The sequence below is a fragment of the Camelus dromedarius genome, chromosome 7 (assembly GCF_036321535.1).
Source record: "Camelus dromedarius isolate mCamDro1 chromosome 7, mCamDro1.pat, whole genome shotgun sequence".
Classification (NCBI taxonomy): domain Eukaryota; kingdom Metazoa; phylum Chordata; class Mammalia; order Artiodactyla; family Camelidae; genus Camelus; species Camelus dromedarius.
In genome coordinates, this window is record NC_087442.1 from 30126495 (window position 1) to 30270673 (window position 144179).

At 33.5% G+C, this 144179-nt stretch overlaps 1 protein-coding gene and 1 non-coding gene across 7 annotated transcripts; both read left to right on the forward strand.

Annotated features, from left to right (window-relative positions):
• Window positions 1-31249: 31249 nt before the first annotated feature.
• Window positions 31250-105102, forward strand: TFEC (transcription factor EC). 6 transcript variants are annotated; one of them, XR_010381607.1, is made up of 10 exons: window positions 31250-31431; window positions 49588-49667; window positions 58559-58810; window positions 69906-69992; window positions 87898-88012; window positions 89774-89830; window positions 93424-93499; window positions 98898-99045; window positions 99879-104589; window positions 105066-105102. XR_010381607.1 is itself a non-coding variant. In XM_064487417.1 (9 exons), exons 2-9 carry the CDS (start codon window positions 49659-49661, stop codon window positions 100257-100259), a joined length of 1125 nt encoding a protein of 374 aa, XP_064343487.1. In that variant the 5' UTR covers window positions 31250-31431; window positions 49588-49658; the 3' UTR covers window positions 100260-105102. The 6 variants fall into 6 exon arrangements, 5 of the variants coding, with proteins under 5 accessions (XP_064343487.1, XP_064343488.1, XP_064343489.1 ...); XM_064487417.1 differs by having other exon boundaries at window positions 99879-105102; XM_064487418.1 differs by lacking the exon at window positions 49588-49667 and having other exon boundaries at window positions 31252-31431; window positions 99879-105102.
• Window positions 41495-41598, forward strand: LOC116154160 (U6 spliceosomal RNA). Its single transcript, XR_004138045.1, has one exon. It is a non-coding gene; the product is annotated as a U6 spliceosomal RNA (small nuclear RNA).
• Window positions 105103-144179: the final 39077 nt, after the last annotated feature.

Sequence of the window (144179 nt, forward strand, 5' to 3'; positions counted from 1 at the left end):
TTGGTGTGGGCAGGTATGTGTATTTCTATTTGAATGATTGTTGTTTGAGTCTGTGGTGAAAGGTTTATACTCCCTATGTTATTTTAAATGAACTGAATTATTGGCATATGACACACAGAGACACCAAGGGTTTTGTCACTCTAAGCATGTAACTGTAGATTTTTCTTATATTTTTGAATTATAAGTTGCAGAAGTTTTGATTTCCTTTGATTATTTACTTTCAGTCATAATGGAAGAAAAAGTGGAAAATAATGGAAATTTTTTTGAGAAATTTCTGAGATAATTGTTCTGAATTTTTTTTTAATTTACTAAGCTAAATTTAGTAAGAACTTTCATTGTTGTGCACAAGATATGTGTATATTTTCAAGACTTACACTTTGTTATTTTACTTAATTTTGTGTGGTCATTATGTAAGGCAAGGTGAATTTTATTTTTGAACTTGGATATTTTAAAATATCTTTCTTTATTAATCACTCCAAAGTCTTTAGAAGTTAGCAGTTAGCATGCAGTTATTAATTTATATTATCATACTAGTACAGTTAATTTCAATTTTAGAAATTAGTATCATTATGCAATTGCAAATATCACTCTAAAACTAATTAATGCATCTAATGTTTATCACTTAAAATTTCACTTATTTTCATAGTGCTTAATATTATCATTTTATCTAACTAAAAACTTAGCTTATATTTTGAACTAGAATTTTATTAAAAGCTTTTATATTTTCAGTGATTTATTATGTTGTCTTTTTCAAAAGCATACATTTTACTGGTAAATAAGCCATTTATTTGTTGTTAATGTTTCAAGCAAATTTCTCTCAAACTTTAAATACAAACTGGAGTCAAGTACTGAATATGAGATTGATTGAGTTAGACATTTAGCTTTGGGATTCCCATTAATTAAACATCTATTAAAATGTATTGAAAATGATTGATGGAGATGAGATAAACTAGAAACCTACACATATATATATATGTCATATATATAATTTTATTATCTCACAGTAATGAAATCTCTACTAACTACCTAGCACATATCTGCTGAGAATACAATTTGCCAACAAAATATGACATTGTCACTAATTCATTTGAGCATATTGTGGAAAATCATTATGCTATATTCATTATGATTCAGTCTAATGAATCCATGAATCTACAAATTTAACTTTTACATTTCCTGATGGACAGTGTTTAACTTAGCATGTGTTCTTTTGTTTTAGATCACAATGGTACATTAGACTGTACATGAGGATGATACTCTTTTTTTTCATCAGTAACAGAAAGCACCTTTTCTTTTTGGTTAACAAATGATTCATTAATACATAATATTGGCCCAAATAATTCCTGTAGTGAGCTCAAAAATTTTTGCACCTAAAATTTTAGAGTTTTAAAGAATTCTTAGAGAGCATCTTTTGACTTTAAGTTTATGAAGTTAATCTAGCAAAATGTCTCCTTACCTCTAATATGCTATGCTAAATTTAGGTGAAATGGTAAATTTAGGAGGGAGGCTTTTGGAGAATTTCTCTCTCAATGTTAAATTCTCCACTTACCCTGAAGCAAATGTGTATGTATATGCATTCATTACTTCTGTATACATTTCACGCTTTCGTATTAACTAAACATTTCCTGATACAACAAGCATTCTAATGGATGGATTGGAAAATCAAAGATGAATAAAAGGGTCATCACTAAGCTCACAGTCTGCTGGGGGAGAGCGATGTGTAAACAAATACTAATGCTACAACAGTGTTCAATACATTAATGAAGATACAAGTAAAATTCTTCCCAAGCAGAAGAAAGGAGCCACTAAATATGCCTGAGGGGTCTTGTAGAAGACTTCATAGAAAAGGTGATGTTTAAACTTGTGTCTTGATTGATAAGTACACATTAATCTAATCAGACAAGAAAGGGGAGAAGTTGAGAGGATATATTATGTAAAGTTACTGAGGCATAAAGAGCATACTAAGTTCAAATAGCAGAATGTTGCTTAAAATATTTCTTTGAGTACTGAGTACTGGTTGGAAAGTTGTAGGGATATTAGGCTAATTTGTTGTATGTGGTCAGGTGTTGAAGTGCTTTGAATCTATGCTAAAGATTTTGGACTTAATTCTGGGAGTCATGAGGGAGCTCTAGAATTCTCTAAGAAGACAAGTGTATAGGCAATGAGTAGCTGGTCTGGAGATGGTGGAGACAGGTGGATGACAGCAAGAATTTCTCGGAGGCTGCTATCATTATTTAGACAATGAACCGTGACCTACTCAACCTATGCAAGGGCAGTGGGCATGGAGAAGAGTAGGGTGGATTTAAAGAAGATTGCTAAGATGGACTCCACAGGATTTTGATACTGCCAGGTAAAGAAGTTGGTGTCATTGAGGAAAAGTCCCCAGTTTTTTTTTCAGTGTTTGAGACATTGTAGGTGTAATATTTCTTCATGGGAAAATAATGAGATGGACATTTTAAAAATAGCATTATTGAGATATAATTCACATACCATTCAGTTCACCCATTTAAAATGTACAATCCATTAGGGTTTTTTTTAAAAACATATTCAGAGTTGTGCAAAATCAACATAATCTAATTTTAGAATAGTTTCATCATCCTCCCCTACAAAACATCATAACCATTAGCAATCACTACTTACTATCCCCACTTTCCCAATTCTGGGCAACTATTACTGTGCTTTCTATTTTTTGTGTATTCATGTAGAATTGTAATTTCATATAAATCGAATCATACAATATGTAATCTTTTGTGACTGGCTTCTTTGATTTAGCATCTTTTCAAGGTTCATCCATATTGTAGCATATATCAGAACTTGATTCTTCATTCATTTTTACTGGCAAATAATATTTCACTGTATGAACATATTTCATTTTTTTAAATCCATTAATTGGTTGATGGACATTTGGGTTGCTTCTACTTTTTGCCATTTTGAATAATGCTGCTACAACAAAAATGTATAAGCTTTTATGTAGAGGCACTTTTATTTTACTTGAGTATAAATATACACCAAGGTATCAAATTACTTGGTCATAGAGTAACTCGATGTTTAACATTTTAAAGAACTGCCAATTTGTTTTCCAAAGTGACTGCACAATTTTACATTCCTACTGGAAATGCATGAAGCTTCCAGTTCCTCCACATCTTCATCAACATTTATTTTCTGTCTTTTTGTTATAGTCATCCTAGTGTGTGTGTGACAACATTGTGGTTTGGACTTATATTTCCCTAATGAATATTGATATTTAGCATCTTTTCATGTGCTAATTGGCTATTCGTGTGTCTTCTTTGGAGAAATATCTATTCAGATTCTTTTCCTGTTTTTAAATTGAGTTCTCTATATTTTTTTATTATTATAAGAATTATAAGAGTTATAAGAATTCTTTACATATTTTGGATAAAAACCCCTTCTGAGCTATGTGATTTGCTAATATTTGCTCTCATTATGTGGGTAGTCTTTTCACTTTCCTGCTGGTGTCTTTTGGAAGATAAATATTTTTAGTTTTGGATGTCTAGTTCATATATTTTTTCTTTCATCAGTTGTGCTTTTATTGTCATCTCTAAGAAAGCATTGCCTAACCCAAGGTTACAAAGATTTCTTTCTATTTTTTTTCCTAAGAATTTTATAGTTTTAGCTCTTATCAAGTCTAGGACTCCTTTTAAGTCAATTTTTGTGTTTGGTGTGAGTAAGAGGCTCAGCTTTATTCTTTTGCACGAATATTCAGTTGTCTCAGCACCATTTTTTGAAAAGATTATTCTTTCCCATTTTCTTGTCTGAGCACCCTTGTTGAAAATCAATTGACCATAAAAGTAAGGGTTTATTTCTGGACTTTCAATTCTCTTCCTTGATTTATGTCTATCCTTGGTTAGTACCACATTGTATTGATTACTGTAGCATTGTTTTAAGTTTTGAAATGGTGGATAGTAAGTCTTCCAACTTAGTTCTTTGTTGTTCTTTTTTAAGACTAGTTTTGGCTATTCTGGGTCCATTAAATTTTGATATGAATTTTAGGATCAGCTTGGCAATTTCTGCAAAACAGCCTTCTGGATTTTAGTAAGAATTTTGTTGAATCTGTAGATCTACTTGGTACATAATACAATCTTAACAGAATTAAGTATTCCTATCCATAACAATGGGATATCTCTTCAAATATTTAGATTTTTATTTTCTTTCAACAATATTTTGTAGTTTTAGAATAGAAGAATTACATTTTAATTAAATTTATTTCTAAAATATGTATTCTTTTTGATGCTCTTGTAAATGATACTGTTTTCTGAATTTCATCATTTAGATTGCTTATGATGGTTTATAGAAATATTATTTTTTATCAACCTGTATCCTGCAAACTTGTTGAATTTATTTATTAGTTTTAATAGTTTTTCAGTGGATTTCTTAGGATTTTCTATATATAAGATCATGTCATTTGCAAATAGAGTTTTTCTTCCTTTCCAATCTGGATGCCTTTTATTTATTTATTTATTTTTTAGCCTAATTGCTCTGGCTAGATTCTCTAGTACAATGTTGAATAAAAGTGGTATGACATCCTTGTCATGTTCCTGGTCTTAAAGGGATAGCATTCAGTCTATCATCATTAAGTATGAGCTTAACTATGTTTCTTTTTTTTCCCAAAAATACTCTTTATCAAGTTGAGGAAGTGCCCTTCTATTCCTAGTTCACTGAATGTTCTTTTCAATCATGAAAATATGTTAAAATTTTCAAATGCTTTCTCTGCATCTACTGAGATGTTCACGTGGTTTTGATGAGATGGAATTAATTTTTTTTTAATTTAGAAGTCCATGGATGAACATAAATTCAACATTATAAGGCTACTTAAATATTTTTGTAAAAATTTTTATTTTTAATATGTGTATTTTTTAAGAAAAATGTTTGGGCCTAACTACAAAAGCATGATCTGTATGCCATACTGAATATATCTTGTTGTATAAGATTTAAAATACATTCTTTTTGTGTATCAAATTTAAAAAATTAAACAATTTTATAAACACACAAAAATATAAAGCTGGAGCTATATTTTTTGTACTTATTCATGTTCAGTAAAGACAGAATAAGGTCTAATCTTTGGAAAAGAAATGAACAATGAGTGAATTTACTTCATAAAGTCTTGTATGTATTTCTATTATGAGAAATACACATACGTTTTCCAGTTTAGGTAATACTATTATGCATTTTTACGTAAAATGGTGGCATACGTTACTGAAAATGCCTTTCTGTTTTGATATATAGTATTTAAACTTGAGAAAATCAAGAAATTATCATAGACAGTGAGGCATTATAAGCAGTTGTTTAGATCAGAATATGAAGTTATTAGTATTTAGAGGAGAATTATTTAAAATGAGATTTGTGTATTATGTGGCAGCTGCAGAATTTCTTTCACTGTACCCTTTACATAATTATAGTAATCATTATAAACAGACTAAAGACATTTCTTATATCTTATAAAGTACACTTTTTAGGAAAAGGAAGGAGGGATATTTTTCAAATTTAGTCATTATTCTTAAAATAATGTCATTTCTTGAATGTACCTTTGATTATATAGTCTATTAAAATCTCAGTTCAAGATAAATATTTCTGTATTGCTACATACCTGACTTGCCCTTTAAATGCCTAATACCTTGACTCATATTCAAGCTTTTTTTTTTAACTTTAGTCGGCCTGCTGTGATGAAAGAGTCATCTCATCTTGTATTAATTTCATTTGATATATAGAATATCATTATGTCATAGCTGTTGGGGTATGCTTAAATTTCAGAGAAGCTCCAAACTTTAAAAGTAATATTTTAAACTATTTTTGTGTTGGGCATATTTTTCCTTTTCATTGAGTTGTCTATTTTAGCATCACAAGCAATATAACTTGTTGATCATCAGAATATTTTATTTTAAGAATTCCTCTTCTTATACAATAGTCAACTAAAATAGCTTAAAATGTGTATCTGCATATACTTTATTATTTGAATCTGTCTTTTTTCTTTTTTCCTTTTAGTCATGATGCATAAAGAATACAGATCATGTTCAGATTTATAGTGTAGAAGAATATTTTAAGTCAATTTAGATCATGTTCAGATTTATAGTGTAGAGGAATATTTTAAGTCAATTTCATAGTGCATTACTTTAGTGAGTATGTGTGTGTCTATATGTTGCTTTGGGGTTTATGCCCTTACTTTTTTGTTCTGTCTTGCTCTTCTTAAGGGATTATTTCTTTAAATACATTTAAAATTTTATTTTCTTGCATGTCTGATCACAGTAACGTGTAGTCACATTGTTAAATTTGATTTTAACTACATGATAAAGATATCTAAGAGTGTACCATAATTGGTCATAGGAGAACATTATAACTTTAAAACAAAAATTAAAACTTAATTTAGATCTAATAGGCACTCATGTTTATTGTGATATATATTATAAGATAATGTTTCTCAACAACGGCCAAATAGAATACGTACATTGAATGTGTTTCTTCTAATTTCCGTGTTTATATTTATGTTTTCTTCAGTTTTATCTTATAACCTAATGATACTCATTTCTGAGGGTATAATACTAGATTCTTAAGTACCAAACACCAAAATACCTAACACTATAATTTGGTATTTGGTGATCTGAGAGAATTTATTTGTTCAATATTTGTTCATAAATATCACATTTATAAATAATCTTAGTTTTTCAAATAAATACATGTTAGGATGTTTTTGTGTAAATCAACAAAAATGACCTATTTGTTTGCTTTAGGGATTAATTTTATCTATTACTTTGGTGACAAAGAAGCAATAAATAAATATACTTGACATTTTAATACAAAGAAGCATATTGAATTTTATACATTTTATTAAGAATTAAGAAGTTTGGATTTCTTTGGAAATTTTGAAAATGGTTGTATTCCTATACACACACACATTTATATTGCTTTTATATTGCTTTATATATGCATATGTTTATGTATATATAAAATGAACACGTTATATTTATATTATTTTATATTATTTAATAAATGATTTTATATTATTTTACATATGTATAGTTTATATTATATAAATATATATGTCGTTTAAAAAAAGCATACTTGAGAGAATCAGAGTATACATCATCACTGGAAGCTAAAAATGGTCAAATATCTAGATAGATTAAAATTACCCCAGACCAGTAATTTGAGGTAAATTTCTAAAAATATTTTTAATTTGAGTAGTAGAAAGATTAATTGTGGTTGGCAAAAGACCATTTAGGAAGCTTTTATAATTTTTCAGACAAAAAACCATTGACCCATCAACTAAGGCAGGGGCAGCGAGAAGGGAAAAAGTGGAAAAATTTTTAAACTACTGATTAACACATAATGGTATAAGATTAAACATTAATTATGACCTCTCTGGAAAAAGAAGCAGTGCTCACTAAAAACCTACATGAATAAATCATGCCAATCTAAAATTAAAGTTAAGAATCATGACAGCAGACTATTACATTGTTGATTAATAGTGTTCTATCCATCTGGCAGAGGCTCTAGCAGTATTTTAGAGAATACAATCTTTGAACTTTTTCTCCTCAACATTTTTATCATCAACATAAAGAGGGACTGTGTATCAAGTATGTGCATAGGATTACTCCAGCTCTTCATTTCTTATTGAGTCAATTCTGATGAGACATCTTTTTAGAAATGTATAAATTTTGTTTACAAAATCAGAACCATATAGGTATTGATAATATTCTTTCATTACCTTGTTAGTCTCTTCTTTATCTGTGGCTATGTCCCTCTTTTAATTCATTATTTTGTTTATGTTTTCTCTTATTATTTTGATCAATTTTTCCAGAGATTTATCTGTTTTGTTAGGCTTTTTCTCCTTCAAACAGCTAACTGCAGCTTTGTTGATTTTCTCTAGAGTGCCTCTAAGTACTATTTCATTGAATTTTTAAAATAATCACTTTTTCTACATATGACAGACAACATGTTAGCCAAGAATCAAGTACAGAGAATGTAATGTTTACAAACCCCAAATTTAACAAATATTAATAAATTTGTGAATCTATTTTTTCCTGTTGTCTAAAAGTTGTGTTCTTTGTTACATTACTTCTTCCTGTTATGTTTGTACTCATTTTTATTATTTCAGCGTGTTCAAGTGCAGTATACTCTATTCTTGGAAATATCCTTGGAAAATATATGTTATTAAAAAATTAGAAAGTGGATCTTTGTTAAATAGCCTACATATAAGTGAAAAGAACTAGATATATCTAATAGATTTTCTACAGTTGCTTTATGATTTTAGGATCTATTTTTTGCCTCTTACTTTTAGATCTATTATTTATTATTAAGACTTGTGAAGGCAAAGCATTTTTTTCTGGTAGTGTTAAAATAATCATTAAATTTTTATTTGATAGATGATCTGTTTATATATGTGTCAACTTTTCTCCCACTTTGTTAGTTATTCCAAACTTTTCCAAATTATTCAAAACTAACTACAGTATATTATAAATACTGTTTGTAATATTAGAACTTTTTTAGTGCCATGGACACAGCTTCATTATTTCTTTGACATAGATGGTATGTTTCCCAGCTTTTTGTCTTCCCATTTATTTATACATCCACACTGTACATCTTCAATTTACTCTCCTACTTTTTTAGGTTTTAAGAGTCAAATTCTCTGAATTCCTGTTTTTAGGTTGCACTTTATGTAATACACTATTTTCAACCTTAGCAATGTTGAAATAGTTGTTTCCCTGGTTCAGGGAGATCAGGGCTGGGCTTATAGGAAAAAGAAGTAATCATCCTATCATACAATGTAAGGGAAGGAGAGACCTCCAAGTCTCCCCAGCCATCTCAAAAAAAAAAAAAAAAATTGCTTCTGTCTTGCTTGAAATCTTCATTTCACTTGGCAACACTTACTGAAATTCTACCAATTAAACAATCATTTCAGACATTAAGTATTCCCTTTCAAAACAAACAAAAAATTCTCAAATAGTGGACATTTATATGGATTTATTCTATCTTAGATAAATTGGAAAGATAGAGTAGGACTTCTGAGAGGAGAAAATGGTGAGCAAATTCTAGGTCAAGATTTTCAGTGAAGGAAGGGCTTAGGTGATGTTAATTGCACTTTAGGCTAGAAATGAGAGGAGAGCCCCTCCCTTTCCCTGCTCCCTCAGGGAATTTAATTTACCAAAGAGCAGCTTGTCAGCACTGAAAGCTGCAGGTTAATGGCCGAACACTTTACTAGGTGGAGGAGGAATAGAAATGAGAGGAGAGCCCCTCCCTTTCCCTTCTCCCTCAGGGAATTTAATTTACAAAAGAGCAGCTTGGCAGCACTGAAAGCTGCAGGTTAATGGCCAAACACTTTATTAGGTGGAGGAGAAATGCAGTATCAGTGGAAGAAAGACTTCAGTCAAGACCAAGGTCCATTTTAACTAAAGATGGATTGATTATTTGAGTGAGTTTGGGAATAATAGCTAAAATTAGTACATAGTAAATCTTAATAAATATTGACTAAGTTAGCAAATAAATGCATGATTAAAGAAAGTAGAAGCAAGCATCAACATTCAAAGCAATTGAGACGGGACAACGTGTCATTAATTGCCCTGTGCACCTGGTCTAAACAGTACAACATGAAAGTCAGTCAAGCTTGTAGAATGCTTGTAGTCATGGATATCCAAAGTTCTTGGTGGACTGACTACAGGTTCTTCCATATTTTTCTTGTCCTTATTTCTTGCTTCACCTTCTGTTCCATAATCCAGAGTTAAGAATGGTTAATATCTCACTCAAGGTGCCATAGTAGTTTTGCTGAAATCAGAGGCATTACAGATAATTAGCACTTGAAAAATCATTGATTCATTTTCACCTTATATATAGAAACATTCATGAAAAATAGATTTGCCTAACCATCTGAAATGAGCAAATCAAAGTGTGTGGAAAACCAGGGAATCCTGAGTAATGAAAGCTATGAAAGGTAAAGAGCTTTTCCTCGGTCCTGCCTCATGTTTTATGGCCTTATCCTCCTGAGCTAGAGGGGTTGCCCCAAAGATCCTTCTAATTCTCCCCTGTATGAGACTCCATATTAGAATACTAATAATTAGAATCTAGGAAATATTAGTAGACAAATCAGAATTTAAATGTTTGCTTAAAAATGTATTTTACATTTTACATAAACTGATCTCAAAGGTCATTATATCATTTAATTTTTTTCCTTAAATACAAATAATTCTTAGGTGATTGAACTCTCAATATTTCACTTGAAATCACCTCTTGGCCAAGATAAATTGTGGTCTTCACATAAACTGTATGTTGACTTTAATAGGTCATATAGTCCTACTGTGTAAACCATGCATAGGAAATAATTTAGTAAATTGTAAATTGCATTATCTTCTCAAGACTACTGGGATACCAATCAGCTTCCTGGAGAGTCTTATACAGTGGACATAATCTATGTTATATATTCAGTTTCAGATATTTTTCTAAAAATTTGTGAGTGTTTTTTTTTAAACATCATACAAAACAATTACAATTTGTCTGACTTGCTTTATCTGAACTAGTTAAACACTTCTTCAGTTAAGTTCAAAGTTCCCAAGCAAGCATTTTAAACTTTTCCCAGGCTCATTATAATTCAGAGAAAAAAATTATTCTCAAGTGTAATTCAGTATTTTAGAATTAGAATATGCATTGCTCTTCAGATTTATCTCACACACATATTCCCTGCCAGTTTTTAAAACATGATCCCCTATTTCATTTCCCCAACCCAGAATTATAAACTAAAAAAAGTCTTATTTTCTAGCATATTAAATGTTGACTAATCTCTTAGGGAAGAACCTGCTTTAACCTAGATCAAAAGAAGCATGTAAATTATATTAATTTCCAATAAGAAATTCAACTATCAATGGTGCTATGTACTTATGTCCTCTGACGAGTATGTGTGATTTTTATTGCTCTGTGTTGGGCCTGGAATAAAAATGAAGGGAGATTGGTATAGAGAGTCAAATGTTAAATGGCAGCAGGTAATGAAAGATGGGTAAATTCATTTCCTGAATAGGGATAGAAGAGTCACAGGGGCCATCAGGCTGTGTTATGTAAACAGGGCATATTCTTCCTTGGGCAGACCTTGAACAGACATTGCCAGCATTTACCAGGAAGATTCTAATTTACTTTGCTTCCTTTGCTGACTAAAGCTCCTTCTGTTTGATGTATTCCTTTCTGGGGTAAGATAATAACCTCAGTAAGGTTGCATTCAATTTTTTTTAGCTAACCGGCAGGCCCCTTTCTCTCTTTAAGATGACACTGTGTAAATTTAGTGTGGTCTGTTACATCTTAATTCTGCTGCAGAGGACAATCCCATGTTTCTAGTGGAACATCATCCACATCATAACCATACATAAATGTGCACATATGTATAGACACTTTTGTATTAGCCACTATCATATAATAAGTGAAGAAGACTGTAGTGATTTCAAATGGTGAAATATTATTTGGTTTAAGATCAGTTTATAATTCATGCTACAGTACGTGAATGTGCTATAATAAAAGTCTGTACTGGATATAAATCTTTCTGTTGGTTTCCATTTTTATCAAAGTTATACATATTCAAGTAGTTCAACAAGGCTTCTACAAAAATCAGTAGTCACCCTCTTCCTTCATTTTCCTTCTGCCAGAAGCAACTCCATTCATGACTTCAGTTGATTTGTTTGGTATTAGCATCTAAATTATGTGATTTAAATTATATATTTTGGTTTGTCAGTTTTATTCATTATCAAATAACTTCATAGTCCTAAGGATCAGGAATTAACTCTTTTCTCCACCCACCCCACAATGCGTATAAAACCTTCCCATCTCCCAACCCCATTTCCATATATGATTATATTTCTATTTAGGTTACATAAATATGATATGTTTTACATTATTATGATGATGTAAGCACTATTCAGAACTGAATATGATAAATAGTGATTAATTTCCTTTACTACTCAATGTTTTGTATTTCTTGGAGTTATTATCTTCATTTCCCATTTAAATTATTTTTTATATATTTGTAACTAATTTAGTGCCAAAGACTCCCCAACATTGTCTATGTCTTCCTTCAAGATGTTCAACTACATCAGTATACTGTCAATTTCATCTGTTTTTGGAAAGGCCTGATATCTTCAATACAGACTAGTTGTACCTTATACCTGGTGCGTAGCAGTCATATGGAATCTACCTCACCATCACCTTGGGTACTCTCATCTATTCTACCATGTTGGATCTACTATGTCCTACCCCATGTCTTCCTTACAGGTTTAATCCCTTATCTTGTATATAAAGCAACGTATCAAATCTTCGCATGCCTATAAATATCTTTTGCTTGGCAGTGATTTTCTTTCAGAATTTTTGAACCATTTCTCAGTGATGGTTTATTGAGAAGAAAGAGGCTGTCTGATACGTAATCTTTTGTATGTGTTCTTTCTGCCTCTACCTCTCTGGAAACTTGTAGGATCTTCTTTTTGTCCCAAAGTATTTGGTGATTTTCCAGAAATCTTTCTGTTTTAATTTCCAATCTAATTACACTATGCAGAGAGCACACTCTGTATGATATGATTTCTGTCATATTTATTAATATTTGTTAATTGCCCACACTATGTTATCCTGATAAAATTTCCATGTGCATGTAAAAATTATGGGTATTTGTTGTGGCTAGATGGAATGTTCTGTAAGTATCAATTAGGACAAGTTGGTTGATAATGTTCACATCTATGTTCTTACTGATTTTCTGTCTTCTATGTGTTATTAAGAGAGGGTTATTAAAGTTTCTTTCTAAAATTGTGTAGTTTTCTATTTCTCATTATAGTTCCATCAATTTTTGCTTCATATATTTTGAAGCTCTGTTATTAAGTGTATAACTGTTTAAAATCATTGTGTTGCTTTAAATGAATCAAGTTTCATTATTATGAAATGACCTACTTCACCATGCTAATATTCATTGCTGAGAAACCTACATTAACTGATATTAATATAGTCATTCCAATTTTTTTTGATTAGTGTTAGTATGGTATAGCTTTTCCCACCCTTTTCACTTTAAAGCTATTTTTTACTGTATATTTAAAGGGCATTTCTTGTAGGAAGCATATAGTTGAGTCTTACTTTTTTTAAAATACAATCTTATAATCTTTGTCTTTTACTTGGGGTAATAAGACCATTTATGTTCAATGTGATTATTAATTTCAGTAGTTTAAACCTATTATTGTACTATTTGTTTTCTATTTTTACTATCTCTTCCTTTTTCCCCTTTCCTTTTTTTTTTTTTCTTTCTCCCTTGAATTAGTCAAATTAAACAAATATTGTTTATTATTCTATTCTCTTTATTGGCTTTTTCTCTGTAACTCTTTGTTTAGTTATTTTAATGATTACTTTAGGGTTTATAGCTATGTCTTTGGCTTCACACAGTTTCCCCTCAAGTGATATTATACCTCTTTACATATAGTGAATAACCTTACAGTAGTATACTTCCGTTTCTTTTCTCCCTGCCTTGTGCTATTTTTCATTAATTTTAACTTTGTATTATATTATAAACCTCATATTGCATTGTTATTAATTTTGTTTAAATGGTCAATTATCTTTTAGAGATTTAAAGAATGGGAAAAAATCTTAAACATTTACCCCCTAAATTACTATTTCTAGTCCTCTTCTTTCTTTAATATTTCTTATTGTATGAGTCTGTTGATGGTGAATACTTTCAGATTTTGTATGTCTGGAAAAGTATTTCACCTTCATTTTCAAAGATGTTTTTGTTGAGTTTAGAAATCTAGGCTTACCATTTTTATCTTTCAGCACCTTAGTGATGCTGTTTCACTGTTTCAGTGACAGAAATTTACTGTCATCTTTATCTTTGTTCCTCTGTACATGTTTTTCTCTGGCTACTTTTAAGATTTTGTCTTTATCACTGGCTTTGAATAATTTAGTAATGGTGTGCCATGATGTTTAGGACTTGGGGTTAATTGAGCTTCTTGGATATATGGATTTATAGTTCTCACCATATTTGAAGTTTTTGGCTATTATTTCTTCCAAGTTTTTTTCCTATTCTTTCTCTGTTTCCTAACTGTGGGAACTATAATCACACATATTTTAGGCTACATAAAATTGTCCCACAGCTAACTGGCACTCTGTTCATTTTTGTTGTTGTTATTCTTATTTTATTCTGTGTTTCATTTTGGATTGTTTATTTTGTTATGACTTTAAGTTTACTAATTTTTTTTCGCAACCATATCTAATCTGCTATTACTCCCATTCAGCTCATTTTGTATCTCACACATTGTAGTTTTCATCCTTAGAAGTACAACTTGAGTCCTTTCTATATCTTACGTATCTTTACATAATTTTTCAAACATATACAATACAGTTACAAGGTTTTAATGTCATTTTCTTCTAATTCTAACATCTATGCCAGTTTTTATTGTTTGATTGATTTTTTTATCTTCATTGTGGGTTGTGTTTCCTTGTTTCTTTGCATATTTGATAGCTTTTTATTGGATCTCAGACTGTGAATTTTACTTCATTGGATGTTGGCTATTTTTTTTATTCTTGTAAATATTTTTGAACTTTTTTCTGGGATACGATTTAGTTACTTGGAAAGAGTTTGAATTTTGACTGTTATGTTTTTAATATTTCTTTTAGATGGGAACAGAGCTGTGCTAGGTCTAGAGCTAATTATCCTCGTAATTGAGGCAAGATCCTTCTGTGTTCCTTAACCCACGCCAGTGAATCATAGGCTTTTCACTATGGCTCTAATCATTTACCTCCAATTGTTTCTAGTGGTTCTTTTTCTGGTTTGAGGTATTTTCTACATGAATATACTAATCAGTACTTAGCTAACTACATTGAGAGAGATACCTGCAGATATCTGCTCTGCAGCTCTTTCCTCCCCAGTATATTGGGAATTCTAGTCACCTTGGTCTCCCCGTATTTTCAGATCCCCTCCATTCACAGAGACTGCCAGCTTCTGCCTCAATTAACTTAACTATTAACACCACAGCCTGAAACTCTCTCATGGCAGTAAGCTAGGGAAATCACTGCGCTCACTTTTTCCCTGAATGTTTCCTGTCTCTCTAGGATCACTCTTTTATTGACTGACGTTCTGTCTCTTGAAAGCTGGTGTTTCAAATATTTTGTGTGTTTTTTGGTTGTTTTCATTTGGAGGGTAAATTTGGTCCATGTTACTCTGTGTTGGTCAGCTGTAGTAATATCAAATTTGTGCTTTCTTAACGTTTTCATTAAGGTTTTAGTGAGATTTCAGCAATGTGCTAGCAATAATTATAAATTGATCTGTAATAGCTGCTAATTACAAAATCAATAAAAACAGAAACAATCTGGTACAGTATGCATCAAATAGGAGCATCTGAGGATGCAGGTTATTGCAGTAAAAAGATCACAGAAACAATAAGAACGTCTGGTCTTTGCATGAAACTTGACATTAATTAGCTTGTCACGTTTTAAGCTTTCTGTTTATTCTTGCTTTTTTCAATTGTGAAAAAAGAGATTGTTACGGATATAGTATCGTCTTCAAAGACTTGTGAAATCATTGGGATGTTATATGTAAAATTTACTTGAAAAAAAATCAACATTTTATATATATATATATATGCTCTTCCATTGTTTTAAATTTCAATTTTATAAAATGTTTATTACAAATATTTTTGCAGTATACAATCCATGTATATTTCCTGTATTACTTATATGTTTTGCAGGAAAAGGTCATAATGAAAACACTAAAGGCTCTTAATGCATTATAAAATCACTGTATAACTAACATCAGAAAATATTTGTGTATTTAATTTATTTTGAATTTAGATTTCTATTCTTTTACACTCATATTTTACTGTCTTTCTTGATTTTGTCTACATAATTCAAAAAGGATTTAAATTAAAGATGAGACAGCATGAAGTGGTATTGGAAAAGCAAAAAAAAAAAAACAACAAAAACCACATTTAAATGACAGACATTACTGTAGCATTGATTCCAAACTATGGGACCTATTGCTTTTAACAGCATGACTTCAAACACAATGCTAAATTTGTTTTAAATATAACTATGGAATTACTGAGAGGAGTCTTTTCCCATTTATGTCAAAGATGAAAGATGATTTGTGATAATGCATAGCTATTTTCCTGCCATCATAATTGAACTTACTCGCTAAACTGTATTAACAACAGGGATGATTAAGGAGCCTACCCATTGATATCTTACTACTCATATAGTGATCAAAATTTTAGATCACAGTTTATGCTTTCAAAATGCTTTTGCTTTCATAAAATGCCATATGTATTTATATATTCATATGACTATCATATAGTAAGATCATATAATGCATTTACTCTAATTTAGCATACTAGGAGTATAATTTTGACTTGATAAGATGTATTCATTACTTTGTTTGCCTAATCTATTACTAGCAATAAAGATATATAATATATCAAGTTTCGGAACTAAATCTGTGAGTTGGAAAAATCTGAATTCAGATGCCAGTTCTGTTAGTAGGGTTTCCAGATAAAATACAAGATGCCCAGCTCTGTATTTGAGCTTCAGGTGAATAACATTTTTTTTTTTTTTTTTGGTGTATGTGTGTCCCACACAATATTTGGGACATACTTAAAGAAAAGTTATTTTTTTTATTTGAAATTAAAATGTATCTAGGCATCTTGTATTTTTATTTGCTAAATCTGGCAACCCTACCCATCAGTCACCATCTGAGTGTCAGTCCCCTTTATTCTCTGAATATTTGGGCCCTTGGATCTATGTCACTCTCCCTCAAATTGTTCTGTCTTGGTGATTTCAATTCCTCAGCAGATAATATCTCCAATACTTTGGTCTCTTACTTCCTTAGTCTCTTTTCCTCCAATGTTCTTACTCTATTATGTTAACCACCCTTCTACATGATTATATTCTAGATTTCATCATTCCAAATATATGTACCTCCTTCATAATCTTTAATTCTAAGAATTCCACTCTTTAACTAACACTTCTTACATTTTATTGTACATTGAAGACCCACAGCTCTAAACATTTGTTATTTTTTACTCTACTGGCAGCTACAATCCATTGATTCTTCCACCATTTCATTACTTTCATTCTTCATGTTCTTAATTCTCTTCTTATTCAATACAATCCACAGTAGTTCATGGCAGTATGGAATTATTGTTATATGGAGCCAGACTACCTGGAATTAAAGGGCTTAAATCCCACCTTCACAATTCACTATCTATAACTTTTATATCCGTAATTTACTTAATCATTCTGCTTCAGTTTACTCATCTACAAAATGGCAATACTAGTAGTTACACATGCCACATAAGGTTATGGTGAAGAATACATAATTTATATAATGCGCTTAGAACAGTCCCCTCCTGATACAAAGTATGCACTGTAAGTTTAGCTTTCATTATCATTACCATTGTTAACATTATTACCATTGGCAACATCAAATTCACACTCTCAAATCCTTTTTCCATCTCTTTCTTCACTTTTCTTATCTGGCAAAACCTCAATTTTATTCAAATCCAATTGTACTCTGTTACATGACCATAGAAAGTAGAGGGGGAAAAAACCCAAACAAACAGGCTGTCTGGTTTCAATTTAAATTGATAATTGTGAACTTCACATTGGCCCTTACTACTGCCCAGAAATCCAATTACATGTCCAAGATTCATTCCATCTCTGTTTTACACGTGTCCTTGCTCACCAGCCTTTTAACTCTTACATTCTAATTCACCGAGGAAATGTGAGGCATCAGAAAAGAACTTCCTAAAACTCTCCCAGCTGAATTTCCCAGCCTCTATGAGTCTGTCCCACCCTCTGGCTTCCCTCCTTTCACTCTGAATGGATTCTGTGTGCCCCTACCTTGACCAGTTCTCCCATTTGTACACTTCATCTCCTCTTCTCCTTTATATTGGCATGTAGATATCTGATAGGCATCTCAAAGTTACACATTCTAAACCACACTGGGAATTTCTCCAGCAGATGATCCCCTCTCAGCCGATGGCAGCTCCAACCTTACGGATCCCAGGACAAAGCACCTGGCTCTTCCCTTCCTCTCACATCTCACATCCTTTGCATGAGGCTCCGAAGAGCACCTGAAACCAAAAAGTTCATTTATCCAATCTTGAGTTTTATAATTTGGAAAAAGTAGCTGAAACAAATGGTAGCACCTATCAAAATTTTGGAAGAGAATTAAACCAATAATGCCTGAAAAATGCTGACCACATTGTCTGGAGTATAGTAAATATTCAATAAATATTTGCAGCTATTTTTACTATTATTAATTCTGCTCCTTTTCCTGTTTCTCCTCTTCCAGACTATGCTAATATAGGTAAATATACAAACACATGCATCTGAATATAAATACTGTGGGCTTAAATGTCATCAGATGTGTATTAATATACGGTATACTATTTGCCCCAGTTCTGTAGAAAAGCAGTTTCTTTTGGAATACTCATGCGAGTTTAGTTTGGATTACTTATATGAGTTTAGAAGTGATGTTGGGTGATGTTAAAAATTCAGCTTGAACTGGACTTTCTGAGCTTGAATTTTGCCTCTGGTATGACTCTGGTTATTTATTTGAACTCTATAACTCAGTTTTCTGATTTGTAGTATGGGGTTGCAACAGTACCTCCTCATAGAATTGTTCAATTGTTTTTCAAATTTGTGCAATTTTAGTGTGGTTACTAAGATATTATAAATGCTTTGTAAGTGTTCACCACTTTTGTCTTTGTTATAATAAAGTGGTCTTCTTCATAAGAAGTTTCCAAGGCACAAATTCAAAGGATTGTATTATATAGCTCATCTCTGTTGCAGGTGTTATGGTATATGCATATGGGAACATTTTTTCTCAACTTCAAAAATGTAAGTTACAGTGTAATTTTGCCCCAGATCCTTTGCCGTTTTTTTGGATGCATATGTTTCCAGAACAAAAGGATGACTGGTTACGTTTAAAGTGTGGGGAGTATAATCAATACCAAACGCCTGTCAGTTCCATTCACTCCACAGAGAGCTATTAAGCACTAAGTATACGTTGTGCACTGTTTTGACATGAATACAATGGTGATTAAGCTGAAAAAGTTTCTGCCTTCTTTGAACTTACAGTATGAAACAAGGAAAAGACATCTTTCACATAAATAACTATAAGTCTAACGATTTTCTTTTTGATACCTGTATTGGTTTAAGGCTCTAGCCAACTTCGTGGCATCACACATGCAAGTCTTTAGGCAGCACTGCAGCAACACTGGGGTACGTTGGATACGGGGTGCTCGTTTGCTCAGGTTTCCCCCATGCAATTTCTTACATAACTGGTAAAATCTAATTTGGTCTCCCTTCCACTAAAGTAGACAGTGCTGCTCAGTGGAAATAATTTTGGAAAAGAGAAACTTCTTCACGGGTGCCACTTGTCCCAACTGAGTATTTTGCATCTTACATAGGCAGATTCCAAGTGGAACTACAGATTATGCCTCCGAGCCTGAGACTGGGAAGCTGTCAGTTGGCTGAAGTCAGCAGACGTAGGCATTAAAAATGCTAAAGGAGAGAATGACACTCAGCATCTGGCTGTTTACCAGGAACCAGTGATTCATTTTATTACCTAACATTTAGACCCTTAAATATGCTTCCCAAGTAGTTGTTGCCCCACAAAAATTGAAAACACAAACATTAAAGGAATTGAAGGACGTTTTGCTGATCTGGATGAAAATAAACTTACATTCTGATAAGGTTTTAAAACAAAATAATTGTTGGTCAGTTATATCTATTTTTGGTAACTCAATCACTGTGAAAGTAAAGAATATTCCAAATATTTTGAATTTTATGTACAAAGCATGCAGTAAATCTCTTATTTTGAATATAAAGAGCTATGCTAATAGCTCTTTATTAAGAACAAATGCTTATTCTCATTAAATAGATTTTGTACAAATACTTTAAAATATCAGTTAGAAGGCAGTAACACATTATTTTCCTGTGTGATAGCCAACAAGACCTGCTCTGACCATGATGGAGAATATGTGCAGAAGAACTTTAGTGTATTTAATGACTCCCACTCCTGTCTTCTTTGGGGCAAGTCACTTCCTTGTTTAATGTTCAAAGGCCCAAGTTTACAACTGAGTAAAATTTAATATTGTTCACATTGGAAGGCATAGATTCCAATTCTTCCATAAATTTAAATGATATAGTTTTAGAGATTGTAGATTATCTTTTTATTTTTGAGGAAATAACTAAGCATTATACCGTGGCAGCTGAGAGTCTAGAAATTAGATACCAGTGACTTTGTAATTCACGTATAAGGGAAGGCCCCATATAGCACCCAGAAGAATCTTTCTTCATAGTGTCACATTTTGATAAATGTAAATAGAAATCTCAAATTTAACAATAGTTTGCTTAACAAGATTTGCTAGATGAGAGCCCCTTAGTTTTACTTAAACCCTCATGTACTAAGACTCAGTTTTAACAATTCATCTTATAGCCCACCATTTTCTCGTAGGAATTTGATGAAGGATTTTAAATGACTTTTTCCATTCATAAGCTTCTTCCGCTTTGTATAACCTTCACTTATAGTGCATATAGTTTTTCAAAAACTTTCATCTGTGTGCAGTGTGAGGCATCTATTATTAATGAAATATTGGTGGATTTTTTTTTTTCTGAATTGTCTTGAGAGAATAATGTTCTCTTACTTAGAAACAAAGTCTGTCAGAATGAGCATTCTTAAGAAAAATCATTATATCCACATATGTTCATAAGATACACTATTAAATTTAGTAGTCCCATCACATGTAAGCTTCAGATATTGTTGCTTTAATGCATTCCCTCACTACTTTGATAAAAGCCTTAAGATGTTGCCACTAGTTCTTTGATGATTTCCTCTGATGTTACGTACCTTTCTTTTTTTTCTCCAAAAAATCTGTTTTGCATAAACATGAGAAGTCAAGGCAGTTTGAGTTAACGAGTAAAAAGATTCAAGTTTTAACAGCAAAAGTACATATATTTGTGATCACACATAGCCCTCTCTCTCAATGTAAGGGAAGTTTATTTTCTATTTCTGGAAAATACGAGCCATGAGGTTTAAGAGAAGCCCCAAATATTATTCAAGTTTATAATTTTGAGCTTTATTCAGCTATTTCTTCATTGAATTAATGAGATTTATTAATGGAATTTAGACAGAGAAGAGTCATTTTGACCTAGATATTGACTTACTCATTTTCCCCGTCATCCCTGCCTGACTCCTGAATGAGTCCTGCATTCTGTTGGATTCAGGCATGGATGATTTTCTTTTTAATGTTTAGTTCTAGCTTCTAAATCATTCTGTGGCAATTACATTTAATAAAAAGCCATTGCAGATTACTTATTATGTCTATAGTTAGGTTTAATATTCCTGTAGGGATGAGCTATTAACAAATTAATAATGAACTTAAGTTTGCTCATTTTAACTATGAAGTTCTGCTTTCAACTAGACTATAGTTAATAATATGGTATTATATCCTTGAAATTTGCTGAGAGTAGATAAGTGTTCTCACATTAAAAAGTTAATTATGTGAGGTGATGGTTGTGTTAATTATTTTGATAGTGATGATCATTTCACAATATATATGAAATCATTATATTGTACACTAAATATATACAATTATGTTTGTCAATTATTCCAAAATAAAGCTAGAAAAATAACATTTTAAAAATCTTAATGTTCAGAATTAAATAAGGTAGCTGAATAACTCCAACCTTGTGATATCGGGTGGTACCTATCTCATATTACTTCTCTTTTTATCAATGTTTGGTCAAAATTATCTACACTGTGAATGCTTCCCTGAGCTCATGTAACCCATTTGGTTGTTTCCTCTTTATGTGCAATGCAGTCCTTCTAATGCTTATACTGTATTATGTATTTTTTAAAGTCAAGCATGTTTTTCTGTGGCTCTTTTTTCTTTTTTATTATTATTTTTAAACGGAGTTAACTGGGGATCGAACCCAAGGCCTTTTGCATGCTAAGCATGCACTCTGCCACTAAGCTATACTCACTTTCTGGCTCTAATCTAGAAGAGAACGCCGTTCTACTAATTCTTAGCTGTACCCGTGGAATTGCGTTCTTCTCACCATGCTGAAATGTCATTTTTCACTTTGCTTCCTATATTCTGCGAATTGATAGTATAGGCATCTAAAATCTAACTATTGTATCTGATACTTTTACTTGTATTCTCTTTTCTTTAAAATTAAGTTTACTCAGCATCAGTTTCACTGTTGTTCCTTCCTTGTCACAGCCGTTTTTCTCTAATACTCAATCTACGGCTTTATATCAGCTTGCCAGAAGAAAGTTAACAGTTGTTGTAGGTCTGCATACAGTATGAGAGGTACATCTCTTGCCCCTAGTTTCAGGAACTGGAGGATCAGAAGTCACCAACAGCCATATTATTTGCGTGTGTGTGTGTGTGTGTGTATGTGTATGTGTGTGTATGTGTATGTGTGTGTGTCCCTTTTGTTTCAGAGCTCTCATCCAAAATAGGGAGAATAAAACCCATGTAGTCCCTGGGTTTTTCAAAGCTAAACTCTGCCTGCTTTGAGTTGCAACCAGAAAATAAAGTATAGTTTTTTGCATGATTCAACATCCGTACACAGGAGAAAAGAATCACTTCTAAACACACCATTACTTGTCATAGATTCTCAGATAATACCAGCATGGTGACTGCCACTTTCTTTCTCCCAGTTCTCATTTTCTCTTGTTTAACATAGGAAGTTTTTAAGGGGTTTAATTTTCCGGACTTCTAACTTTATAATTTTTTAAGTGTGTTTCCTTAAAAAAAAGTTTTTTTTAAATCACTGCATTCCATATTCCATGAAAGCTCCTAGCACAGCTCCTGGCACCTAATACAAATTACTTGAATCTAGACCTGATACTTTAATACATTTGTGCCTCTATTTCATAATACTTGGCCTCCCTTCTCTACCATTTTAGTTGGAGATATTTTTATTTCCTGTTAATGCTTTTCAACTTTTTCCTCATTAGTTGATAGCAAAATGAAAGGAAGCATTACCATATGGGAAATGTAATAAATACAAATATTATATTGAAAGATAAGGCCACTCACATAGCTTACACCCAATGTAATTAGTATGTTTACAAGCTGCTAGTCTAGATACACCCAGTAATTTATGTTTCAGGAAGTATTTCATTATATTTAACAAATCCTTTTCATTTCAGTGTCATGGCAGGAGATAGATACTCAAGCTACACGAACTAAGTATCCTGGCAAATTAACTATTAACATTCCCTTGAGGGAAACCTCTACCTAGTAAGAATGTATTCCATTAAAAAGTTTCTAAGCCATGGCATTATATTTAATTTATCTTAGAATTTCAACTCTGATAAAATAAAAGTGAATAATCCAATGTTAATTCTTTACCATTTGGCATAAGAATCATAATTCTTACAAACGTAGAGGCCATGCATGAATTCGAGCAAATCTGGATTATCAGGTGAGTCCCAGATGGCAAAGGTAGGGATGGGAATGTGATTTGGAAAATGTAGAATGGTTTTCATTGGTCATGATGTCAGTGAATAGATGTTGTAAATGTGTGGCTGCATGTTTGTGTTTGTCAGACTTGATGTCATTGGTCCAGGTACTCAAAGCTGACCATCACAATACTGTGCAATTAAGACATTACAATAGATTCTTAATCTGGGGAGAAAAAACAAATAAAAATGGAGTACTCAAAATGCAGATTCTAAAGCAAAATAATATTAAAGTATCAGTTTTTTCTACTTGTAATTTCTATTTTATGTACCTTGGAAAAATTGAAATGAAATTTCGAATATTGATTTGTGAATTTATTTTGGCTTCTATCATCCGCCCAAATGAGATTAAAAGTCTTATTAACTGAAAATTTTAATCCTCTCTTTCTAAATATTTATATGTGTATATGTGTGTGTATGTATACATACACACACACACACACAGATCTTTCTCAACTTACGATGGGGTTGTGTACAAATAAACCCATCATGAGCTGAAAATATTGTAAGTAGAAAATGAATTTAATACACCTAATCTACTGAACATCATAGCTTAACCCAGCCTACCCTAAATGTGCTCAGAACACTTCCATTAGCCTACAGTTGGGTAAAATCACCTAACTCAAGCCTATTTTATAATGAAGTTGAATATCTCATGCTATTTATCACATACTGTACTGAAAGTGAAAAACAGAATGGTTGAAAGCATATCCGTTTTTTTAATCCTCGTGGTCATGTGGCTGATTGGGTGCTACAGCTCACTGATATGGCCAGCATCAGGAGAGAGCATCTTACCGCATATGGCTAGCCCAGGAAAAGATCCAAATTCAAAATTCTAAGTATGGCTTCCACTGAATGTTTATTCCTTTTGCATCACCATAAAGTCAAAAAATCATACTTTGAACCATAATAAGTTGGGGACTGTCTGTATACATTTTTTAAATTAAGAAATACTAACAAATCATGTTGGCAACTTCCAAAGAGATTATCAATTAAAAAAAGACTATTCCTGCCACAATACCATCATTCTTGGCATTTGTTGACATCTTTATTGAAGTCTTATGAATCTCATTTTTCCTTTGTTTTATACCCACATCATGAAGCACCTACCGATCAAAGTGAATTTAAATACTACTGGCATTTCTTGTCACCAAGAGTATAAATGATCCCTAAGACAACATGTACACATTGCTTAGTCTAGGTCACATCTAGATTTTGTACATTATTGCATATTACACCCTAACTTACTGGAGGAAAAAAACAGTCTTACTCCTTCCTCCTTCTGTTTCTTCTTATTTCACTTTGTCAAAAGGCAGATTTATCATAGTTAAAGATGTCAACCAAAAATTGTAAATTAAAACAAAAAGGCTCATGCTTTTTTGTATGCATGGGCCTTTTTTAAATCTCTACAGGAATTTTTAAAAGTGTCAAAATGGCAATATGGAAAAATATTTCTACACTTCTTTCTTTGTCTCTGATCTTATTACCTTTCCAGATAATCTCTCTTTAAAAATCATCACATTGTTATAATTATTACAGTTTAATCATGAAAACTTGTGTTTGCTTGAAGCAAAATATGAATTTGTGAAATGACTTGTATTTTTATGCCCTTTGAAAGATGACAGTTCCCCGCTTGTAGATAGATTCTGGAAGGTGTTTTGGGCATGTATCTTAAGAACAAAAGTAATAATACTTATAAACATGTCTATAGTCATAGAGTTTTTATTTTATTTTAGTTTTCATCTCCCCAAATCATAATTGAAATCATCATCTTCAACTTGCTACCTGCTCCCTCCCTTGTTCTTATACCTGCCCTCTCTTATTTGTATTTTAGTGAAATGTTTTAGAATAAAGCTCATAGCTTATTATTGGAAGGACTGAATTTGTTTCTTAGGTGACATTATAGAAGAACTAAACTTTACTAAAGGGTGATTCCCTGGGGAGAGTCGGTAAGTTAAAGGCTATTAGGAGAGATTTATAGTCATTTTCCCTAATGACAAATATTCTGGTTCTCTCAGCATATGGAAATATTGGAGGTTAATTTCCTTTGAAGTAGCCATGGTCGTTGACAGCTTTGGCCAATGAATGAGTGAACAGAAGTGATGAGTGTCACTTCCTTCAGAAGCTGTAAGAACCTGCGTATGATTCACCACATCCTGTTTCCTGCTTAGTAGGGTTGAAAGCATATATGGGTATGGAGCCTCCATTATCCTGGGTCTTTGAGTAACTATGTGGAACAGAGCTCCCCCACCAATCCACACTGACTTTGTACACTATAAAACAACATTTTGTTTTTAACATTCTGTACTTTTTGGAGTTGTCTGGTATAGCATATCCTATCCTCTTCTGTCTGGCAGACAGCAGCTGTACAATTTTGGTAGACTGTAGAAGAATTGTCATTTTTCTCATCTCTAAAGAGCTGCAGTGTCAGTCATAGGAGATGCCATCTCATTTGGAACATTCTAATATTACAGAGGAAGAAGCTTTATACTTTTATTTATTTTATGGATAATAAACACATCTTCTAATCTGAGTATAGATTAGATGACAGCCTTCATGGAATAATTCTTACTTCTGGAGTTTTATATATAATCTTCCCTTCCCAATTTTAAATATATCTTCTCTCTTTACCTTAAGGATTCACACCTTCCAAATGCAAAAGCTTTGGGGAAGGAGAATATTTTAAGTCTTATTAGTCATTTATACCTTGGTGAATAAAGTACATAATGAATTAATTAGAGAGTTTTCTAAAAATAGTTTTAGATAGTAGCAAACTGGGGAGATGATAAGGGATCGTGGCACCTGTCTGGCAAAAGGGAAAAGGACATAGAGATTGCATGTTAAAGACAAATTTTACCTACTTCATAATTTTCAGAAGTGCTGGCTCTTTGTTTAATACTCTAGTGTATGGCAAGATTAAACATAAGCTCTAGAGAAATCTTAAAGCCCTTGGCATCATAGAAGAATTAAATTATATTAATGCCTTAAAGGTTTTTAGAGATTCCTTGTTCTTCAAAACTGAGTTGTTGGGGACAGAAAAACTTGCGAAAGTCATTTGATTCTCCATTTCTCGCAGAGCAATGATAAGTCATGCACTTTTGCTAACACTGAATTGATGAGCTGATGTTTCTGAAGTTCACTGAGATAGATGAAGAGCATTTTAGAACTGAAAAAGTACTACTATTGCAATTGTACATGTGTAATTGATCATTTTACACATGTTCCACAGTCCTAGTGCCTGGTATGCTTCTTGTTAAGGACATAATAACTTTGATGGAATGAAACTTTAGTGCAGTTTTAAAAGGCATTTTAAAACTTTACAAATACTGTACTTGCTAATGTGCTAGTGAAATCGTAGAAATCTAGATAAGTTTCAATGTTAGTATTTTAGTGGGATGAACTCCTATATGTTAGTCTGTAATTCTTAAATGATATTGGAATTCAAGATCAGATTTGACATTTAGTGGTTGTCTTAAACTGCTATTCAGGCAGAGTCTGGAGTTACTACACAAAAATAGGAAACATTCACTTTCTAGCTTATGCACGTCACCAAATTGGTAATTAAATCAGACTTTTGAATAATCAATGCAAATTATTTGCCAAATAACTTAGTGGTAATATTAATCTCTCTCTAAAAGTAAAATTTCTTACTCATGAGTGACATATAAATTCCAGTTCTATATACTCATATCTGATTTTGTTTGCTTATTTTCTATGGTAATATTGATTCTGGAGTTTCCAAACTTCCTAGAGAGATATACCCTTTCCTTGAATTTAGCTTTTTAAAAGAGAAGCTAGTTTTTTTCAGTGTTTATCAGGTTGAGAGTTTTTCAAAAATTAACGATTGTTTTTGACTAGGCTACATGTTGGTAAGAAAAAAAGCACACTTACGGGCAGAGTGGCCCTTAACATCCCAGGTGAATATGTATAAAATCAATTACCATTAAAAAGATTTTTATCAATTGCCTTGTATCTTTGAGACTTCTATGAAAACAATATGAAGTAACAATGAATGTATTGCTTTTTCTTTTTGAAAAGCTAATATCTGCTTTCTACTTGTAGAACTATTCTCTGAGTCCACTTCTAAAAGTGTGTTAATTGCCATTTGACAAGCATTTTTTTCTGTATAATCTGTTAATATGTTTTTAACATTATTTTACCTAGACATTATCTATTACTAATTGTTACCTTAGCACCGTCAAATATGTTTGACTTTAGAAACCAAAAAATCTCTACTTTAATGGCATTTCTCATTTCAATATCCCATTCCCTAACAAAATCAGATGTAAGAAAACAATCCGTTTATTCCTTACATCATTTTTATTTGCTATTTCATGTATTACCTCGCTAAATTTCTGGGGTTTTTTCCCTTTAATTTAAACCATGGATAATTTGTCTTCCAAAGTCTATTAGATTTTAATCTCCTTAAGGGTAAGGATCATACCTGTTCGTCTTCGTATCTTAGTGGTGGATACAGGGTAGACATTCAGTAGAAGCTTATTAATGAATAATAAATAAATGAATATTGGTTTTGATGGAGATGTTACTGTAAAGAACATAAGGCTTAGTGTTTAATATATACTGTCTGCTGTGTGACAGGACTAATTCTAAGTACTTGGAAGCATATGCTGTCTCTGTTCTGTCTATATTTCCATATATCACATACTGTTTCAGCGAATGACAGCTTGTCTTTCCAACAGCCTACAATGGAAGTTTTGTCAGCAGGCTGCCCTCAGCATGCAAAACACACTTTGCCCACATGTAACTTGGACAGGATATGCTTGGGAGTTAATATTCCCCTAGAGGCAGTCTGAAACCAAACTACCTGGCTTTTAGGGGGATTTTAGTGGGATCTAAATATTCCTGGTCCTTTGTCCTCTACCTGGAATAAGTATGAGATGCGTATTTTACATGATTTTCCGTGTCATGAAACTAAGAGAGAATTACTGATATAGAGAAGAAAATGTTATGGTCCAATCCATCAATAAGTAAATTTTCAGGTAAGAAGACAAACAAATAATCAAAACCTTATAATACAGCATAACAATTACCTACGCAATATATGTTTCAAAGCTGTGGAAAAAGCGTTTTCCCAGTTTTTGTTTGGTCAAATTAAAAAAAATACTTCTTTTCTTAGAAAGATTTTAATCTGTATGTAGTCATATATGTTAGACTTTCCTTTGTTTATATTTTTCTCTGCTTTGTGGGTTACTAAATGATCACATTTTTCTGAGTGATTTAAAAATTTTTATATTTATGTCTTTAAGATTTTGAAATTGAATTTTTGGTATAGTAGAGGTATGGATCTCTTTCTACTTCTCTTTTTCTCTCTCCCTACCTCCCAACAAATTGTTAGTTATTTGCCCTTAAAGTAATTAATGAGGAATATATCCATTTCCTACCAATGTTAAATTCAAAATTCTGTATACACTAAATTTCTAAAAATGCATTGAAATGTCTGTCTACTATATGCTAGCAATAAGCTGTTTTAGTTAGTGTAGTTAAACAATATGTTCAATACCTCATTGGTCAAGTCCTTCCTCACTATTTTTTATTTTCAAAATATTTTGGCTGTTTTTCATTTATTCTTCTTAGTAAATAGTAATACAAATATCCAATAGAATGTAACTAGAATTTTGATGGATATTATATTGAATTTATATATTTCTTTGAGATTAAATTATATTGACATTAACATTTATAGTAGAAAGATGTGTCAAGTTCCATCTGTTCACACACACACACACGTTTAATTCTTATCTTTCAAGGAAAGCCTGAAAACCTATAAGCAGGAGGTCAGATACGATCTAGACATCGAAAAAAAGGAGAGTCTTGAAGCCAGACATTCTGAGCAGAAGGAAGGGAGGATGTTTATGGTGAAGCTTGGAACCCAGACTTAGATTTAGTTGTGAAGACTTTCATATGCTATTCTAGAGGAATCAGTTTAGGTGGTAGAAAGCTTCTGATGGTTATAAGTAAGGAGAATAAGATGATCAAGTCTATGATTTAGAAAGATAAACTTCTAATCACATGGTTGGTCCCTCTAATAACCAGCCCTCATCTTGAAGCTATTTAGGGATCCATCAGGCCATCTCTTTAACCTAAACCATATATTGTTCAAAGGGTCTTTCAAAGTAACAAAAGATGTTCCTGTCACCCCTATCAGAAACTGTGAACCAGGAACCAGGGATGAAGGTCAAATATTTATTTCTAATTATATCACAATATTATACAAAATAGTATACTATCCCTAAATAGTTTGGTGTACAAACTTTTTCAAATTAAAATTATATTTTAATATAAATTACAAGCATGTTTATTATATAAAATATAGAAACTATAGGTAAATAAGATTTTTGAAATATCTTAAACGCCCTTTTGTACCACCATTAGGATATAAGCAGTGTTGATACATCAGTGTCTATTGCTTCAGGTGTGTGTATCCATGTGTGCATTTTCAAGTTTTCAAAAACCAAAATGTGTGCCCATATAGTAATAGAGCTTCAAAATTTACCTTTTGAATCACACAAATATATTTTAAACTATAATTCAATATAAAGTAGTTTCTAAAATGAGTTAAAATCCCAAATGTTTCTCTTTCTGAATAATGTATTTTATTAATCTTGTTTCTTTATTTCTGATATTAACTTAAATTAATCAGCTTTACTCTAAATTACATATTTACTCCTTCCCATCACCTTAGGAGATTTAAATGTATGATACCATCATCAGAAAATGTAAGATGACTAAAAAATTAGTAATTGATAATGAGAAAACTTATTTTTTACTTAATAGTTTTGCAGTTCTTCAGAGAAGACACAAAGCACTGAGATATATTCACATAAACTCCACTCCTTGACAAACATAAAAGTCAATTTAATTGCATGATATTATAAAACACAAAGGCAAGAGATATTTGAACATAACTTTTGCATGAAACTTCAATGATTAACATGAAGCCTTTGCTTCATGTATTTTTTAAAAATATAGGTTAAGTAAATAAATGCTGTAACTGTTATAAAATAAATGCAAAATATACAGCATAAATTATAGTGTGGGAATGAAGTTGTATCTTTAGATTTTTATGTTCACGCAGTTAACTAATAAATAAAATGGGACTTCTTTAGATGTTTCATTTATAAAAGTAGTAAGTGAGTAACCAGTATTCATGTCCCTTAAAAATATAGATCACACTGCAATATGAAAAATAATAATAAAAATTATAAATCTTGTAAGCTGATTTATGTATCTTCCAGCTACAAGGGAAGATAAAATGTTCTTAGAATAGATGAAAATTATCCTAGAGTCACTTTGAGAGAAAAGTCATATGTTAGGAGAATGTGATTATTTGAAATATGGAAAATTTGATGGCCTCAAGCAAAAACTCAAAATCTGTTAATACTCTGAACAAGATGGCAATTCTTAAAAACTGAAAATTAGGGCAGGTCAGTTTGTTGAAGAAATGTTAAATGTGAGACAGCATGTTGCAATAAACGTGGGATCTTAGTCCACTTTGATAACAACTATATACTGCTTGTGTATATTCTGGGAAGAAATGCTGATTTATGGGGCAATAATGGGATCAACGAGAGCTTTTACTGTGGCCACGTTACTGTTGAGTAGTTTTGTTGGAGTGCTGTTTCTCAAATTGTTAGCATATTTTAGATAAAGAAAGGAAGTCCCCCTACTTGAAACTGCTGTGTCATTTCTTCTTCCTTAACTGAAATTCCAGCCAAGGTTCAGGAAATGCCCTAATGAGCCACTTCTCTTTTCTCTTTCCTCAACTAAGTAGATTCCAACCAGCCCAAACTATTCATTATTCATGGGTTAGACCATTTACTTTGGTTGTCTCTTTTGGCATGGTGCTTATGTTATGGGAAGAGGGATTATAATTCGGTGCTGTTTGTAAAGGTGATAACACTGATAGAATCCAATCATTGCTGGTAGGTAACTAAACTGGCAGGTTAATTTTCTGTACTTTAAACAAACTATAAAGACAAGTCTAATCAATATCTATTTTACTTTGATATGTGTGTCTTGCTGATAATTATGGTTTCGTCTTGTGTGATCACTAGATATCAGGGTATTAGAGTAGTTGAGCTGTGATTTGCTGTAATTTGGGTAAAATATATCTGAAACTGTGTCTATTAATGTCTTATTTTAATCAAGACATAGAAATCACTGTTTTATTTCATGATACCAAAGCAATTTCTTCTTCTAGTGTAATATTCTTGGATATTTACTAAATTGGAACATGATTTAACATTTTATTGCATCTTATATGTTATTTTATGAGTAAATGTTAATTTCTATTTACATTTTAGCAATTTATATTTTATTGGCTTTTAAAGGTAAGAAAATAAGTACTATTCATAGCAGAAATGACACCAGATAATACTTTAGCATATGTTATTTTTTCAGGACTAAAAATTACTCTGTTTTTTAATGAAGATTTGAACCTAAATAATTTGTGTAGGAAATGTCAAGTGTCCCAAAACAATAAATTTTTATAGTGATAGTTTTCAATTATAATACTTAGCAGAGTTATAGTAGGGACTTGAAGATGTATATATCTGTATATACACACATATAAAATACACATATATTTTTATATATAGTTGTTTATATAAATTGTAATCCCGTGCTTTCAGTACTGTCTTAAAATGTTCTATTAAGAATAGACATTTTGAGGAGAAAATAAACCTGAGGTAATCTTTAATTGATTTTGGGTAGCCTTTTAGTAGCTTATTTACTAGAGACTTCATTTAAAGTTAAGAGACTTTAAAATAACCTTCGCAAGTCTTCTCTGTTCAGAGACTGTGTCGACAAAGCAAAGTGAAACAGAATATAGAGTTCAATATCAAGATTATTCAGACAATTCTGCTTCACTTCTATTTTAGATGAATCTGAATGTAGCTTTACACTTTTGAGTAGCTTTTGAATTAATACTAAATCTTTTACTTATTTGGTGGAAGCTACCTTAAATAGGTCAAACTTTGTAAACCCCATTATGAAAATAATGAAAATAAAAATTCTGTTAGCTATATAAGAAATGGAATAGAGACAATTTTCATGTTGCCTATTTCTTTGGGTTGATTACCATGCTTTTAAAAATTTTTTTCCATTTCATTACAAAGCAGTAGTATAGTAATTTTGTTGAACTGGAAGTTGGAACTGTTGTCAAAAATGAAACTGAAAAATGTTTCTTAAAAATCAGCCTAATTTTAATGACTGCAGCACAAGGGTTTATTATAAGTTTTAGATAGCCAAAATAATTAAGAGTTATTGAAATCTGATGGAAATTTCTAGCATTAGTGATATTTTCAGATATTGTGGTAATTAACACAGTGGAAGTGGGAAATAATTTTGAAAACCATGGCTTGACTAGTCAGAAAGGAGATATAAGGAAAGGAGAAAATGAAAGAAATAAAATCTTCTTACACAATGGTTTCAAGTTAACTAATGAAATATGATTCAAAGAGAATAATGATGGATACTGATAAAATAATAAACATGCAAGTGGAAGTATAATCATTCAATTCTTATTAACCAAAGTATAAATAAAATTCAATTTGATTTTTGTACAAATCAATGTACAAAATAAAATTTACTAGACATGCCAGATTCTTCGTGGAGGTAAATTTAATTAACTCTTTATAGTAAAAAATATTGTTTTAAGCAGTGGAGTGATAGCTGATCCAGAGAAGTGATGCAGATTGCAAATTTTATACCATTTGGGAAAAAATATATATATATAGTGCAAAATATATTTCTTGCTTAGGTTTTACTGATTATATTTACTAAGATCAAGAAGAGTCTGTGAGACAAAGAGCAAAGGATGTATGAAGAAAGCAGTAAGAATCACAAGTGTCTTCAAAAACATAACCTGTGAGGGAAGAGCTTAACAGTAGTCTTGTAGGAAAAAAAAATGAATATCAAGAAATTAACTTACAAAAAAATTCCTTTTTTTATAAAGTTGTTAGTTACCAGCCAGTAAGGAATCTGTAGGTCCGGGTGCAGGTGTTTGGAGATATACCAAAATTTGGCAGTTATTATTTTGCCTGTGAGAACTTAGTCAATGATAATTTTGTGATTCCATTAAGTTGTATTTATTGGAGAATGGAAAGTCTTGGCCACTTACTCATCAACAAAAAAGAATGGTATGAGAATTACAGGTAGCTTATGTTAAACGTTAGGAAAATTGGGGGAATCTGTATTATTGAAAAGTAAAATAGTAAGGTAGGTTGTGGAATTTCCTTAGGTGACCAGTTTTAAGAATAGATTGGTCAAGGAAAGAAAGCCCTTGGTTCCAATTTTGTAATTATTTTCTGGAACAGTGGGAGGTTAAGCTTAATGACCTTTAAGACCCATTAGGTTGCTGTTTTTCTTTTTATCACTTCAGGTTTAAAAGAACAGGTAAGATTCAAAAATAGAACTAAAAAAGGGCAATTTAAGGGAATGAGTTAGGAAATAGAGATTGAGTTTCAGTAAGGATTCCCATGTCCTTTTACTTTCATTCCCAAGAGTTACTGCAGAAAAGTATTTCCAAATCATCTCTTGCCTTTCCTGAAACACTCCTCCTTCAGCCTGTGTACTGAAACAGATTGTGGTTCACTTTCTAACTTCTTCCAGAGGGCGAGAGAATCCTTCTATCCCTCTCTTTGTTCCTTTCTTTATTTCTTGTTTAGTGAGCATGTTTCCAATACAGAAGTACACAGGCACATGAACAAATTAAGTTCTGAAAGCTTTTTAGCTTGCTTAGGTGTATTTCCATCCAAATAAGAATTTGAGCCAGGACTTTCTATCTGTTCAATCAGATATTTCAATATATCCTTTGTTTTCCCCTTTGGTGAAAACCCATTCTATCAAACATCTCTCCCCACTCCCCAGAAATCTAGTACCTACTGCTTTGAAAATCTGTCTATACACAGGTAATGCTCTCCGCTAGGATCTGTGGGGAATTCCTCAGCAGCTACGATGTTTACACTCTCTGCTCCCTTTGATCTTGTGCAAATTCAAATAGATTTGAACCTACTGAACTATCTGAGGTCTGCAGCAGAAGTTTTGTCAGCAGCATTTGTACCATCAGCCTTTAAGTTCTGATAAACTTTTGGGCTTCTCCTTAATCAGTCTTAGGCTAAGAGGCATCTGATACTTTAATCATACTCTCAAATTTCTCTCAATTTAGTCAATCACTTTTCCTCTTCTATAGCTTATGATTGTCCTACACACATGCAAGGCACTTTTCACATGATAGATGATTTTCTCTCTCCATCAGAATTATAACTACCCTTAAAGATTTTTCCCTTAAGTGTATTCAACTTTCTTTACCTTCTCTCTGCTCTCAAATTTTAAAGCATCTCTCTCTCTCTCTTTTTTTTTTTTTTTTTTTTTGCAAACAACCATTTTTTTTTTCTTATTAGCCTTTGAAACACTATTGTGGACATGTGGGGATATGGTGTTCAAAAACTCTGAGCTTATGCACTCTTAGAGTAGGAACAAACCTACTCAGACTCAGTGGATGAGTCTGCCTAGTGAGAATACTGATGACACTATCCTCTGGAGAAGATAGAGAATGTATGGTTTTGCCTTGATCAGTAACCCAGTTAATATCTGTGTAAGTTTGATATATAAGTTGAAGGTGTATAGATAGAGGAGTATACCAGGTGCTACACTAAGTTTTGAGGATGCTAAGATGTATAAGATATGTTACCTGCCAAGGAGCAGTTGAGGCATTTCAACAATGAATCATACTAAGTGTTATAATAAAAGGACATATGAATTCTCTATGAGTCTAGGGGTTTATTAAGGTTCAAAGAGATGATGGGTAAAGTGTATCTTGAAAAATAATTAACCATTTCTATAGATGGGCTTAAGGTAGGAGAAGGATATTGGACCAGTAGACTAGCATTTGCAGAGATGTGAAAGGCATGGAACATTCAGGGATCTTTGATTAGAGCTTGGGATCGTTGTGGGGAATAACAAAATAGGGCTGGAGAGTTAAAGTGAGGGGACCATAAGAACTATGCTTTTAAGGGTTGTGTGATTTTAACAAGAGGGATTGCTTGATCTGATTGTGTTTTAGCAGGATATCTCTGGTCACAGATTGGAGGGATGAAAGACAAGAGTCATTAGTTTTAGGTTTTGCTTATAGAGTGCTCCTGTGTCTGCTTTAAGAGACCAAGGACAAGTATGTGTCTCTGCGTAATACTTTGCAAACTGATTGCACCCCTGGCAAGAACAGAAGGCAAGTGCTTTGCTAAAAATATGATAGAACCTACTTCATAAGAAAATCAAAGTTGGCAGACTGTGTCATTTTCCGCTGTAGAAATAACCAAACTGAACATGGATTAGCTCCCAAACCAGTGGGCCAAGCAAATATTTGTAAGTGATTCAGTGATTTCTTTGTGGTTGCTAGGTTTAGTGCTGATAGAACACACTGTAAAATAGGAAGTCAGCATTTTAACTTGTCACTAACTTGCCATGTGACTTTGAATAAGTCTGTGTGTGTGCATGTGTATGTGTGTGTGTGTTTGCTGAATATTTTAAATTGAATTAAAATCTAATGTGGAGAGTGAAGGGCTGGGGCTGGGGCTGGGCCTCAGAGTGAAGGAAGAGGGGTCTGGTAGTGTTAAAATTTAGATCTCTTGTGCTTGAAGAGTAGTTCTGGAATATCAAACTTAGATTGGATATGGGAGGTCTAAGTTGGAAATCCAGGTCACAACCCCAAGGGAGCATCTCTCTGTTTTTCCCTGTGGGATCCTTGATCTCATATTTCTGACAGATTTCTAGAGCAAAAAAAAGTATAACCATGGGCTACTATCTTATATATCCTTTCTTATGAAAACAGCTTTGGTGGACTCTGCCTTCAGACAGAGCTGTCAGAGCAAAATGAAGTAGAGAATAAAGCAACTCTTTGCATAATTTGTCTTTTCTTCATAGGTCACTTCTACTTTTCTATATTTTCTAAAAATGTATTGCCAATTCATCCTCATTTGTATTTGTTTCAACATGAAACACTGGTTGTAACTGATTTCACTTAGTTTCAGTCCCACTGAACACACCCAGTGAAATGTAACACACTGAATGAGTTGCTTAAGATACATTTGTCTAAAGATAAAACAAACACCAACAATGACAAAATAGCAAGCAAAAATATCCTAGAATATGCTAGGAGATGGAAAGAATGTATAAAATAAATGCATAAGCTGAAACACTCCTCTACAGGGGTATAAAAGAGACAATGAGTGTTAATTACTTCTGCTTGAGTAGCAGTCATCCTAGAAGGAGTTTTAATGAAGTATCAAAATCAGTTATATTACATGAAATCATCTCTTCAACAGTTGAGAATAGGTAACATTGATTGGATTCTCATCATGTACTAAAGACTTTACATGTTTCACTTCATTTGAGCCCGACATGCCCTTCGGGCAAATGCTGCTCTCTCCATTGCTGAGAAAAGTGAAGCTTTTGGATAGGTAACTTTCCCAAGGTGACCAGTGAGTAAGTAATGGGGCCGTGACCTGGACCTGGGTCTATATGGGGCTTAGATCTAAGTCAATAATACACTCTTTTCTGGGGTACTTTTGGATTTAAACTTTATCTTTTTTGTTCTACTTTATTCATTTTGAACAAGATTCCATCTTTATAGCAGAGAAGAGGAAACAGTTCAAGGGAGAAGGGTTGGGGGGAAACCAGAAACCATAGCTATGCTAAAAATGGTTCCTAGGCTTACACATGGATAACGAGGTCTTTGACTGTATTAAATTTGCGAAAATAGCAGTTGCAGAGGTAACAAGGGACCAGAATAGATGACTCTACTTCATAGAAGAAAGGGGCAAAGTGAAGAGACTCATTAATGTTGAAGCAGTAGATGGATAACCAGTGACAAATATCAAGTAGATTTGCTTCAGTTTGGTCAGAGAAAGGTCATTGATTATTTTTGGTTAAACTGGTTCACAGAGGCCAGGTCTCCACTAAAAAAGGGAATTAATTGCTTCTATTTCCCACTAATTGCCTCAACATTTCCCTCTGCTTTGTCATTGGAGATTTGGTCAGAGAGGCAAAAAGTCAAAAGTCAGAGTTTGATGGAATCTACATAAAAAGGGAATCTGAGGAGACCAAATTATGGCATTTGGTATAATAATGATAATGATATTTAGCATTTTTCCCTGGGAGTGCTGTGGATTTTTAGAGACCTTTTCAATCTTTAATCAGACCGTAGGGCACATTTAAGAGAGTTCACTGTTTTTATTTCCATCTAGAGAATATGGCATCACAGAGAGATGAGCTGACCTAGGGCAAGTCTCCTGATATGTTAATCCTGTATGTTGGGTTACACCCTCTATGCTGAGTTTTAGCTGGAAGTCTGGGCTCTTCCCAGAGGTATCATTCATTCATGCACCTTCAGAGTCTAGACTTTTTGCACATTACTGTCTGAGATTACTACCTAAGTCAATGGCAGAAAAATCACCCAAGAAAAGGCATGAAATAGTTTTAATGTTACAAGAATTACTTTGTTTTCAGGCTCTTAGTAGATTCTTGAGCCATATTCAATTAACGAGGTACTCTACCTTGTATTTTCTTAATTAACCAATATTTGAGATCCTTTCTAGCTATAAATCCTTTGAAACCTGTGAGTTTTGTCTTCCCATCATTTTGTTGGATTTTTTTGGAACCCAAAGTGGCAATGTAGAAAGTGGAAAAAACATGGGCTCTGGATATGACAGGTCAGTGTTTGATCATCCTGTTTCCTCTGATTTGCTTGTAATACCTTCGAAGGCCCTACAGACAAATGTTTCTCTTTAGGAAGTCCCAAACCTGCAATATCAGCTGCTCTTCTTTGCTGGAAGAACCAGAAATATAAGTTATTATTAACTAGATATTTATTAATTATAGGTTCTTATAAACATGGTGTATTAGAATGAGCATAGGTTTCAAAGCAAGATGGTTAGGTTTCAAAGCCAGCTCTGTCATAACCAGCAGTCGGATCCCAGACAGGTCATGCAATTTGATTGAAACTCAATTTCTTCTCATGTAAACCTGATATACCGCATTGGGTTTTATGATTATTAAATGAGAAAAAGGTAAAACCCTCAGCTCAAAGCCTGCATAGAATGGGGACCTAGAAACTTCAGCCATATGCTTATTGGCATTGTTATTAGAAACTATAAAGATATTAAATGATAAAACTATTAATTGGGGCATGACTTAAAAGAGGCATAAGAACCTGGTGTAAAAGAAGTTTAGTGCTTTATAAAAATCCTTTCTTTGAACAAGATACTCTCACAGTTATGATGAACTTAAGCTGGACCATCTTATTCTGATCAGATGCCTTTCTACAGCAAGTTCTCCTGACCATACCCTATTGAAAATGCTTTACTCACATTAAGTCATTTAGTAATCAAAATAATCCTGGAAATTAAGTAGTATTATTGTCCCCAGTGTTCAGGTAAGAGCATTTACATATGGGGAGGGAAATATCTGGTCCAAAGGCACACAACTTGTTAGTAAAGAGCCCAGGTTTAGAGCAAGATGGGCTGATTCCAAACCCTGCACTCCTAACTACTGCTCTAACACTACTTTGGAAATATAAGACTAAAATTCAAGGTTGTCATTTGTGCAAACTGAGAATTTAAACTGCCTTCACCCTCATTTTTAAATTAAGGGGATTCTTAAAGCTTTTCTTTTGTCTGACAGAAATGGCTAGTCACACCAATAATGAAAATCCATGATCAACAATGTCATCAAACCCTTCCTTGGGTTCTAAGTGCTTTTATTTAATTTCAAAAAATACAACCAGTCCATTCCCTTGTCAAAACATGTGTCTCAGTCCTCTAAGCAAACAATGTTAGGAGCAGGGCATATGGTTTCTTCCTGCTCCCATGGTGCTTTTCCCTTTTCTGCCCCTATCCTTGCCTTGCTCTGGAGTTCTTGGCCTTTTCTTCCCAGTGCTGAAGTTGAGGTCCAGCCCTAAGGGGAGCCCTAATTGTCAAACTAGTTGCTCACAACTTTTTTGACTTGTTTCTCTTAAACAATGTAACTTAATAAAACTCCTCTCAAATAAATAAACAGGGCACACCTACTAACACAGGAAGAGCTAAGACTGTGTACACATGGGAAATCTGGTTGGACTGTTTTGATTAACCTGACTGCTCAAGTCAGTCAAAAAGTAATCACCAGTTAAGCAAACTATTTTGACAGATTTTTGGCCCACTGTGACTGCTAATTTGACTGGCTTGCCTGTCAGCTTGAAGTGGTCAGATTGACTGGAGACAGTCTAACTGGAAAATTTAACTTTGGAGTACGTGGGTGTCTGTATACCAGAATCTACTTTAAATAACTTTACTTGAAATCTGTACCTGTTTTCCTGGGACCAGTGAGAGAAGTTTGAAAGTGACATATTGCAGCATTTGACTTTCTAGAGCGAGATGTCTTGCCACTTACTAGGACTGGCGATATATTTATAGGCTACAAAACAATCATATTTTTCCCTATGCACATATGGAGTTCAATAACATTGAAACTCTACCCTAACTTGGCCAAGCCTTAATAAGGCATCATATTCTCTTACTCTTCTGAAGGATTGGTGATAGACATATGACAGCAAATGACTTCTCAGATATCAGGTTACCAACTCAGTCTTTAGTGACTTGTGGTAAAGCAAAGTTGACCTTGCCACTAACAGTCGTCCTTCTAAGAAGAATTTATGAGAGAAAGAAAGAGAAAAAGAAAAGCCCAAAATAAAACACCAAACAAAGCCTTTGCTAAGAGGCAAGAGAATCTGGTTGCTAATATTTGAGCTACTTTTAAAAACAAGCCCTTTTATATATCTGTGTTTATGTTCCTTTAGGAAATTTACTTTGAAATGAGCTCCCAGGTTAGGACAACTCAAAACCAATACCATAAGGACGGAAAGAATGATTTATTCTCACATTATAGTGTTGGATTTTATTGGGAGAACATAATGAGGTTATTCTTTGCCATGAGCACATTTTTATAGGGCCTGGTTTATGTTGGTTGAGCATCTTAAAACATTTACATTGAGAATTTGAAATATCCTGTTATTGTTTGAGAGATATTCATGTGGTGGTTGTCAACACTCCCAAAATCCTAACTTTTCCCATGGAAATGTTTTGTAAATGTTCAGGACTTAGATGCTATCTCATGTACTTTTATTGAAGAAGTTCAATGGTAAAACTAGATAGAAGTTAAAGCCAGCGTGTCAGTAATGACTAAAATAATGATACTTTTCTTAAAATAGCTCACTTAATAGCCATATTTTCCTTGTGTTACAGTCACTTGATGTATCATTTTTTTAAAAAAAAATTGTGATTAATAGAGGGAAAGGAAGCTTACTTTAGCTTTGCTTTCAAAGTTTATGCTTTCTAGTCTTTTTATGATTAAGTGGTTTTAGCAGTAAAGCCCTTTGACCCAATAAAAGAGAGAAGTTAAATTTCAGCTTGAAGGATGCTATAGAGAGTCTATTGGGATATATACTTATTATATGTTCTCTATATTATAGAATCGTTGTTAATAATGTTTCAATGACCATCTTGATGCTTTGCATCTTTTGCACATCTAGGATTATTTCCTTAAGCTACTCAAATGTACAAATTTACTTCCCGGGCAGCAACTCACACAGATTTCTGTTGCATTGTTCCCTCCTCAGCACTATCATTTAAAAATTCTTGTTAATTTGAAAGGAAAACATCTTCATTGTAATAATCACTTCTGATGAGGAACAAAGGCTCAGCAGCGAGACCAGTGAGGATTTGAACTCTCGCTTTGCTTCAGAACTCCTTAACCTATCCTTTATCTCCACTTTCTCGTGAAGGTGTGAGAGCAAGGCTGCTCATCTCACTGCTTGCTGTGAGGATTACATGAGGCAAGGTGGCGAGTGCTCCATGCCCTGTGTCTGACACAAAGCGAACTTTCTATGCAATGCATGTCATTATTATCATTATGATTATTAACACAATTTTTCACTTTTAAGAGAGCACCAGCATGCTCGCTTCGGCAGCACATATACTACAATTGGAATGATGCAGAGAAGATTAGCATGGCTCCTGTGCAAGGATGACATGCAAATTCGTGAATTCCATATTTTTCTGACTATACTTAGTTAAAAAAAAAAAAAAAAAGAGAGAAGAAGAGCACCAGGGTAGAGATAAGCAGACTTGGATTGATGTTTAATTCTGTGTGCTGCTTTTGCTTAACATGAGCCTTAGTTAGCTCATCAATAAAATATGTCAAATTAGGGATCATAATCATAAGGGATCAAATAAAAGATCATAAAAGGGATCCATGGCTAAGGAGGTACTCTGTAAATAGTGAAATATCATATAAAGTCCACTATACTATAAGTCTGATTTATTTTAATCATTATTGTCTTTGGAGTCCATGCCAGTTGTCTGCTTGCCCTATAATCTTGTGGTTACATATTTAAAAAGTCAGTTTCAATGACAGAAAAGACTCACACAAATTGTGACATTTGGTGAAAGTTATTAAATGGTGGAAATGTTTAAAAGCCAAATTATTTATGCAGTGTATCCTGTTTTGGTTGTCTCATGGAAACATTTATTTAAAGTTCAGAACGTAGTCACCGTTTTGTCATTATAAGATAATCTACAAACAGTAATGTATAATGCTGCTATTTTTGGAGATAATTTCTCCTTAGGAAAAGGAAGTATGGTTGATAGACATGTATACTTTACCAATAAATCTTTTATTTTAGGACATTTGTCACCACCAAGCAAGGATCAGTGTTAACAAGCATGGTTATTTCTGGGAATGTCAAGTGGATCCCTTAAGCTTAGGGTTAGTGAGCAATTGAAGGGAAAGAGGACAGTGTTGTGAAAGTTGATGGGGGTAGATTGTGGAGCACCTCATTTTGCAAGTTCAGGAATTTTCAGAAGATGATCCCATGTCCTAGGTGAGACCACAGCTCTCAGCTTTTCAGTTCTCTTGCTTTCTCATTGTACTTACCCTGTGGGCTGACTAAGTCTTCTAATTCACTAGCTTCTCCACCTTCTCACTTTCTGGACTTTACTTCCTTCCTGATACAACCTTTGCCCCACTCATTTCAGTGAGTTCTCATAGTTAGAGTCACTTCTTGCCCCATTGTTTTTCTGTTACACTGACCATCCTTGCAGCCTCTCAGCTCAGCCTCCAGGATGCTGTCAAGAAGACAGTCCCAGGACAATTTGCAGAGTGGGGCCTTTACAAATTAGTGGTCTTCAGTCTCAGCAGGGCTCTCCACCTAGCTGGCTTTGTTCTAGCCCATTTGCTTCCATTCCATTTTGTACACTACTTCTTTCATCCAACCTCAGCAGATAACTTTACTAAGAAAATTTAATTTAAAGAAATTAATTCTCAAACCCCTCCCCCTAGAAATCTAAAAATATCTTTAATAAAGTGCATTTTTTCCTTCCTGTTTCATAGAAATAGAATGTTTCCACAAAAGCTAGGTCCTTTGCTTTAGTTCCACTCAACACCTGTTTTTTCAGTCACCTGCTTAATCAGTCATCCTTCCTTGCTTGTATATACTGCCTCTCCTTAGTTATATATTACCCTTTGAATGTAAGCATGGTGAAATCTCTACACACATACACACACACACGTATTAACCCTAGAGACATCTATAATAAAATTTCCCAAGATTTCTCTTTCTGTTTCTGGTCAAGCATTCTGAAATCTTTAATGCAGGGTGAGAGTATGTACTCTGCACTAGATTTCCTAGGTTCAAATCTTGGCTCTACTAGTTCTGTGTCTTTTGGCATATTACTTAAGTTCTCTTTGTCTCAGTGGTTTCATCATTGAAATTGGGATAGGTAACAGTTCCTACCCCAAAGGATTTGGGGGGAAGATTAAAATATCAATACATTTAAAATGCTTAGAATAGTTCTTGACACAGAGTAAGCACTCAGTATGTTGTAGTCTTTACTGCCATTGATTTTTTTTCTCATTCACTCACTTGTTTATTTCAAAAAATATTTATTGAAAACCTACTATATAACAGATGCTGTGCATAGCACTGGATGTCTATTTATAAATATGAGAGACAAATTCTTTGTCCAAAAGCAGCTTAGAATGTGGTCAGTAAAATAGGTAATAAATGAATCATGACATATGAATAACTGGCTAGAAAAGGGTTCATAACACTATGAAGGGTTCAAAAATGGAAAATATTAGAAAAGAACCTACTTAAACAGAGTTGAGGATACATTATAACCAAGTGTTAAAGATGAGAAGTCAGTCCTTTAGAGAACCCAAGAAAAAGCATTCCAGGCAGGGATAAAAGCATGTCTGATGGCTCTGTGGGGGGATAGTGCTTGACTTATTGTGGCAACTGAGAAAAAAAGTTCAATGAGGTTAGATCACAGTGAACTCGGGATCACGTGGTATGAGATGGAGTTAGATAGGTAGGTGGGGGACCACCTATCCTGTTTTAAGGCCCTGATAAGGAACCTGATTTTTATTCTAGAAGAAATGGGAAGCAACTGAAAGATTTTAGGCAGGAGAGAGGCTAATGCATTTTATGATTTTTAAAGTCGGTTGTGAAGGCTGTATGAAGAACAGTTGAAGAGAGCAATGGAGAGAGCTGGGAGATCAGTAATGAAGGAGTCACAGTAAGGGATGATGGTGGCTTGTACTAAAGCTCTGGTAGTAGAGAGAAAGATAGATCTATGTGAGATCCACCTGTGAGCTAGAATGGACAGGGGAGGTTGTGTCTGGGGTAAGGAAAATGAAGGACAAAGGAAGACTACCCAGTTTCTGAATTGAGAAATTAGATGAATAATGATGCCATTAACTGATTTGGAGAAGACTGAGGAGAAACAGGCTTTAAGGACAATAGTCGAAAACTTGGTCATGCAGGTTCTAAATTTTGAGATATTTGTGAAATATAAACCTATTTATTTAATATATATAAATCTTGACCTCCCAGAAAGAGAGAAAATTTGAGATTTATGTTTTCTTAGTATCTAACTGGTATTTATAACTGAGGGAATAGATGATATCAACTACTAGATGAGAAAGAGGAGACGGTGCCTAGCATTGAGTCCTGTGTCACCTCCAATTCATTTCTCAAGTCACTGCATTCCAGTTTCCATCTTCACAGAGAGTTCTGGAAGAGAAATGCAAATTTGGGAGTCATTAGCATACTGGAGGTATTTAAAGCCAGGGGAACAGACGAAATCCTCCTTGGGGAGAATAGAGAGAGAGAGGAGAATGTACTTAGTACTGAGCCCCAAGGTCTCTTCATTTACAGTTCACAATGTCCCTCCAGTCCCTGCACGCTGACTTCTACTCTCACTAACTCCCTGAAATGAGTCTCCTGAGGGTCACCAGTGATCCAGTTATTTCCCCATCTGCCAGCAATATCTCTTGCTCTCTCTAGTCCCTCATCCCTGTGCCATTTGACTTTGTTAACCACTTTTTCCTTGAAACTCTATCTTACTGTGGCTTTGTGATATCACTCTGTCCTAATTTCTGTTATACGTTCTTGAGATTTCTTTAGTCTTTCCTGACCATTGCATGTTGATGTTCCTCAGAGTTACTTACCTAGCATTCTGTCTTTTTAATTCTAATTCTTTGTCCTGTGTGATTTTAAGTAAAACTCTGATTCAGTAGTTTGTTCCAAGCTGGCCAGTCTGTATGTCTAAATCTACAATCTAGCTGTTTACTAGGCCTCCATCTTGCATGTTTCACAGACACTCTGATTTCACTAGGTCCACAACTGAAGTTATCTTTTCTTCAAATCTTTTGCCTCCACTTTTATTGCTTATTTTGATAAATGCCATCTTCTCTACCATTTCCCATTTAAGGTAGAAGCATCATATGTAAATCTTCCTTTCCTGTTTATCACATGTGCAAATCATTCAGAAGCCCTGTGTGTACTTTTAATCTTAATCCTCCATGTTATGGATAATATTTGACCTACCTTTCCAATAGCAAATACTATTGCCTTAGCTTGGGCCCTCTATTCTTCTCTTGTGGAGTATCAGTCGAAACCCCTAATTGTTCTCCTTCTTCCCGGTCTGATCTTTCAGTAATTCAGTCTCCACATTGTTGCCAAAGGGATATTTCTGAAATACTGACTGATCATGTTACTATCCTGCTGAAAGCCTTATATGACACATCACAGCCATAAGCACAAAGCTTAGGGTACTATTTATTCCTCTTTTTGAGCAGGCTTCTGCCTAGTTTTCTATTTTCATTTTTCCTCACCTGTACTCTATTCAGATCATACTAAGGAAGAAAGAAGGGAAGGGAAGAAGGCATAAGAAAGAAAGATCATTTTGCCTTTGTAACATCTACTACTGGAGGATTTTAATAACATTATTAATTAAAGACATTAAATTTGGGGAACTGAACTCTGTAAGATTTTCCTCAAATGACTTCAGCCATGATGAGGAAATCCCACAGCGCCAGCATTTCCAGGCAGGGTGTTTCTTAGAAGCAATCATCAAAATTCTTAAAGCTACAAGAATGAGAAACTAAAACTCAGAATTTAAAAGGAGGACACATTAGTTTCCTATTGCTGCTGTAACAAAATTACCACAAAATTAGTGATTTAAAACAATACACATTTGTTACCTTAAAATTCTAGGTAACTGACATCAGAAATCATTTTCACAGGGCTAAAATCAAAGTTTCAGCAGGGCTTAGTTTGTTCTTGGAGGTTCTAGGGGAGAATCTGTTTCTTTGCCTTTTCCAGCTTCTAGAGTCTTCCTGCACTGTTTGGTTCAGTTCTCATCACTGTGACATCTACTTCCATAGTCATATCTCCTTTTGTCTGACTCTGACATGCCTGTCTCTCTTTTATAACGACCCTTCCTTGAGATTTCATTGGTCCCATCCAGATAATCCAGGATAATGTCCATATTCAAGATCCTTAATTTAATCACACCCACAAAGTCCCTTTTATAATGTAAGGGCTGTGTATTCACAGGTTTGGAGATTAAGATGTGAACATCTTTGGTGAAACAGGTGTTATTTTATCTACCACAGAACAGATGAAAATAAACAGAAAAAGTTTTTAAAAGCTAAAACCAATATTTTCAAATATATTTGTTTTCTCTCTTAAGATTTCAGTGAAAGTTTTATTTCACTTGGTTTGTCTGCTCAAATTAGTAAGGAAAATAGAATCTTGTCTCATATCTGAAGTTACAGTAAAATATTTTCTGTATTTCTCAAAGCTATAATATTAACTAGCATTTTTATTTTTTCTATTTCTTAAAAGTAATTGACACAAAAGAAAGCTCTTACAAAGATCTTTTCTGTAATTTTAATTCTTGCCAACTTTTTGTATGCATTTGTTCATTTCTTAAATCTATCCCTCAGAGAAAGAAGTTTAAAGATACTGAATAGAATAATTATGATATTTAATTAGAATAAGCCAAATTAAGGCTAATATTATTTTTTGCCTTCTCCACCTGCTCCCTTTCCATCCAACCTTGTGAACAGGAGTAAAGGATGTCAGGAAAGAAACATTAAGGTAACAGTAAAATGATGCAAGGGAAATAAAATGTCTCCTGGAGAAAACTCTTCAGAACAGTGTACATTTAATACATAGATCTAGAAACTAAAGTGGAAAAAGTATCTTAAAGAAAAGAAACACTTATCTAGAGTTCATATTTTCTGATGGTAGACTCAGTTATATCATTGTCCCACACTGTATTGGAAAACCCAGATCTTACACCATATGGTGGTTACACAAGATAGATGAAGTGAAACACTAAGACAAAAACAAAATCAAAAGTGAACCAAACTACATTCCCACCATCAGTGTAGGAGGGTTCCCTTTTCTCCATACCCTCTACAACATTTATCGATTGTGGGCTTTTTAATGATGGCCATTCTGACAGCTGTGAGGTGATACCTAAATGTAGTTTTGATATGCATTTCTCTGATAATTAGCAATATTCAGCATTGTTTTATGTACCTATGGGCCATTTGTATGTTTTCATTGGAGAATTGCTTGTTTAGGTCTTCAGCCCATTTTTAGATTAGGGTTTTTTTTAATTATTAAGTTGTATGAGCTGTTTATATATTCTGGAAATTAAACCTTTGTCAGTCTCATCATTTGCAAATATTTTCTCCCATTCTGTAGATTGTCTTTTTGTTTTGCTTATGAATGTATGCATGTTCATGGATGACTGAAGTATTATGCTGTACATCAGAAATTGACACAACATTGTAAACTGACTATATGTATATATATATATACTCACACACAATAAAAAAGTGAATCAAATCAAACTCAACTAATAGTAGGGAAGCAACTCCAAAGGTTTTTCCACTAGAGAACAGAGTCAGTTGATTCATATTTGTATACTGATACAGGACACTTTTTTTTTTCTAATTGTGGAGTCTGGAGTTAAATTTTACTATCTTTGTGAGCTGATAATAACTTGCAATTGAAAGAACACCCTCTTTACAATCAAAAGATGAGAAGTCAAATTCACTTTTTTGCCTTTATGATCATGAGCAAGTCTGATAACTTGTGTGAGCTTCAGTTTCTTCATCTGTAAAATGAAGATAAAAGTCTTTACTCAAATCATTGGAGTGTTTGATTCAACTTGTGACTGTGGCTACTATTATTTTGCATTCTAGGGCTTTTAACTAGTCCATGAGGTCCTGTGATCAGTCTCCTCAATGAATTAATGTTTCATGGCTATGTACTTTCTATAACCATAAAAAATTTAAAACAGAAGTGTATTTCTTTGATTCTAAAGGAACATTGTTCTTCAGTGACAAGGGAAGTGTGAAACTACAACCTTGTAACTGAAAGCCTTTCCTAGATGAGAGCACAGTTACTTGAGGAATTTGATTTATGTAATTAATGTTGTAATAAGTGCCTTTAAAACATAGAGAGCCAAAAATAATCATATGTACTAGTTAGGTAAAACAAAGACAATATAAATTTTACTTCTTTCTCTGTAAAATACTATAATATCTACAAAAATTGAGTGATAAGATGTACTTATGAAACAAAGCCATTTTCTGCCGTTTGTCAATCAAAATGAATAATTTCAAAGTCTCATTTTCAATTAGATTATTTTAATATTTAACTACCTAAAATGCCCCAATCATATTCTTTAGAAAATGGTTAGACTAGAATACTGCAGTTCTAATGATGACATTTTATTATGATAAAAATGACTTCATTAATTGATGATCATATATCAAGTCATAGAGTAGATAAGGGATATAAAAAAACTTCAAGCCTAAGATAATATAAAACAATTTGAATTGTTAAGAATTTTTTAGGGATAAACCTTCATGATCCTTTTATTCTCACAAAAATACATAAATTTATTTATTATAAATTCATTTACATTAAGTGGCCTGTGAATTTCTTTAATAAGGTCTGCATAATGTATTGATGTTATCCCAAATCTTGCCATTAAGATACAATAAAAATAAAAAATATAATGAACCTTTCTTCAGCAGAATGATACGAGAGATGACAAGTGTATAGGGAGGTTTGGATTCTTTATCACAGATATTCCTATTTATGGTTTTGGATCAATTTTAGAACATGTAAAATTTTTTAAAAATGCATTGATGACTTTCCAAGATTTTGAAATATGACCTTTTAAAGAAATCAGTCTTGTTTCTCCTTTATTCTCTGCATCCTTGAAAGAACATTCACAACTTCATAATGAAAATGATATCAAAAGTTCACTATATTGAGGATGAAAAATATATATACATTTAAGTGTCACATGAGAGATATATTTTAAGTTGAAAGTAACTGTGAAGTATAAAGCATCATCTAAACATAATTGTTGATTTCTGAAGCAAAATGTCTTGTATTTTATGGAAGTCTTATTAATAAATATTAATGTTTAAGCTTTAATGGAGTTAGGTAAATTTTTAAAAATAATTTAAGACTTTTTACTGAATATAGTGAATAATTAACTTGTATATTTCCATGTTTGCAGGAAACAATTTAATTGTATGAGAAGCTTCTAAAAAGAATATAAACTGTAGTATTAACTTATTTAAATACAGCAATAAGCACTAATCATAAATATGTCTAATGATATCAAAATATAATGTTACACCTTGTCAATTCTTTCTTATTAAAGGAAGAATACTCCTTTCATTCATTCAGTTGGAAAGACCATTTCCTCATCTCATTATTTCTGCAAGAGAGAATATGCTCAAGGTTCATTTTAATTTTGATACACTATATTTTCTGAAAATAAAATGCAGTTAAATATTGTAGTGAAGTTTTAAAAACAACTGTGGAGGCCTAATTAAATATTTATTTATGATACCATAAGATTCAATAAGATAATATATGCAAGGTCTATAGTACCGAGCTTTCTATAGGCTACTCACTCAGTAAACAAGAAGAGATACAAAATCCATTATCCAAAACCTTAGGGCTAGATGTGTTTCAATGTATCAATATTTTAAATTTTGAAAAATAATATGGCATATATACTATTTATTCCTTGGCGCCCTCCAGAAGAGTCCAAGACAGCATCCTCTAATCAAACACATTGATATATCTATAGTAGTGCATTTGGAGATTTACTGCAAGTAGGATAAAGAAAGGCTATAAATAGCCTTACTTTGTTTTAGATCAGATATTGCCACAAAATGGGTTTGTGCCAAACCTTAAAAAAAAGAAAAAAACTTATTTTCAGAGCTTTTTGGATTTTGGAACTGCAGTTAAGAGGTGAATGATTGATAATACGAGAATTAAAATGCAATTTTATTGGGAAGATAAGGCTGTATCTACATTAAAGTGTTGAATGCATCATTTTGGAAGTAGGGCAAACCGATAATTATTTGAGGATTTACCTGACAATGTAAAACACACAAACTTCAAATAAGCATTTTGCAAAATGTGTGAAAAAAATCAGTAGAACCTAGGGGAAAATAAAGTTTAGAATCAGAATGGTTTTCCCTACCTGTAATTAAAACTTGAGAGTCCACCATGTTTGGTACGAGGCCTTGTCATCTTCTAATTTTGTATAATCTCCAGTGATCATGTCATCAGTAATCTCCTAAGTATAGATGTTACATAAATTTTATCCACAGTTCGTATCGCACTTCTGAATTCCAGACCCATATATCCAACTATCTGCTTCACATACCTTATTGAACACTTTCAAAACATCACAAACTCAGTATGTTTAAAATCAAATTTATGATTCTCAGTCACCCTCAACAAACCCCAAAAAACTCAGTCTTCTCTGTGAAGGGCATCACTGTTCATTCAGTCATTTAAGCCAGTTAACTCAGGTGCCATTTCTTAATCCATTTTTAAACATCCTTTGAATCCATCTACTTGTTTCCATGTGACTATGCAACCCTTATTATCACACAACCCTAGTTCAAACACTCCCTTATTCTCTCCTGGATTCTCTCATTTTACCCCTATAAAATTCATCTGACTGAGCTTCTATTGCCCCCTTTTTTATGATAAAGAAAATAAGGCATCTTTATATTTCTAAAGGATTGCATTAATTAACCCTACTAGCCTCTCCAGCCCCACACCACATGATAATCTCTGCTCTAGTCCTATCATCTCCTTTCAGTGCATTTTTCTTATCTTGTTTCTTGCCACCAGGGTCTTCACACATGCTGCTTCATCTCCCTGGAATGCTTTTTTTATACTCTTCCTCTAGTTAGTTCTTACTTATCCTCCAGATTCAGCCCTATTATTCCTTCCTTGGGGAAGCCTGTCCCCAGCTTCTGTCTAGATAATCTTTTTATACATGCTCATACTCATGTGTCTATCTCCTTCCCAGCACTTAACAGCACTTGAAAATTTACAGTCATTTGTATGACTATTAGATTAAAATCTGTTTCTTCCACCTGTCCATAAGCTGCATGAGGAGGTGGACCATGTTTCACTTTGCTTACTATTGCTACCCATGCTAATGGTTAGTATATTTAGGCAAACACTTGTCTATTAAGTGAATGAATCTGTGAAACTAGTAGCAGAAACTGTCATTTGAATGACTTGTTTCCATTTTATCTAGGTCTTTCTGCTTGATTTTGTGACACCTTTTTCTTTCATAGGGTTTATCACATTGTGTTATAATTATATGTTTAATTATCTGTCTCTCCTAGTAGACTGTGAACTCTTTGAAGACTGGGTTATGTCTGTTTTGTTCCTAATTGTATCCCCAGAGCTTATCACAGTAGCATAAAACCTGATGTGTTGTAGGCACTTAAAAATATTTGTAGAATTAATGAATCCTAAGCCTGTGAATGAAATGTCAAACATATTTTACGGTATTATGGTTTAGGTTATCTGTATTTTTCATATTAACTTATTTTGGTTATTGATGATGTTGCCAGTTGACTTTAGTGTGTGCATGGCTGTTCTATCATTTTGAAGTCAACAGGAAGTGGTCAGTCTCTGATGTGATTCTTAATTGATATTTATGACTCAAAAATTCTAAATACACATATTCTTAAAAAAACATATCAGACTAAACAAACCACAGTTATTACTGGTATTTGTTATAATTCTTTTAAAGGTATAAAATGATAATTTTCCTGAGATATGAACATAAAACAAATCAATGCAAGTATAGATGGGACTAGATGGAGTTGTAAAGGAAGCTTTGTCTTTACAGTAAAAATATGAGTGCCATGTAGTGCAACCGTTTTTACTGCTAGAACACTATTGAATTAGGAAGACTCTGCTTAGTAATATTCATGCCTCTTTAAAGTCTCTTAAGTGGAGTCTCTTCTAAAGACACACCATTAGAATTATCCAAATTCAAATGATGGGGACTGGAGGAATATATTACAATCACATTTTATATTATTATCCGTTAAATAATATTCAGCTGAAATATGCTGACAGTTATTCAGAAATCTATGTAAAACTTTTGATGAACCCGGCCTTACTTTGTTCAGTAGTTATATCTCAATCAGACAAGCTCGACTGTATAATTTTAGGTTTAGTCAAGATGAGATTTATGGGTATATCATATCCAAAGACTGCTGTGAAGAAAGTAAGATTTGAAGAAATGAGTTATTAATCTTTGCTACAGAACATTAACAAATGTCATTTGGCTTTTGTGAGTAGGTATCTAGGAGGTAGTAGATTCATAAGCCCCCCAAAATAGGTTTCTTCTTACACACCTCTAATACTAGGAACATAATTAATAGTTACCTATTACTCACTTGTGAAGTCCAAGCTTTTACTTCATTCATTAAATTCAAGTTTAGTGCAAAATTAACAAAATTAAATAAGAACTATCGTGTTGTAGTGAATGGTATTGTCTGTCTTGCTTTTCAGTGGGGTTGTGTGTATATACATGCTTGAGTATGTGTATGTGTTTGTGTGTGTGTTGGTGATAGTGAATGTGTTTTATTTACTATCACTGGATAGTAAATAAATATAGAATAAATAAATTTCTTGCTCAATACATTTCTGTTTCTGTTCTTGCAGATAGTCTAAACACGCTTATTAGGTAGGTGCCCATGTTTGCCTGATTAATTTGTCTGGCAAGTCAAATTAATGGTCTGAAAAAGTCTTGTTATTGAGATAATTGCTAGTGTGATGTTTGCCATCACTTTTTAGTTCTGAATTTCAAAAGGCCAGTACCCAGAAGGTGTTTCGTCTCCTCCCAGGTTCTGTGCCCTCAGTTTAGTTAAGTGGTCTCCAGGTGGATGGTGACACATGGGTCACAGACCAGCTTTCTGGAGAGGAATGACTTTCCCCTGGGACTGGCTTTAACAAAGAGCAAACTCTCATTAAATGTTTGCTGAGTGGATGTTGAATTAGCTGAGGGCTTTTACCATTATCTTGTAGTTTCTCTATAAAAAGAACATTTTAAAGAAGCTATCACACATATATATCTGCATAAATATGAATTATGTCTAAAAGTGTTTATATGACATGTAGCAATATCTAAGAAGATATGATACAAGTAGACATTATTGTAGATAGAGTATCATGGGGCAGATGAAGTCCTTCAAAGATTTTTTTTGTATAACTACCCACTCATTTGTTTCTAAAATTTCCTTGTACAATGCACTCTCTGTGTTATTATCCACCGCATAGGATCTGACACCCACATGAGAACTAAGTCAGAAGGCTACAGTGAGGAACAATGAAGTGTAAATTAGGGGAATGAACTCATGCATCCAGGTACCTAATTTTAAAACTACTGTGTGAAAATAAGGATGCCTCCTTGTGGGGTTACAGAGCCCTTCTAGCCAGCACTGCTTGCCTGGCCCATATCACTCAGTAGTTCTTCTACCTACCAGAAGATTTTAAATCCAATGCAGATTGGGCCACATAACATTTTGTTAGTCTTAACTAGTTTCTAACTAAATATTTGAAGATTTATGGAGTTAAAACCTCCCAATACTGATCTAAAGTCCAGGATTAAAAAAAAAAAAACTTCAGATATCAGATACTCTAAATTATCTTCTGTTGTGTCAATTTCTATTGTCAGAGAATGAGAGCTGACATTTTTCTATGGCATTAGACTGCTTTCTCATGGATTTCCATCAATTCTGTCAGTAGGATTCCTGCACCTATTCTGGTCTGAAAACATGAGTAGAAAAAAACCATCCACAGATACATACATTTTGTGTTTGTGATTGTGGTCCCCCAGTGATGATGTTTTACAACCAGGAGAATCCTTCTTTTCCTTCTCGACCAGTTCCTTCCCTTTAGTTTGTTGTACTTGCAGGAATTTGTGTATTTCTAATTTAAAAAATACTTCAATTGACTCATTAAACACATTGCCCTTGTCCTGGTTCTCTTATTAATGGATCTAAACACTTTTTATAGCTCACCAATCTATGTATTTCTACTTTTTAAAGAGACCCACACCCCTTTATTAGAATATGGAAACTTTACATTTGAAGCATATTTTTAAAAAATTAATTGGACCTTTTAAGCGAAGTTTTTCATTTTCGTAAGTGCAAATAATGGACCTTTAAAAAAATCATAATTTCTATTGAATGCCTAGTTTGACATAATTGATATTGGGTTAATGATCTAACCAGATGATCCTCTGGGTTAGTGCATTCAAATATGGAGTCTGCAGTATAAACTGGTTTGGAGAACACTGCCTCCTCTAAGTGCTGTCCAGGTTACCTAAGGGTCAAGTTAGATTAGTACAAAGTTATATGTTTGGGCTTTCACCTGAGCTGATTCATATTATGCTTTGGGCCTTTGATCAAGAATAAACATGGTGGATGTTATGGTGCACAGCTAACATAAGCCCCTTCAAGACTGAACTGTTCTTGCCTCCACCTGATCCTGTTTTCCGCACTCCACTGCAGCTCAGGTTTTGAGAGCACTCCCCAAGAAACCTCCGACAAGCCAGTCTCAGTTTATCTTTCCTGAATAACTCAATTTAGGACAATAAATATATATATATATTTTTAATATGGGCATACAAATAATTTCACTGCATATTTTGCAAAAGTTACTATTGGAATTTATCATTCATGTCTTCCCCAAAAATCTAGTTTATAAATTCTTAGATATTATTCTTAAAAATATTTGTCTTTCCTCAGAACTGATATGATTTAATTATTTATTAAGAAATGTGTATTAGTTTGAACTATATGGAATAGACATTTTGTAGATCAAAAATGATCAAATATTTTCAGTTTCATAAGGTTCTAATAAGTTTTTAAATTTTTTTTCTTTGGCTGCCAAGATGCTTGTGGGTAAATTTTGTACTCGACTGCAATATTACATATTATCTTCAGCCTACATTTTCTGGTGTAAATACTTACACCATTACACCAGAAATACCACATTTACACATCGTGTTTGTTTATAATGTTTTGGAAAATAGAGAGACTATAAGTAAATAAATTATTTTAAATGAAATAAAACAGATTTCTGTGCCGTAGACAAAACGTTGAACTTAAACTGGTCCATAATTTTAGTTTGCAATAACAGCATGCCAGAGAGATAATGTTGAGACATAATTCAGAGTTCAGAGATATGATTTGTTGTTTTCAATAGCAAAATTTTCCTATGTCTGGGTGGTTTTAATCTCTTTGACAGTCCACATATAACAATCTACAGCTGCTCTAATCTTCAAGGTGATGACTTAATACATTCTGATTATGGTTTACCTATTCCTCTGGTGGATTCCCAAACTCTGATCACCATAGTTATTCACACACTGTACTTGAGTCATTCGTTCATTGAATACATGTGAACATGTATTTTAAGTGCCTGCTGGGTCATATAGGAAATATGGCAGTCCAGCAGCCAGCAAGAGAAATGCAGTGCTTGCCTTTGGAGATCTCTTGTTTTTCTTTTCTTTCTAAACTGTGACTAGATGGCAAATTCTTTGAAGGTACACCCTATGGTTATCTCCCTTCTACCTTCAGTGTACCACTCAGTGAGCACACACTTGTCACTCAAAAATATTTCTTAAGTAAGTGAATAAATGAGCAATGACAACCTATACTTTTGTTTACTTCATCTCACCAAATACTGAGACTTTTAGTAAAACAAATCCAATCAATGGTTTTATGGTTGTCTTCAGTTCCCAGGCATTAAAAGTATTTTAAAATTGGTTGCACATGGTTTAACTGATGTTTTACACTTAGCTGTCTCATTGATATCAGCCCATTGGAAAAGACAGAGGTTTTCTTGGGAGTAGCTTAATTACATTCTATTGAATCTTCCCCTCCACTACTGAGCTTTCAGACTATTATGCTTAGTTTATAGATGTTACATAGGTAGGGTCCAAGACAGTCTTCACTTTTGCTTGGTAGACCATCATAATTCCCTATAAATAACCAATAATTTAGGCAGAATTAGAATTTCATATTTTATTGTGACGTTGTATAGAGTGGTCTAATTAGATGACAGTCTTGCTTTGAGAAAAATATTAGTGTGAGTTCCTTTTCATGGATTAATATTTGTGACTGCCAACCTCTTGTCTTCTTTCACTCTGATCCTTTGCATTTGAGATTTCCTTCCCTCTGTCCCCTGTATAGGACTATCTCCTTCCAATACCAGACTTACAGTTATTTTCTCTTTAAATTAGTTTTTAGAAACCATTGCCTCTCGTGGCATTTTTAATTCATTGTATACATTACTGAGCTTTTGCTTTGTATTCCAGTCATTTCAGTCAGGAGCCAATATTGTGTAGTGTTTAGGAAGCCAGATCCTGTATTCTAGCTCCATCCCTTGCTAGTGGATAACAGCCACTAGCTGCTACAGTGATAGTGGTAACAGCCACACCATTTGACCTCTTAGTCTCAATGGCTTAAATTATATGGTGCGGTGGGGTTACTTTTGATATCTGTCTTTTAAGGTTGTAACAAGGATTAAATGAAATAATGTATGTCAAATGCTTTAGCATAGTGCCTGGTATCTGTTGCATATTGTTACTGTTATCATTATCAGTTGTTTTTGCTGTCTTTGATATTAATGTTGCCCAAGTAGACTGTAAATTTCAAGAGCCTTAAGATCACACCTAAAATTTCCCTTGTACTCTTGATGTAACACAAAATGCAATATATACTCTAGCAAAAGCTTTTGGAGTCAATAGTTGTAAAGGTAGAAATGAATTTGTTAATGAATGTTGTAAATTCTGATTCAACATACTTTTCTTAGACTAATAAACAATATTCCTTAGCATTCAGTTACACTGTGTGAAAGTAGTTCAGATTTGTGAATCTGAAAATGCTATTTATAATGTACATTTTGTAAATGTACACAGATTAAGAAGGATTAACTTAAAACTGTAGGATAAGCTAAATAGCTACCCTAAAAAAATTACCACTGGCATTTTAATGAAATGTTATTTTACAACTTTAAAGCTCATAGCAATATAATTAGTAATATGTGTAATCTTTATTACCAATCTTAATCTTTTTTACATGACTGAAAAATTATTTTATGGTAGTACAATTAAAACAATGCTAAAAATGTCAGCATAACAGAATTAAACTAAAGTAACTACTACAATATTGTACCCCAAACCAGCTAATTTAAATGCAAAATACTTTGTAAAGGCTATTTATCTGGGCTAATGCATGTTAAGGGATTCAAGGAGTAGTTTGTGTTACAGAAATAAAAAGAAAAATAAGCACTGTACAGCAATCTTTACTATTGTTTAACATGAGGGAAATATTAAATAGGTTTATATATAGGTCACTTGAGGAAAATGTATTAGAAGCCACATCACAGCATAGTAAATATAAAGGGGACTGGCAGGCAATACTATTTTCAGAGGCTTTTAAAGGGGAAGCTTGAAATACTTAAAACTGTCCTTATACAAATAATGGTATATCATTAACTATGATAGCTAGACTGAAGACGCCCAGAATTTTAAGTCTGTATTTTGAAAAAGGGATTTCAAAATACTGGAAAATTGCTTAGGTGGCTCATGACACTGTTTAGATTTTTCTCTGAATTTTTCTTTCTTTCAATTCATAATGACTCTAACAAAGTATTGTTATTATTAAGTGAGAAGATGGAAGTGTTTAAAATAAAGATTTTTAAAAAATTAATCTCAGTATAGAAACTTCGGAAAATATAGAAAACTGAAAAAAAAATCACCTAGATTTTCACTACCCATAAAGTATCAAACAATATTTAGTATATGTGTTTCTGGTCTCTGCTCTTTAATGGATAATTTTTTTTAGTTTTAGTAAAAAATAGTTGTGATTATATCCAATGAAATATTTATGTGTAGTATAAAGAAACCCAGGAAATATATATTATATAAAGATCACTAGTAATAGTGAATCAGCTGTGTTTTCTTCTTATTATTTTAGCCATTCTTTCTCAGACCCTCAAAAAGTTTTGCTACTTATATGCTTACTTCAAATTTTTTTCAGTTGCATGTTACTTGAAGGGCTGTTCTTTAGGACTCTGTTAGCATTTAAAGTATTTTAATAAAGATTAAATTACTTCTTAAAAACTGTAATCCATTAATATCTTATGTAAATTATGACAGAAGCATAGACCATAAATTTGAAAAAACTGCATGTTATAGTGTTTATTGTCATAATCCAGTTGTTGAAAGTGGAATTCATTTACGAGCTGTTGCTACACATTGCAATTGTTTGGTTTCTATTTTGTAGGTCCCAGCACACCTGGAAAGTCCTGCAAGGACTCAGCTACAGAAAGTTCAGAGACAGCAAGTAAAACCCTTCATGACCCTTGACCATCAGATAGTCAATCAGACTCTTAAACGGTCACAGCCTCCAACACCAAGCAGTACATTTATGGTACAGCATGGACACCCGTCTCCTGAGAGTGATGCTGGCCTCACTGGAAATCCACTCACCAAGTTGCTAACTGTTGGGAAAGAAGATGACAATGTGGAATGGCATGTATGTCATAAATCTCTACATACATATTTACTTAAACTTTTCAATAATGGATATATAAAGAATTTTCCAAAAAGAAAGAATGCAGAACTAGGTTCTCTATTCACTCTGAAAATCATAAAAATATATGTAGGATGAAAATCATCTGTACAGTAAATTTAGAACTCACCCAATACAATTTATCTTACAACTGCTTTCTTCCAAAGTTCATTTCCTTGTACAGAAGATTGATTTCTAAAGGAAAAAACAAATCCTAAAGGATATGCATAAGCCACTGAATTCTAGGCAAAACCTAGAAAATGATCTTATTTCTTATGAAATATGTTTTCTAAAAAATGAGAAAGAGTAAGTAACATATATCATTCTTCTCAATTTCTTAGTAAATATTTTTTTCTTTAGGCACACAGCTTACCTTTTATTTTATAATAAGTTTATACATTATAAGAGAAATTTACCTGATCTTAGTGGTCCTCTAAGTGGTGTCAGTCAAATGGAGTTGCATGGCTGGGAAAGGTTGAAAGCGTAAATAGATGTAGTGGTCTAGGGGCAACATGCACACTGGCTGCAGACAAAAGTTTTCAATTTTTTTAACCATTGTTCTTTAAACTGTGTATTTAAAAGTCTCTTCAATCATTGATGTCTACTTAATCATAATTTTATTCCATATATTATAGTTTTAATGTGTGTTCTCTTTGAATTTGGCTTATCATGTACACATTTTCACATACTACTATCATTCCCAGTCTTGCTATCTTTAGTAGCTAATATGTATCCTATATTGTTGCAATTTCCTAATATTTTTTGATTGTTGCTGGAGTCCTCTTCACAAAGCAGAAAGTGTTCAGTCTTTAGAGTCAGATGGCATAAAGTTAGAATCACCACTTACTTGTGTGATCTCAGTCCTTCACTTCTCTCACCAACATTTCTACAGCTTGAAGAGTTTTTCTGATGCTTACATTTTCTGACTGGGGTGGTGGTGGGGAAACTCACTGTGATTCTTTATTTTTATAACATTTTTTGGATGTATATATATATTTGTTTTTTAATTGAAGTATAGTCAGTTTACAATGTTGTATCAACTTCTGGTGTGCAGCATCGTTTCCATCACACATGAACATACATATATTCGTTTTCATATTCTTTTTTACCCTAAGTTACTATATAGTTCCCTGTGCTATACAGTATAAACTTGTTGTTTATCTATTTTATACATATTAGTTAGTATCGTCAAATCTCGAACTCCCAATTTATCCCTTCCTACCCCGTTCCCACTGGTAACCATAAGTTTGTTTTCAATGTCTGTGAGTCTTTTTCTGTTTTGTAGATGAGTTCATTGGTTTCTTCTTCTTCTTTTTTTTTCCCCCCTTTTTTTAGATTCTACATGAGTGATATCATATGGTATTTTTCTTTCTCTTTCTGGCTTACTTCACGTAGGATGATGATCTCCAAGTCCATCCATGTTGCAGTAAATGGGATTATTTATTCTTTTTCATGGCTAAGTAGTATTCCATTGTATAAATATACCACAACTTTTTTATCCAGTCATCTATAGATAGACATTTAGTTTGCTTCCATATATTGGCAATTGTATATAGTGCTGCTATTAACATTGGGGTGCATGTATCTTTTTGAATTAGAATTCCCTCCAGATATGTGCCCAAGATTGGGATTGCTGGATCATATGGTAAGTCGATTTCTAGTTCTTTGAGGATTCTCCATACTGTTTTCTACACTGGCTGCACCAAATTACATTCCCAACAACAGTGTAGGAGGGTTCCCTTTTCTCCACAACCTCTCCTGCATTCATCATTTGTGGATTTTTTTAACGACGGCTGTTCTGACTGGTGTGAGGTTATACCTCACTGTAGTTCTGATTTGCATTTCTATGATAATTAGCGATATTGAGCATCTTTTCTTGTGCCTATTGACCATTTGTATGTCTTCACTGGAGAATTGCTTTTTTAGGTCTTCTACCCATTTTTGGATTGGATTTTTTTTTATTATTAAGTTATATGAGCTGTTTCTATATTCTAGAAAATAAACTTTTGTCCCATTCATCCATACTGTGTCTTTTGACTAGAGAATTTAATTCATTTACATTTAAAGTAATCATTGATAGATAAGGATTTACTACAATAAAATATTATTAGTTGTTTTCTGGTTATTTTGTAGATCCATCATTTCTTGTTTCTTGTCCTGCTACCTTTTTTGTGTGTTTTGCCTTTTGGTATCAGCATGCTTTGAGTTCTTTATCAAGCTGTGTTGTTGTTGTTGTTGTTGTTGTTGTTGTTGTTGTTTTTGTTTGCATAATTACTGTAAGATTTTCCTTTGTGGTTGCCATAAGATGTACATAAAATAACATAAACTTATAAACCCTATTTTAAACTGATAATAACTCTAGTAGAATTTGTATTCTTTGCACTTTTTCTCCCTCTCTCATTTTAGGTTATTTCTGTTACAACTTATTTTTTTTATATTGGGTTACAAATAATAGATTATGGTTATTTTTGTTGCTTTTTTTAACTTTTTAACCAGAGTTGTGAGTCATGGAACTACCACTATATCACAGAATTAACTGTGACTATATATATATATTTTTTTCTTTGTCAGTGAGAGTTATGATACTGTTTTGTGTTTTTATTATGTTAATTAGCATTCTTTTACTTCCATTTAAGGAACTCCCTTTAGCATTTCTTGTAAAACAGGTCTAGTGGTAATGAACTCCTCAACTTTTGTTTGTTCAGGAAAGTCTTTATCCCTCCTTCATTTTTGAAGGACAGATTCACTAGTGGAATTCTTGGTTGACAGTTATTTTCTTTCAATAGTTTAAATATGTCATCCCATTGTCTCCTGACCTGAAAAATTCTGTTAAAAAATCCAGTGATAGTCTTAGGGGTTCCCTTGTATGTAACTTCTCACTTTTCTCTTGCTGCTCTTAACATTCTTTCATTGTCTTTGACTTTTGGCAATTTAACCATACTGTCTCTTAGTGTAGCCCTATTCAGGTTCGAATTATTTGGGGTCTTTTGGGTTTTGTGGATCTGGATGTCCATTTCTTCATTTAGGTTCAGGAAGTTTTCACCCATTATTACTTTAAATGTATTTTGTGTCCTCCCCCCTTCTCCTTCTGAAATTCCTATAATGCAAATATTGTTTCTTTTCATTGTGTCCCATAATTTCCATAGGCTTTCTTCATGCTTTTTTCATTCCTTTTTGTTTTTGCTTCTTTGACAGGGTGATTCCTTATGTCCTAGTGTCTGGGTGGCTGATTCTTTTTTCTTGCAAGGTCAAATCTACTTTTGAAGCTTTCTACTGAATTCTTCAGTGCAGTTATTGTATTTTTCAACTCTAGGATTTCTGCCTTTTTTAAAAAAATGATTGCTATTTCCTTTTCTAACTTCTTGCTTTGTTCATATATTATTTTCTTAATTTTGTTAACTTTGTTTAGGCATCTGTCTGTGTTTTCTTCTAGTTTACTAAACTTCCTTAAGAGGATTATCCTGAAATCTTCGTCTGACTGTTCATAGATCTCCATTTCTTTAGGATCAGTTATTAGAGTTTTATTAGTTTCTTTTGGTGGTATCATATTTATCCGATTTTTTGTGATCTTTAAGCACTCATGTTGGTATTAGTGGATTTGAGTAATGTGGGCCCCAGACTTTACAGGTTTGCTTTGTTAGAGACAGTTCTTCACCAGTCTTCTCTTTTGGGGTTTCTGGGTGTGTCTGCCACCGATATCCTTAGGCAGGTGGGGCCTGCTATTATGATCTATTTTGGGGTGAGGCAACTGTTCAAACTCTGAGGATAGGGATGCTACCAGCTGAGAAGAGTTGAATATACTATTGGGTTTGTTTCCTACACAAGTGAGTTTGTAGAAGGGGCTCGATAGTTGCCTGAATTCTCTGATCAGGCTTACTAGGTGGTTGGGACTGGATATAGCACATGGAGCTATGAATAAGCTTCCATGTCCTGGCAGGGAAGCAGACCAGGGCCCAGGGCCTGTGCAGTTTACTGTTTGGGGGCCTGAATAAGGCCTAAGTATGCACTGAATTCCCTGGTCAGATGAGGCCACTTATTTTGCTCTGCAGTTGGGGGAATCATGGGCTGTGCTCTCTGTTCAAGTGCTGCTGTATGCAGCGCTGTTAAATAGGCTATGCAGCTTCCCATATGCTCCAATTAGTTTCCTTCGTTAGATAGACTCAAGTCTGTATTCTATGATGAGCAAGGCTATGAATCAGATTCCCTACCCAGACACAGTGGGAAAAGCTGCTCTAAAACCAGTAAAGCACTTTGTTGTTTTAACTCAAGCTGATTCAAACCCAGGTTCCTTGGCTGAAAGGGCTACTGGGTTTGCCCTGCAAACTATCATTTCTGTCTGCCCTTTGCTCAGCTTGAGTGCTACTGGGTTGCACAGCTTTCAGGTATTTTTGCCAGCCCTTGTGATCAGATGGGGCGAGAAGACACTGTCTACAGTGGGTGGGGTTGTGTCTCAGCCCCTATGCATGGGAAGGAGGGAAATGGGCCCCTCCAGGTTATTCTCAGTTTTCCAAACAGTTTCACTGGTTGAGAAGAGCCAGGAGCTACCCTCAGCCTTGCTATGAATTAATCTTCCTGTCTGTCCACAGCATGGGAAGACCCCTTGCCTGGTACTACTTTCCTCTGAGGACAATATGCTCTGCCTGCCTTCCTTTCTTTTGGCTTGAGTACCACTGGGCTGCACAGTTTCCAGCAGTCGTCACTAGCTCTTCTAGTCAGATGGGGCTGGAAGGTTCTTTTCATTGCAAGTGGGGCTGTGACTCAGCACCTCATCTGGGTGTGGGCTGGGATCCAGGCTGGTAAAACTTCTTTGTGGATCTAAATCTGGCAGATCTGTGCTCCTTCCCCCAAGATCACCTGGTCAGAGGGTGCCTCTGATTTGGTTCCACAGACAAGCGAAGTTACTGGTTGGGATTACAACTTGGGCACTGCAGATATGAATGCAGTCTGCCAAGATCTGTGTGCTGGTTGTTGCAAGTCCCTCCCTGCTTGTCTGTCTCAGTCAGATTCCCAGTGGGTGGGCCCCACAGATTCCCCTGCAGGTTCCCCCGTGGTGGGAGATCAAAAGTAGGGTCTCCTACAAAGCAACCCACAATGCTGAAGGAGATTGGTCGCCCCCCCTGTTTCTCTGTTCCCACTGAAGGAACCAGCAGCTCAGGGAAGACTTCTCTGCATAGTGTTGCACTGTCCTAGAGGAGGATCGGTGTGGTCAACGTGTAGCCGCTTCTCTCACCTTCTGATGGAGTCTGTCTTAATCTCTGAGGGGCAGGGAGTATTTCAGCCTCACCCTCGTGCTCTAGGAATTGCTTAGTTTTGTCTTGTTCCTGAATAGATGTGAATTATTCTTCTCGTGAGAGGGAGTAAACTCAGGAATGACCTTGCTGCCATCTTGGTGACATCACTCTGATGCTTATATTTTAAAAATTCTTAACACAAGGGCGGAGTTGGGGCTCAGGAGATGGTGGCTGTTGCCATATTTTGGTGTTTCTTTCTCCTAACCTTGTCCTCCTGTGCCATCAGGAAACATTTCATTAATTCGAAGTGGACCTCAGAAATCATAGCTACCACAGAGTAAGTCTGTGAGAATATCCTTAGATTCAGGATTCAGGGCTTAGAATTAGGAGTAACCTGGTGATTAAGATCTCTAAGACAATCAAATGTAAAATCAAAGAAACATTTTATAGCATGGGTCTTTCCAGGAAAAATTCAAATTTGGACTCATGGCACACAGGACTCTTTCCACCGTTGGTACCTGACCCAGACTTATCATTATACCTCCACATGTTGCTTTGTTCTTCAGCCATATGGTTCACTAGTGATCCTCACAGTGACCAGGTTCTCCTTTCTTATATCCTTTCTTTACCAACTACTCCTTCAATCTCCATTTGTCTGGATAATTTGAACTGATTCTTCAAAATTCACTTCAGATTTCTTCTCTAAAATGCTTTCCCTGAGGATACTCTGTGTGGATTAGGTGCCTATTCTCTGCATTTTCATAGTAACACCTATATCATGTGAATAAAATTGATCTTATCATAGCATTTTCACATGCTACATTTTCATTATTCCTTGTCTTGTTTTTCTCATCCTCTGTACTCTCTAGGAGCTCTAAGTTGAAAGAAAGAGGGAAAAAACAGTAAGCAAATAATCGTATTATTATGTAGAAAGGGCAGTGGTATACATAGGGGTGTAGATGTGCTGTTCTTTTCCAGAAGTATGTCAAGTAGACTTAGAAGAGAATGGCCAGTGGTATATTTAGCCAAGTAAGGTAGCATTAGCAAAGAACAGAGATGGGAAACAGATGAGGTGAGCAGAAAATGAGAGGCAGATGAGGATAAAAGGTGACACCAGAGAAGTAGGCAATAGGCAAATCTCAGAAAGGCTGGGACTCCGTGTTAAGTTAATTTCAAATCCTTGGAAGGCTTAAATGTGGGGGCTTGGGTAACATCGTTAGATTTGACTTTAATATCAGTCTGTCAACTATGTAGAAGAAAAAGCCTAGAAGGATGGTGGCGGGGGTGGGGGAAGTCAGAAGGCTATTTCTATAGTGCAGTGAGAGATCATGAGGCCCTATATTAGAACATGTTAGAGCTGACGTATCTGTGAGACCACCACGTGGAGATGCTGGTGACAGCTAGATATCCAAGTTTGCCTTAAGGAGGAATAATCTAGATTGGAGGAAGAGATTTAAGGATTGTCAGCCTGTGGGTGGTACTTAAAAACTTGGATGAGAAAGAGAGCTCCTGGAGAACATAAATACAGTGAGAAGGATAGTGAACCAAGGGTGGGCTTGAAGAGATCACCAACATTTAAGGGACACAAGATTGTAAAGTGAAAGATAACTAGGGTGGTGCCACTGAAGGAGTTGGTTTAAAGGAGGAAATGACCCACACACTCAAAGGTAGCAGCAGAGTCTAGTAAAATAAGGACTGATAAATATCTATTGAATTTGGCAGTCAAGCACTCGAAGAAAATAGCAACAAAAGGAATTTTGGTAGGATGGTGGGCAAGAACCATTCTACTTTGAATTTTAAGTTAACAAGAAGTGGAGAGATTGAACTCCTGGGGTGTTTGGGATGGTTGGGCAGAAAGATAATAGGGCAAAGGCATAGAGAGTCATAAAATGAAAACTCTTCAGTTGATCTGCCTCAGGGGGTCTAGATTGGATTTAAAAGGAAGAATGCATTTGATGAGCGAGATAATGGAATTTAAGATTTCAGAAATGAAGTGTTTAGAGGATAACAGGGCCTAGGCAATGGCCTAGAGAATAGGTGAAGAGAAGGCTAAGTTCAGATTTATGATTTTGAGAGTAAAATACTCAATTACAATCGTTGATTTATTTTTTTCTTAGATTTCTGTCACCTGTTGCTGTGGATATTTTTAGGTGCATATGCATTCATGGCACTTGGTATTCTTTTTTCCCTTTAACATTCTATCTTGAATTTTATATGGTTTAATATTAACATTGCTACTGTTGCTTTCCTTTTGGCCCTTATTTGTGGTACAACTTTTCATTTAATTTTCCACTTCCTCTATTTTATTTTAATGTGTCCCTTAAAGACACACTATTACAATACCTTTTAAAAATCCAATTTGAACAATAAATGAGTATGTTAACTCATTTATATTCATACAATTACTTTACCACTAGGATTTAGGAGTTATCTTTCTCATGTTTTTTAATTACGATGCTTTCTGTTTATTTACCATTTTTGTTTTAGCCTTCTTTGGACAGGTTAAGTTTCTCTCTCTCTCTTGTTACTTCTAATTTAAGACACATAGTTACATTTTTTCTGTAACTATATCATTGTTTAGCAATATCTATGTCATACCCGTAAGTAAAACTACCTGAGTACCTGGGTAAGATCTTATCTCCCTCTTGTTTTCATCTATCTTCCTAAATTGGTATTTTTAGAATATATATATTCTTATTATTTAAACTGTAAATATTTTTACTGTTACTCATTCTTATATTTTGCATTGATTTCATAGTTTTACTTAATTCTGATTCGTATACTTCCTGAAAGAGTGTTTTCCAAAGGTCAAAAACTTCTGAGTTTTTATACCTAAGAAAAATTTTATTTCATGCACAAACTTAAAGGATATTTCATTGGTTGTAAGTGTCTAGGTTGAAAATTCTTCACCTTTAACACGTCAAATATTATCCTATTATCTTCTTGAACCCAGCATTCTTGAAAAGCTTGATTGTTGGTCTTTTGTAGACATTCACTTTTAATCTCTCAAACCTTACAAATGCTTTCCTTTGTTCTCGAATCTCATACTTTCCATACCTGCTATCTCCATTTTTATTTTAGTCAAAAAACATTACGTTCTTTAAAAAAATTATATCTTTCTTTGTATTTCATCATCTTCATATATCACTTTGAAGAATGCTTAATGCTTATTCTGCTGATTCATAATTGTTTTGTCTATTCTGTTAATTCTGTTTCCTCTGATATAAAATGTTGTGTTTGTTATCTTTCTTAAAATAGCAACTGGATTCAAAGGTGATTAATTATGAAGACTCCTAGAAGCAGTGAAGCAAAGTTTTGGGTTAGATTTTAGATCTTAAAATCAATTTAGGATAATGAAAGAGACAGTGTCTCCAATTAATTAAGGGAAAAGATACTCATGGAGGAGTCATGGAGAAATGAGGGATAGAGGTGTTAAAGGCAAAAGCAGAGTCTCCAAGGAGGATGAACTTTCACATGTAGTAAACAAGGATTTTCTTCCAGAATAGGAGAAACCTGAGCATATTTATAGGCAAGAGGGAAAAATTAGAGATGCAAAAGACTGGGTCATTTATGATGTAAACTTCTAGAAAGAGAAAAGGACAAATGGCATGCATAATTTTACTGAAACTACCAGAATTACTCCAAAGTAAAGCATTTCTCATGAATTGTGTTTAGCAGCCTTCTTCCATCAGGCTTTCTTCGTATCTGTTCAGTACAAATTTGTTGTCCATTTAATGGTAGAATATGAATGAGAAAAATATCATGAAGTTAAAATTTGAGTTTGGTAACAATCAATAATATACATAAAAACTTTCAGACAGTAGACTAACCAAAAGAAACAAAACATATATATTTATTATCCCAGATCCTTTAAAGATCTCTCAATGTGCATGTAATAACATCAAAGTGCAGAACAGGGCCTAGGGCTGCACTCTGGAATATGGTAACCAATAGTCACATGTTGGTTTTTTTTTATATTTAATTTTAAATTAATTCAAATTCAAAGCAATCTTTAAAAATTGAATGAAATTTAAAATTCAGTACCTCAGTAATATTAGCCACATCTTGAGTGCTCATAGCCATATGCGTTTAGTTGCTACTGTATTGGAAGTGCAGGTATAAGACATTCTTTCTGTTGCAGAAATTTTAGTTGGATGCTACTAGTCTAGAGGATTCTTCTCTGTAAGTTCCTTGCCTACTATTTATCTTCATCTCAAAAACCTCTCTTGCTCTTGCTAACTCTTCCGTTCCCATTGGCCTCTCACTCTTTCTCAAACACTCTAAACTTGTTTCTACCTTGAGGTCTGTATTTTGTTTTGCTTTCTTTCAAAGGACTACCCTTTCTTCATGTTACTCATATCTCTGTTCAAATATCAGTAAATCCTTCCTTGACCATTTTTTATAGTAACACTCATTCCCATCAAGCTGTATCCCCCAACCTACTTTAATTTCTTGAGACCAATGTTTGTTATTAAGCTGTTTAATTGTCAGTTTCTTCAATAGTTTGGGCTCAATGAGGGCAGACTTTGTGCTCCAGTACTAAAACAAGGTCTTGCAATAAAAATTGCTCAATAAGTATTTATTAAATTATCATTTGAATAGTGTTCGGTTTTTTTGGCATATTGCCTTTGGGAGTATATCTTAGTAGAATTCTGTGAACAATTGATTCTCTAAGGTCCTCAGAAATCTTGCTTAGACAATAACATTAATAGAAACAAAATACTTTTGTGAATCTCCCAGAGTTTACTCCTGGTCGTTTCTGCATATGTCATGGGAAAATCAGAGTACTACAATTACGTAAATTCAACATCCCCACTATCTTTGCTCTTGTCATATTTTAAAATTTCACTAAAGAGAACATAATGGGTGAGAAGAGAGCTAGAGTTAGAGAGAAAGAGAGATCAAGAAGGGCATGATATTCACAAAATATAAGCTTTAAAATCTCCTCCAGCTGTAGTACAGACAGAAAGGAAAGCTGTTTTAGAAAGGAGTTGAGAAAGGTAGTAAATAGCTGATTTAAGTTAGGGCTATAGAGTCAGATGTCCAGAATTTCAATTCTACCTTTGTCACGTATTAGTTATATAATCTGTAACAAGTTATTGAACTTTTTCTTTCAGTTTCCTCCTCTGTACAGTGGAGATACTGATAGTATCCACTTTGTATGGTTTTCATAAAGATAAATGAGCTGATGTATGCAAAGTATGTGGAATAGCTCCTTTAACAACTCCTGCATTATATGTTTGTTACTATTTAAGGTATCTGTGATTATTATTGTTGTGTTACTATTTAAGGTAGCTGTGATTACTATTGTTGTTCATCATATTGTTGTTGTTATTATTATTAGTGATCAGTAAGGAAATTTGGATAATACATTTCAATGTAGTTTTTATTTGTGTGGACTAATTGGCTAAAGTTTGACTACTGATACTTGAATATCCACTTGTAAGATGCTTTCAAAATATTTTAAAAGGAAAATAAAGTTTGTAGAAAGTCATCTTTATACATTAAGCATATGAGCTCTGACTTGAAGTAGTCATGATAACCACTCTATTTATGTAGATACTGATTTCCGAGGGACTAGCCCAGGGTGATTTGCCCAGCCATCACCTGCCATCTGGTAGAAGCAAATGCAAGGAAAAGCGACACAGATCAAAGAATGTCAGGATTACTTTAAGTTCTAAAATATTCTGGATTTTGATACACATGTAACCTTAATTTAAATATTCTAAAAAAATTTTTAAAGATTGCTAAAAATTTTCTCACTGAATTCAGACTGAAACACATTTTATCTTTATGCACAATATTCTAAATATATTATATTTTGCTAGATGGAGGACGTTATTGAGGATATAATCAGTATGGAATCAAGTTTTAAAGAGAAAGGAGCAGACTCTCCTCTGCTAATGCAAAGAACAGTAAGTGTTTCCAGACCTGAGGAGACTGAATGAGATTGAATTAGTTAATTTCAATGAGATTGAAAAAAAAAAAAGCATCTGATGATTAAAAAAAAAGAAATTTCATTTGATTAGTAAATGGCGTTTTCTTCTGCACTTTTGAAACAAGAACAATGTAGATAAATATTAGAAAATATTTATTGATGCAGAAAAAAGATATATAATTTTATTGAGGAAGATAATTGGGCTTATACCATTTTATCTATCTATCTATCTACCTATCTGTCTACCTAGTCTCTATAAACATTCATCTAATTATATATCTAATCTGCTATACCATTTTCTATGAGTGATGAGTGATTAATCTTCAGATTTCTTATTTGAAGCACAATATATCATTATATTCTCATAAATCCAAGGCTAAATTTAAACTATTTTACCATAACTAATAGCTATCAGATTCAGAAGCTCTATACCTTAAAAAGGAAAGAAAAAGCTTATAACAACAAAAATATAACTTTATTTCTGAGCAAATACCCAAAGGTTAAAGATGAACCGAAAAAATGTAGAACTGGCCTCACCCTACTTTAAGGCATGTAGGCAGACTTCTATGTTGAAATCACAAATTCCTGGAATAATATGCAATGAAGAGATAGTATCTTATCTCCTATTTTGTTGCTGTTGCCTTCTCATTGTTCATACATTAATCTCTAGAAATGAATCTGTAAATAGTGTGCAAGCTCTTTCTATACATTTTGAAGCATTGTTGTTGGTTTGTTTGTTTATAGTTTGAGTTTCTAGAAAACATGAGAAAAATATGAAAGATTGTAATTTAATTGTTACTTTAAACATTTCATTTTAAAAAAGTGAATTCTGACAATATGGCATAATGTAGATACTGTTCATCAGTAAGTCAGTGGGCTTAGTTGTGTTAATATTAATGATGGACATTTTAAATCTCAGACTTTAAGAAAAAAATTGGAGCAAGTATCCTTTTCTTTACTAATTCCCAAATAGATGATGTAAAGGAGAATTATCTCTTTCCTCCTTTTCTCTGGTACAAAGGACCTCCACTTTATAACATCACTAATATTAGTATAATCCGACAAAAATCAAATGAGGTTAAAAATCTAGTTTTTTATTGGAGGCTTTTTTTTTTTTTAGAATGGAGTGACAATTCTTTCTACCTCTTCTCTCTTCAGATTTCAAGCAGCATAGTTACAGGAAATCTGACTAATTCTCTACATAAATATGTTATTAATGCTAATTTTTCCCTGTCTGATACCACAGCATGAGGTTACTATTTTCTTAAATAGTAGTCAACTTCTGGGTTTGAGGAAATGATATTAATTTCTTGTAATCTTCTCTTCCTTGTATGTGGTACTTACTTCATTGAAATTGTGTGCTGAAACATTCTGTTTGTCAAATTATCTTACTTGTTTTGTAGAGGCTGCATACATGGCTTAGTCAGTGCAAACTGGGGACAATGAATATTGGAAATTTGGTTTTGATACACAGAATGTACTTTTTAAAAGATCAATACTACTGGCCTATCTGTACTTATATTAAGACGTATCTGCTGTTGGCCAATCAACAATCATTGACAAATCTGGATCTACATATAACCCAAGCAGTTCAATTAGCCAAATACTTATTTAATACTATTATATGCAAAGCATAATACATGCTCTGTAGGGAATTAAAAATTGAGTGAGACACAATTCACATGTCGAGAGACTACATGGCAGTGAGGCAGTGCAGTGAGGCACACCTGAGAGGCAGAGAGGGAAAGAATATGGATCTTGTTGTTAAACCTAAGCTCTAATTTAGATATTGTGCAAGTAACTTAACCTCTCCTAACTGTGTTTTCTTCTTCTGAATTATGAGACTAATTAAAAATATTTATTGCCAAGGCTATTCTTATACTAAGTCTTAGTATCCTGCATGTATTTACATATTTCAAATGCTAGTCAGAGAGTTGCCCTGGATTTTAAGTAAAAGCCATGCTAAACTGAGATATTTTTGAAATGCATTAGTAAAAGATGATGTTTGAAACATAGTTATGAAGGAAAGTTAAGATTTTAAGAGGTAGACATGAAGGCAGCAAAGGAGCAAGTTAAGAGAACTACTTAGACAAGGCAAGAAGGGAGAAAAAAGAGAATGTGTAAGAATAGCTAATAAACAGAGATAGGAAATTCTGAAGGATTTTTTTATAGTTCATGTGGATAAAACTAAAGACATGTTAGATTCAGAGGAATGCTTTGAGTAAGCATATTAGCCAGTGAACTTTCAGTTGTAGACGATAGAATTTGGCTCCTGCGGGGCTTAAGTATGAAAAGAATTAGTTGATGCATGTCATCCATAAATTCCTAAGTAATATTGTATGTGGACATCCCTCCATAACTGCTTTTGTTTTTTTTTCTGCACTGACTTTATTCTCAGCCATTGAGCAGACACTATGATAACCTATTCCTAGCTATGTACAGTTTTTCCTTGCTAACCCAGTCTTTTTTTTTAGACATCCACTCCTTCACAAGAAAAGGGAAGTTTCTGATGAATTTAAGCCAACTCTAGTGGCCCCATTTCCCTTGCCAGAGATTGTTTTCAGAATAAGCTTGTGTTGCAATTCTGGCATGTTGAGCAGGTTACTGGAGTCTTCTAGGAATGTTCTTTAAAGTCTTTAAAGGAGACTCAAGGAAAAGAAGGTTTTGCCTTTCTATGATGTTGTAAGACAATATAACTTATATAGCGATTTTATTGCCCAGAAGGTAAATAAACTGAGGAAAAACAAAAGAAACAAAGAGAGAGGAAAATCCAAGAGGAATGCAAAGAAATGCTGCTTACATGCCCCTGGAGAATTCTTTACCTATGGATTTCACACATTATGTAAGATTTTTTTTCCTTTATTTTATAAGCTTATTCTGTCAGGATTTTCTGATTGTCATAACCAAAATGCATCATGATGAATACATTCAGTCGGCTTAAAAATTTAAGAGAAAGAGAGCTTCCTTTTCCCTTTAGTTCCAGTTAAATCCCAGCCGTGATTATTTTTGGAGCAATTTTTGTCATATATCTATCCCTCAGCCAATTTTCTGGGTCTTGGGCCCACCCTAGAGCTGTGGATTGAGTAGCTACACACAACAAATTACCTAGATTAACAATGAGAACCAGGAGAACAGGAATTGTCACAAATAAATGTAAATGAATTCTAGAGAGGTTAAACCAACAAATGCCCATTATGGTAAGCTTCAAAGTGAGGATATTCATCAATAATAATAGTTTTTATTAATTTTTCACTACTGTATCACAGGCACTTTTCTAAATATTTTATGTCTAGTTCTCTAGTTCTCACAGAAATTGCAAATCTCAGGAGAAATCTATTGATTGTGCTATTAGTCACTTTGGGATTACTTCGATGTGACTTAAGCAGGAAACCTTGGATGTCACTTAGCTAAGATTAATCCCAGGACCACTGCATAGAGGCTTAATGAAAAGTCATGTTCTAACTTCTGTTGGTCGAAAACTTGGAAGCGACTGAGGGGAAGCTTGGACCACTTGTGGTGGTCCTTCAGATTTATCCAGGTTGAATGGAATAAATCAAGGTTTTCACAGATCAATTCAGCCCAGGCATTTCTGACCCAGAAATGAATATTGAGTGATTAGTAACTAGACTCAGAATAATTAAGCATAAGTTACCTCTCAATTTCTATTTGATCAAGAGTTAGCCACCTGTAATTAGTTCTTACTGTCACAGCTATGTAAACTGGACTGGAAAGAGCCAACATGCAAGAAGAATTCAGCCAGATCAACTGTGCTTTCATCAACACCTTAACATCTCAGTTTCTCAGTCTCCATAATGTCAGTGGTATTTTCTCCTGCCCATCCAAACATCCTTTCACGTGATGATATCCTAAATCTTGTTGTTACGTATTTTACTATCCCATAACATTTTGATTTCATATTTTTGACCTCTACATTCTATTTTTCAGTGCAACTACTCTAGTGTTCTTACTTCACCAATTATTCAAGCTTGTGGAGACTCCACATAAATTGACTCTATCACCGTTTTCAATAGCTATTATTTCCCACTCATGACATTTTGAAAATTTCCTCCTTAACCTATTCTTGGTCAAGCACTATATCCATTTCTCTTGCAAACACTCTTAACATGTCCTCGATTTTCTTCATTTTACTCCCCTAAAAAAACTCCAACCTTGATTAAACTTCTTTTCATCATACTTTACAGCTTCACCTGAGAAGCTGAATGGATAAAATTTCACCACATTGCTTCCGGCACTCACATCCAATACATCGCCAAAGTTTCATAGGGGCTTTCATCCCTACCAGACAATACCACAGCTGTTCTTTGGTATAAAAAAATTCCAATTAATTGAGATATAATTATACCTCCTCTTCTCTCCTCAAATTTCCATGATTCCCCATCCATTCTCCATTTTTCAGCTGATTTCTCTTTCACAACATATTTCAGAGAGGGAAATATATGCAATCAAGTTAAGATTTACTCATTAGCTCTGTATCACAAATTCTACCAAACCATCTGTATCTGTTTTGATTTTCTCTGCCATCTCTTTTATTAGAATATAGTAATTGTCCCAGTTCATACTCTAAAGCCAGCCCAACTACCTGTGTCTTAGATACCATTAATTCTTACCTTCCCAAGCATTTTCCCTTTCTAAATAGCAACTGCTCCTATATCATCAGTCTATTCTGATGTATTGAATTATAAATATCAGCATTAAACTTGTCTTTACTAATATTTCTTAAAAAATAAAACCAAATAAAACACTCCCTTAAAATATACTTCCTCTCTGGATATTTCACCATTTCATGACTCCCCTGCCCACCAGAAAACTCTGCTTCCATTTTCACCCTGCTCCCATTTCCTCACTTCCTGTTCTCCACTCTCCAATACAGCTGTTGCCCTCACAATTAAAAGAGCTCCTAAAACCACCCAATACAGAAACCAATAGTAAATTCTCCCCTCTGACCAGACTTGGTATCTCAGTGGCGTTTGCCATGGTTGACCACTCCCTCATTCTTAAAGGACTATCTGGGATTCTGTGGCACCATTTTTTTTTCCCACCGCCTTGCTGTTTCTTCCTCCTCTAATATACATCTAAATGCTAAAGTCCCAAAGCTCAGACTTCAGCCCTCTTTACTCATATATCCATATGTTCTATAGGTAATCTCAACCCTTCTCTCTCCCCTGAACGCTACATGCTAGGCTTGTGTATTCTACTGCTACCTTGATACCTTTTGTGCTCCTAACAAACATCTCAAACTTAATATGACTGAAAAGAAGTTTTTGTCCCCCTCCCCACCCAAACCTGCATTTAGTTCATCTAGAACTACCCCTGTTCAAAGAAAAAAAAGTGATCTTTTCTTCTCTCTCTTACTTCTGCATCTCCACATCTATCAGTATGCCCTTCTAATCAGCATCCATGATTTCCTGAATCTCACGGCTTCTTATCAGCTCCTCTACTCTTTTCTAGGCTATTGTCATCTCTCACTTGAACTTCAGAAACAGACTCCACCCTAATTGCTCTGCTACTTCTTGCCCCCTTACAGCTATTGTTCACACAGCAGCCAGAATGATCTTCACAAAGCAAAATTTAGATCCTGTTTCTTCTTGCTTAACATTCTATTAACTTCCTGAAATCCTCAGAATATAATCCAGACACGTCACCATAGTCAGCACTTCCCTTTAACTTTAGCTCTGGCCTTGATAGCCTTCTTCCTGCTCCTTGAACACTGACACGCATATTATCGTTTTAGGACTATTGAACTTTCTTTTTGGGGCTTGGAATGATTTTGTCCCAGATCTTTGCATGACTGTCTTTTTATGCTTCAGATTTTTAGTCAACATCAACTTGTCAGAGAGGCCTTTCACAATCACCCTAGCTGAAAGGCCCCATCCCATCACTCCCTAAATCAATATCTTATTTAATTAATTCCCTCTGACACTTAGGATTAGAGTTACAAAGATTATCTTGTTTACTATTTTATTCACTTATTTATTGTGTGCTCCCAAGCCCTAGAATATAAACTCCTTGAAGCTGGAGATTTTGTCTGTCTTACTCACTGCTGTGTCCCTGAAGCCTACAATAGTGACCTGTTCGTTATTTTGTTCTCAGCACCCAGCACAATGCCTGTCATATCATAGGATCTCAATAAATGTATATGAAATAAGTACTTCAAAATTCACACATAGTATTTGAAAAATTGTTCCCATTATACATTACTGTTTAGGAACTTTTTAACAGCAAAAAACAGCAGCAATAAGGATAACAACAATAATAATAGCTAATAATAACCAATGCCTTGGTTACTTGCAATGTGACAAGGATTGTGCAAAACACTTTTCACGAAAAATTTGATCATCACAACAAACATATGAGATAGAGACTATTATTGCCTATTATCATTTTACAAATGAGGTAAGAGGCTTAAAGAAGTTCAGTAACTCACTCAAGTTCATATAGTTAGTGAATGGCAAGGTAAGGGTTTGCATCCAATTCTCTATGACAGCAAATGCAAAAATCCTACCCACTCTGCTGTGTCAGCAGCTTCCAAAGGAAGCTGTTTTTGAGAACTGTGGAATCTTAGGATTTGAAAAGACCTCAGCCTGATCTGATCCTCTGCCACATTCCACCCAAATGATTGTTTAGCCTCTGAGTTTAGATCTATCTCCCTATAATTTCCACCTTTTGGGCTTATATTCACCTCTTCCTTTCAGAGATGTGGTTGTGCATAGTCACTCATTTCTTTTATCATATATATTTTTTTTTCAATCAGATATCTGTAAGTGCTGGTGGCATTTGGCAATTTCAGTAAATCGTTATAGTTCAAGACTATTTCAGAGACGAGGACTGAGTAAATATTAACAACCCTCTGTGCTTGGTTGGAACTTGAAAGGACAGCATAATACCAACAAGCAAGCGTTTGTCAATCACAGTCTAGACCAGATTAGTCTTAAAGTCCAAGGAAGAACCAAAGTTCACCTTAGAAGTTTCTGCACAGCTCTCCCAGTTATTGTTTGCAGGTTTAAGGAAAAGAAAATGATGAAGGAGAAAGAGAAAACCATTGCTATTGTGAAGGTTATAGACACTTCAAAGTTAAAACTGGTGAGCAAGTGCATTTTGGAATTCTTTCAATGCTTGGAGATGAAACCACCTTAAATACTGAATTTAAACTTTATAAACTAATAGTCAATAAAATAAAGTATGTAGAAATTGAGCTTTGAAAAGCATAGTATATAATCTGCTGTGTTGACAAGCTTGTTTACTTACAAGATAGTTTTTAGTGCTCTGGTTACAGTAAAAATACTTTTATAGTCTATTTAGTGCATAAAATTACTAAAAATAATGTTTTATTGTGACCTTCTTATCAAAAAGTGAGGGTTCCACTAATTATTTTGGCAGTGTTTACATTAAATTACTGTTTTTATTAATTTAGTACTAATAGTTCATATGTATATAAAGTATATGATGCAAAAGCATTTATGTTACCATTCTCTGTTTTGTATTTTATCTTTTCTATTTGAGTTTTAAGCCAGCTGGCCAAGGACAGGAATCTCCCACTCCCGCCCAACAGATTATTTTTATTCACTTATAATAGAACAAAATAAAAAAACTCAGTGGGACTTCTCTTTTCAATGTTTATCATTCAAACCTCATAGCCCTGCTTTAGCAAATAAAATAAAGTTAGAGGGAGATCAATTGTGTGTGTCTTAAAACTGGAAAAATCTAGTTTACTATGTTTAAATGAATAATTACACAAAAGGAAAGAAAATAATCTTTTAAATGCCAGGTTTTTTTTTTTTTTATGTATGCTTACATTGTGTGATATATGCTCTCCTACAGTGCTCATTCTTTATGATTGAAGTTTATCTTCTTTCTATGCCTACAGTTATTCTATCTAATAGTCTCATGCTCACTTTTGCCATTTTGGGTTTACAATAAATGTCTTCAGAGAAAAGCAGAGTAGAGAATCCAAACAACTCAAAATTTCTCCTCAGTTTCCCATGAAACTCACATTAAATATTTGATATAGATATATAGATACACACATGTAACAGTTTAAAAGTATTTTTTCTTTTAGTATTTAAACTGAAAAATTATCTGGAAATATAATATGTAAATATATATACATATAAGATTTTCTTTCCTTTTTTTGTACTTATAATGAGATTATTTGGGAGATATCACACACATACCACATACACACATATACAAACATATATATAATATATAATGCACTTATGCATATTATATATTGTATATATACAAACACACACATATATATGTATCTTCAGAAAGTTCTTAGGGTTTTACATAAATAATCAATTTTCAGAAACAAGAAGAGTATATACTAGGTAACCGCTCTCTTGCTGAGTGAATATAAATGAAGACGGACAAAGGATAAAAAAATTAAATTATTAAATTTGTGGTCAACTTTACTAGTACTATGGTGTTTGGGTGAAGAAAAAATTAAATCAGGATGTGATAAGGGAGAGTTGGAAATGGTTTGGACCTTAAGTCGAGCCTTAGAGAATAAGTTAGATTTTAATACTTAAAGAAGAGGCAAGGACATTTGAGGTGCAGAAAACAGCAGTGGGAAAGAATAAAACTTAGAAAAACATACTCCAATGGCTTTCAACTTTTTTGAGTATTCAAAACACTTCTTACCATTAAAATTGTTAAGGCAAGGATCCTTCAACAATAAGGTAGTTAAGAATCCACTCTTTGTGTTAGACAGACCTAGACCTTTTAATCCCAAGCCTTCTATTTATCAGACCTGTATGATCTTGAGATAATTACTTATTTTTTCAGAGTTTTAATTATTTTGTATTTAAAATTGGAACTTGCCTTATAGAGTTGTTAAAACGATTACTTGAGATACTGTTATTTGTCATTAGTATGAAACATGCTTAGCTTAATATCTGGCATGGAATAAATACTCAACTATCTATGACATTGCATATATGTATTATGATAATGCTTATATTTCATCATCTTTTAAAAATATTCTGCATATATGGATTCGTGTGTTCTGTGTGGCAACATTCTTTCCTCCTTTCTCCTCCCTCTGTGATTTTGGTATCACATCCAAAAGATCATCACCAAACCCAACACCAATATTATATTTTCTTCTGGGGTGTTATAGCTTTAACTTTTATGTTTAAGTCTTTGATCCATTTTGAATAACTCTTGTATATGATGTAAGATAAGAGTCTGCTTGTGGCTGTCTAGTTTTTCCAAGATCATTTATTGAAAAAGCTGTCTTTCCCCCATTGAATGGTCTTGACTCTCTTGTCAAAAATCATTTGATGATATATTTGAGGAATAATTTCTTAGCTCTCTATTCCACTCTGTATGTCTGTCTTTATGTCAGTACCACATTGTTTTGATGACTGTTGCTCTGCAGTAAGTTTTGAAATATGGAAATGTGAGTCCTCCAATTTTGTTCTTTTTCAATATTGTTTTTGCTATTCAGGGTCCCTTGAGATTCCATATGAATTTTAGTATGGGTTTTTCTATTTCTGCAAAAACCACAGTTAGGATTTTAATAGGGACTGAATTGCATCTGTAGATTGCTCTGGGTAGTATTGTCATCTTAACAATATTAAGTTTTCTCATCAAAAACATAGTATGTCATTTCATTTATTTATGTCTTCTTTAATTTCTTTAAGCAATATATTTTTTTTAGTTTTAAGTGTCTAAGTCTTTTCCTCCTTGTGTAAATTTATTCCTAAGTAATTTATTTTTTTTAACATTTTTTACTGATTTATAATCATTTTACAATGTTGTGTCAAATTCCAGTGTTCAGCACAATTTTTCAGTCATTCATGGACATATACACACTCATTGTCACATTTTTTTCTCTGTGAGTTATCATAACATTTTGTGTATATTTCCCTGTGCTATACAGTGTAGTCTTGTTTATCTATTCTACAATTTTGAAATCCCAGTCTATCCCTTCCCACCCTCCACCCCCCTGGTAACCACAAGTCTGTATTCTCTGTGAGTCTATTTCTGTCCTTTATTTACACTTTGTTTTTGTTTGTTTGTTTTTGTTTTTGTTTTTTAGATTCCACCTATGAGCGATCTCATATGGTATTTTTCTTTCTCTTTCTGGCTTACTTCACTTAGAATGACATTCTCCAGGAGCATCCATGTTGCTGCAAATGGCATTATGTTGTCGGTTTTTATGGCTGAGTAGTATTCCATTGTATAAATATACCACCTCTTCTTTATCCAGTCACCTGTTGATGGACATTTAGGCTGTTTCCATGTCTTGGCTATTGTAAATAGTGCTGCTATGAACATTGGGGTGCAGGTGTCATCCTGAAGTAGATTTCCTTCTGGATACAAGTCCAGGAGTGGGATTCCTGGGTCATATGGTAAGTCTATTCCTAGTCTTTTGAGGAATCTCCACACTGTTTTCCATAGTGGCTGCACCAAACTGCATTCCCACCAGCAGTGTAGGAGGGTTCCCCTTTCTCCACAGCCTCTCCAGCATTTGTCATTTGTGGATTTTTGAATGACAGCCATTCTGACTGGTGTGAGGTGATACCTCATTGTAGTTTTGATTTGCATTTCTCTGATAATTAGTGATATTGAGCATTTTTTCATGTGCTTTTTGATCATTTGTATGTCTTCCTTGGAGAATTGCTTGTTTAGGTCTTCTGCCCATTTTTGGATTGGGTTGTTTATTTTTTTCTTATTGAGTTGTATGAGCTGCTTATATATTCTGGAGATCAAGCCTTTGTCGGTTTCACTTGCAAAAATTTTCTCCCATTCTGTAGGTTTTCTTCTTGTTTTATTTCTGGTTTCCTTTGCTGTGCAGAAGCTTGTAAGTTTCATTAGGTCCCATTTGTTTATTCTTGCTTTTATTTCTTCTAGGAGAAAATTTTTGAAATGTATGTCAGATAATGTTTTGCCTATGTTTTCCTCTAGGAGGTTTATTGTATCTTGTCTTATGTTTAAGTCTTTAATCCATTTTGAGTTGATTTTTGTATGTGGTGTAAGGGAGTGTTCTAGCTTCATTGTTTTACATGCTGCTGTCCAGTTTTCCCAACACCATTTGCTGAAGAGACTGTCTTTATTCCATTGTATATTCTTGCCTCCTTTGTCAAAGATGAGTTGACCAAAAGTTTGTGGCTTCATTTCTGGGCTCTCTATTCTGTTCCATTGGTCTATATGTCTGTTTTGGTACCAATACCATGCTGTCTTGATGACTGTAGCTCTATAGTATTGTCTGAAGTCTGGGAGAGTTATTCCTCCAGCCTCTTTCTTTCTCTTCAGTAATGCTTTGGCAATTCTAGGTCTTTGATGGTTCCATATAAATTTTATTATGATTTGTTCTAGTTCTGTGAAATATGTCCTGGGTAATTGGATAGGGATTGCATTAAATCTGTAGATTGCCTTGGGCAGTGTGACCATTTTAACAATATTGATTCTTCCAATCCAAGAGCATGGAATATCTTTCCATTTTTTAAAGTCTTCTTTAATTTCCTTCATCAATGGTTTATAGTTTTCTGTGTATAATTCTTTCACCTCCTTGGTTAGATTTATTCCCAGATATTTTATTACTTTGGGTGCTATTTTAAAGGGGATTGTTTCTTTACTTTCTTCTTCTGTTGATTTATCGTTAGTGTAAAGAAATTCAACTGATTTTTGAACGTTAATTTTGTAACCTGCTACCTTGCTGAATTCTTCAATCAGCTCTAGTAGCTTTTGTGTGGACCTTTTAGGGTTTTCTATATATAGTAACATGTCATCAGCATATAATGACACTTTTACCTCTTCTTTTCCAATTTGGATCCCTTTTATTTCTCTCTCTTGCCTGACTGCTGTGGCTAGGACTTCCAAGTCTATGTTGAATAGGAGTGGTGATAGTGGGCATCCTTGTCTTGTCCCAGATTTTAGTGGGAAGCTTTTGAGTTTTTCACCATTGAGTACTATGTTGGCTGTAGGTTTGTCATATATAGCTTTTATTATGTTGAAATATATTCCCTCTATACCCACTTTGGCGAGAGTTTTTATCATAAATGGCTGTTGAATTTTATCAAATGCTTTTTCTGCATCGATTGAGATGATCATGTGGTTTTTGTCCTTTCTCTTGTTGATGTGATGTATTACGTTGATTGATTTGCATATGTTGAACCAGCCTTGTGTCCCTGGGATGAACCCCACTTGGTCATGATGTATAATCTTTTTTATGTGTTGTTGGATTCTATTTGCTAAAATTTTGGTGAGGATTTTGGCGTCTATGTTCAGTAAGTAATTTATTCTTTTTGATGTTATTGCAAATAGAATTGGTTTCTTAATATCCTTTACAGATTGTTTATTGTTAGTGTGTAAAGATGTAACTAGCTTTTGCATGTTGATTTTGCATCCTGCAACTTTGCTGAATTAATTTATTAGCTCACATATCTCTCTGTGTTTGTGTGTGTGTGTGTGTGTGTGTGTGTGTGTGTGTGTGTGTGTGTGAAATCTCATGGTTTTCTAAATGTAAGATCTTGTCATCTGTAAACAAAAATCGTTTTACTTATTCTTTTCCAATTTGGATGACTTTGTTTCTTTTCCGCGCCTAATTGCTCTGGTTAGGACTTCTAATACTATATTAAATAGAAGTGGCAAAAGCAGGTATACTGGTCTTGTTTATTCCTGATCCTTGGGGAAAAAAACTGATAAATCTCAACTTGTACTGTAGTCGTATCCTCCTTTCATTTAAAATATCATTTGTTTAATCTTTATTCTTCTTAATCAGGCTTATGGGAAGCATGTCAAGTTTGTTAACCTAAAAAAGAAAATAAAACTTTTGTATTTTGCTTTGTTTTGTTTTTCACTGATTTATGATCTTTAATTATTACCTGTTTTACTTGCTTTGGGTTTATTTGGTTATTTTTCTAACTTCTTAAAAAAATACTTAGTTTATCAAATTTCAAAATTTTATCTATTTTTCTCATTCTTAAGTGTATAAATTTCCTTCAAAGCATTACTTTACCATGTCTCAGAAGTTTCTTCAAGTGTGTTTTCGGTACCTTTTATTTATTTTTAAATTCCAGTATGATTTTATCTTTACTCTTGGGTCATTTAAAAATTTCCAAATATTTAGGAAATCAAGGACTCTTAAATGTTTGGAGTTTTTTGTTTTTTGTATTTTGGGTTTTTGTTGGGTACACAATCAATATTTATATATGTTCCACATGTACTTAGGAAAACTGTGCATTCTCTAATGTTTAGATGTAGACCTATATATGTCTATTAGGCCAAAATATTCTTTTGTTGTTCAAATATATAACATTGCTTATTATTTTTGTCTATATGACTCTTCAAAAACAAGGGAGAAATGTGTTGAAATCTCCCATTACATTGATGGATTTATTAATTTCTCCTTGTGCTTGAAAACATTTTATTTCACATATTTTGAGGTTAATTTATTCAGTATATGCATGTTCATAATTGCTGTGCCTTTTTGGAGAATTGAATTCCTTATTATTAAATGGTGACTCTCTCTATCCTTAATAATTTTTCTAATTGTAAAGCCTATTTTCTCTGATATTAATATAGCTACATGAGCTTTCCTACGGTTAGAATTTGCTGGATATATCTTTGCTAATCCTTTAACTTTAAACCTTTGTGGCCTTTTACTACGAAGCTGTGTCTCTTGTAAGCTACATAAATCTAAATATTATATTTTTACTCAAACTGTCAAACTTTTAGCTGAGGAGTTTGACCTATTTACACTGATTGTATTATTGATATATTTTTCACCTGTTTCTCTCATCTTATTTTATTGTTTAAGTGTTAAGTATTTTAATGTTTTTCTTTAGTACTTTTTTTTTTTTACCACTTTCATGTCCATTGGTTTCCTCACTACTACAACCCAATCATACTGATATTACCTAGACTTTAATATTGAGTTATATGGTTTATATTTCATTTTATCTTTGATCTTGGTTCTCTCTTCTTTTTTAGACAACAACTATTTTATCAAGATAGTTGATGGGTTTTGTTCATATCATATTTGTATTTATTTATATCATATTTACTTCACCTGAAACTGTTTTCAATGTTAGTCTTTGTGGGTAAATATTCTTAAGCATTTTATACCTCTAAGAATATTTTTATCATGGCCTCATATGTGGATGATATTTGGGCTGGATATAAAACTCTTCATTTTAAGTTCTTTTTTTTAAACATTTTTTATTGATTTATAATCATTTTACAATGTTGTGTCAAATTCCAGTGTAGAGCACAATTTTTCAGTTATACATGAACATATATATATATTCATTGTCACATTTTTTTCTCTGTGAGTATTTTAAGTTCTTTTCTTTAAACATTTAAAAATACTGATTCACTTTCTTCTTTCATCCATTTGTCACTGAAAAATTTTATGTTAATCAGATTCTTGTTCCTTTGGACATAATCTTCTCTCTCTCTTTTTTTTAGGCTTTTATATTTTTCTCCTTGTCATTGTATATTCTTAAATTTCACTGTAATGTGTCTGAATGTAGGTTTTTCCTATCTTTTTCTTTGGATAGTCTATAGATCCTTTCATTTTTTTTTCTTTTTTGTTTGTTTGTTTCTTTTTTGTGGGGTGTCCCTTTCATTTTTAAATCAAAATAAAATAATGCTAAAATAAAATGAGATTTTAGAAGAAGACTTTGACATGTTATTTAGTGTTAATTCTAAGAAATGCATCTCCATTCTTTTTTTTTCATTATTTCTTAAAATATTTTCTTTCTTCCAATTTCGTTTCTCTCTCTCTCTAAGACTCCTAATACTTATCTATATTTTAGTTCTAATAATTCTACCCTCCATACTGATTAGATTTTCTTTCATATGTTTTATTTCTTGATCCTTTTCTTCATCCTCCTGAGAGATTACTTTAATTTAGATTTATAATTCACCAATAATTTTATTTCTTTCTCAGTGTACCCATTATTCTATTTTCCATTTTATAGTTTTCTTTTATTCAGCTATTATATTTTCATGTCTTCTATTTCTGCTTGATTATTTTGGCCATTTTTATGCTTACTCGTTTTTATTTTATATCATAAATTATTACAAATACTTTACTTTATTTCTTTTGGAATGTATATTAGGCTAATTTTAAAAACTTGTTTTCATGTGATCTTTTTATTTGTAAAATTTTTGCTTTTGCTATTTCTAACACTGTGTGTGATTTAATATTTAAAATAGTCATTTTCTTCTAATATTTTGACATTGTGACCTGTGAGCACGTTTTCTTTAGGGAATATTGGCTACTATGAAAAATAGTGTCTATGTGAGAAGGTCAGTTCCCTATTCATTTCAGTCTCTATGATCTTAGTAGAGGAGATGTGAATAAAATCTGGGGTAAGAATCTTGGACACCAGGAACCACTGTCAATCACCTCTCCCCTCAAAGCCACTTCTCAGATCAGGAGTTCATTTTTTTCTACTGGAATGAAGAATTGTCTTGAGCAGTATGTTCTACTTTGTTAAAAATAGTTTATATTAGATGTCTTTAAAATTTGTGAGTTTGTTTCTAATAATAATATGTTTCCTTATTGCTATGTTAATGATTTTGTTTTACTGAAAAGTAATCTGTTTTTTAACAAGAATAATAAACTTTTCTTTATAAAATATTTCTCCGGTTGCCTACTACTCTATGAAATAAACATAAGACTTAGACCGTAGTACCTAAGTAACTTATACTTTTGACAACAGTAGATATAATTTAGCTTTGTAAGTCTTTTCTAATGTGTATGCAATCTTTAAATTTTCACTAACATTGTCCTCATATCTTTTAATGGAGAAAAATCTCTTTAGAGTACATGAAATGTAACATACTTTGAAACTGAAACCAATTGTCTAATGATATTCAAAAAGTGATTAGCCATTTACATGAAATAGAGTAGTACCTACAGCATAAAATTAAATAGGATATTAATCATTGTGCTTTAGGGCATAAATTAGACAATAACCAAGGTCGGGAGAAGATGTACCATACCTACAGTTAAGTAGGATTAGATTCATTATCAGAATTTCAGCCCAATTTCTAAGGAAAAATGCATTGGATACAGTCTGACCAGGTAATATGGACTCAGGGAAATGCTGTATTTAAGAATCTATCACTTTATTGTTGCAGTGTGTATGTAATATGGCTTCTTTTCTTCTTAAACATTTCTGTTATTTGACACTGCTGCATTGAAATCCATCTGAATTCAAGCTCTTCAGAGAAAAGTACCCTTTCCATAGTTTCTTCCCTCTTCCTTCTCCCTCACTCCCTGTCTTTTTGTCTAGCATGTCCATTATGTTTCTCAAAGGCACAGCAGAAATGTACAATTCAGGTTGGTGATGCCTCAGCTTATAACTAACAGGGTTTTCAGGAAAAGATCTTGGAGACTTTAATTTTACAAATATAGCTAAATGACTCAGATGTTAAGGAGATATCTGCTTTTAGAATTTCTTCTTAATTGTATTATTCTGCCATTAATACTCATCATTTATTCAATTTGATCAACTTTGTTTCTATTTTTCAGGTGAGAAAATTGAAAAGGAATAAAAGCCCTCCTTAATTAGCTCTCTTCTAACATCCAAGAAGTAAAAATGCATTTTAAAACAATGAGTTTATATAAAATTAAAATGAGTTTTAATAAATAACAAAAAGAACCGATATATGAAAACACACATTAGAATACCATTTGCAGTCTGTAATGTTCTTATTGATATGCACATACACTTAGGTATTAGCCTGCTTTTCCACTATACTTTCAAAGTTCTTTTTTTTTCAGGAATGTACAATATTAATTATATGTAGTTTAATAGAGTATTATGTCAGAAACTAATTTTGAACTAATTATGTCAGAAACTAGTAATGTGTCCTTTATTTACATTTGTTTCCAGTCTGATTTTATAAGTATTAAGAAAATTCCCTTGGTTTGAATTGGAGTTTTACAAAAAGTGGGACTAAGGAGTCTTTGCAATAATCTGGCTATAGTTTTTGATTACTTATATTGCTTCTTGTCCCTCAGGAAAGAAATGTCGCTCATGGTTGACTTCCCAGAAATGAAATAAAGATACTTAGAATGGAAATATTTTAAATGTTCAAATTTTACCTTTTAAATGTAGCTTGTTCTGGAATAATGAATGTTGAGTTATGAATATTATTTAAATTTAATTTTCTTGGGAGATAAAAATCAATAAGCACATTTCAAATAACAAATTGATACAATTTTGAATTGTGTATACAGCATCTTAGCATTCTGAAAAATTGTTCCCAAGAAGCACTTTAAGAATTGCAGTGTTTCTATAATTAGACATACACTATATCCATTAGAGGCAAAAGCAGTTTTAGACTACTTTTGGTTACTAGCCGGGTTATTTAGAATAATCTAGAACATTAAGTGTACAATGAGAAAAAGTATGTCTTCCAAGAAGGAAAGAAAGTTTCTTATTTAATTAACAGTGTAAAATACCTCTTGACTATGAGTTGCTGGTAGCACTGACGGTATTAAGAAGGCTTCCAAAATGTTCAACCATTATATCTAATTTATGATATGCAGTGAACTTTCCAGCTTTGCTAATATGTATAATGATTTTTGTCTAAATCTTATTCACCAGGTAATGTCCTGGATCAAACTTTCATTAATTTTGTAAATATTAACCAAAATTTTTCTTCACAAGTGAACTAATTTCTCCTTTCTCTTAAACACAAATACCTTTTCTCAACATATCTTATCCACAAGTATCCTACAATGATTTTACAGTCAATGCATACTCTTGTTTAAAATTAAAATGCTATATATTACAAATTATTATTAACAAAATGACATTTAATATATACAACTAAATATACCAATATTCACCAAGAATTTGATTGATCTTTTCTTCCTTTTTCTTCTAAAGCTATCTGGAAGTATTTTGGACGTGTATAGTGGTGAGCAGAGAATTTCACCAGCTAACATGGGACTTACAAGTGCTTCCTGTCCAAGCAGTCTACCAATGAAAAGAGAAATTACAGGTAACGTTGCTTTTATAGTTTTATCCTTTTTAAAAGTCAACTACATAAGACATGACTAACATATATTTCCAAGCTAAATAGAATTTTAAAAATATTTGAAAATATTCTTATTCTATGACAACCAAGCAATAAGTTAATATAATTTACAGTTCAGCTGAATTAATTATTTTAGTAATTGGGCATATTTCTAAACACATAACCTCTATCATATGTATATGACAGCTTGACTAAGTTCTTCACTTAACATAGGTTCATTTTGATATTGAAAGATGCAACTTACTAACATGGCTGCAAAATAATTAATTAATAGATTAGAGGAAGTTAGATTTTCCCCTTTTGAGCTTGTTTTATGGGTTTTATGATTCACATTTAACTTTTTCACATGGCTAAAAAACTCCTTGGTTTTCAATAGTAAATTTTTAAATTGTTGCAACTCAAAGGAATTATAATGGCACTGTCAGTTTCCTCCAGTATATAAATGAGGGAATCAAGAATCAGAGGAATTGTTTTCCCAAAGTCATACAGCTGAATAGGAGCAGAAGTGGATCAAAATAAGGATTTTCTGACTTTTAAGTCCAGTGTTAGTTTCTCCATAAAAATAAAATAAAATTCAGTTGAAATTTCTGTATCAAGTTTTTAGTTTGGAACTCAGACACTAGTCTTAAAATTTTTTTATATAGTTAATATCAATATTCTTAGTAAATGCAATATATTCATTTTGGTGTCTAATCAATAACTCAATAATGTCTATACATTCAAATTACTTAGACTAAAATTAATTAATATAGGTTTAAAAGACAAATGTAAAAATGTACAAATGTTCTATACCTCTATTTTAAAAACTAGAATAATTCAAAGAACACTGTATTAATTATCTTTTGATGTATAACAAATTACCCCAAACTTAACAGCTTGAAATAATAAACATTTATTATCTCATACAACCCCTATGGTTCAGAAATAGAGGGATGGATTAGAAAATTTGTTCCAGCTCAGAGTCTCTCTTAAGATTGCAGTCCCGATGTTAGCCAGAGATACAGACTCTTGCCACATGACAGCTGGAGGATGAGCTCCCGTGGTGGTTCACTCACGGGTCTGGCAAGTTAGTACTGTTTATTGGCAAATGACCTTGGTTCTTTACCTTGTAGACCTCTCCATAGGGCTGCTAAAGTGTCCCCATAACATAACAACTGGCAATCCAAGGGACACCAAAGTGGAAGCTGGAAAATGTCTCTTATGACCTAATCTTGGAAGCCACAATAAAAACGATTAAGCAGTTTATTTGTTTATTTATTTTATTTGTTCATTTTTAATGAAGCACTGCAGATTGGACCCTGGACTTCCTGCATGCTGAGCATGCGCTCTACCACTGAGCTATACCTTCCTCCGGTTAAGTAGTTTAATATATTCTGTGTACTGTACCTCTTTTAATCTTCACAATGATTATCAAGTAGGTATTATATTATACCAATTTTACAGATGAAGAGACTGAGACACAGAGAACTTAGGTAACAGACCACGAGGCTATTAAATGGAAAGCCAGAACAGAAATCCAGGTTTTACTACTCAAAGCCCATAGGTTTTACTACTGCCTCTTACTAAAAGAACACTCTGTTCCAAATTTCTAAGTATTTGCAAAAAATTATTATACCATTTGGAGCAAGTAATATTGTATTTTTACCTAGCATTTCTGAATTATGTTGACTAGAAAGATTGTAAGGTAGAAATAAGTACTGTTTCAATTGTCTTCCTTTTGATCAGAAACTGATACTCGAGCTTTGGCAAAAGAGAGACAAAAAAAGGACAACCACAACCTCAGTGAGTATATTTTCCTTTTTTTCTAAACAAAATTAATTTATTTAAGACAAAATGCTTAGAGGTTAAAATGTGTGATATTTATTGTCGCTCCATAAATATTTTGAGGTCAGATGACCAAAATTAATTGTACATCTCACTGGAAGAGCTATTTTGGGAAATTTAAACACTGTGATCTCTCAGAAAAGCTGTACATTTTTATGAAGTGAAACATCTCAAGTTCTCTCCTTGATCATTCTCTCCCTCTCAAGAGAGCTTCATGTGACAGAGATGAGTACATTGAGTTACATTTGAATTCTGTTGTGACTCATTGACTCCAAGGTTTAAAGAGATAAAAGTGACTTTAGAAAATGTACCCCATTTAAACAGTAAGAAACATAACTCCAGGTTCTTATCTTTCTGTGTCAATCTGCTCCTTCCTTCCTAGTGATAAGTTATCTGAAAGTATTGCTTATGTTGTACTGATGAATTCCACTGCTGCAAAACAAGGGGGTTCAGATGCCTACCTGGGGGTCAATTTGACTCCGATAATGGGTCACATGAGATGGATAAATGCAGTCGAGGGAAGTTGTTTAGGGGCAAGGTGAGCTTTAGATGCTTTGTCATGTCTCGAGTTCTTAACTGTCCCAAGTGAGCTTGACTAACTGAATGTGAAGCCTTTTTGTTCTGGGAACCAAATCAAAAAATGACAAAAGTATAGAATAGAATAAAAATAAATACAAACTTTAAAGCTCTAAAACAAACCAGGAATTTCTTTACATGTGGTCAGTTGAAATAGATTTTACATGTACCTGTGAAACCTACATCTGTCTGTTCATAAAGCACCTGCCTATGTCACAATGACCATGTGAGTGAGGAAAGAACTGGCAGGTGGTTACAACAGTCCTTGGGGTAGTCCTGGAAAGGGAAATGATCTGATTCTGATCCGTTAGAGGCAGAGCAGTTAAGTGTTGGTCCAGATTATGAGACAAGTAGAGGATGAGTATGGGGAGCTAATTGCTGGCAGAATGAATTGATAAATCAAGGAAGTGCAGACTTCTCTCTTAGTTTTAAACCTACTAACTACTCTTCTCCTTGCTCCTTCTTTCCTCTGTTTACACTTTAAGCGACAGGTCATTTCATGTAAAGTATGACAGGTGCCCGGTATGCCCATTATCAAAGTGTTTTCTAATCTGGATTCCATTAGAGAGTGATCTTGCTTTTTGGAGATATCAATGTCACAAAAAAAACTAACATCACGTTTTTAATGTAAATCTAGGCCAACCCTTAACATTTATGAAGATCATGGCTAGAGGACAAAGTCCCACTTACCATTTGTCTAAATACTTAAAAGTTATAACAAGTCTAGAAGTGCTAAATTAAGTATGCTCTATCCTCCCTAAAGACTGGAAGATGAGGTGTGAAATTATAATTCTCAGATCCTTGGAATTCTGAGTGGCAATGTCAGGGTGGGGCAATGCCAGCCCCATAGCCAGCAGCCCATTTCACTTTTCTCTCTACCCCCTATTCCATTCAGTGCTGCAAGTGGCCTCAAACATGAGTGTGAAGCCCTCATCTTATATTTTGAAGTTCATAAATTCTTCTACAAACTGCTGCTTGTCTGTGTCTTGGGCCTAGAGTGAGCACCCTGGAGTCATGAATCTCCCTCAGGAGGATGGACGTGGGAAGCAGTCTACACAGGCTCTGGAAGTGGGCTCCGGGCATTTGGGAGGATATACCTGGGGCAAATTACCCAGAGTGTAGTTAAGAAGTGGAGGTCCCTTTGCCCTGTGGCTGCCTTGCTCAGTAGGGATGGGTGTGGTAAGAAAAGGCCCTAAAGGGGGCTCCTCTTTAGTATGGGAGAGAGGCACCTCTTGCCTGAATCTAAGAACAGAAATGAATGAATATGTCAAAAACTTTGTGAAGAGTGAAATCACATATAGCATTAGATAATTTAGCAATTTCTTGAAACTTGACTCCTTTACAAACTAGTGTACTGAATCTGAGAACATTAAGGAACCAAACTTCTCATTATAATTATTCATTAATAATTTGATTGAGCACAATGTAAGAAGAGTAGAGTAGGAATTTCTGATATTTTACATAAGGTGCATTTAAATAATAGATTTTGAAGAAACATTATAGGACTAAACCAGTCTCCTATTTTGAGATAAAACTGAACATCCCTCATAGCTGCTCTTCATCTTATATTTAAAAATCTGTTTTATAATATAGGAGTGAGTATGTGTGAACATAGAATTATTCATAAATTCTCACTGTAAAATATAAATATATTTCTATCAGTTTTATCTTTGTTTATTTTCTTTTCAGTTTTTTTGTGTGGTGTAAGTTTTTGAATCACATGCCCAGGGAAAACAGGATTTGTAAAGAGGGAAAATAAACTCTCCCAAGAATCAATTATATCCTAATTTCAGAGGACTCCCAATGTATTATTCCTCAAGGTCAAATTCATTCATGTTAAACTGCTTTGTAGAGTCAGTTCATGAAGACAATTGATATTCCTTCATGTCTTTCCTTGTTTCCAGTCGCAGATCTTATTTTTCAAGCATGTATTGTTTACTGTTTTGACATATATTTTTCTTTTTCTTCATGAATTTTTTGTTCCTTCATTTCCCTGAAAAACTTTAAAAATGTTATCTACTGAGAAAATATATGTAAGTTGTGGTTCCTGATACTGGAAATGTAGAGTAGACTATAAGAGTACTCTATGCTCTGTAAGATTGCTCTTAGGTCAGGGTCAGTATAGGGAATTCTACTTATTTGTATATTTGGTTTGTGTATTTAACATTTATTGAACATTTGCTAGATGCGTAAAATTTCCCTAAGCAATGAATGCATGGAAATACAAACAGAGAAAAGAGTCTCTGAATAAAAACTATATCAATAGTTCTCGAAGTATGGGCCCTAGACAAACAGCATCAGCATCACCTGGGAATTTGTTAAAAATGCACATTCTTAGGTTCCAACCCAGACCTACTAAGATCAGAGTCTCTAGGTATGGGATACAAATAGATTTTAACAGTCCCTCCAAGTGTGTCTGATGCATGCCAAAGTTTAAGAATCATTGCTCTGTATGTTATTGAAAGTTGTCCAATTAGAAAACTGTATTTATAGTCTAATCAACATATATTTATTTTTATATGCCAAGCCCTCTGGGGATACAAAATGAAGTAAGAGATGGTCCTTGCCCTTAAAGAAGTCATGGTCTACTTGGGCACACACACCTATCATGTGCCAAACTGTGTTAGCCTTTTAGTAGAGTATATGAGAAGATATGAGAGGAGAGAATATATATACATATATAATTTCAGTATGAGTAAATATTATAGCAATATTATAGGATTTCAAAGAATGATAAAAACGTTGTTTTTGAGAGTAAGTGCTTTTAAATCATTGTGAACAATAGAATCACAATTTTAATGTTATTCTTACTTTTAGAATAAAACATTTAAATTTTTATTTTATTGTTGAGTATTCTTTTGACTAAGTGGAAAATTTTTGCTCATTGTTTTTAAAATATTATTATTAAATTTTACAACTGACCAAAGTGAATTCTTCTTTAATGAGAATAATCAATAATATTTCTTTTTTAATAGTTGAAAGAAGAAGAAGGTATAATATTAATTACCGAATCAAGGAGCTTGGCACTCTTATTCCAAAGTCTAATGATCCGTGAGTTCAAAAAATCATTTCTCTAATAGTGTTATGGTTTCAGTAACCCCCAAAATGAGTGGGAGGGATGAGGGGAAGGGGAGAGCCAATGACTAGGAAACTAAGCAGCTTATGGCTAAGTTAAGGCTACTGCTGGTCTCATTTTAAAATGTCTGTTCAAGTTTGAGAGTTATTAAGCATCAAGGTTGTTACACACTTGTCGTTTTGAGCTATAGGAAATAAGTAAATGATTTCTTCTCAGTACCTAGTGGATCATTCTGTATGGTACCAATATTAGCAAATTTAGTAGTATCAAATGCTTTCATGATAACGATATCTTCAGTTTATGGTTATAGCAATTCTTCCAATTTAAGTTTTGCCCCTGATTCCCTCCTTTCCTCTTCTATAATGACTGTTAAGTAAGCACAACTTGCCATGGAGAGAAATGAATTTTTTCAACAAAGCAGTGTTAAGCAAGCCTTTACTGTCTTATTAGCAGTGGTACTTTTCTTAAGCAGGAGTTTGAATTACTTGACATATTACTTTCAGTTTGTTGTCTTCTTTCAGGTTGCCTTTTAGAATGCAGCAAATAAAGATCAGCTACTTTAAAAAATGTGTACGTAAAAATTGGATTGTTGAATTTTCAGAGGTTTCAAATTTTTGGAGATATTCAAGCAAAAAAATGGAATTTTAGAAACATACTGGTTGATGCCAACCAGAAATTGGTTATTGTAATTAAATTTTCAGCCAAGTTTTGGTATCATACAGACACAAAGTCAGTTAACAAGATGTTTGAGGTTATAAATTTCAGGAAATAGCTGATTAATCAACATATCGATTTAGAATATTGAGTGTTTCTCCAAAATCATGAGAACATTGTAGCATTAATAATGACCTAAAAAAAAATTTCTTGTTCAAATTAAGAACTGGACTCTCCAAATACTGGCAATTAACTATTATTCAGAAATGATGGTGTTTGATAAAGTGGTATTTGTAAAATTTGTAAATACTCTTTCCCTAAATTCAAATGTGCTGATTTACTAGGACAAGTTAATCATCTGCAATGGAAGGAAATGCCATATTTATTCTCATGGGCATTCAGGATAGTGATGACATCTAGAGTAGAATGGCAGAAAGAGCACTGGATGGAGAATCTGAAGACCTCAGTCTTGGTGTAGGTCCTACTAATAGCTTTTCAAGTCTTTTGAAATGTCTAAGCATGCAACTCTCTATTAGCAGAAAAGAACACCCATTTTCCAGATAGGACTTTTTATTCACACTTAAAATATAAATGCACATATTCACAAAACATTTGCTATAAGGCCAAACAAAGCCTTGAATATATGTTTCAATTTCTTTCTAACATAAACTGCACAAAAACGTATAGTCTATTTTGATTTCCTAAAGATAAAACAAAAACCTAAGTGCCAACAACCTAAGTGTACATGGATTTTTAAAAAATATTTGCACCTTAATTTGTTACAGTATATTTTTAGCAACCTATCTTTACTGATGTTTAATTTGAGTTTTTCTAAAGCCTTTAATATACTTTCCCTAAAAGCAATAGCTATTTTTATAAATAATCTTTCTTATTTTCCATTCATATTTCATTAGCTAACATGTATATAATTTAATTATACTCTCACAATAGTAAGTACAATAGGCATTCATTTAACAGCCTGTCAGTAAGTACATGTCACCACAAGGATAACAGAAGTACCTGGGCGTCTCAGAAGGTAACCTAGTGGCCTCTATTATCTACTTTGTTCTGACAACAGGCAATGAGTGTCACAAAGGGAACAGAGAACATTAATTAATCCTGAAAGTGATTAGATAAAGGTCAGTTAAGAGAGCTTCTCTTGTAACTGGTAGAGCTAACCAACAGTGCCAGGGCAAGGTTATATGCAGAAAACAGATGAGACTGTAAGATTGGACTCTGAAGCCTAACTGAACATCTTTAGATGTCACCATGCCCATAAAGCACCAAATATATTATACACACACACACATACACACACACACACATATATAATCAGATAATATGTATGAGAATGCCTTAAAATTATAAAGCTTGTGTGAGGGATAATTATTATTCTACATTTTTATAGAAACTTTGGTTATAAAATGGCTCCTTTCTAGTTCTAATTCATTGTCTAGAACAGAGGATGGCAAACCTTTCCTCTAAATGGCCAGATAGTAAATATTTCAAGGTTTGTGAGCATAAAGTCTCTGCCATAATTATTCCCCTCTGCCATTGTAGCATGAAAGCAGACATAGACAATATGTACATGAATGAGCATGATGAAGTCCAATGAAACTTTAGTGACAAAAACAGGCTGTGGGCTGCAGTTTGTCTACCCTTGATCTAGAATATAAAAATCAGTTCATTACAGAATCAGAGCTGAAAGGGACCATAATTGGGAAAACTTCGTTATAAGCATTCTTCAGTGGTTTCTCTTCCTTGTAGATTTCAGAAAGGGGGTTTATTAATTGTTTAATTGTATTATGTCATATGTAGGCACTAAAAATACCAGAGTATTACATATTACACATAAGGAAGATAACAGTACCTCATGAAATCTTTGTTGCAGTTCTACATGCAAAGAGAGCACTGGATCACAATAGAAAACACATTTCTTACGGCAGATGCGTTTGAAAAAGGAAGAGAGCCACAGATTTGCAGAAAGCACTGAATTGAGAGAAGAGACCTAGGACTTATTTTCTAAACACCACATGCTCTTGGGCAAACAGCAGAAACTCTGAAGCTTTGGTTATAAAAAGGCTCCGAGGACCATTCCAGCTCATGACGAGAATAAACTTAGGGGTTGGCTTAGGAAATGAAAGCTAACACATGAGACATTTTGAATTCTATGAAGTTGCCATTTTTGTGTATCAAAAACATTCAGAAATTTGTACTTTGCTAGGTCAAAATAGTAAGGTCAGAAGGAAAATAAATAGTAAACAGCTGTTGTTGAGGTAATAGGTTGAGAAGATTAAATGAAAAACAAACAACAGGAAATGATGATCTCTTAACCATTAGTGAAAAATAAAACCAAACAAAATTAACAAAAAGTAAAGCATTTCTACAGATATATGGTGGTGACCTACTTTATATGTGCTTTTTAAATCATATGTCCAAAAAAGTCCTATTCATAGATATAAAAATGCCAACAGAGCATGGATTATTCTATTGATGCTATCAAATTATTCTTTTTTCTAATTTATTTATATATATATATATATATATATATATATATATATATATATATATATATATAATTGATTACTTTTTAAAAACTAAATTGATTTTTTTTCTTCTACAGTCAGAACTTTCTCCTGCTTTTGTGTAAGAATGGCAGTTGAGGTAGTAAATGAAACCTAATAAGACTTTCTAAAGTAGAAGTTATAAAATGTTGATCAAAACAAGAAGAATCAGGCGTGTTGTGCTGTTTTCTTTCTTTCTTTCTTTCTTTCTTTTTTAATGTTTTTAAGTGGATGTGTACTACTAAGATGACAACAGATAGTTTTTCCATAGTTCTGCCTGGCAGCACTATTATTTCAACTTATATATTTCTGTTTCCTGCTTTAGCCCTGCATACATTCAAGCTTTTAACTCCCCCAAAGTTTTAAGTTTTTCAAAGAAAATTATTTTGTAGAAAATGAAAATGACTAGCTGCTTGAAATTATTTTGGGAGAGAAGCAAACATCTCCTTAGTAAGTTTGGAAAAACTTGGAATATTTTATGAAAAAATCTCATATATAAAAATGGTTTTAAAATAGAGTGAACCTTAAAAAATTTAGTGAAATGACATCAGGTAGATACTGTAGGAAAACCTATTGTGTGGTTTCTACCACCACTTTGAACGTTTATTTTACACCTAAATAAACAGAACCTTAAACTGTAAAGTTGACTGAGGTTATTCTTTTCATCTTATTCCTTTTGTCCTTCAAGTTTTCCTTCCCATGAGAAGAAATGAAACAAAATTAGGACCATAAGGCTCCTGCTGATCCTTAGAGTTTTAATTTAGGAGTTCACTACACTTTTCAGTGACAGACACCTTCTTGGTTTAATGGCAAAAGGAGCCTCATTTCCCCTACCATTCCCACCACCAGATAAATCACTGTGAGTGGAATGAGATCAACAGCTGTTAGGGCCCCAGAGAACTGACAAAGCATTTTCAAACTTGAGGCAGACACTGACAATGGTTTGGTGCATTTCAGTGGAAGGTGGCTTATTCAGGCATTTTCACCTAATAAGCATTTTCACCTGTGGTAGAAAAATGTATCTTCCTTTAATTTGTTACAGCTAATGGAATTTTCTTCTAACCTGAACTTCTAGTGAAGCATATGCCAGTCAGATTTTTCATAAGCAGTATTTTCCCAGTTCTGGGCACTTAATAAATACATATTAAGTTCCATGTAGTTCATGTAGATCACATTAACCAAAAATACATGCAGTGTAATGTCTTTTAAAAGTTTCCCTACAAGCTTACTTTATGCTATATTAAAAGAAATCTCATGAATCTAAATTGAAAATTCATCTAGATTTTTTCCAGCAACTTGGAATAACTTTTAGCAATTAGTTTGGCCTCATTCTCCATACATATTATCAATTCTCAGGTATTATTAAATGCTTTGATGTATGTTTTCAGATATTAAAATCAGTAGCCTGTTCTGTAATTCCAGATTTATTATTTATCCTGAAGTTTTAATAACGTATTTCTCTATGCTATAGCCTGAAGATTATCGGCAATTTCTAGTTATATTTACTTATCTTAAACTTATTCAAAAATAGATATCCAGCCTTAAAAAAAAAAGTATTGTTGGTTTTTCTGCAGAAAAACTTGCCTAATGATTCTAGAAAGTTTTGCTCTATTGCATAAAGTGATGTTGCCAAACTGATTTGTTTCACAATCACTCGGTATCATCATTCAGAAGGGACTTTATTTTTTTTTTTTCTTAGAAGCATAAAAGCAACCATATTAGAAAGTAGGTTAAAAGATTGGTACATTTGAAATGATCTTAAAAAATTTAGGCTTAAGTCCTCAGTAATGTACATTTCCTAGTTCATTAATGCAGAAATACCGCACATAGATTTTAATCTCAGAGTTAATAATAAAAGCAATTTTCACTAAAAATATAAAAACTGTAATGGTAGAATCATGATATTGCATTTAGCTCTCCCACAAAAAGTCACTTTATTACTTTCTTTTGACACTTATTTTCATTCTGGGATTAATTTTACTATATAAGGGCTTCTTAACTATTCTATTAAAATTTCTATTCAGAAGCAATAATATCTAAGAGTGAATAATAGTCATGTAAATCATTATTTCATATTAATGTAAAAGATTTTGTAAGTTCTTATGAATTCTGCTGACACGCACAATTGTGAAAAGGTTATCTCTTCGTTCTACAGTGATATGCGCTGGAACAAAGGAACCATTCTAAAAGCATCAGTGGAGTACATCAAGTGGCTACAAAAAGAACAACAGAGAGCTCGAGAATTAGAACACAGACAGAAGAAATTAGAACAGGCTAACAGGCGGCTTCTACTCCGGATTCAGGTTTTTATAAGAACGTTGTCATGAACCACGTAGCTTACCTGTCATCAGTTTTATTCATTGGTCTAATTTATTTTTTTCTTATTAACAATTATCTTTCCTTTCCATGGATAATTTTATTGCCTTTTAGAAGTTTATGAATTAGGTTGATTCGATTAGGTTTTGATTAGATATCCAGAACCAAGATGGTTTTAAAGTATGTAATGAATGACAATTGCAAAATGCAGAAAAAAGAATCAGTTTTATAAACACACATGATATTATCCCAGCTGAAAAATAATAATAAGCAGAACTTTTTTGTTTCTCTAGATAATATTGGACATTAAATTCTCCTCTCTTTTATTTCTTTAGCAACATTGCTATGGATTTCATTGCTGAAAGGCATATTGTGCCAGTTTATATTGTCACTCCTCATCTGTTCATGTGACACAAAATCTCAAAATATAGATTTTCATTACTCTCAAGTTTTTTTTCTTTAATATGTGAGCATGCTTATAACCAGGTAAAACACTTACTCTGTTTCTAAGAAAATAGTGAGAAATTAATCAGGGAGAATAAATGGAAGATTCCCTCTGTCTCCAAATAGTTGTATTGTAGTCTGAGCCCCTACGGGACCATTGTATGTAATGTATTCCTTTAAAGAACAATGGGAGTAGAATTTTTTTAAAAATCGGAGTATTTTTCTCAGAGTTGTTTTTCAGGCATTAGAAATATACTGCACTCTGTTATTTGCAAAGTGAATGTTTGTTAATATTTTAGGTCTATTTTTGGCTTATTCTTTAGAGTTGAGTTCACTTTTAAAGTCATTATTTAATTATTCTTATTTGAAATTGCAGGAACTAGAAATACAGGCTCGTGCTCATGGTCTGCCAACCCTGGCTTCACTTGGCACAGTTGATTTAGGTGCTCATGTCACCAAACAACAGACCCATCTTGAGCAGAATTCAGTAGACTATTGCCAACAATTGACTCTGTCTCAGGGGACAAGCCCTGAGCTCTGTGATCAAGCTATGGCCTTCTCTGATCCTTTGTCACACTTCACAGATTTATCATTTAGTGCGGCTCTGAAAGAAGAACAAAGATTGGATGACATGCTACTGGATGACACAATATCTCCGTTTGGAACAGATCCTCTGCTGTCTACCACTTCCCCTGCAGTTTCCAAAGAGAGCAGTAGGAGAAGTAGTTTTAGCTCAGTTGATGGCGATGAGTTATAAAAATTAAACAGTCTCAATTCATCAACTGGGAAGCAATTCTATGCTGGTGCTATGCAATTAAGTTCTGTGTTTCATGTATTGCTTTGGCTTATTTTTTCTGAAAGGAATATATTGTTCATGAAAACTGATTGATTAGAAATAACAGAAGAATTCACAAGAAGAAGAAATATGGTATTGAAGAATTATGGAGCGCTAAAAAAGATTTATTTTCTCTTTGACTACTGAGTCCAAATCTTCTTAAATTTTCTTCTCTTGGTAAGAGGCACAACAGAAGAAACAGGTCTCTACTGGTATTTTAAAAGTAGTGACTTGGTGATGTGCTATTGAAACTAAACAGACTGCAGAGTATAAACCTGAAACATACAAATGTTTTTCTACTTATTTACTTCCATCACCTTCCTACTCAACTCTGATAACAGTAGTTTTCAAGAATCAAGATCAACAGGTCTGGTGGTTCATTGCCTTTCTCCATTGTCTGGTAGACATGTCTGAAGTTCAAGCATTATAGAGAAAATAATTAAAAGATGGATTATCTGCCACTTTCAATTGAAAAGTGAATCTACAATAAACATTAGAATTTTCCACAATAAAATACAGAAAATTTACAAAAAACTTTGGATTTTAAAATTACACCGTAATCCCCTTTGTCAGTTCAATCACACTAATTCTCAAAGCATTTTTGCATATTTATGGAGACATGCTCGGTTCAGAAAAGGAACACATTGAATACTTTCCTCAAGAATATTGACTAGAATTTTATTGCTTCACACAAACATACCCCCCCCACACAGGTACACAATGCAGGTAGCATGTGCCCTTTTCCCCCTTTTATTCTTCTGATTTTCTAGTCAGCATCTGAAATCATGTACCAAATCTTTTTTTCTTCATCAATAAGAGATATTGGGTAATCAGTTTCAGCAAATAAAATATCAAAAGTCCCCCTTACTAGGACAGTTTGTCAATTTGTTAAATAAAACTAATCACTGTAGCCAAAATTGGGTCTAAATTAATTAGTTGATACAGTTTTGCTCCAAAATGACAAAATATTGAAAATTAGATTGCCAACTGGCAAAATAATTAGTAAAACAGAAGACCGTTCTTATTACATTCAGCTCGAATGGAGGATAAAGTTCTATTCCTGTAAGTACTTAGAGTACCCTGTGATCTTTGAGCTTTGTTAGCATTTATTAAGAATATTTAAATCTATGCTGCTTTACTTAGATTTTTCTCCCTTGAGCTTCTTTTAAGCATTAGGTGGTGACTGACCAATCATGTTGCTCTGTGCTGGACCTGCGTGAATGATCATCTAATCAATGAGTATTTATGGAGGGATACTCAAAACTGCAGTGGGTTCTGTGAAAATGTAGAGCAGATGAGCAAGATCTTACTCCTTGGGAAGTTAACAAAACTACCTGAGAAACAACAAAAGATAGAAAACATTTAAAATTAAAGTCTACATGGTGCAGCGTAAACTACAAACACAGAAGGTCAGAGAAAATGAAGATGAATGAAGGTTGGAGAATCACCAAAGTCTGTGGGAACAATACAATTTAACTCCTTTTAAAAGCATAATTTGATGAAGGAGAAGTTATTTAGGGGAATAACATCAACCAAATTATGGAAGTGAGAACAAGTTGGGAAAGTGTCTTCATGAGATATTCATTTAGAGAGTTCTGGCCACCCTAGAAGATGCCTGTTGGGAGTCCTGGAAAATACTAACTTGTGGAAGCCCTTGAAAACCAAGATGAAATGATGTAGTAGAAATAGATTTTTTTTTTTAACTAGGAGGGAGAAGCTTAAAAATTAAAATGCTACTGCTATGTTACCAATGCAATTGAGATGTGATCTTTCATGAATGTTAACTTTGGGATAAGTTTTTGAAAGGGCACTTCAGGTATTACAGGAAAAATACATCATCACAAACTTTGAGATTTTAATGCTAATGAAAGTGGGAAAATATTAAATTCTTATGATATATTAATTATCTCAAGCTTAGCTTACAGCATTAGCTCAGAACTTGGAGAATTAAAATAATTTTCATTGTTTGACATGGAAAAATTTCTTAATTTATAAGAATAGCCTGACAACAGATAGGTAAATTCATCTTAAATAGGCCATGTGAAAGAGAGCAATAAGATACACTCCCTCAAGAATTTTCAAGAGAGCATTATTAACTTTACGACAAAGTTCCATTTTATTGTCTGTTGATATTTAATAGTGCAAACGATAAAGAAGGAATATATTTGGGGGTCAGTGGAAAACACCTCATTCTAGGTAGACCGTAAATTCTGTTCTCATTTTATACAATGTTCTAATTTCTTTGTATTCTGAGAAAACTTACACTGACAATGTCATTACTCTGTCATCATTTCTCATTCTGCCAAAGTACTACCACCCAGACTTGAAAGCCATTTCTTATAATCTTAGCTAGTAAAGGGCTTGACACTGGATGATAGAGTATGGACAAAAGAGATCTGGAAATGGTATTAATATTTGCTGCTACTTTCAGATTATGATAACTATCAGAGGATTGTAAAATGGATTTTTAATTTTAAAATTTTAAAGACAGAGTAAACAGTAAAGGTGTTGTCACAGTCAACTGAAGTAAATTCAAAAATTAATTTTAGTCAGTAGTTCTTAACGTTTTAAGGCTTTGAGAATCTAGTGAAAGTTATGGACCCTCTCCACAGAAAAAATACAGAACTGTATATACAGACCCAAATTTGTATGCATTAAGAGGCATGAAGGACCTCCTAAATGTCTCCCTGGATCCCAGATGAAGAATTCCAGCATCAGGTCTGTTGCTTAATAAATAGCATTGTAACTATGTATCTATCAAGAGCTAAGTGCACACTTAATGTCATATATAATGATGGAGGAGGAAGCCCTAGTTACCTGAATATCATTATCCCAACCCGAACAGTGATAAAGTTGCATAGGTAAGTGAAAGTGTACCAAACACTAGGCTATTCACTAAGAAAGTTGTTCACTTATAATTGTCCCCGTTATAATATCCCTGTTATATATACACCTTCTGTGATATACTTATGTTATATATTTATGGATCAGTTTCTCTACTGGATGTTGTTTCCTTATTGAATGTTGTAAATATCTGGCAATAGCATTTTTAAATGATATATACAAAAATCAAAGCAAAAATAATGTAAATTCCTCAGGCAAATTATTTGAATATCTAAGGACCGAGAGAGATCCTTGGGAAAATTGATGGATGCCTAGAATATTTTTGCAGAAATGAGACTTAAACAGGAAAAGAAGCATATTGTTTACAAAACAATTTTGTCTTGAGGAGCTTCAGCTGTCACTGGAATATGAACACACAATTAACAATGCCTTGTTCATTCAAGGAATTAATGCATAATTGCAATCATAATAAAAACTTTGTAAAAATGAGATAAAACAATTTTATTTTTATTATTTTTTAGCTATCTTTTTAAGATAAGGTCCCATCCAAATTTTTTCCTCTATTTGTTATTAAAATATTGGCTTCGTTTTGTGGATTCACATTAAGCAAACTTTCTAACACCCAGTTACCTTAAAATAACAAAGGCATCTTATTAGTAGATGTAGCTCTTCATGTTTTTTCCTTTTTAGTGTCCTTTCTTCTCAAATTTCCCCCATAACTGGAGAATATATATTCGAACCATATTGCTTCCGTTTACAGATTTGATGTCAGTGACTACAGATTTCTGTATATGGGTACAAAAGCTCTAAATAATAAATAGATGAGCTAAGGACATTGAGAAATAGACTTCTTCCTCCTTTTTTAACTCACTCTTTTCCATTCACGTGACTGTAAATAAAATATTTAATAGCTGTTACTTCTAAAAAATTAGACACAATCAGTTACTTGACTTGATACGCTCATTTGCCTTTATGTCAGGGCAGAAGTTAGATTTCACAAGGTAAAAAAGAATGTTTTTTTCTTTGTTTTGATAGATTGTCATATTTGAATTTTCTTATCCTTCAAAGTATAATGAAAATATTTTTTTGCTGTTCTGATACTGTGGAATTTTGATATTTAAATAAATAAATGGCATAACTAAATGTTTCAATGTTTTTATAATATCTCTAGGCTGATATTTATCAACTTTATAATATCTAAGATGTAGATGAAAACTGGAATCAGTTAATCATTTTGCCGTGTTATCAGCACTAGATCAACCATCTGGGTTTCTTGAAAATACCTGAAGGATTGAATTTTGCTTCAGTATTGATAATGGCCCAGCCTGTATCTGCTACATGGAATTACATCATTTGCCCTTCCAGTGCCCTGCTTGTTGATGAGTACAAGATGTCAGTTTGAGTTAGTGTAAGTTACATATACAGAGATTTCATTACATTTACTTAATAAATACTTAACACATTTAGAGTGTTGCTGATCTAATGTGTCTTAGACCTTCCTGTAATCATTATTCATTGTATACACCAATATTTTATCATTTGTATGGTTTCTAATTTGTAAACAAAGTATTCAGTATCTGATAAAAATAGTTTCCTTTAAAATTTACTGTGCTACATTTTTTTTTTCTGTGAGAGTCATAGAGAATTTGAGGATATAGGAGTTTGTCAGAAAGTAGTTACTTTGATTAAAAAAACTCCCACTGGATTCAACCAATTTAATGATGAAATACTGCTATCTGTTGCTTTATACATAAAAGGGAACTTTTAATGTTTTTCCTGTAAAGGGATTTGTGTATATATTTCTACATATCCAAATGATTTCTATTGTATTTTCTAATGATGAAATCTTCAGTAAACAATCTGTTTCCTCCATTTATCCAACAGGCTTCAAGAATAAAGTTAAAGACTTTTGTGTTTTCAATTCTACCCCTCCAATTCCTACACTGCCATTTTATTTCAGAAATTCTGTACTTACAACTTTGCTTTTTCCACAGAAATAACTTTTACTTGTACGTTATTCCAAGCTGGTGGTTATATGTAACAAACAAAATAGAAAATATGCAAAATATGCTGAAAGAATTATATGCAGTCAGGAAGTTACATATTATATTATTCTTTAACATGGCTACTGAAGTTTAAAAGCTAACCAAATTTAAGGATCTTATCTAATAGCATTGCAGTTGCTTATGGCATACAAGGCTAAAATTAATTCAGCCATTTAATCTTAATAATAACAATGTAGTTAAAAATCTTTGACTTTAATAGCATTTTATATATATGAATAGTTGAAATAATATTCCTATAATTTTAATCTAACATTGGTAAGATCAAGAAAACATTGTTAGCATAATAAGACTGTAGAATTTATAACTATTGCTATTTTTCAGTTTTAGTAACAAAGTAATGTGTCTTATTTTCTAAGAATATAGAAAGCACTGTGTTCTCTAATACATACATGAATCTTTGTACACTTGCTTTTTAAAATGTACCAACATTTCTTTGCACATATATAAAATGAAAGCAAAGAATTATTAAATGCTTTAATATACTTTTTGTTCTGCCTTTGTATATAGACTGCGCTGGAAAATACAGAATGTGTTTTAGTCATCTAAGAGGATACTTAACAGCCTCAAGATTTCACAGCTGACAACTGCTTACTTTATAGTCCATGCCAAAAACAGTGATCCAGTATTTCTTATTAATGAAAGTAATTGTTAGATTTTAAAATATAGTCTCCTGCCATCTGCTTCTTCATGCTGTTATGGTTTTGATTTATGGAAAATATTTATCAAAATGTTTCAAAATCGCTAACAGGCATAATTGTAGCAATGAAATCACTAAGAAGCTCTGCAAAACCTTTTAATATACTAGATAGTCCCCAGACAATCTAGGATAAATAGAATGCTGTATTTTAATATGTAAAACATTTTAAAGCTGCTAATTGGTATTGACTAGACCTATCCCTTGATAATGAAATTAATAAGAATTTCAGCTAAATGTTAAGACTTTGTAATATTTAATACCATGTCAATGAATTTTTTTCTACATACCTGCTTCAAAAATAATAAAATAGGATGGCTCTGAGGTGACTATAAAAGGTGGTATTCTATGTTCAAGTGTAGATTCATTGCTTTTTAAAAAAATTATATCAGATAAATATTTTCTTAAAGCATTATCAATACCAAAAAATGCTGATCAATATAATAATTTCTGTGTGAAAAGAACCAATCTGATAAGCTAAAGGTAAGTGAGAATGATTTTTTTGACACTATATAGACTGAAGAAAGTAGATACTGAATGGGTTTTATACTTGATTGTTTGTAGTGTGTGTATGTACATATATAGTGTATTTGGGTATAGAAACATGTCTGCCTATGTGGGAGCTTACAAAAAATTTTCTAATCTCTTGATAGTAGGAGTGACTCCACATATAAGAATATGCTCTACTTCTGTTACTTTTTAATGGAAATTACATCTAGGCAACATTTAAAGCTAGCCCCAAACCTCATCTATTAGAAACACACACACACACACACACACACTCTACTCTGAGTTGAGTCAAAATGATGGAAAAAAAGGAAGAAAGTTGTAACAGGTTTTAATATTTTTGTTAAAATAAGTGACATGTGCAGTCATAAACCATTTAGATATAATACAAACATTAATTTTACTAACCACCAAGAGGAATATTAAAATCTGCCTAGAAAGTCATGATATTATTAAAATCACCTGCAGAATTCTGGCTATGGGGTGGTTAAATGATAAAATACAGTAAGGTTTATTGGTTAAGTACTGGATACCCATCATGTTAAATATATATCAGTTTCATTAATTGGCAACCATAAGACAAGAGTACAACATTCTAGATGGTGATTTTGATAGAATCGACCACAATGTGGTTAAGTATATAATTCATGTAATAAGAGAAAGGTGCCTGCAGGCTATTGTTCCTAGCATGGATTAAAATTTACATATTGCTTCTCCTTATGTCAGAACATCTGGTGCCTGCAAATGCTAGCATTTCGTTAAAAAGTTTCACAAGCCAAGAAAAGTGGATCGGAAACATTGCATGTGAATCATTCAAGCATTATAATAAAATAAGAGCTATGTTCAGAAAAAGTTAAATTGCCGCAAACAATACCATAATCAAGATTATAATTTATTTGTTTACTTAAGTGAAAGGTGATGCTGTGTGTTTTTGTGGGGAAGAATAGTGTTTGAGTTATATGGTTATCTCTTCAAAAATACTTCTTTCATATAATTACATAGAAGAAATAAGTTTCTAAGTCTTCCAGGACTTTACAATCATCTATGTTAGAAGCAGTATGTAGTTGTATAAAACCCATTCTAATATTCCTAAGGACAGGAAGACAGGGATCCCTGAGACTTTATTCATTCTGGCATTAAATTTCTATTTATTCATTGGTAAATATAAAAAGTAGATTTCAGATATAGATGAATTACCTTTTCTGCACAGATTCTCAAATCGACAAAGGTAGTTCTTCCAACTGCCATCTGAGTCTGACCTCTGTTCTTTAATCTAAGGTCACTTCAAGATTTTCCTACCTTGAGGGTTCTTCTCATCACCCCAGTCAACATTGTCATGGTCTTTGCTGGCTACAGCATTAACTGCTACTTAAAAATCTATCTTTGTATTGTTGTTTATTATAGCCAAGCCTATATTACCTTTCTCAGTAGATGGATGGGCAATGGAAGCAAACATTATGCCTCAGCTTTCTTTATATCTTTCATTATTTAACATAGTGTCTTGCTTAACATACTATTTTCTTAATAAATGATTAAGCGATGGTTAATTTGTAGGTGAGGGAAGTATTCAAGTGTCAGATTCTTCAGATAATGAAGTGGTGCTCACTCAAGGCTGTGATTCATTGGAATGAATCTCTTCCATCCTCTCTTTGTCAAGTCTTTCAATTGAAGAGAGATAAGTATTTGCGTCTTCTTTTGGTTTATCTAAAAGGTGAGTTTCAGAAATGAAAATAATAACAAAAAGATATTATATCCCACAATAGTGAATACAGAGAAATCTTCTACTCCAGAATTCACCCTTAATTCCTTCACTGTTTCTTTAGTAAGCATCCCCTAAAGAACAGTGGTTGTTGCTGAGGGGAATATAAAAGATGATCTTTCAATAAGGTGTAGTATGTGCTATGCTGGCAGAATTAAGGGTGCTATGGAAACACAGATCAGGGCATCTGGACCAGTCTCAGGGAAACTGAGACCTAAAAGCAGAGTAGGAGCTGGTCTGGTGGAAGAGGAAGAGGTGAGAGAGAGAGATGTGTAAGGGTTCTTTGGGCAGAGGCAGTCAAACTACTCTAATTGAGAGAGCTCATACATGCTTTTGGTACATAGAATGTGATTCTTTGGGGTTAGAAAATTTAGATTTATTTGGAGTAATTGGCCTTAAAATCTCACTTCTTTATCACTCAGGACTGAGGTTATTCAGACACTTTGTCAGAGGACCTTTGTGTCACTTCTCCTAGGCCCAGACTAAGAAAGCATTTATTTCAGTGTGTGTGTGTAGGAAGAGGAGGTGGAGGAGGGGGAAGTATACTGATACGGTTAACCAAGGCACACTGTTCTCAAATAGCTCCACCACCGCTCACCTCTCCTTCCCAGACAGGGGATAAGGATGCTCTTTGTCTTATTATCAAACATATAGTAAACCTAATGCTTACCTTTTAAATACCTTTCCTACACTGTCTATGAATACCCAACAATACCTAGTTAGATTTTGAGTCTTTTCATTAATATTCTACATATAAGAAACCTAGTGTGAAAAGAAAACTGAGCAAGTAGAAAGGTATGCTATATTCCTCAATGGGAAGATTCAATATATAAAGTTTTCAAATCTCCCTAAATTAATTTATAAAGTTTATTAAACCAGGTATGTTTATATAAACCAGATAAGTTGGTATTAAACATCATAAGAAAAGATAATCAAATAAGAAAAAGAAGAAAACAGCTGGAAAGGAGGAGCAATGAGGGAAGATAATGGCTACTAGATACTAAAATATATCTCAAAAGTCTCACTGAGGGAATCTCTGTGGTCTGGGACACAAATAATGGTCCAAAGGACAGAAATAAGCCTAAGTACATATTGGAATTAAATATAAAGGAAACACTGAGGCTCAGTAGAGAAGAAAGTATTCTATAAATGGCTTTGGAAACACACCACATGCCCACCTATATGAGAATTATCAGACATTCATTAAATGGAATACTCTGTGCCTGTAATGAGGAATGAAGGAAAAAACTACTTTGTGTTCTGGTAATGAGAAGTTTCTATAAACTCTTAGTTTTATACACACACACACACACACACACACACACACACACACATTGCGTGTATAGTGCGGTATAGAATGTTCTCTTATGGGTGATAAAGAGAAAGAGAGCAGTATGCATTTACATTTGCTGTATATGCAAAGGTAATCTGTTGAAGGTTGCACAAGAACCTAGTATCTATGTTAAAGTAGGGGTAGATGTGGGAATATTTTCAGTACATATTTTATTATTTTTTTCAAATTTTTGAAGCATATAAATATATTTAGTCAAAGAGAAATTCAGATGCATGGTATGTTTACATTAATTGTTTACTGACCCAGTTGTCTCCATTTCCATTATCCTCATTGATCCATAGTACTTTCTGCAATCTGGGTCTTCCAGTTCTGTGACCAATGACAGTTCTAACTTCGGTGTTTGAAGACAAGAAAGGCAGATGAAGCAAAACGGAAGTAGAGTGTTTGTACGTATATTGTTTTGGGGGTGTATTCTTAGAAATAACTAGATCTCCACCTTGATACAAACATTAGCTTTAAGACCTCTGTGATAGTCAGACTAATGGTTCCCCAAAAAGTCCACATCCCAATCCTTGGAGCCTATAAATAACTTAATGGCAAATGGGACTTCACAGGTGTGGCTAAATTAAGGATCTTAAAATGGGGGATTATTTCTATGTGGGCCAATCTAATCATATGGGTCCGTAAAAGCAGAGAAACTTTCCCAGCCATGGTCAGAAAGAGATAAGACTGCCTCATTGTTTGATGTATAGTATTTAACTGCGATAGGAGAAATTGTGTAGCTTGTCACCATCGCAGAACTAAACCTAGGATTAGAATCCCAGGTTAATTGGTTTCAGATCAACATGACCGGATCATAGGACCCCAGTCTAGCTGCAGGAGTAGTTGATATAATTATTACAATACAATTATTTATTCAGTAAAGCTTTACTGGATGAATAGGACTTAGAATTTGTCAAGAGATGGAGGAGTACGCAGTAAAGAATTAGTTCAAGGTTTTTACACATTAAAGATGAGGAAAATCATAACACCTGTGTGGACTGGGGCTTTAAAATCATCCAATTTAGAGTGGTGTGAGCAGTTTATTAGTGGGTACAGTGGAATAGCTCTAGTTTTTGTAGATCACTGAAGAGAGCATCAAGGAGAGGAAGGCTGCTCACAGCTGATTTGATCTTCAAAACTGTGAGTATGACTGGGGTCTCAGGAAAGGCAAAAACAGAAAAAGAAGGATAGAGGGGCTAAGAATAAAAGGGAGAAGAGGAGAGGGAATGAAGGAGAAAAGGCAAGAAAAAAAGATAAAGGCAAAAGGGGGAGGAGGAGATGAAGATATATCACCTTGATTTTGAAAAAGCCTATTTTTCCTTTTCATAAAAGGAAAGGAAGGTTGAGCTTTTGAGTGACTTTGTTTTTCAAATTGTACTCTCCACTCTAGATTCTATGGTTTTCAGGAACTCTTTTGAGTAACCCCTGTCATTTTAGGGGTTTTTCCAGACAAGTCACATTCATTTAGCACACAAGAAAACTCAAAGTGTCTTATAGAGACTTTCAGATTAGATGTTAAGACAGCATATAATATTTGAGATATTTGTAATATTTGAGAGCCCCACAGTCTTTGTAGTCAGACAGACTTGGTTCAAGTCCCTGCTCTGCAATTTAAGGGCTATGTAACCTTAATTGTTCGCTTAATCTGTCTGTATATCAGTCTCCTCATGTGTAAAATGGCAACGCACTTAATAATCAACATATTAAGTTGTTAGTGAGGATTAAATAAGAGAAAGCGCATAAAGAATTTAGCACAGCTCCCTGCATATGTTTAGTTAGCATCCAGTAAATAATAGCTATGGTAACTATTATTGAGGATGAGGTGCTTTTCTCTATTGCTATTTCCCAATAAATTTTTATTTAGTTAGTTTTTAGGTAAGCTATTTGGTGGCATGCTATTATCATAGTTCTGTCACACATTCCAGCATTTCTTTCTGACTGTCTATCTATCCATCTATCCATCCATCAGACAACTTGGTTATTAGAGAAAGAATTTGAAATGCACAGAATTTTATAATTTTCAAGTTGCTTCCCCATATAATAGGTATTTATATATTGTAAATATCCAAAATCTCAGCATAAAAGTGACAAATGACAGGTCTTAGATCATATAACCCAGATTATAGTTTCTTAATCTAAGATATTTGCACTTTTCACCACAAAAGTGGCGTTTGTGATTTGTTGGGCATTATTACCGATACAGGGACATTGTAATAAATAAGATTAAGATGCCGCCTTCGTTTAACTTAGGTTTAAATAGGGAATATAAACAATTCACAAATTAAAAATAGTAAATAGTAAAATTTAGTAAAAATATATATCTAATACTCTGAAGTAGTATTAGTCCCAAGAGGAAATAAAGGATGATAAAATTATAGACAGTTATAAGAGTGGAGATATATGCTTTGAAGACATGATCAGGGAGAACATCACAGAGAGGTGACATTTGAACAGAGATCACAAAACTATAAGTATACAAGCTACACAAAGGACCAAGCTAGATGGAAGAGAGAGAAAATGTTAAAAAGGCCTCACTTTTGAAACAAGTTGCCTTGTCTGGGCCAATGTGCTGGATTGTAGAGAAATAGGAAGACTAGATTTAGAGACATGGGTATAGAGACAGGTAGCGACTTCTAGTTCTGCATGTATTACCTGCATATATTCCGGCTACAACTTAATCTTCCAAACAGATACTATAGTAGGACAGTCTGTTTGGATTTTCTGTGGGCTAAAATTATGGCCATATGTATCTGGCAATATTAGGCTGTTTATACCCCAATTTTAGATTACTACCAGTTAAGATATAAGCGAGTTATTTACTACGACTTCTCCTTCCCAGTACTAATTGGAGAGTGTGATTAGCACACTGGTGCCTAGGATATTTCTTGAGTCAGTCACTTGTAGTATTGAATGTCTTTCTCTGCCACATAACTTGCAGAAAGAGATGACCCATGAGTGTTAGAAGGCATTGATTATAAATATGTTAAAAGCATACTCTGAAACATTTGAATGTTGGCAAAAGCATTTATAGTCTTCTTCAACAGCATGGAAAGGATGTAGACTATCATTCATTCCAGCCCTTTCCCCTTGGGGAAGTCTGTGGCTTTTTTTAAATAAAATCATTGGTGATATGTCCTTTAAAATAGAAATTGTATTTATTGACTTATCTCTCTTTTCTAAAATGATTGTGTTATATTATTTTATGATATATACTTGAGCATTTTTCTGTGTTGTCTTATCCTTTTTGTTTTTCTGTTAAATATAATTTTGCCAGTACCACACTAATTCTCTGCTGCAGTTTTATAACAAGCATTGATTATAAAATAGGTTCCTAGTCCCTTTCTTTAGAACTGCCTTTTTTATTCACAGGTCTTCATGTGAATATGAAAAATAGTTTTCTATTTTTGTGAATCATTTTTATTAAAGTTACATTTAATTTAAAGATCCATTTGGGGAAATTTACATCTTTAATATGTCAAAATTTTCCTTCTATGGCAAGTTTTGTGTGCCTAACAGTGTTTTGTAATTTTTTTTCTAGAATCTTACGTATTTTTTATTAGATTTACATCTCTGTTTTAATTTTTTTCTTCTATTAAGATGCAAATTTTTTACATTAAATTTTTTTCTATACTTACCTTTGGGGTATAGGAGAGCTATTTATTTTTGTATATCTAGGAACTTGTCCATTTCATCTAAGTTTTCTAATTTGTTAGCACACAGTTATTCATTATATTTTCTTATAATCCATTTTACTTTTGTAAGGTTGGTAGTGAACTTCTCTCTTTTATTCCTGATTTTAGTAATTTGAGTCTTTTACTCAAATTTCTTTTTTTTTTTTCCTTTGTCAGTCTAAGCCAGTGATCCTTGAATGTTGACATTTAATCCAAAAATCTTACTAGATTTTTTGTTAGTTGTAATAATACATTTGTAGATGTTCTTGAATTTCCTACATAGACAGTTTCTGAAAACTTTTTCCTTTCTTTGTAATGCTTGTATCTTTTAGTTCATTTCCTAGGTATCAAGTTATTGACTTCTGTCAATAGTATAGTGTTAAATTAGCAATGACTGGGGCTTTCTTACTTTAGTGGTGTCAGTAAAGATTATCCTTTCAAGAAAAAGGTATTCAAAGTTGGGAAAATGTACAAGAGAGTACTGGATGCTTTTCCAGTGCTTGTAACTTTGATTGACTTTTTATTGACTAAATGATTTTACAGCTCTGAAGAGGTAGATGTGAACTGGCAGAAAACTGATTGCAATGTAAATTATTCTTGTGTTAGAGAAAAGCAAATGATCCTTGTCTTTGGCAGTGCAAAGGAATTTTATCTGGCTGTCATACAATTGGTTTTATGCAAGTTTATTTTATGTTTGTATGAGGGTTATGTTTTAACTTTTTAAAACTATGCTTTGGCAACAGAAATATGTATACATTTTTTAGCAGTAAATACGAAGCTTGCTGTAAGTTTTTAGTAAATTGTTTTTATCAGTCTAGGGAGGTTCAACCTGTTCTTATGGTGTGTGTGTTGGGGAGCCTTGAGTTTAGTTTAATTTAGTTTTTTTCTTTCTTTTTATTTTATGCATATGGCTTTCCAATTTTTCAAGTACCACTTGTTGAAAAGACTACTCTTCTTCCACTGAACTGTCTTTGCACCTTTCTTGAAAATCAATTGTCCATGTACTTGTAGGTGTATTTCTGGACTATTTATTCTGTTCTGTTGGCCTCTTTGATAAGCTTATGTCAAAATCACACTGTCTGGATTACTGTGCCTTTATAGCATGTCTTGAATGCATATAGTGTAGATCTGAGAATTTTTTCTTCTTTTTCAAGATCCTTTATGTTTCCATATGAATTTTAGAATCAGCTTGCCATTTTTGCAAATAGGCAGCTGAATCTTTGATTGTGATTATTTTGAATCTGTAAGTTGATTTTGGAAGAAATAGCTTCTTAACAAAATTGAGCCTTCCAACCCCTGAATTTTGTAGAATCCATCAGATTTTCTACATGTTGTCTGTGAATAAAGACAGTTTTACTCATCCTTTCTCAATGTGGATTCCTTTGTATTTCTTTTTATTGCCTGACTGCTCCATTGGCTAAAACCCACAATAGAAATTGAACAAAAGTGGTGAAAACAGACATCCTTATATATTTCTGATCTTTTGGGTAGAGAATATTCATTATTTCACCATTAAATATGCTTGCTGTAGGTGTTCCATAGATGTCCTTTGTCAGATTGTGGAAGTTCCCTTGTGTATTAGTTATCTTTTGCTACATAAAAAATTACACCAAAATTTAATAGTGTAAAAACAACACAAACATTTCTGTAGGTCAGGAATACAGACTATCCTTTGATTCTGAGCCTCTACAAGGCTGCAGTCATCTTAAGGTTCAACTGGGAAAGAGCCAGTTCCTAGCTCACTCACATGGATATTTGTTCTGAAATGCAGTTGAGTTACTTATGAACAGTAGCAAAATATGAGGAGCACATATATTTCCTATAAAGCTGAATGATGAATTGTTCATCCTTATTATAAAAAAGTATGCAGTCATTTAAAATACTTATTTATTTTAAATAAATAATATTGTATATGTATCTAACATACATATATACACATATGCATATCAGTATACAATTATTTATAATCATATATACAGTACATTCTCAATTATTTAAATAAAATTATATGCACAAAACAACTAGAAAATGTGTGACAATATTATATTGATCATTTTTAGCTGCAAGACTATAATTCAAAATCATTACTTTCTTGAATACATGCTTCTGTATCTCCTTCCCACAGTGATAGTGTCTTATCTTCTCTTTCACACACTCAGAATTTCTCACTTCCTTGCCCTTGTACCCTGACTAAGTTCTTCTAGAATGATCATCCTTCTTATCTCTGCATGCTAATCAATCTTCATGAATCAGTTCAAATTTTATCTCCTCCCAGAAGCTTTCCATAGGCTTCTAGCTGGAAGTTACTGTTACCATGTCTAAACTGTCATAGCATATTATCTCCACCTTCTTTATGGCCTTATCACTTTCCATCTTGGATTATAACTAGTTATGTGTATCTCATGATTCAATGGATAATAGAATTTAAATTCATTGAGAAAAAGGATCTTTTAAAACTTTTATGTGTATTTCCTAGCGAATAGCTTAGTGCATAGCATGTGTGTTTAAAAAAGCTGTTGAATGAGTACATTTATGAAACAAAAGATAACAATCAAAATCAATAATTCAATAATCCAGAATTTGCTTTGTAAAAATTTGTGTATGTATTTCAGGATGTTGGCTAATTAACTTCTGTCTTCCTTAGACAACAATTTACTATCTTATTAACAAACATATATATGATAATTTCCACTTGTTAGTCATTGTTGTGGGTTCTCTATATAAATTAAAATACTAAATCTTCTATATTGCTCTATGAAGAAATTTAGGCACAGAGAAGTTAAATACCCTGGCCAAAGTCACACAGGTAGTAAGGATTGGAACCCAGGTAGTCTTATTCATGAATTCTTGCTTATAGTCATATGATAATATCAAAAGTTTTTCTTGAATTTTAGGAAATGTTGTATGCCTCTGAAAATCAGCAGGTATGAAAATGTTTTCATCTAAGTGGAATTAAAGTTTTGGGGGTGAATTATATATATACATATATATTTGTGTTTATTTATATTTATATGGATATATGTCTGTATGTATGAGGGTATGTGTATATGTGTATACACACACATTTTTTTTCAGGATGAATGAACTTCAATGCCCAAACAATTCAAAATAAGTGCTAACACACTGGCTTGCCACAGTATCAACTGCCCATTCTATTTGCCTTCATGTTTAATCTTTGGATTAATTGATTCTAGAGTCATTCCCAGAAAGTCACTTGAAAATGCTCTCCATATAGTAATTCCTTTGCAAATAAATGCAGCTAGTTTATTAGGCAATTAATTACTATCTATGTCCTGCAGGAATAAGACTAGAATAAATTAGTTTCTGTGGAAAGGGAAATATGGCTGCAAAAGTCCTAAAATGATAAAACTTGGCTCTGACAGGTGATAATCCAGAGGAATAACTCTGGAGTGCCCTATTTGATCCTTGGGAGACTGGAAGTAAGGTTGGGTATGATGGCCATTGCTGGTCAATACCTGGGAGAGAAAGGTAGAAGATGCTCAAGTCTTAACCTATTTTAGAATATTGCTGGAGATTGACCTCATTTGGGGTAATTAATCTGAAGAAACTAAATCCTTACCTAGAATATTCTAAAATTACTTGTGATATCCCACTATATGTTATTTTAGTTTCTTTGAGGAAAAAATTAAAATAGCAGATGGAAGAACTGTTTGGCTACTATCCAGGCCATCTGGTTTAGTCACATGGACACATCCACTAGGACTCATAACAGAAGAATACAGCAAAACGAGCTAGAAGACTGGAATTCCTCTTCATCATCAAAGATATGCCCAGAATAGTTGAAGAGCTGCCATTGTCATTTTATCTTCCCAGAAAAGAAACTTGGCGATACAGATACAATTTCAGAGCTTCAGAATGGCTATCTGTCAACAAAAACCAGTCTGTTCAGTGGAAAATTAAGTCCATCATAATTGTAATTTTCTTACAGAGAGCACTAACAGGTTCATTGATATTTTATACTCTTCAACTCATTTTTAGACATCATACTGTCATAGTCATTGTGGTGTTATGTCTCTTTGTGTACTAATAAACCTTATTAAGTTTTCTAGTAGCCCATATGCAGATAATCATTTGTGCTTCTAGCAATTGGATTATGTATGACCTGTTAGAATATGTTCTAACTATTATGGCCTATTCTCAGAGCACACAAATGCTTTTTCCAGAATGACAGAAATTCTACAACCTTAGATTTCTTATTTTACCCAAAAACACAGCTTCTTGCATAAAAGAAGCTCGTAAATACTAAGAAAAATGACATTCCCCTGTATGTGTTTTGCAGTACTTATCCCCAATTACAAATAATAATACCTGCATGTGGTACATAATTCTAATGATATAATCCAGTCCTAGTGTTTTACTGCCATTCATAAACTGCTTCAGCAGAACTCCTTGTGATTTACAGCATCAATAGAATCCTTTAAATTACGTCCTATATTATGTCGTAGGGCATGTATTGCCCTGTGGTCTCACATGCAATGTCACAGATAGAGGGAACAAGAAATGGAGAATTGTGATTTCACTGTAAATCAGAAGCTAAGCGTTGTTTATGAGCACTGGAGTTTAGCTCATGAGATCATTTAATTTTTTTTTCCTTAAGCAGTTAACCTGATGTGGGACAAACTTAATTCAAACAACAATTATTTACTCTTTAACGTCTTTAGTATTAAAAAGTATAGGCGAGTACTAAACATATAATTTATTTCTGTAAAGCTCAGTCTATTCTTTTAAACATTGGCTGGATTTTTACCATAAGAATGAAAAGAATATTTAAAAGTGCGTATGCTTATCTAAATGCCATGTATACATGGTAGTCACTCTATAAATATTTGTTGTAGTTTCCATTACTTTTAAAAAGAAAAATTCCAAATTAAAGTAATTTATTAGTTTATATTTGACTAAGAATATGAAACAATGAAGGTTGCACTTGAGAAGCCATCTATAGCCAGCAATGAATTGGTTGATTTTTTAATTTGGAATGATAAGTTTTATTAAGTGAAGTCACAGGCACCCAAACACAAAAGTTGTTTATAGAGGAGACACTCAGTTCATTTCACGGTCAAATATTTGAAGGGTTCACATCATCTTCACTGATTTGTTTTAATACTTAAGATGACAACTGTGATTTTTCAAAACATTTTAGGGTAGCTTGGCCTTGATTTTCCACAGAATAAAGATTTCTTTTGACCTTAGATTTCTCCACAAAGCCTAGTAATAAGTAGTTAGAGATAAGGGCAGTAATAATTCATGGTTCAAATGCAAGCACTTCATCTGAGCATAACCAGATTTACCTACCTGGGGATAAAGTAGTATAAGAGGCAAACAAAATCAGGGTGAAAAGGCAGAAAAAAACAAATACTTCTGGTCTTGTAACCATTACTTAGTCCTGCCACACAGCTAGGGCAGTATGCCTGCTTCCTATTGAATGAATACTATCTTGTCCCTTTCACTTGTGATTTGATGTCTTCAAATCCTATTCACACCATAACCAGCAACTCTGTGAAATTTCTGTCAACAAAAGATATGTATACAGATAGAAAGAGTCATTTTAAAATAGATTCTCAAGGCCATTTGGATTCAGTTAACCTCTAAAGAGGCTGGTTAAGAAATCAAAGAAGTAGATGGGGCTCTTTCTACATTCTATGTGTCTAATATTTACCCGCAGGCATATATGAAATAATTCTTCAATAACTGTGGCTACTTAAAATTTACAGAATTGAACCTATGCAGGGAGTAGTTGATCTTAAACTGACACAAACCAGATAGTCTCTTAATGTTACTCTAAGGAATTTTAAACTGACTCTGTTAAAGCTGAGGTTATTTGCCTTGGGGATGCCTAATGGAAGGGTTATTATAACATTGTCCATAAATAGGGGCCTTGAGAGAATCAGGCCATTGCACTCCATTGACAGCTAATACATTGGGCCATTGCCATGTCCCATGTCATGGGGATCTCTAAGGTCAAAAGTCCTATCTCTCCCTTAATATTTAAATAAAGACGCTTGACAAAAGCAGAAAACACCTTATTGCCAGTGACGGCTCCTTCTCTATTTATAAGAACCTTTACAAAGTCATGCTAATTCTCGGCCTTCTTAGAATGCATGGTAACCTTTCATAAATCCATCTTTTCCAGATGTCCTTGGAAGTGACAGTTATAAAACTACAAATGATTTGTAATGCAAAATGGGACTGACAGACTTGAAGATTAGGGCTCTATGTACTAAAATGACTAAGATTATAGCTAATAAGATGCATTGATAAATAGCTGCTGAAGTACTCAAGATTATTTTAAACATTCATAATAAATGCTAGAACCACAACAACAAAAAAACCTTATGCTTATAATGGTACAAGTAGCAGTTTACTTCAAGATAATGAAACAGAACTCCTCTGTGTGGGCCAGCAGGAAGACAGATAGCAAACAAGTTATATTTTTTTTCTTAAGCAGTAGAATTTTTTTCTTTTACATTGTTTTTTAACATGTTAACATATGGACTTGATTTTTTATATCTTTAAGGAACACAGGACAAGTTGAACTTTATATATTCTTTTTTCCTTAATTTTTAAAAAAACTAATCAAGCAAATGCCTTATCCTATTAACATATCTAAGATGAGTCATAAATTAAAACCTAATGAAAAAACAATTTTCATACTTAAGCTTTAACTACAGAGATGACTTACATCATTAACAGGATAAGTTGAGGCTATCTATTTAAGCAGTAACTCCAATGGGTATTTTCAACTGTCTGCTTTCAGAGAAACTAAAAGCCAGGCAAAGCTGGGATGCTGTAACCTGAGCTTTTTAGTAATACTTACAGAAATGACTACATACTACTTTTTTGTATAATTTTGAAAAACCTGCATGATAAGCCTCTTGCCCTGTTGCACTTTCAAATATCAAGTATAAGGCCTGCCTCTGAAAGCATCAGGAGAGTACTAAGATCTTGGATCCAATGTGACCTTCTGCTGGAGCGGAAGCTCACAGCTGACCTGTTTTCAATTCTTTGGTTCTGTTTGCTTCCCATCCCTTTTTTCTCCTTTTGTCTTCTACTTGAATTTAATTCCTCCCATTTTATTCTCACTTCTCTTCCTGATGACTGTTCAGTAAAAATGAGCTCAAGCCCATGGCTGTGATTCTGCTAAGTGTGGGGGGAAAAAAACAGCTTAAAATTGATTGAAACCTTCAGAGTTTAGTCCTTTATTTGCATTCTGAGAGCTTGAAAGTGAGCCATAAGCTTTTCAATATTAGTGACCTAGAACTAGAATTACAGTAAAAAATTTTTGTAGAGGCACTAATTTTTTTTGAAACAGGAAAGAATACATTTTCAAGGCATCTCCAAGTTTCACAGTGAGTAGTTGCATTCATTAGATCAGATTTACTCAAAGTAGGAAGTTCATTTCTGAACATTTCTGGAAACCTCATGTGTGCTAAGTTTAGTTAATTATAAAATATATTTGACCGAAGCATAGAGGAGGGATATTTCCTTTCCTTGCTTATTTTTCCAGTGCTGTAAAATATGCTATCATGTTTACAGTATGTCAGAGTGATGTCATATGCAAAACACTAAAACAGATGATGCTTTCAGTATGTGGGGAAAAAAAACAAAACTCAGGACTCATTAGGAGCCCTAAAACCAAAATATTATATGGAGATGATACAGACTGTACCAGGGAGACTAGGCCCCTGTGAAGACCAGTTGTGCCCTGCCTGTCACATAGTCGACTTACTCTCCTTTCTCACTTAGTCCATTCGTGAAATGATGAGGTAGTTGGGTGAAAATTGCAGTGCAGTGTGGGGTCAAGCTACTCATCCAAAGAAACCTGGCCAATTCTAGATATTTTGAGCATCAGGCCTGCAGTATTTATTTCATTCACCCTTAGCATAACATTTGTTTATTCACAGAATCCAAGAAAACTGACTTTTTTTTTGATTCTTTGAGTGCCATGTTCATTTTACTCATTCATTCATTCATTTACTCAGTATTTACTGTCTTCCTTGTATCAGCAGCTCTTTGAGGCACTTAGGGGAAAAGATGAACTATGTAGTGCCACTTTCTTTAAAGGCCTTATAATTATCTTGACCGTCTACCCTCATTAAGTGACCTGGCCTTCTTCATTTTCATTTTGACTCTCATCTTTAGTATTAACTGATATACTTTCACTGAAAGAGATAAGTGCATTTGTCTCTCTTACCTCACTAAGCTGTGGATTTCTTCAAGGAAAGAACTATGCTTCATCATTTTTATAACCCCAGGGTTCAATAAAAATGTATAGAATGACTGAATGAATTAATGAATGAATGAGTAAACAAGATACATACCAGCAGAATTTTCATACTTGCTTTGCGATCTGCAGCTTGCTAATGGTCAGTTTGAGATACTCAAACATCCCCATGACACAGTATTTTCAGTACTCTTAAACACTCTTTTATCCCAAACCTTGATTTGGGGAAATTTAAAAGAAAAAAAGCAGAAAGGGAAGCTCTTGATTCAAATCGGGCCAGAGGTGCCCCGGCTTATTGTGTAGCTATACTTGAGAATGAAATAGACCCAAAGTCAAGATGAAATCCACAGAACTTTCTACATTTATTTCAATCAAGATATGTCATGTTGATGTTTAAGAACACAACACTGTTTAATTATTCCTCAATTGATAATTCCTTACGTAATTTGTATCCGGTTTGATCTATTGTTTACTCTAATTAGCATGCATATCATATGGTCTGATTGTCTTAAATGATTCATTATAATATTTCTTCAGTATACACATGATGCCATTGTCACCCCAGACTCCCTCCCCACTACTCCTATGGTTGCAACACAGAAGCTTTTTGAGTAACATATTATCCTTTTTTCTCTTTTTAATACAAATCCAGCCTGGCAGGCACAGTGCTATGTGTAGACTGGATTGAATCAAAGCAGCATTCTCCTACTTTTCCTGTGTATAGGAAGTGATACTAACAAGAATCAGATTTTCCTGGACCCGTAACAGAGGAAACAACTTCTGGCACAGTAATTCTTTGAACTGGAACCGTGAGGGCAAGTACTAACGTATCCTTCTATTGCATGCAATGCCTTATGCACAAAAGCAGGGTTTTTTTTTTTTTTGACTGTTGAAATGGACTGAAACAGATTTGCGGTACTAAATTTTTAAGGGTATGTGAATATTTTGATGTATTTTGAAAGATTCTGTGTTCACAATTTGGTCAGATCAGGAGTTTCAGTTTTGATTCTATGTAATTTACTTATGGAATGGATTTAAGACAGATGGTTTAGGAAGATGTTTTATAAATATTTTCATTTGATCAAAAGAAAAAGAAGCAAGACAACTAATAATCCAACAGTACTAATAACTGAACGACACAATCTTGTATTGTTGGATTAGTAGTAGTATTTGTGAAGCACCCACAGGATTTGCAGTAAGAAGCCTGGAGCCGGTGATCTGCCATTGATTAGTTGAGTGACCTGAAGCAACATAATTAACCTCTGAGAAACTCACTTTCCTCATCTGTAAAAATGGGGCTAATTATACCAACCTCATATGGTTTTTAAGGTTCAAAGGATATCATAGAAGTAAATGTGCTTTTCAAACTGTGCAGTTGCTAAAGTCATATAAATATAATATTATTTTATTTCCATTAGACTGTGAGCTCTTTTAGGGCTAGGATCATGTATTCCTCTTCATAAAAATTTCTACTCTTAACAATAGTCCTGGCATAAAGCAGGTGTTCAATAAATGTCGAATGAATGCACAAATGAATAAATTCAGGATATTAGAGCTACAAAGATTCTTATGATTCTTGCCCTGAGAAAACTCATAATCTAGTAAAGGAGGTGGATATATGTACAATATACTATAACACAACTTGAAATTATACCTGCACAACCTCAGCAGTGTCACATTAATCCCTATGTGGTAGTTTCTCTATTCCTTCTTTTCTGTGTGCAAATACCTGCAGAACAATATGCAAACACAAAATCACATTCATGCTGATATGTGCTATTTTCAAATTCCTATATATTTTACTATATGGACAAACAAAAATAAAATCAAATTATTTAGAGTTGGAAGAGCTATTTTAGATAACGTATGTGGTGAGGAAGGCAAGCCCATACTATATGAATATTCTTTTAAAGAAGATAGGTGAAAATCCCCCGTTTACTATTTCCTTATACTTGATGTAGGAACAATGGTCTTCCAGAAAATCCGTACTGACTGACCTTTGTGATTTCTCATGATAAAGGGAAAGTAAGCCTAATGTTTAACTCTAGTGAAAAAACCTTGAATTGATTAAGATGTCGGTTATAATACCTTACATCTCAAGGATATTTCCTACCAGAAATGTTCTTGTTCACAAACCAGAGAAAACCCTGCTTACTTACTAGGTACTTAAAAAATTCTTGTATGAATGAACCAGATGACCTATTAGGTCCTTCTTTCCTCTAAAATTCCCTGAGGATGAAAAGCCTAGAACAATCAGGGATTAGACATTGCAGCCCTCTTTGGTGTAATTGCATCTGGAACCTGAAATCACTTACTGGCTAGAAGATGGTGTTGAACACTAACTGGCTATAGCTGCTTTATCGGCAAAGGGAGGGGAACACGCACAGGTCAATTCAAAGCTCGGCTTAGCCTTACCTACAATTCAGTGTCAGTCGTTTGTGCCACTATAGTAAGGTCCCAAAGCAATGGGCACAGGATTTAAACTAGAAGATTTCAAGTACAGCCATCTATTCTATTAGGCAGAGGGATTCTCCTAACAGTATCCTACAGCTGCTCTCTTCATTTTCAGATGCATAATGTTACCTTGTACTTGTAATTCTTCAAAGCACTTTATCTTTATATCAATATTTGGATAGGGAAAATAGTGGTATCTTCATGTTGTGGATATGGAAACCAAAGCACAGAAGAGTTAGGGACATACTAAGGTGATCTATTTAGTGGCAGAGCAAAGACAATAAGCCAGTGCTGCAGAAATGAGAACACTCAGGTCAACTGAATGCCATTCCAAGGGTGTTTGTTTTTGAAAAGAATGTTTCTTTGTAACAGCACATCCAGTGCCTATTTGGTGGTTCCTGCTGTTGGAATAGGAGTAAGGGTGAGTATGACATTTAATAGTGAAAAAGGCTAAATTTTGAATCAATTTGATGCGGTCTGAAGAAAAGTGTATGAAAACACAGCCCCAGACCAAAAAGCGAAATGAAAAATAATCCACATCTTCAGTGCCCAAAGGACTCTGATTCTCTTCGTTCCTTTCTTTAATTATTCCCTCATCATTTGCACCCAAGAGAGAAGCAAAAAGGGCAATAGTATGTGTATAAATATTAATAACTATGTTAAGACAGAGGTTTGCAACAAACCCAAAATAAGAATGAACTTGTATTTGCAGAGTTCTTTCCTGTTGCCAGTATAAGTTGTGTGTGTGTGTGTGTGTGTGTGTGTGTATGTGTGAGCGCGTGCGCGTGTGTGTGTGAATGAGGCCCTCAAACAAAGCTTACGGTGGTGAGTAGAGACTAGTTTGCGTTTTAGTCCTTTGGCCAGACCGAATTGTGACTTTTCCTTTTCAGTGTGAATTCTGGCAAATTTGGAAGACTTTGTTTCCACCTTCACTCTTTCTCATGTCCTAAGGTGCTTGTGGAAATTAGTCTTTTTGTGGAGCATGAATGGAGAGAGCTATTAAGATCAGAAAGAGTTCAAGGGACCCATTCACAAAGTGCACATACCAATAGAGACAGGGTTCAAAATTGTTAAGGGAAAACAGTTATAAACCAAAGTGTGCAGTTTTATTTAAAGAACATACACAACGACCCAGAAATGTGAGTAGCTTTATTTTAAACAAGAAAGAATTAGAAAGGATAGATAAATATGTTGCTTTATGGTTTTCTATCTTCAGATGATTTCTTTTAACCATTATAATTATTTTTAAATATTACAAAAATCTCATTCAAAGCCTCCAAAATTTGAAGCTTTTTTTTTTCTCTGTAGAAACTCCATTCTAAATTGGAAACAAAGTCAGGGAAATAAAGCTTGAGTGACACTCTCCAGCACCCCCACACGCCCCCCCCCCCACCAATTCTCATTTAACTGGCTGCCAGCCACCAGCCCAAATTTGAAAAGATTCATGAAGCATGCTTCCTCGGAATTATGATGTCCTGTTTTATGGGATGTTCAGACTTTGGTAAGAATGGAAAGATAGATCCTCTTCAGCATTAACTGAGATATATTAGTATGAGGAATATAAGGGCTGTGAATAACCTGCCTCGCAAATAGGCTCTAAAATTTCATTGTCCTGAGAAGAAATTGAAGAGAGTTTTATTAAAGACAATAGGAAGAATTAAGAATGAATAAGAAAACTAGCAACTGACACTGAAAGTAAAAAATAGCCTCACAAAAATACTCCTCTCCTAAATTTGGACGAACATCTGAACAATAACAAAATCTAAAGTTCCACTGTGGTTAATTTTTTAAAAAGGTAACAATTATCATTATTATAGAAGCAAATTTCAGAAATTGTGACTGTAAGCAAATGGTTCCTACAGCTATAATACTTTCCTTAAAAATTATGGCCATATTTCAGTGCTGAGTTAGTACTACAACTTTGGATTATCAACTTCTTTCAATTTCATCCTTATGCCTGGAGCACTTTCTTAAATTATGTAGCTCTGGGTCACGGTGTTTCTCTGAACTAAAGTAGGTGTCCTAATTTAAATTAAAAGTTTTATTACTACCTAGTTGGTAAACACAGTTAGTAGACCCAGATTTCTCTGGGATTTGCTGCTATACCCCCAACCAGAAAACATACCCTAATTATCATTTTACCATTAACATTGTTTAAAGTAGAAAGTTGTAATAAGTGATTAAAATTAGTTATACATCAGAGGGCGAATTAAATGCAGTTGTATGAGGAACGGAGGGAAACTAATCTTAAAACTAGGGAGCCCACTAGTTGAATGAGATACTCTAATCCAGAGACAATTATTTTCTTTAAATAACCTGTACTTGGGTGCCTTCTTACACCGCCTATCAACCTTTGCCGTTTCTCTTAAAAATAACATTGAGTTAGTATTTTATTATTTTTTTATTAAATGTTATGATTTATGAAAAGATGGAAAATCCCTAATCCCTGCTTCACCCTCTACGCATAGAGAAGTGCTTTGATATTTTACATGGAAAAAAATTACCTACAATTAAAATATAATTCAACAAACAAATAAAGCTATAGCTCCTCACTTATGTAGTGCCTCCAAATTCCAGTTGTGCTCTTTTACAAATCTTGTCTTTCTTCTTAGATGCCTATAACTTGTTTTCCAAAATCTAATGTCTAAGAAGTTAAGCCTGCCTCAAGTACTTTGTCTCCATTCTGAAAAGGATTATTTGCTTGAACAAATCACGTTTACTCAGGATGAAAGAGGAATTTAGTTTGCTGTTTTGTGGACGCTGTCTTAAGCAGCAGATGCAAGTTCCGTTTCTCAGATGAAGCATATAAACAATAAAACCCCTTGTGGAGGCACTTGCATTTTTTTCCACTAGAGGTCTCTCTCGTAACAGCTTTCCTTTTGTTGGGATTATTAATTATTTTACTCAAAGGAACAATTCTACCTTTTAGATTGGAATGCTGCACTTAACATGTTATGCTAGAGAAAGATATAATACCTCCTCAGCTTATTCTCTTCCTTGATGAGTAGACATCAGGTTGACTGAATGAATCATCTTGGGTATTTCATTACACAATGGTTACACTTTAGTAAGGAAGTTTGAACTTTCACCTACGCTTCCAAAAGTCTCAAAATTTGACCAGTTAAAACAATATGCTACAATAAATATGCCTTATCAAAGAGCACTGAACAGTCAGGCTCTGAATTCTTCAGAGAACATCCACGATCTGGTGCTAACTTAGATCATATAATTGCAAGCCTGAATCATTTTACATTCATTTCTTCCACTTTTGCAAGAAAAGAAAGCATATTTTCTCATTTGTGTAGAGATATTTAGCTTTTGCTGTTTCCTTATATATCCCTTTTATAGAAAATAAACCATTAACTCCAAACAAATCCATAATTATAATATGAAGGGGTTTTTTGTTTGTTTTTAATATATGTTTTCTGGGGGAAATACTAATTAAGAACTCTGGTTTTTACCAAAAAAAAAAAAAAAGTCTCCCGTCATTAATTCACACAAAAGGACCAACAAGATTCAATAACGTTAAGACAGAAAGAATCCAAAAAGAAAACTCTGAATACTCTCAAAGAATAATACAAATCTGCATTGAACATAGTACTATAGAATGAAACACACTGACATCAGTCACAAAGCCACTTATGTATTCAGAAAACCCAAAGAGTGTTCAGATTTTTGAGGATGGAAGTAGAAAGCGTTGTGCTCCTGACACAAGAAATTCAATGGGAAGATGTGAAATGTGAAGAAGCAAAGGAGCGCCTAGCAAATCAATTTTAGTGTTACACTGAAGGTAGAGTGTGTCTGCATGCACGGATACAGTGGCTAAGCACAGAGCAATGCTGTATAATGAAAAAGGGCGCAAGGAAATTTGACAAGCTGAAAAACATACCACCACTTGGCCAGGAGAAAACAGACCTGTCAGACAACAGTTTGGAGAATCAGAAACTATACTATAAACAGAAGCAGAAAATAGATAATGCATTATTTACATTATTCAGATTTTATTCTGCTACCCAGAGAGTCTACCCGATACCTCTTCCTCCAGTTGTAATTTATTAAGCAGTTAAGTACATGTTTTCTTTCAACACCAGTTCACAGCTATCAATATATTTTATAACTGAATTACTGGTCAACTAATACCAAACCATTGGTGAAATTAAATAAGAGATGGGCACATTTTTCAACTTGAGTGACTAGATTGAACAGATGGTTTTACAAAGTTCTGATCTCTTTGTGTTAGTGACAGCCCTCCCTTTCATCCTCTCCCCCGCAAAAAAAGCACAAGCAGGTGATCTGTTTGAGCTGTTCAGGTGGCTGAAATAATAGCGGAGGTATGACAAACAGGAAGGAGTCTTAGAGCCCAAATTTTTATTTTACATTTGAAGAGATTATTCAAAGAGGTTAAGTGACTACTGTAGGACCCGTGTATGATGGGGTTATTTTGGTAGTTGAGAAAAAGACTCAAATTGTTGAAAAACAAATAGCAGCTTGGTAGCAATATAGACAGTGTATATACCACAGAGATGTATAGATTCTAAAAGCTTTGAGAGTTAAGGACAGGTTAACAGCATTTTATTATGGAAAAACTTACTTTTGAATATTAATTGGCTCATTTTAATGGAATGTAAAATAAGTGCTATCTTTAAAAAAGATGGTTTCTCAGGATAGGCATTCAATGCAGGAGGGTATTTTATCTATCAGAGGACGCTATACCCCTAAAGGTATGTTTCCTTCGTGTTTCTATTCCTAACTTACGAACTATTATCTCTGGTTTCAAGCAGATCTTCTTATTTTTTATTTAATTCAGAAAATTCTAATTAATTAAGAGTATAGATTGACCCAATCAGCCACACCTGATCGAACCAACAACAAAATTATCCAAATTAAAACAATGAAAAAGGATTTAAAGTGGTAGTTTTTCTCTTCTTTTTTGCTCTTTCCAAGCCAGTTTGTCACTGAAATTAGTCCACAGTCAAACCTGTGCATTTCAAAATATAATTTTGAAAATCAGATGGTAAAAAAAATTGTCATTAAAATATGGAAACTGAAAATCTCTACAAAAGAAATTAGAAGTGAAGGAACAAAGCAGGCTTTTTCCTTGAAGACTGTGATATTGCATCCTTATGAAGCCTTTTTCCACATAACTGCGTAAGGAGGGTAGTTGATAACTGTATTTCAGTGTGTTTATCAAATCACTTTTATTCAAATTATTGACATTCTGATGTTGAACATACGGAAGAAAAAAGTGTTATAAGCAATTTCCGAACTTTAAAAAGTCATATTACACTTTTTTTTTCTTAATGGCCTTTTAGGTAAAAATGTGTTTATTCTATTAGTTATCAGGGAATTATAAAGGAATGCAATTGGTTTGAATCATATTGCTTCAGATTTAAATGCAATCAGTACTTAGAAAGATTTATTTTTATTATGTTTTGGAGTGAGAGTAAAACAGCCTAGAACCACCCCTCCAAGTGCTTTTCTCATTTCTTCCTCTTTCATTATTTCTCCCTCTGTCTTCTAATCCTTTTTAAAATCTCTCTCTCTTTCATTCTCCTGTGACATTTTAGAAAGTTATTTGCTTAACTTTTGTTCCCACTTCCATTTTAAATCCTTCGTGAGGTTGCTGAGGTCAACACAAACTATTTGAAAGACAATGTAAATTCGTTTTGGTGATTTTTAAAGGACGTACTTCTTGATTCATATGTATATATAGATCTATTCCCCCCAACCCCCTGCCGCCTTTTTTTTTAAGTCCACCGCGGAAATAGAACTATTCGGGTACACCCTCCTAGTGTTAAATTATAGGTTATAGTAAACCCTGATCGGAGATAAGAATGCAAGAAGATGTGGATCAACAGTGTGTTCCCTCCACTGTGAAGGCTTGGTTTATTGCCTAAGAAATAAGTTGGGCCTTCCTGTGTGGTCAGTCAGGGTGTGGGTGCCATTTATGAGATAAACCCAGAAATGGGTTCTTATTTTACTTTTGGAAATTTACATGTTTTTTCGTCTGGCGATTAAGCTATTAACGAGGGTTTCCCTTGATGGAGTGATTTAATGCTGGCTGTTAAGGTAAAATAGCACATTATCCTGCTTGTGCAATAACTTTTCACTGACTAGGTCATGCAGAAGTTTGTGCATGGAAGAGCAACAGGCACATGGATTTAGCTCTGACTCGTGTGAACTTAAAAGAAGAATTTGGCTTTTCTCTCTTTAAAGAATTTTTTTCTTAACAGAGAAATTATTTTTCTGAAACTAATGGTTCAAACCATCTTATTGACAATTCTTTCAGTTTGGCAGATAACTAAAATGGTACAGGAAACATAATGGAATGTCATTGGCTTTATTTTACTTTTAAAAGCAGCTACTTTATTTTCATATGACTTAGACATATTTATGCGATTTCTTTTTCCTTTTAAGTACAAGTGAATAGTTTTTAAAAACTCTTTGTCAGTAGCCATCTGATACATCATTTCAATTGCTTTGTTTACAACAAAATTTTGACGTAAATAAATCTGAATATTGAACTAGTACAAATGCCTTGAGCAGTCAGCACAGTGAATCATACATCAACTGTCATCGTGAGCTGAAACATGTCTACATACTGAGTAGCGTGTTTGGCGTGCCTAATCAGAACAGTATGTAATCGGCGAGTGCATTTGAGGACTTGCCAAGCCAGAATTATTTACAAGTTGCAGTTTGTGTCCTGGAAAATTTCGTAAGTGAAGAAAAAGGTACCTGAAAAAAATTAGAAAGAAACATGTTAGCTTCAAATACACAATTAAAAAAAGAAAAAAAATTGAGCTTTGTATTCAAAAGATGCTATCAAATAGCTGAAGTTTTATAGCTCAATTCCACTTTTAAAAGTTTTCATTAAAATTTCTTGTTTGTATTGTTGTTTATGCTGATCCTCTACTCCTGGTTCCTTGTGGATCTGGCCTCAGAAAAATCTCTTCAGTTAGTCTTCCTTTTTCCAATTCTCAACTTGAAATGTCAAAGCATGATTGGTTGACAACATTGCCATATAAAAGAGGATACCTGTGGTGGTGTGTTCCACGTAGCTTGAGCTAAACCTTGTTTATTGAAGGTAAAACCACCTATGCAAGGTTAAGAAGGGCATAGATGGACTCTTGAATGAGAAAGAAGGATACAGTCAAGTTTTTAGAAGAGCTTGGAATGACCAAAATTTATTTTTAAGGACCTCAGTTTCCTCCTCTATACCCTGTTTCAACTTCAAACCCTAAGCATTCTTATGCTTTCTTCCCTTCTTTACAAAATTTCCGCCACCCTGCTCACTCCACCCTGTTTTCCAACCATTTTAATGGTCATTACATTGTTAAATAAAATGGGACAAAGATATATCATTGACACTTGAGAAAAATTTTACCTACCTCATGTCCCTAAATTCACACCACAGATTATTTACCCATACATTAACCTGTTTGAGCTATTTTGCATTCAAATATAGGGGGGTATTTTTTTCAAAAAAGTACAGTATGAAAAGCTAGATCTCCTTTTGACTAATTTAATTCTAGGTTTCTCAAATAATCAGTAATAATGATAAATAGTATGATATTTTTAAAATGCAACTTTGAAAGAAGTGGCTAATAGCTGATAAACTGTTACACTCTAATTTCATAATTAGAGTTCAAGTCACTTTTTCTTTCAAACTTGGATACCAATGTTGTAGTATATTTTGAGTGTCTTTTCTTAGAAGAAAAGATTTTCACTTGTGATAGATTTTCACTGAATCTTATTTTTCACTTTATTTTCTCTTATTTTTTTCACTTCTTGGTGATATATTTGTTCACATGTTCACACATCAGACAGCTAAATAGAAGAGGGAGGGATGAGGGAAAATTTTGTGGTAAAATAGGTTACTGGCTATTTAATATATGTAAATGACATTTTCTTTTTAGCTTAACAGCATATCCTAAAGCAGTGTCTCTTTTAAAAAGGACTTGCTATTTTATGTCTCACACTACTTCACTTATTACCTAAAAATAGTCAGTAAATAGGTCTATATGAACTTTTTACTTTCTGATATTCCAAGCTGTTAAAACCTAATATGTTTTCTTAAATTGTCATGAGAATCATCATTAGAGCTTACCTTGAAAACATGTTATTTGATCAAACTTGATGAGAAATTTTAGTGCTTTTTTAGCAACAAAAATATGACACCAAAGATTTTCATGGAACTTTTAAATAAAGCTTTAAAATCTGTACTTGTTAAAAAAAAAAAAAAACAGAAGTAGGTGTCTTTCCTGTACAGTAAGAAATTAACTTTTAGAAGTTCTGGGAGCAATATTGAATAGTGATGCTCTTTGTAGAAACTATCTAAGTGATTGCTATGTCTGTATGATATTTGATGGTATTGCTAAAAAATAGTTTCAGGTAATTAGAAATTTCAGGATGTTAGTCATTGTGTAAGGAATAATCTGGATTTGGGAATGATTTTGATCTGTTTCTGTTTTGTCTTAATTATTGACCATAATATTCCAATCTGTTATAGTAAAACCGGACAAATGTGCTCAAACAACTCCTTATTTTCTTGTGTTCAAACAACTCCTTATTTTCTGTCATTAAAAATGGCTGAGACTTAAATTTTTATAATAAATAGGGACAATATTTAAAGATATAAATGTAAAGTTAAAGATATAAATGTAAAGTTTCATATACAAAGTTTTATAACTCAAGTGTTCTTTCAATAGGAAAGTTACTCTATTAGTTCTGATTTTCAAGTATTACTGATAGTCTACAACTTTGTTTAAATAGGTTCTGATCCTAGAAAGCACTGAAGAAAATTTATTTTGAAAATAAATGTACATTTTTCTGAAAATATGTGAGACTATCTGTGAAGCCAGAAATGTTGCTACTTATTTAAAGATGTGAGGAACTTAAAAACATAAATTGGTCCAATAAAAGGAAATTATTAAATATATACTCTGCATTGAAATAAATAAGAGTAAATGAAAAGTGAGTATTATAAGATTAACTATTCTGTTTGGAGATGGGCATGTTTCTTGTCACAAACTATTCCATAAGCATTTTTTCTGGTGGTCACTGAGATTGTGAATCAGACCTGATTAGTCCTTAACCATGTTAAATAGAACTCTGAGGCTTTTCAAGTACTCAGTCAGACTTGATACTGTGTTAATAAGGGACTTACTCTGAAAGTTATGTAAGAAAAAAAGTTCCTCCTGCAGGAAAAAAATAAAAGCTGTTGCTCTGATAGGGTAAACAATGTATTGTCTGTATTTTAATGTGCCCTTAAGTGTGCAAGTGTGACAGCATTTTAAGGAACTGTGGGGTGTGCAGAAAGCCATGCTATGTGCCTCCTGACTATGAGGGCTCACCCAAAGTTGGAGAGGCTTTACATCCTCACAAGAGCAGTTTGAGGATGTAAAAGCAACACTGGCTGTGATGCTAAATATACGGCACCAACTTGAGGGGACATGGCCAGGATGCTGTGTCTGCAGCAGCCCTGGACTATGAATTTTAGAGAATGAGGAGAATGTTGTGGAAGGAGTAAGAACCTCTTTAGAAGAAACCCATTGGTAGAATGACACTCTGCAAGATTGGAATATTTTTTATTCATTATCATGTGTATACATTTTACTTAGTTTAAAAAAACCAATGACCTGCTGTATCAAATATTTCTCATTGCTCATTGAAGTAACATAGTTATCAGTCAGGTAAACACTCATAATGTCTCTTGTGGTAAAAGGTTATCACAGTGATTTTAATTTTGAAGTTGTCTACTGAACTGCTCATCAGTAACTCCATAATCACTAATAATTCTTATGGCTGAAAAAATAAATACAGAAAGCAAGCAGGTAAAATTTTATTTGAAAATACATATTATATAAATTTTCACTTTTGAGCCAGATGTTTTGGTGTTGCATAAACACAACCTAGATATACTTTATGAGCAATAAACTTAATTTAGTTTATCATATATTGGTATTATGCAAGATTTAGCCTAGATGCTTTTATATCTGTAATAAAACCTAATTTCACCTTACATTTGAAATAGAATTCACAGGGGGTTTTTTTAAGATTTTTCAAATGAACAATGATTTTCAAAATAATCCTGGTCACGTGGCTATATAATGATTCCCATTTTATAAACATGGAAATGAGTTCTCAGAGAGATGAGATGGCTTTTCCAAGACCAAATTGCTATTTTTTAAAAAATAGAACTAGGTTTAGACATTTAGATATCTTGAACCAGTGATCTTTTCTGTTAAAAATATAGCCTCTTATATCAGAAAGTATATTTGAATTGCCTACCATATCCTTCATTTAAATATACATATACTTAAAATTAAGTCATTAAAAATAATTGAACTCTGTACTTTTAGGGAAAGAGGGAATACGAAATGTATTGGCTCCTAGCAGGAGGTAGTCCCAGCTAAAAGAGCCAGGGGGCACTCTATCAGAAACTCCAGAAAGTATTTGTAAAAATTGTCACCAGAAAAACATCACTAGATTCAGATATTAATCTTCATCACTTCTAGTCCAGAATTCACTCATAGGAAACAGAAACTGAAGGAAAAATATAAAAGGTATCTGCCTAATGCCTATAGGAGAGGTTGTATTCAAAGTTTGTAAAACACATTAGTTACTAATGCAACCATGTAGACGATTGCCTGAATGCTTATTTAGAAATATTCATTAAAATGCTTGAAATTTCAAAATCGACTTGATGAAAACCCCAAAGTATTCCTCAGAACTTTAAATGAATGCTAAAAACTAAGGAATGCTAAAACTTAAGAATGCAAAAACATTCCTAAAAGTGGTCTTCAACATTGTTTTTAGAGATCCTTAGTTTCTATTATACTATTTGCCTTGTCTAAAAAAATATGGTGAGGTTTTGGTTTCCATGGTGACACAACTCTTTTCATGCATATTTATCATTGAAATGCCAGAAACCCACCCCTTTCTATCAAAGAATGCTACTTTAGCACTTAATAATTGAAGTTAAAGCTGATTTATTTTTTATGTCAGAGTGTTTTAAACAGATCCCCCTATCACTGAAAACTGAGGCAGCATTACAGTCATTTTCTCATAAGCAGTTTATTTCATACATGACTTCTGAAAAATACCTCTGGTTTTTAAAAACTGGAGAAGACTTTCCTTCCTTTTTTCCTTCAGTCAGCACCACAGGGATTCCCAGCTAAGCTTTCATAATGTTGCAGAACATACTTTGCGTAAAGCACACAACCTTCAATTTCATTAATACAGTGTTCAAAAGGGGAACATGTACATCTTGCCTTTGCCAATAATCAGAGAGCAATGAAGTTATTACCTACTATGAAATTAATATTTTGGAAAGCAAAGTGCTTAACTTTCACTCCATTTACTTTTTAAAGTTGTCTAATTTTCCTTAAAGTCTGATGAGCAATTCTAGTTTTTCTTCTCCCAAGGTTCTTTTTCTTAAAAGTGAAGCCCAAAATTAAGTATATACTTATATCATGTTAAACATTTCCCACACTGTTCCTATATCATATGTGGCCTCTAATTGACAGTGCTCTCATTTTGAGGTCTAAGTATCATGGGTAGCTTATTATTTAACTCATTTTGCATATTAAAACCACCCAAAAAGAGAATAAATATAATCAAGGCAGTCGATTGTTATTAATCTGTCTTGTTGAAACACAACTATAGTCATGTATTAGAGAAATGAATGAAAATATGATGAGTTAAAAAAAGATTCATTCACAAATAAGACCTGTTTAAAAGCCCTTTAGATAACATTAAAACAATACAAATTAAAATGTACTGGAACCTCAAAGGAAGAAAGTTGAGTACAAGGCAAAGACCTAATGTGTCACTTAAAAAATTAAATTAGATCTAGAGCAGTTAGAATACTTCCATCCCCTTTTAGGGGGCAATGTTCAGTTGCATTTATTTATTCCTAGTAGAAATGAGGGAAACAATGTTAAGTGGTTTTGGTCAGTTTCCTTAGCATCCTCTTAGGCATTTATACATGGGAATGCCAGCTCAGCTGTATGACATGCTTCGATTTTTGTTTCCTACAAGTAAACCTTTATGACTAAAATTCAATAATAAGAAGGAAAAAATTTCAAAATTTTGTTTATATGAGAGGCTGCCTTCTTCCAATTTAGATTGTTATCCCATTTTCACATTCTTTGGAAAACCTCTTCTTGACAAGATGCTACATTGTTCTTTGAGGGAAATAAATTCTTTGACTGGGATGATTACAAATGATGAAGTTTGATGGATATATATTCTTTTTGTAGAAATTAGAAAACATTAATGTATGAATTAATGTGAATAAAAGACTTTGAAATTGATATTTATCATACATAACAGTGACTGATATTTTGTTACATTTTATTCAATTTATGTTATTCAAAACTACAAACTGGGGTGTTTTCCATGTACTTGGTAATTTCTCATTTAATAATAAACTAGGTCCACACACAAAAAAAGATCACCAGTAAAAGTAAATAGTTAGGTAATTTAAAATGATAGTATAAATGCCTATTTCTTCTTTTAATTGACTGGAAAACTACATAAACCAATTTTATATAATTTTATCAGTGAGCTTAAAGCATATGGCAATGCAATATATTTGACAATAATAGCACAAAAAGCTTAGTAGGATCAAAGCTGTATTGGAATAAGAAAATGATACCAAATGGTAACTTGAATCTGAAGGAACAAGTGAAGAAAACCAGAAAGTTAATATACAAAACTTTTCAAGTATGTACCTGCTTTTCTTTCCTCTATCAATTTTTAATAGACAACAAATTACATAAAGTAATAAATATTATGTTTGTTGTCTTTGCAATATACATAAATGCAAATGTATATCAGTAATAACACAAAAAGGGGGAAGAGGGAATAGAACTATAGAGGAGTTATATTTCTATATCATACTGGAATTAATTTGGTATAAATAGAAAGAAGATTCTATTAAGTTAAGCGTATATTGGAAACTCTAGATGAGCCACTAAGAAAATAAGTGAAAATGTATAGTTAAAAACTTGCTAGAGGAATTAAAATTTTACACAAGAAAATTTTGGATTAACTTATAAACATTTATCAATAAACATTATTTGATAAATAACTAATAAAACTGATAAAATACTTGATTAATTCTATTCTGTTCTAAAATACTGCTTAATTATATTAGGATTTATGTATTTCTATTTAAAAATTAGATTAGCCCATAATTTTTGTTATATGTGCTTTCTTGGGCTTTAATATCAATAGTACGCTAGGTTGGTCAATGAACTGGTATGTTGCCATTTCACAGTGGTTTCTTTTTTTTTTTGAATAACTAATGCAGTTTGGGAATTTGTTGTCAATCCCCTAAAAATTATAGAAAATTCAGTCATACAGGTTTATATCAAATTTCTAGATGTTTAAATTTTTTTAGCTTTTCAGAGCTATTTATTTGTTTAGATACTCTTTTTGTTTTAATTTGGGTGGTGTTCTTTTCTTGAAAATCATTTTTCTTTAAATTTCCACTTTTGTTAGAATAGGATTATACCTTAGGTTATACCTTACCTTAGGTTTTTGTTTGTCCAGTTTTAGATTTGTGACTTGCACATTCCTTTTCTTCTATTGTATCATCTTCTTCTTTGATTACAACAAATGTATTTTATTATGAGTTTGTGTATTACTTTTAGAGCCACTTGATGACCATTCTACTGTTCATGCGTTTGTGAATTCGTAATTTTTTCTTTTGTACTTTTTAACTCAATCTTCTATTTTTCTTAGCTTTGATTTTATTTCACATTTGAAGTTTTAATTTTCTCTCTTTGTATAAGGAGTTATTTTGAAGTGTTCCCCACCACCACCCTTTTCATGTAGAAGTGCTTAGTGCTTCATTTATAGCAATGTGGTCTAATAAAAGGTGTTTTTTGGAACATATTGAACCAAACTTTGTATCCAAATATACTATCCATTTAAAAATACTCTAAAAAACATCAAATTTATAAAAATTAAACTATAATTTTACATTATTTATCTTTACTTTCAAGAAGTTTTTACAACTTTAATTTCTATTTTGTAATTAGGGTTTTGATGATCACTACCCCATCCTTTTATATTACACCTACCATAGTCTTAATTTATTTACTTTGGTTCATCTTGGTTGACTGCCATTACTCATTGAATACTTGCTTTCAGGATTCAGGAAAAGTCTGTGGGTGGCATATCTCTGAGTTTTGTTTACATACCACAAGCTCCTTTTATTGACTTCACACAATTTGGCTAGGTTTATAGTTCTTAGTTCATAAAAATGTTTTCATCAAAACTTTGTACACATTACTTCATGTGTTGTTACTGAATGTTATAGAGCAAAAGACATTTTTTTTGGTCTACTTATGTAAACCAGAACTTATTCCTTTTGGGGTATTTGGAAGATGGTGTTTGAGCTTCAATGTTTGCATACTGTTTATCCACCTTTAAATTCAAACATGTTATCAGGAAATTTTACTTGAAGCTCTGGAGGAGACCTGGTGTTCTACACATTCAGGTCTATAGTTTTCCGAATTAAATTTGCTTTCTTTTTCTTTTTTGATTTGCCCCACTTGTCCCAGTTTATAATAGTTACTGTCTCTCTTTAGTTATAATTTCTCTTTATGTAACACTCAATATCCACATACTTAATATCTCCTGACATCCATGTCTACTACGTTGTTTTATTGTTTCATGTCTTGGTATTTTCCCTGTTTTTCGGAGGGCTTCTTAAGTTTATCTGTCACATCCTATTCAGTTTTCTGCAGTGTCTGTTCTAATCTCTGCTGCATTTAATGAAAATTTGAACTTTTAAATTTCATTTTTAACCATACTAATTTCCTCCACAGGTCTATTTTCAGCCTGTTCTTATGTCTTCTTACTTCTCAACTCAACCACTGTGGTCAAGGTTTTGCAAGTTTAGGCTCCTGTCATAGAAAAGAATTCTCTCTACCTAGCTTAGGTCAAAGTATATTATAGGGGCTCTGGCTTACAGAATTGCCAGAATATCTGAAGAAACAAATTGCAGATTGAGATTTCAGGAGTGGTTCTATAACTACACTGCAGAGCCTGGTCAGCTCAGAAGATAATACTTCCTGTTTGAGCAGAAAGCTGCCTTCCAATGTGGAACATGGCTGCTGCATCTGCAGGACCCACAGTGATTAATCATTACAGCACTGCCATGAGGAAATTGCTCTGATACCAGCTCGAGACCAACGCTATCCAGGTTGCAATCTGCACAGCCAAACAGATGCCGTACATCCTGCCTTGACATCCACAAATCTAATGACCAGGTACTGAGACCTCTGCTAATGGTGCAGTTAAAAAAAAAAGAAAAGAAAAAAGGAACATACCACTTAGACCATCCTTGCCAGCAGAAATAGAGAAATTTTTTTTTTCGCTTCTACCTTTCAAATCTCCTTAGAGTGCATCTCAGTGGTAGAATCATATGTATAGCCCAGCTGCTGGCTGGGTAGGCCACCCAGGCAATGGTTTTATGGGTTGCTGAGTGCTCATAACCAGCATCAGAGACTCATGTTTTCCCTTCATGATGGTGATGATTTAAGTAACTTTTTGCCACCATGTGTCCACCTTCTGAAGATAACAAGATCATTGCTGCTTTCAAATGTAACTACTTCAGGGAGCCAACCACATACTATAATTTTCTGAGTGTTTCCTGTACAGTGACTGTATCTATCACAGTACAGTGTGGAAAATGGTGTGGTACTCTGGGTAGTTAAAGCCAAAATGTTTTATTACAGGATCTTAAGTGGCTCATAGAACTGTTGGAAGGCCTGTAGAAAATGGAGACATCTGCCTCCCAACATCCATAAAGATATTGTTCAGACACTAGGGTGTCTACTAACATTACCAGTAACCTAGTATCTCTATGGCACACTTGCCTGCAGTAGAATTCAGGCAATTGCCACATTTTTGCCTTTAAATCTTACCCGGGGCCATTTAATTGTTCGAGCCTAAATCATAACCAGGATTTAAGCTGCAAAAGAGTCTGGGAAATGTTTTCAGCTTTTAAGGCACAGTGGATGAACATGCAAAGCCAGAGCATCCTGTTTATAGCTCCTTCCTACATAGTTACTCCTCCTTTGGTTTGGTTAGATTGGCTTAGTGATTGATCGATTGGTTCAACAGCACTTAACATTTTATTTATTTTACAAAATTTTCTTTGCTGGCAAGGCCTATGTTTCAGTTTATCTCACCAGAGCATGTCACAACCATAGTAAGAGATCAACTAATATTGGATTTATTGAATTTTTAGTAGTTCAGAGTAGACTGTGAAACATTTACTTCTACTTTCTCTAGATTTAAAAGAAATAGAATTAGACACTTCAGAACGGATGATTTTTTTCATATTGCAGAGTCTCTTGACAATCTTCACTTGGGTTTTTACTCATTCACTTATTCTTGAAAAAAGAGAGATAAATCCAGCTAGAAGGCTGCCCATAAATACAGCTTCTCCTTTTGGGTCCCTGAATTATTTTCTTGGTTGTTCAAATTTCTGCTTTTAGCTGTTCGGCTGGAGGGCCGGTAAATGCAACTTTACACTAGCAGTGTAGAACCTTGCTTCCAAAGAGAAGCAAAGGGTAGTTCAAATACTGAACTTTCCAGCAGAGGAAGTAGTCCTTTGCAGTTTTTTCTCTGTTTGGTGGAGCTGGTGCACCAGGAATAAAGTGCTCTGATCTTTCTGCCCAACCTCCTGGCCGAGTGTGTCATGAAGCTGCACCTCTGCCTCCTCCTGGCACAGCTGCCTCCTTGTCATGCAGGATCCATGCTACAGTCAACAGATGAAATACAGAACACCTACTTGAATTTTAATGTAAGAAAAACTACAAATATATATTTTAGTTGAAGTATGTACCAAAGTACCGGGGAAATGCAAATTTTTTCATTGTTCCTCTGAAATATGAATGTTCTGGGCATCCCATATATTTTTTTTTTGTTGGCCAAACAAACCCAGCCACACCCTACCCAGTAGAATTTTCTGTGTAATGTTGAGAAGCCAAGATAGCTGATGGCACTGTTGACTTTCTAAGAGACCATATAAAATCGTACTTGCCGGCAGCATCTCTTTCCCTTACTATTTTACCTTGGATAAGTTACTAAAGCTTTTTGTGCTTTAGCTTACTCACCTATGAAATGAGTTTAATATATGTACCTACTTCCAGGGTCAATAGGAGCATTATGTGTGATAATTCATATTAAGCATTATCTGGCACATAATAAACTCTCTATAATTATTAGGTATTGTTTTTGTTCTGAGAAACATGGAAATGCCAGGCTTCCCCCAAACTACTGAATGGAAATGCTTTTCATCTAAAACAGTAAAAAGGATCCCAAATTTAAACTCTCCATCTGCCCCATAGATTGTCCTTGCCTCCAATGTTCATGCTTCCAGTTAAAAAGGTGACAGGGGTCTGCCAGCCCAGCCTCTGATTGCTTCCTGAGAATCTGAACCGTTTTCTCCAGAGAGGAATTTTGAACCAGCCTTCGGTGCCTTGTCATTTCGTCTGCACTAAATCTAGCAGAAATGCACTGCTATTTCTGACAATGGAAATGATAACCCTTCTCTGGTCCTTTAACTGATGCAGATTAGTGTCTATTTTTATATTCCTCTGGTCATTTCAGGAGACATGTAACAGGATGGAAATTAGACCCCTGGACTCAAGTTGTCAGCTTTCTCAATATTCCAAAGCGTAAGCAGAACCTTCATTTTGTTTTAATCACTTGACTGTATTGATACTTAATAACTAGTATGAAACTTAAAATTCAGAGAGACAATAGTGGAGAAAAGATCTTTCAACATGAGCTCCATTGACTGGCTCAATTCTGTGTTGTTTATAAATTTTGGCTCAAACCTCCTTGCTAGTTCTCTATATGTTAATAAATGAAATTCCCTCTTTCTGCAGTTAATGTAATACAGATCTAATCCTTATGCAGTGATTCTAGCCTAGGCTCCTTTCCAGTCCTCTGGAGTTATTTATATGCAATTTTCAAACAGAGATGATCTTTCCTATATGCACTAATAATATTTACATTTTTAAATGGAACACAGACTCAAAGTTGAGGTAAAAGGTTATGAGGTCAAAGAAACATAGAGATTAGATCTTTAACCAGGGCAGACTGTTACATATTGAAAAATAGCAATATCATATTTTTGCAAATTTCATGCTATCATTGGAGACACAGATGCCTAATTGAAGGAGGATTTCTTTCTGAAAAGAACAACTGTGTTCATTAATAACTATTAAGTAGCCCAGATGAAGGTTAGTGGCTATTAGGATAAAAATATGTCTGAACAATTTCAAACAATGAAGTCCAAAACATTGCATGAGAAGGGATGGAAAAATGGAACAGTATTTCAAACAATCAGTGATAGTAAAGCAAATGTAAAATCACAACTAATAGAACTAGTTTTTCAAGGGGTGAAGTCACTCTACACTGGAAAGCTAAATATTGAAAGATTATCTCAATGGTGCCATATACAATTCTTGAGGAATTAGAAATTTTAAAAACCCCAAACATCATAGGGTTACAGAAACAAAGTGAGGTATGAGTTGAAAGCAGGCTAACTAAAAAATGTCCTCACTTTACCCTGGTGCTCTGGACTCATCTCTCCAGAGGATGAGTTTCATGAAAGAGCAGGCTGTAGACCTCCCACTAGCTTGCATGGGTCTTTTTGCCTTTTTACATTTAAATAAGGTTCTTGGTGGAATGGCTGAAACATTGTGCTCCCCATTGTATGAAGATAGATCTTTTGTAGGGATGATGAATAGCTCCTTCAGGTCTAACAGAAAGTTTCCTATAGTTTATCTCAAGTGGTGGAGGTTTATACTAAGGACATGGAGCATTTTGAGACATAATGTTCTTTCCTTTTACTCATTGACTCTAGTTGCTAAGTCTCATGCCTTGTTACCTAAAAACAAAATATATTTATGACTTACCCTTAGAAAATGTGACAGTTACCACATTCGATTTCTAAACTTGAGGAACATTGTTTTGCCAATATATGTACTAGATCAGAGGTCAGCAAACTTTTTCTTTCAATGACGAGACAATAAATATTTTAGAATTTTCAGGCCTTAAGTTCTCTGTTGCAACTACTCGTTTCTGCCCTTGTAAGGGGAATGCAGCCACAGAAAAGCCATAGATACTATGTAAATGAGTGGCATGGCTGCATTTGCAAAAACGGGTAACAAGCCTGTGGGCCTTAGTTTGCCATCCTCACTACTAGATAACTCCATTTTTATGTAATGAAGTAATCGCTTGCTCTTTTATCTTTTGCATTAAAATATTAAATAAAGGTATATTATTTTGTTTCTTACTTCTCTCAAGTAAGTATATGGTACATAACTCCTATAACTTTTTATGCATGTGTGTTCTTATATGTATAAATTATATTTAAACTTTTACAGATGATTTTTTCAGAATCAAGAGAAATATTTTATAAATGCATGCTTTCTAACATCATAACTATTTCAAGGAACTCACATCTGTATCTTTTATTTTTATTGAATTTACATGAATAAACAGCACAAAGGAAAAGCAAAAATTCTTTTTTTAACCTTAAAAGGAGTGGCCCAGGATGAAAATAGTAGCTCATCTCGAAACCAGCCCTAATATGAAAGAGAAAGCAAAAGTTATGAATTAGGACAACTTTGATCAGCGACCAACCAATATAGCCTAGCAACGTACCGGTTAAAGCATTCAGAGATACAGGAAGAAGAATAATGAAGCATATATAACTTTTCAAAATGAGGTTAGTCCAATCCTATAAATCTGACATACGAATAAATTCCACTTGAAATTCTCAATTGAAGTACTTTACTGTATGTTAAAGAACAAAAGAGGCAGCTTCCAGCTGTTTTTCATAATTTTTCTAATTCATTGTTTTAATGGAATAAAAGAGTTTGTGGGACTGAAAGGAAAAAAAAAAAAGAAGCCGTCTCTGATGAGCTCTTCATTTGCAAATAGTACCTGCCACCTGAATAAAGTATAGTACTTTGAATGATGGTGATATTGTCAATGATGCATTTTAAATCAATGGAGCTCTAAAAGAAGGCAAGATCTTTTCTTCATTTCACATTATTGTATTTACCATTTTTTTCTGGCCTTTTCCTACGTAATAAATAATAAAGGAATTTGTCAGAAAAAGGTGACAATGAAGAAAGAAATTCTGAACCCCACATTTATTAATAATAATTATTATATTATTAAACTCTAACAAACATTTGACAAGAAATTGTAGTTCTGCTGTGAA

Coding starts and splice junctions, on each gene's coding strand:
- TFEC (XM_064487417.1), top strand. Junction 69,993..87,897: donor CTCTGCTAATGCAAAGAACA/GTAAGTGTTTCC, acceptor TTTCTTCTAAAG/CTATCTGGAAGTATTTTGGA. Junction 89,831..93,423: donor AAAGGACAACCACAACCTCA/GTGAGTATATTT, acceptor CTTTTTTAATAG/TTGAAAGAAGAAGAAGGTAT.